The sequence below is a fragment of the Sminthopsis crassicaudata genome, chromosome X (assembly GCF_048593235.1).
Source record: "Sminthopsis crassicaudata isolate SCR6 chromosome X, ASM4859323v1, whole genome shotgun sequence".
In the NCBI taxonomy this organism is placed as follows: domain Eukaryota; kingdom Metazoa; phylum Chordata; class Mammalia; order Dasyuromorphia; family Dasyuridae; genus Sminthopsis; species Sminthopsis crassicaudata.
In genome coordinates, this window is record NC_133623.1 from 25338008 (window position 1) to 25482186 (window position 144179).

Here is a 144179-nt window from a genome sequence, read left to right on the forward strand (position 1 = left end):
AAAATTTGTCTTTGTCTTACCTTTTTAGTTATACCCCCAGTTTGTAGATCTGCTTTCTCTATTTTAATGATATAAGTATTTAGAGATATAAAATTTCCCCTAAATACTTGCTTTGGCTGCATCTCATAAATGGTATGTTGTCTTGTTGTTGACATTCTTTTTAATGAAATTACTGATTGTTTATTTTTTATTCTTTGACTTACTCATTTGTTAGGACTATTTAGTTTCCAATTAATTAATCTTTCTAAAATTTTTTATTAAATGTAATTTTTGTTGAATCACAATCTAAAGAGAATACATTTAATATTTCTGCCTTTGATTGTGTTTTATATGCTCTTATACATGCTCAGTTTTTGTGTAGGAGTGCTTTACCACTGAGAGAAAAGTATATTACTTTCTATTCTCGTTCAGTTTCCTTCAGAGTTCTATCATATCTAACTTTTCTAAAAGCTATTTAACTCAACTTCTTATTTTTTGGTTAGATTTATGTAGTCCTTAAAGGGGAAGGGTAAAGTCCCCTATCAGTATAGTTGTTTTGTTTTTTGGTTTTTTTACTATTTCCTCCTGTAATTTAACTTTTTCTTTAAGAATCTGAATGCTATACCATTTGGTGCATATATCTTTAGTATTGGTATTACTTCACTGTCTATGATAGCAAAATGTAATTTCCAGCTTATGTCTTCTAATTAGATCTGTGTTTTTTGTTTTTGTTTTGTTTTGAGATCATGATTGCTATCCTTGCTTTTTTATGTCAGCTGAAGCATGATAGTTTGTGCCCCAGCCCCTTTCCTTTTGTCTGTCTGTATCTCTCTGCTTCAAGTGTTTTCCTTGCAAACTTCATACTGTAGAATTCTGATTTTTAATCCATTCTACCATCTGCTTCTGTTTTTTGGGTGAGCTTGTCACATTCACATTCACAGTTATGATTATTAACAATGCATATCTCTCCTTAGGACAGCTAGATGGCACAGTGGATAAAATTCTGGACCTGGAATCAGGAAGACTCATCTTCCTCAATTCAAATCCAGCATCAGATACTTATTGGCTATGTGACTCTGGACAAATCACTTAATCTTGTTTGCCTCAGTTCCCCATTTGTAAAAATGAGCTGGAAAAGGTCATGACAAATCACTGCATTATCTTTTGTCAAGGAAATCCCAAATGGGGTCACAAAAAGTCAGACATACCTGAAAAATGACTGAACAACAACAATATGCCAGGAACTGTGCTAAGCAATACAAAGAAAGACAGTCTCTGCTCTCAAGAGGCACCCAGGCATCCCAGGAGGATGATTACAAACAAATAACTATATGTAAATGAGATATGTACAGGATAAATTGGAGGTAATCAACAAAAGGAAGATACTTAGCATTAAGGGAGATTGAAAAAAGCTTCTTCAACTTGATATTTTATCTAGTACTTCAGAGAAGCCAGAGAAGTCAGAAAGAGAAGATAAATGCATTCTCATTGGCTGTTTTCCATGCCTGGAAGGTTCTTCATCCTTGTCTCTGAATTCTGGCTTCCTTCAAATTGTAGCTAAAATTCTACTTTCTGCAAGAAACTTTTTTTGATCCCTCATATTTTTGAAGTTATCACCAATTTCTCCTATTTATATACTGATTGTACGAATTTGTTTTCATGTTGTCTCCTCCATTTGCAAGATCTTTAAGAGCAAGTACTATCTTTTGAGATCCTCATGACAGTTCATTTAGAGAGGATGCCATGGATGAGGATCCAGCAAAAGAGAATGAAGAGGAGTAGTGAGACAGGTTTCGAGAAAACCAGGAGAAAGCAGGAATAGGAAAGTTGAAGGTAGAAGGAATCATTCTAAGTGTCCAAAACAACAAAAGGTCAAGAAGGAGTTTTGGTCCATGAACCTACAAAATTTATATATTTCAATATGCTCATGTGTGTGGTTGTGGGATGTGTATATGTGTGTGTGCGTGTGCGCACACATGCAAGCAAGTGCATATGTACCAAAACACTTGTGTTAAAAAGGAGGTATTAGTGATGACCAATCCTGGGGGAATTACATCTTCCTTTTGTTATGTGATTTTCATGATATGGTTTCATGATTTCCTTCAAAGGATTGTGTAGCTAAAAATGAATTGCTTTGGAATAATATTAATACTAATGATAATGAAGATATCAGTGCTCATTGAATCAAAGTGACTTGAATTAAAAATAGTTGCATATAAGGAATATTGTGGCATTCCTGTGAGTAAATTTGACAGGATTCTGAGGGGTTACACTAATTTATTTAGTCATAGAAACAGTATTTCAAAAAGGAAGTTATGCTCCTGACCAAAAGCTGACTTGATGCTCAACATGTACAAGCACGACTACAAACACTGTGCTTTATCAACTATTTAATGAAATATACATCGTGTTGTATCTTGAAACTGAATGTTAAAGAGCTTTCTAAAATGTGTACAAACCAAAAAGCAACCATTAACAACAACATACAATTAATTGAATATAATACATCACCACACAAAGTTGTTATTGTATTTCTTCACAATTTCTGCTTTATTATTCTAACCAATCAAAACGTGAGACTATCATAACAGGGTGATGGAATTCTGGAAGAGCTTCTTAGGGGAGATGTTGATGGGCATCTTGGGGATGCTAGATACCACTGGAACATTCTTGGAGAAATGAAACCAGGAAAGTCTGTCTCATCCTCGTGTTTTTCATTGTCACTGTCCTTTAACATACAGGCATCAGGCACTTCGTTGTTCATTCTACTGCCTTGAAAAAGCATTTCCGCTTTCTTAAGCTGTCATTTTACCCTTTCTAGCATAGCCACAAAGTAATGCAAGGTGCACATTTCTTTAAAAATATATGTATTTGCTTCCTCAGTTACTGCATTAGCCATCCTCTGCTGCCTTTTTTCAGGGTCAAAAAAACCAAAAACCAAAAAACAAAAACACTCAACCCTAAAAATTTGGCCTTGAATGGTGGACAAACTCAAAGCTTGCAGCCACAAAATCCAAAGTGTTTTTCAGCATCATCAAAAGTCCTCCACATCACTCTTTGCCATTTTAAAGGAGGTTCAAGAATGACTAAGTTGTCAAAAGCAGAAAATCATATATTTACATTACACGTGGAAGCAACTTTAGAAGTCACCTAGTTCAATACCTGCATTTTATTTGAGAAAACTGAGACCCAGGCAAGTTGTGACTTGTTCAAGGTCCCATAATATATTTATAAATACGTCAAAACTTATAAATCAAAATGAAAATCATCTTCCAAAGCCAATTATATCGTCCACAGCACTTATGGAGCTTCTTTCTCTGTGGGTATTTATCCACATCAGAAAATCAATCCCTTGTACAGGCAGGTAGATTACAAATGAGGAATGTTGCTTTGTCTTTTTCTTCTTAACAAAGGAGAATACTATCAGAGGAAGAGTAGTATACAAATGAATGAATGAAAAAGCATTTATTAAGTATGTATAATGTACAATATAGAGCCACCTAGGTGACTCAATAGATAGAATGCTGGGCCCAGAGTCAAGCAGTCTTGAGTTTACATCCAGCTTCAGACATTCACTCCATATCTGACTCTGGGCAAATCATTTAACTTCTATTTTCCTTAATGCATTAGAGAAGGAGATGGCAAAAACATTCCAGTATCTTTGCCAAGAACACCCTCTGCACAGTATTGAAATACTATGGTCTACAGGATCATGAAAAGTCAAACAGAACTAAACAACAATAATATGCACAATGCACTTCACTTTGCATATCAAGAAACGTTATTTTAAAAAAAACAAGAGACATCAATAATATTATATTTTAAAAAATGAAATCTCGTTAGTTATAGTCATATCACATGCCTTCTTTGGCCAGAAACTAATTTGTCTGTTATACTTCTGTCCTTGAGCTCAGTATAGTTGAGCAAATAGCTTTACTGTATAGGCCCCTCATTATATGCAAATAAGCATGTGTGTGTAGAGTGAGGGAATTAAGTCTGAGATATATCTGATTTAATTAAAATTATCTGTTTTTCTTTTTCATTTTTCCCAATTCAGGTTAATGAGCTTGACCCTTTGAGCCATAGTTTTATCCACAATTTGATGAAATACCTAATGGGCCATATCTAAAGTGAGATATCCCTTTTGAGGAATGGATTGCTTGAATCTTTAGGACACGATCTGTGAGCACTACAGCTTTGGATGTTATCAAAAAAGCTTGTATGTCTTGAGTCAGCTAAGAGACAAAGAAGCAGGTCTACTCCCAGAAGGACCAGTGCAATGACCACAAGCAAACTGATATATACCATTCAAGCCATACTCACATATGTTGACCCAGTTTTGGTCTGTGTCTTCATGGGCAAAGTGCTGGAAGAGCTGGATTCTCATCCACTGAATTGTTTCAACTAGATGAGATGGGATAAGCTTCAATCTCCTTTTTCTTCCTCCCAAAAAGGAACTAGGGGCCAAATTCTATCTATTGTTTTTCCCCTTTGCTTATCTTATCCTCACATCTACGAGACTGGCTTTTATCATCCACATTATATAAAAGGAAGGGAAAGAGCATTGGGTCCTAAAAAGTAATTCAAGATAGGCTTTTTTCTACAGAAAAGAAATATGTACAATGGAAAAAAATGTTTTAAAAAAGAAATATACCACTGGGTGAAATTATGACAATTTACTGAAAACATTTTCTGCACGATGGCAACAACTTTTCCACCCACAACATGTCAGGCTTTAATCTTGTTTTCGTAAATAAGAGTCCTCAATTTCAGAGCAACAAAAATAGTTCAGGCAAACAATACCTCTGCCTCTTTCTGTGAACATTGCCCCTATACTAAGCATTCAGTAACTCCATCTACAATTTGGCTATTTCTTCGGCTTTAGGTGCAAGCTAAAGAATATGAGAGAAAAGCAAGATTTTGAAGATAGGCTTACTTAGCTCACCATTGAAGAGCCACTTTCCCTACTCATAAGCCGGGATCGGATCACTGAACTACCGTGGCGGGAGAGTTGGTCACGGAACTCAGAAGTAGTGAAATAATACAAGATTGGATCTAAGCAGCAACACAGACTTGCAAGGCACAAGGAGAAAGGGTGTAAATAAAGTGTGCTTTGAATGATAGAGCAGCTAGTGATAACTTTTTCCTTCACCAAGGTATAAAAAAGGAAGTTTATGTGGTAGGGTATGAAACAAATAAAGAAGACGCCAGCACACATGAAGACCATTCGAAGAGCTTTCTGTTTCTCAGTGTCCCCTTCACAGGTCACACGTGGATGCTGCAAAGATATCACTGTCTTCCAGGTGCACCAGGTAATGATGACAACAGGAACCACAAAGCCAGCTAGCTCAGCCAATGTGATCACTGCCACTGAGGCTGCCATCTGCATCTGCCTGTATCCCAGGTCAGCAAAGCATTGGGACTTGTTGGTCAGGCTAACACTTCTCAGGATAGGAAAGGGCAAGCAGGCAGTTCCAACGACAACCCAGATGGTGGCACTGATGGCCACATCGTACCTGCGCTTCCAATTTCGGGCCTTGAAAGGTTTGAGAAGGAAGAAGCATCGCTGCAGACTAATGCAAGTCAGGAAGCAGATACTCGCATACATGTTGAGGTACTTCAGGTAGAAACAGAGAAGGCACAGGAATTCCTGGAAGGGCCAGTGGTGGTTTATGTAGTAATAGATTCGCAGCGGTAGTGAGAGAACGTGGGCGAGATCAGCCACAGACATATTGATCATGAAGATGATGGCCTTGTTCTTTTTGCTGATGAAGCGGCACAAGACCCACAGGGCTACGCTATTGGCCAAAAGACCAGGGATGAAGATCACAATATATGTGGCTGCATAAAGTGAGTACTGAAACGTTACATTTGTGTTACTGCAGTTGTTGACTGTATTGCTTGTGCCATTGCTGCCCATTTTGTCTGTGGATGTGTGTTCATTAAAGAGAGACTGGGTGTGATTCCTGCAGAGACCAAAGAAATATGTGTAAGGGCATTCATTCAACAACCATTTAAGAAAAAAAAAACTGCTTAAGTGCCTACTTAAGTATGCACAACCTTGTTCTGGATACTGAAAGAGATAGGCAATGCTCTTGTCTTCACTGAGCTCACAGTCCAATTGGGAGATGTGACACATATACAGATAACTATATTGCACACACACACACACACACACACACACACACACACTACATGATCAATACAAAACAAAATGCCATGTGATATCCAAATGGGAAGAACCTAGCTAACAAGGGGAATAAGGGAAGGCTTCATGCAGTTAGGCTTTAAGAGGTGGACAGGAATTCAACAAGCAAATAAGTAACACAAGAAATAGGGCAATCAAACACATGGGAGTGGAAGAGTGCCAAACAAAGTATTAATCAACACATTAAGCCCAACTTCACTCTTAAAACTTAAAATCATGCTGTATGTGAAAAAACTCATCACGTGATCATGTGATTAACCCAAGCTGATAGTTATTGGAACAGTTGAGATTTGAACCAGATTTCTTGACTCCCAGTTCAGTACTTTTTCTCTAAGACATCTGTGTCACTCTACCCTCTTCCAAAGTTGAGCAGGTCAGGTAAATGACCTGGTAAGAATTCCTTGCCTCATCCTACCTCAATTCTGGTTCTCATGACCTACCAGGTATAATTATTTGCTGGGAAAGAGGAACTCTGGTATATCCACAAACCTCTCCTCCAATGCCTCACTGTAGTGTGTTGATGACCCTGAGTTCTTAGAGGCCATGACAATGGAGCTCTGAGAGATTCTATCAAATGGGAGTGGCCATGAACATGGTGTCAGAAAGAAATGGTACCTACTGTCTGATAGACAACTTAGCTAAGTACAGAGAGATTTATCACTAGCAGACTGGCACCCAATAATGAATTATTTAGCCATGAAACAAAAGAAAATTACAAAATGGATCTCAGTCCTGTGTGTCCCCCTTCTGCTTTTGTAGTGATAATGACAAGATGGTGAAAAGGGATACAGAAGATACTAGGAATCTCATAGGTTTTGAGCCACATATAAATATTAATTATTATTGGTCCTCTAAGTATGAGAAGAACTGAGTCACAACAATATTTCTCTTCTCACTCTCAATGTAACCAGAAAAAGCAAGGAAACTGCAGCTAAATGGAAAGATGGCCCACAGGCTCACCTCACAAAGGGGAATGGAGGAGCTGGTACACAGAACTGGTTCCCTCATATGCAAACAAGAGGTCCATCTCAAATTATAATTAGTTGAAGTGTGCGTGCCAGCATCTCTCAGGAAGGATGGAGAAAGAGAGAACTTTTGAAGGATTTGATAAAAACCTCTGAACTAAAGCAACACACCTCGATACTTAATGATTTAAAAATGAATCTCTGAACAGATGAGGTCATTGACAAATAGGTTGGAAAATAACATTCAGAATAAGGATATTAAAGAAGGCAAAAAGTTGAAGTTTATATAGCCATCTCTATTCCATGAATATATATTTTTTCAAAGACAGAGGTCTGAAAAAGAATAAGTAAATACCAAACAATATCACAAAAAGAATAAAATTAACTGCATCTGTCAAACAGAAAATAATTGTTTTTTGAAATGGGAGTGATTTCTGAATTAGGTGCCTGTGTTGTTATAAAACTATTGACTAGTTAGAACAAAGATCTATATTAACATTAAACTGAACAAAAGGAAAAAGATGAGAAGATAATATTCTTAAAAAAATATGCCTCCGGCCTACTTAAAGAAACTTTTGACTGAAAAATGGGAAATGGATAAGTAAAGACATAAATTTTGATTATCACCATTTCTTAGAAAACGTTTGACTAATAAAAAAAATTCCCACAATGAAGAGACCAGAAGAGGCTAGAAAGCACCTCATTCAGCAAACATTTGATCTCCTTGTTGAACATAAGGTTTCTAAGGACAACACTGGTTTATCATGTAAACTCCTTTGTAAAGATATTACAGAGGAAGTTGGTAAAAGATTACAAGTTGTATCAGCTCTCAAAACATTGTGAAGTTGCAGAGGGAAAGATGGGACAGCAGAAAGCTTGATGTAAGACTCTACTAGGTGAGATCATCCCTATAATATTTCTGGATGAAAATGAAAGGATAACGAATAGCTGGAAAATGGAAGTGGCTCACCAGCATTCTATAGCACTTACTGAATTAAATTACATTAAATCAATCCTCATCATCCCACTGAGCACCCATTTGTTACATGAGAAATGAAAATAGTACTTAAGAGGATTGGGCTGCCTTTAAGGGAAGTGGGCTCTCCCCTCCTACTTACCCACTAGAGGTGTTCCAATAGAAAATGAATGACTACTTCTGAGGGACATTTGTATGCATCACTCCCATGCTTGAAACACTGTCACACCGTAGACACTAAATAACAGCTTGTTGATTGACTGAAATTCCTGCTTATTTGTGAGTCAGACTCTCTGGGCACTATTTGGCTGACAGTGGGTTGCCACTTTAACTGCAAAGTTGACAAACAGCGCCTTCCCCACAGCAACAATCACTATTGCAGAAATCTTTCTTTACCAGTTGCCCCAGCCTGAGAGGCATATAGCCCAACAGACTAAAAAAAAACAACAAAAAACCAAAAAACCAAAAAAACAAAACAATGTAGGATCCTCCTTCCTCTCCCTCTCCAGCTAAGTATCAATCTGGGAGAAGACTGAGAAACAGAATTATAATCAGATCAGAAATCACATGGCGCCATACATTTCCTACAGAGAGAAATCATGATGTCAAAGGTCTCCAAGTACCATCAACACTATAGCTAAGTATCTAGAAGTCCTTAGGATCTGCTTCTAAAGGTATCTAAGTTTCTTGTTTTGGTTGGTCAGGGGCCTGGATAGGGATCAGAAGTCTGCATTGTTTAGTCAGCAGCCAAATGGCTTCCTAGCTATCTACAATGTTTAAAGCCACCATTTGTCCAAGTAGAGGTAGGATCTCGTCCCTTGTGAGAAGAGCTGCCCAGAGGAAGGGATCCAGTATATACCCTGCTTCTTCCACAGAAGTTTCTCTAGTCCACAGAGATCTTCACTCATTAGGTAGTTAGGACAAGCTGTTCTGAGATATGTTCTATCAGTGGTGTTGACCCCAAACAGAATGTATTGTTATCTTACCTGAAATCAGAGGATAGGTTATTATAGACCCATTCAACTGAAAGTAACCCTAGAGATAATACCCTTCAGTTTATAAGGATAAAAGAACACAGAGAAGGAAAATGATTTCCTTTTCAGCCAATCTACACATATTTACTAAGTACCTGTGTCCTTAAAGTCACATATCTAATTAGTGACATAACCATCAGTAAAATCTAGATCTGTGGACTCCACTAGTTACAAGACCAGTACTTTGAGTTTTTTTTTAAACAAGTATTTGTTGAATGAATGAAAGAAAATGGCAGAGCTGGGCTCTTTACCTAGGGCTCTGACTCCATTTTGGTGCTATGTCCACTACCCTAGTCCTAACTCTAAAGTTAAAGAGGCTTCTTTGAACTTCCTGAACTATAAAATATGGATAATTACCATCTAGTGATAACACAGGGACATTCTGAGGAGCTTTGGAAATAATACTATATGCTTAAGTCACTAAGATCTATATAAACGGCAGCTATGAATCTGATATAATGGGTAGAGGGATTCTCTTGGAGTCAGGAAGGCCTAAGTTCAAGTTCCATCCATAACACATTGGCTGGGTGGTCCTGGGCCAATTTCTTAACTTGCCAGTGTCCCATGAAGCTCCCTAAAGTTAGAAGTTAGAGCCAACCTGCCTTAGGGGAGGGAATTTCTATACTGGGAATTCCCTCCTTACACTGATAAAGCCCACAAAAAATAAATGAAACACGAATATTGTGACAAACTTATCTTCTTGACTAGATTAAGACATCCCTGAGAAGCAAGACGTTGCTTTTATTTGGGGCTCCCATAGCATCTAACAAGGCTGAATATCAAGTGTGCAACAGATATTTGTTGTGGTTAACCAGCTCACATGAAGTCTGAACTCATGACCTCAGCATCATCAGTGCTGTATTCTAACCCACTGAGTTAAACAGAAGTAGCAGTCAGAATACAGAAGCAATTGGGGCCAAGATAAATGATAACCCTTGCAAATGGTGGCCCTCCAAGTTTTGCATTTCAGTCCCTGATCCTGTGGTTAGAAGCTACTGAGCCAGAGATTGAAAACAGAACTTATATTGAATGTCTCCAATTGCAGCTTTCTATTCAATTTAATAAATATTTCTTAAGCTCGTTCTATGTGCCATGACATTGTCCTAGGTAGAACAAAGAAGGGGGGAAATTGTCCCTGACCTAAAGGAGCTCACTTTCTAAATGAAAAAAGAAACAAAGATGGAGAGAGCATGCATCTTTGAAAGTCAAAAGTGCTGGGTTTGAGTCCTGTCACTAGTTACTAGCTACTAAGTCCTTGCCACTTACTAGCTATGTGGTCCCTTTCCCTCTCTGAGTCAGAGTACATCTATGTAAAATGAAGAGCTTGGAGTACAGGATTTCTGAGGTCCTTTCCAGCTCTGATCTTCTGTGATTCAATAAAATGGCAACATTGGGACCTCTTGTTGGCAGACCCCTGGGCTCAGAGTCAGCACCAAGGACAGTTGGTGCAGTTCCAGTATTTCCTCTTCCAGGAAAGGACAGAAACAATCACAATTCATTCGTCCTTTTCTAGTATTTTAAAGTTTGCAAGCAACAGTCTCAGGAGGTAAGCAATGTAAACATTATCATTATCTTTATCAGTATAGAAATATGTAACTGAAACTTGTCATGGTCCCATTCTGGGGTGTACAGGTAAATTTTGAGCTGAGGGGAAAGGAATACCAGTGAGAGCACACTTTGAACTTTGATCTACATCATTAATGGTTTGCTATCACTTTCTCATGTGTAATTTCTCAGGTAAGTGCTTTTACTGGTCAGCTCTTGCTAGGTTAGAGCTGGCCCCAGCACACCAGTAGCTCACACAACTGTGGCTGTTTGAGACAGGATGAAACCTAGGCTGCATGACTCCAAGAGCAGTATTTGGGCCACGCTTCCCCTGTGGCCTTAGAAAGCCCCAATCAGCAGGTTCCTCAGCATCCCTACCATGGCCTGGAGGCCTCAGGGCAGCTGTTTGCACCTGAGCCCAGCTCTGACTGAGAGGGAGCCACCCATGCCTAATCTGCAGCCAGTGTTCAACCAGCAACTGCTTCTTTTCCAGGCCTGGGCCCCAGAAGGTGTTTTGGGCTACAGATAAGATTTGATGGTCTGATGAGCCACAAAGTCATTTGCACCTGCCTTAAGTGAACTGCTCTCCAAACCACCAACAGACTTTTTTTTTAACTGATTCACATTAACATCCCAAAAATGTCCAGTCCCTTCTGGAGATCTGCAAAACCCTCATCTAACCACAAAGGCCTCAGCCAACTCCCATGCTGACAGTTATTAGACTTATCTAAATCCTGCCAGTCCTTTAGGGACAGCTCTCCCGGCCTTCTCTGATTGCTCGAGGCAGCAGCAAAATCCTAATTTCACCTTCTTCTTCTCTAGCTCTTCTCATATTCTTCACTCCTTACTTTTAATCACTTGGCCAGGCTGATGGAGTCTCTCTCCTGGCCTCACTGCCACCACCAGGCATCAGGACCTAGACTACAGTAATAGCCAGCTTCCCAAGTGGGCCACCTGACTGCAGGGGTTCCATTTTCTTTACCACCAACACAATCTGCCTGAGTCTTCTTCCTAAAGTATTGTTCTGATCATGTCACTGGTTTCTTCCAAAACTTTCAGAGCTTTCTATTTTCATCTGAAGAAAGTAGAAACTTCCCCTTAATGTGTGAATCTGTGATCCAAACTGTATTTTCAACCCGTCCTCTCTGGAGAAAGGCTATATTAGAGAGGTAGGCAGGATAACTGTGACTCTTTAGGGGGGGAGCATGGTATAGTGGCAAGAGCACAATCTCTGGAGTTAGAGGATATGGGTTTAAATCTCTGCCACTTACTGCCTTTTAGGACAGCTAGGTGGCACTGCAGTGGATAGGAACACCAAATTGGGAGTCAGGAAGACTCTTCTTGCTGAGTTTAAATCCAAACTCCTGCCCTTACTGTGTGAACCTGGGAAAGTCCCTGTGTCCTGTTAACCTCAGTTTCCTCATCTGTAAAAAGAGCTGGAGAAGGAAATGGCAAACCTCTCAGGTATCTCAATTACACAAGAAAGCCCCAAATAAGGTCATAAAGAGTCAGGCATGACTGCAAAACAACTGAACAACAGCAAACCTGAACATAGCTTGGGCTCGGTTTTCTCTATAAAATCAAAGGATTGGAATAGATGGCCTTTATTTGTGATCCCTCTAAGACTATTACAGTAGTCACTATACTCCCCACACTAACCTACTTGCTATCACCCAGCTCCCACCTGGTGAAAGTGATCACCCCCTTCTCAGATTTCTTAGAACAGTTTGGTTCTCTCCTTAATTCTTGCTGTGGAGATTTAAGTACCTCTTTTCTTATTGGGACCCAACTTCCTCCACTTTAAGAGAGGCCTCTGTATCTATCTGTCTCCTATATATCCCCTGCTTTGAGACCAGAGCCTTGCTCCCGTTTGGGTTTAGGTCAATGTTTGTTGAATGAATCACATCTCCCATCCAAGTCTTTCAAACTTTCTTTCTGTTCTCCTTTTGTGTCCTTAGTTACAGCCTCACCATCCAGGCCATGCATGACTCTGGAGCAACCCCCTATTTCAGCAGCCAGCCTAAGGCCACATGCAAGAGGCCCTCCTCAGTGGAGTCTTCCTCCTCTTGACAGCTCCGGCCCTTCCCCTTCACCCGATTCTTGCCCTTTGCTGAGCTGGGCCGAGCCAGACTTAGAGTCAGGGCCAAGGGGCGCCACACACCATTGTTTTCTGAGGGCTTCCTCTGTGTGTCTCTTTCCTCAACCAGCCTGTGAACTCAGGGAGAGAATAATGCCCAGTTCTTTGCTTTTCTTTCTTCTATAGACCCAGCACCCAATGCTGGGAATAATTCAGCACTGAGGGAAAGCTTCCTCTTCCCCTTCCCCCCAACCCCCAAGCCATTTCAGTAGGGGCTAGTGACTTCTCCCTCTTCTATCTGGCTTCTCTATCTAATTAGAATAAGAATGCCACACTATTTCCCTCACTTTCTTTATATTTTATAAAGTGTGTAGCACTAGGGAGGTATATTGTCACATCATCACTATTATTATGAATAATGAATTGTAACTGATGATTAAGTAAAAAAAAAAAATCAAAGGAGTCCCCAGGACAGCAGAGTAATAGAGCTGTTGTTGGTCAGTTATGTCTGGCTCTCTGTGACTCCATTTGGGATTTTCCTGGCAAAGATCCTGGAAAGAGCCTTTTCCAGTTCATTTTATAGGGGAGGAAACTGAGGCAAACAAGATGAAGTGACTGCCTCAGGGTTACATAGCTGATAAGTGTCTGAGACTGGATTCAAACTCAGATCTTCCTAACTCTAGGTCTAGTTTTCGCTACTTTCTAGCTGTAAGTAAAATTCTCATCCCCCTTCTGAGGTCCTATTTCACAATTTCTCAAAGTAGGGGTTTGCTGCTGCCTTTCAAGTGGCCTCTCATGATCCCATGACCTCCCACAGGAGCTTGAGGACTTACACATCAGCTGTTGCATTCTAGGAAATCAAGGAAAGCAGAGGCTGACCAAATCCTAAAATGGGAATTACAAAAGGCTGAGTGATCAGTTGACAATGGGAATATTCTGACTGTAAGATACAGGGATACTATGGGAAGAGCCCCACTTTTGGAATTAGAATATCTGAGTTTGAATCATAACTCTCACATAGTTATTCACTGTGGAGCCCCAGGCTAGAGATTTCCCTTTTCAGAGCCTCACTTTGTTCCTTTGTCAAATGGGAATGATGATACCTGTGTTACCTACTATACAAGATTGCCGAAGTAGAACAGAAATGGACTAATCACTGCAGATGGGGTCTTCGAGACCACCTGTTTTGACTATCAGATAGCTTCAGCCTCATGGAGAAGATCCAGAAATATTGTGATACTATGGATACTGGGTGTGGAAATGCATGCGTACCCCCTCCCCCAAAGCATCACATTTAGGAAGCAAACTCCTCAGGCACAGAAGAGAGAGTTTCTAAGTGTGCTGGCACAAAAATCACTTTGTGATTTTATTAAGGAACCACTAGTTTTTTAGGCATAGATAGACCTGGGGTCTCTGTCTTTACAAAGAGAGGTCCTGTGGCTTTAGAAAAGAAGAATGGTAGAGAGGAAGAGTATCAAGTAGACCCTAAGCCTAAGTCTCAATAAAGGCTTTCACACTTGGTTGATGAGATCTTGGCAAAGTGCTCACCAAGAAAACAAGAGTTTCAATTCCTCGATGTGTCCAAAGCGAGATACCTGGTCCCTCTGAGCCTCGGTTTCCCCATCTCTCCTATCCTCATAGTGATCCCTAGTTGCTGAGAGGAGTGCTACGTAAAGGATAAATCATTGGAGAAATGAACATAGAACTAGAGTGAGAAAAGGACCTCTGAAGCTATGTAAGCCAATCCCCTCATTTTCCATAGGAGGAAATGTCCAAGAAAGTGAAATGAGGTCTCTGAGGGTGGATTTGATCCTAGATCCTTGGATCTCAAAACCAGTGCTCCTATCATTGTAATCATAAATAATGGACCCATTCTAGTCTTAAGAGGACTCCAAAGTTTCATCTCCAAAGTTCTCTGGGTTCATGGTTAATGGACCATCACTTGCCGGCAGCTTGAACTGCAGGAAGGCTTTGGAAACAAGAGGCCACCAGGGGTCAGTGCTGTGCAGAGCACTGTGGGGAGACTTGGGAGAGAGATCAGAGCAGGAAGGGATCTTAAACCTCATGGAGTCCAAAGTCTATTTTTACAGAGAGGAATACTGAGGCCCGGCAGGCCTGTGGACATCTGAACTCATGTCTTCTCACTCGTGGTCTACTGCTCTTCCTGGTGTGCCTCAGCTACCTCCAGAGTAGGAGGCTGCTTCAGAGGGGTAGGCACCCCATCAACAAGTGTTCTTCCATACTTTCTTCCAGGTTCAGGTTCTCAATCAGAGATACCATATCTAGGACCTGTGGCCTCCCTGGCAACTAAGCTGGGGCTGGTACTCACTGCAGCTGATCCCTGTGTGGCACCATAATGTGCTCCCCTGCTAATGCTTGAAATTTCACACTTAGTTTCACTCCTCTGGATTAAGCATTGCCCTCTCCAGTGCATCCTCTTTTTAAAACCCAATGCCCTTAAAACAATTAAGTCACTGAGCAGTCAGTGGACTTTCTTTCTTAAACTATCTTTTGTTACAGGAAACAAGTAGGTGTGCCAGAGAGCTGGGCCTTCTTTTCCCTTTATCTGGAAGTGTGCACTTAGCAACTTTATCAGTTTGGGGAGGGGAGGCAGCAGTAGGAGAACCTCTCCCCCTTTTTCTCCTACTTTCCCCATGGCAAGAAAGGGAGTTCTTCCCTCTTTTATTTGTGATGCCAAAAGGGACCCCGAGGGTAGGGATATGACTTGCTTGTGGACACACAGTTAAGTGATAGTGGCAAGAGTCCGATTTTCCTCTCACGGGTAAAGACCTCTAAAACCATCCAGCTCAACGTCCTCATTGAACAGGGGAAAGTGAGGCCCCAGGACAGGAGTGACTTGGGAGTCAGACTCCTGGCTCTCTCACTTGTGGCCTCTGTGATCATAGGGGAGTCTGGTTCCCTCTCTGGGCCTCAGAGGGACTTTGCAGCTCCCAATCTATGAGCCTCTGATCCTTCATTTTTCAAAATAAACCCTGCAGGAAGTCACAATTACAGACTAATCTGGAAAAACCTTATGAGGCTAGACCATATTCGGGTGTGTATGATAAGTTAAGAGAAAAATCCTTTTTTAGCTTTATAATTGATTTTAACTGCTGGCTCCCAGCTTCCACTTCCAAGAAGATACATGTTCAAGTTAAATTTTGAGCTATCTCTTCATCTAGCCAGAAGGAGCCATAGGGATCACTCTCTTTAATCCCCTCATTTTCCAGAGGATATTTAGGTGAAGAGAAGGAAATGGCCATGCATCCCCCAGAGTCACACAGCAAGAGTGGCAGGACCCAAGTCTACTGAACTCAGAACAAGGACCAGCTGACTTTTCCCTAAGGTCAGAATTGCCAGATGCTCAAAAGCAAAGAGAAGTTCAGCTTCCAGAAAGCACTTGTGCTTGGGTACAAAAGGGCCTCCCTCAGGTTCGGGGCGATCTAGTAGTTTCTCATGCTCAGTAGCAGTGGCACTTGTTTTTAATGAATTGGGTCCAGGAAATTCAGACCAGGAGGTGTTAAACCTCTCAGCTAAAAGGCAAGTACCTCAATCCCTCCCTACCCTCCAAGCTTGCAACGTGGATTTTAGAACTTCTGGGCTGCTTTCCTTTAGAGTAGCTGAAAGCTGTTTTTTTTCCTTAGAAAAAAAGAGAAATTACTTACAAAATGTTTGCTTGTGGTCATGAAGCTGACGTTCTGTTCTCAGAGGGGGATGGTAGGACAAAAAATGTCCAATGTCCTTTAAGGAATGTGTCTGGGGTTCTGCAGGGCTTGGGCCTCATCATCACTCCTGTTTCCCTAGCTTCAAAAGTGACCTTGGAAAATAGCTCTGGGAACAAGGGATTCTCATCCCCACCCTCATTTTGCAGAAAAGGACACTGAGGCTTAGAGAAAAGAAGTGAAAAAAGGGCTGCCCCCTCAGGGGCCCTCTAGCCCCCTCTAATTTCATCTCCCCAAAAACTATTTTCTCTCCTGCTCCCAAGACCCTCATCTTAGCTGTACAATGATTCTGAAACATATGGCACCAGGCAAGGATGAATAAATATCTCAGAATAAATTTGTTCCCCTGCCCATGGCCAGATCAGGCACACTGACATCTCTCCTGGAAAACAACCAAGATGGATAATGGAAAAAATGCCGAGCTGGAAGGCAGAAAATCGGGACTCTTTGCCTCAAACTCACTGCAGGACAGCAGACAAGTCACTTCCCCTTTCTGACCCACAAGTTCCTCATCTGAAAATAACTGTGTTTTACAAATTAGATGAAATTGGACTAGATCAGGGTTTAATAACCTGGAGTCTAGGGCTTGTTTTGAAAAATACTTTGAGAACTATATTTTGAAATGGCAGGTTTCTTTTGTAATCTTACAGATTTGATTTTGTGCATATAAGATGATTTGGAGAAGGGATCCCCAAGGCTTCCGTGACCTGCCAAAGGAGTCCATGATATGAAAAATGTGAATAGTTCAGCTGGACCAAGTGATCTATCAGGTACTCTTCAGCGCTAACCTTCTACACACCAGGTTTCAACCCTGCCTCCTGGGAAACTATGCTTTGCCACAGCTTCATTTTATTCTGTTCCTTTGGGCTAAATTCAAGCTGAGCATCCCTTGGGTTAAGAGCTGCTGTTGTGATCTCTCAAAGGTAGCCAGAAGAAACTTCCCCTCAAATGCTGCCTTCCACCTGGAAGTCATGTAGCTTGACATTCGAGCCGTCTATACTACTTGAGTTGGGCAACATTCCCAGGTGAGCCCAAGAGGGAACTCCCTGAGGCTCAGAAAGGTGGAGACACGTTGCACTTGTCTGGACTGGAAATTTTTCCTTGCTTATATTTCCCAGCTGTTGTAAAGGCTATCACCATGAATGCTTGCTACATTTCTAGCAACATCTCCTGCCATCCTCTATCGCTAACAGTCACACCACGCTCCATATACTGAGAAGTTAAAACAAAACAAACAGATAATAAAGGTAGAAATTATACCTGGTGGGGGTCTGGATAATGTAAAAGAAACGTGACTTAAACCTTCTAATGCCTCATGACCAGATAGCTACTCCCAGAGGCAACAACAAAACCTGTTCTTATTCTCTCCCAACTGGTCATGGATGGCTCTGACAGACTGGGCACAGCTTACTTTCAGACGTAACTTCTTTTGGAATCACCCTGTAAAGCTCTTGGCTAAGACCCTGAGAAGTGCTACCATTCAAAGATTTGGAGCTAGAGAGAACTCAAGATAGCTTCCCAAGCTGGGATAGAGGACAAAAGCCCTAGAAATTTTCCACTCTCAAACAAAGTGCTTCTAGAACTAACACACCACCACCACCACCACCACCACCATGACACTCCACTCCCAGTGATGTTGCTTGATAGACTCCCACACAGCAGAAACCTACAACATGACATTTCACTTCTCCAAATCACTAACTAACCAGCCCTCACTTCTCTATGGTTTGGCACAAAAACTTTTTTGGAACACAGATTCTTCACCCCAAAATATGCAAACAGAGTCTTTGTCCTTGTCCTTTGAGAGGTAGGAAAATCAAGTCACTTCCCTTCTTTGGGCCTCATTTTCCTCATCTGTCAAACGAGAGGCTTGAATTTGTCCTTGCTAGCCAGGAAGTCTATGATCTGAGGTCTGTTCGCTCACTGAGTGCCCAGAGTAGGGCTCCATCTGGGACCCCTAAGTGCCAAGGGCTGGGAAGAGGCTACCTGTTGCTTGGCCTTCTGAGCCTAGGCAGCTCCTTCCTCTCTGTGCTCTTCGGCAGCTGCTGGGGTCGTTTCCCTACTCTGGTAGAAGAGCTAGTCTGAGAGAAGAACTCTCAGGAAAGCTTTCAGATCCCAGGTTTGCCAAGGCCCCTCCTCCTCCCGTGGCCAGCCTCTATGGCTGAACTACTGGGTGAGATCGGGTTCTGGCTAGACCCCATATGGCAACACTTACCCTGAGGCTCACCCTGGACTGGCAGCTTGGTGACACAGCATGAAGCCTTGGGAGCAGCAGGGCTGGGTGACACAGTAGCTTGCTGATAAAATGCACAGTGCTGTTTGAAGAGGAAGTTAAACGTGCGTGGTGTCTCACCACAGAAACGAGCTCAAGGTAGGTGCCCTAGATAGGTGATGTCATCAACCCTTATTTCTTCTTTGTTTACTTGGTGCAGAAGAATTCACGAGGCCAGAGTTGTGTGTTAGAAGACACGAAAGCAGCGTCCCCCATGAGGCTCTTTCCCTAGCTTTCCTGCCCTACACAGGAGCCCCTTGGAAGGCTGAGTCAAGTTTGGGAAGTTGAACAGCACCTTAGAGGCCAACTGGTTCAACTTCTCCCTTTTGTAGGCAGGGAAGCTGAGACTCAGACAAAGACCACCTAGAACCAGGGAGCAAGATCAGGAATTCTGGTGCTGTGGACCACAGGAGGGAGGTTTAGAGCTCCTTGAATCCACTCCTCTTATTTTATAAGAAATTGAGGTCCAGAGAAGACAAGCAACCTGTTCCCATTCGCACAACTAACAAGCAGGAGAGTGAGACTTGAATCCAGATTCTCTGACTCCAGAGAATCAGACTCTTTCCTTTACATTTCCATTAGGGGTCAGAAACTGAGAAGGACCTAAGAGCACGATCCAGAAGATAAAACCCAAACTTGTTTGTCATTTAAAGCCCTTGAATTGTAACTCTAATCTTTACTTCCAGGCTAATTTCCCATTATTCCTCCTTATACTGTTCCCCATAAATGACATTCCATCTACTGCCTTTGTGCCCCTATGCTTGCAATATACTTCTTCCTCACCTCCACTTCTGGGACTTCCTAGCTCCATTCAAGGCTCAGCTCGAGTCCCTAAAATGAGGTCTTTCCCATATTTGCCCTGCCAGTTGTCACCATTCTTCCATCTCCCTTTCCCAAATTATTTTGCTTTCTTTAGAATATTTAATATGTACTATAACATGTACTGCCTACAAGTTCTTCCCAGAAGAATGGAAGTTCCTTAAAGGCAAAGACTTTTCACTTTAGTTTTGAAATGCTCAGATTCAGCTTGAGCTCTGCCATATAGTATGCACTTAATAAATGCATCATTGAATGGAAGTTGAGAGAAGTTCAGCTCAAAGTTCATAAATCATAAGATTATGGATTTGTGGGAACACCAGTGTGCCCTACTTGAGCTCCAGACAAATGATTTTGTGGGGAAAAAAGGTTATACTAGGAGGCCTCTGTCTTAGAGAAGGAAAGACACAGGGCAGGGTGGGAGGGGTGTCAAAATCTGGAGGAAGCCTCCTCTAGGCTTCTCCTATGGGCACAGAGGCACAGATTCTAATATGTGTGAGTGAGGTTCTGTTATCTAGAAAGGCATAGAGAACTTCACTGGTATCAGGAGCAGGGTCAAAACTAGAACCCAGTAAGAGGCCATCCCTCCTTGCCATGAACTCTCCTACTATCCTGGAGCTTTCAACACAACTTTTGTACTCAAATTCTACTAATTTTTTCCTGTGTCTGTGATTCAAAGCCCTCCTGAGCACCTTAAGGGAAAGGCCCATGCCTTTTTCCAGTGCAGCCCTTTGTATACCTTACCTAGAACTCCGTACCCAGCAGTTACTTCAAATGTATTTGTCCAGCTGAGCTCAGGTGAAGCCAGGGCTGGGGTCCCATCCATTCTTCTGACCAACCTGACCCAACCCCACTCCCATCCATAACTGCTTGGCTTTATAGAGAAGAAATGGGAGGCCACAGCGGCCTGTAAAAGAGGAACAGAAAGGTCTCCTTTTGTTTTGGCAAAGCCAAGCACTCTCCAGCTGGTGGCAAGATACCTCACAAGTGCAGGATTCTGTTTCCTTACCTGTAAAAGGAATGTGACAGCTCTTTTCACAGCTTTAGAAAAACTGACAATGATGAAGCCTAAAGGGCTGATTTCTCTTGCCCACCTTATTTCTGTATAGGATAGATACATTAGGCTAGATGCATTATGGAACTGTTTCATGGATGGAGATCCACCCTCCTCCTCTTGAGCACTCCTTTTTCTCTTGTCTGTTGTAATGCCCACACTTTAATCTCTCCTGTCTCCTTTCCTGCCTGTCTGACTGATCCTTCTTAGTTTCCTTTAGGGAATTTTCATCCAGATCATGCCCATTAACTGTAGAAATCCCTAAAGTTCTATCCTGGGCCCTCTTCTCTTTTTCTGATGATGCCATCAGTTCTAAACATCCAGCCCAGTCTCGCTCCTAGCTTCAGTCTCACATGACCGCCATCTCAAACTGGATGGCCCACAGGCATCTCACATGTAATATGTCCAAAACAAAAGTCATTATCTTTCCCCAGCCCAACACATTACTCTCCCCAAATCCCCCATTTCTATTGAGGGCACCATGATCTTTCTAGTCACCAATGTTCATAACATGAGAATCATTCTTGGCTCTTCACTTTCCCTCAACATCCAGATCCATTCAGTCTTGTTCCTTCAGTGTCCACAATATCTGTCACATGGACCCTCTTCTCTTTACCTACACAGTCACCAGCTTAGGTTCCAGCCTTCATTACTTCACCCAGAGATTACTGTAGATCCCCAATTCATTTCCCTTTTATTCTGGTTTCTGCTTTTGTCAATCCATCCTGCACTCAGTTACCAAATTAATATGTAGAAAACGATCAATCCATCAGTCAAACCATAAGAATATATTAAATGTACCAAGTACTATGATACAAATAAAGGCAAAAGCAGTCCCTTCCTTGCCTTCAAGAAGTTCACATTCTAACAGAGAAGGCATCATGCAAATAATTAAGCATATATAAAATATCTGTTACAAATGGAAAGTTATCTCATAGGGAAAGCATTAACAGGGGGAAAGGAGGCTGGGAAAGGCCTCTTGTAGAAAGTGTAATTTGAACTAAATCTTGAAGTCAGGGAAGTTAAGTGGCAGAAGCAAGGAAAAAGGACAATGAAGAAATATGGTACAACCAGCAAAAAGGCACAGAATTTGGCAATAGAGTAGTATGTTATGAGGAAGAGCAACAAGGCTGGAGTCACTGGATTGTGACGTGAATGGCAAAAATTTAAACAAGTAAGAATTCTGAAAATGTAGGAAAGGGGCAGGTTGCAAAGGGCTTTAAATGCCAAGAGTTTATATTTGATTTTGAAAGTATTAGAAAGCCACTGGAGTTTATCAATTAATTAGCGGAAGGGTGCCACAGTCAGACTTGAGCTTTAGGAAAATCATGTTGGCAGATGAGTACAATGGATTTCACTGGAGAGAGACTTGTGACAGGGAGACCCGACAGAAGACTATCAGTTCAGGTGGAAGGTGGTAAAGGCCTACATAGGGAGGTGGCTATGGGAGTGAGAAGAAGGAGGCCTATATGAAATATGCTGTAAAGGCGAAAATGACAAAACTTGACATTGGAATGGATACATTGAGTGGATACAGTGGTGAGCCTGGTGATTCTCGAAGCGATTGTTTGAGTGATAGAGAAAACAGAGGAAAGTTGGGAAGGAGAATTAGGGGAAAAATAATGAATTCCATTTTGGACAATGTGAGATCTCTAAGAGACAGTTGATATACGGGATATAGGAGAGACATCAGGGCTAGATTGATAAAGCTGCAGATAACAGAAGATAATAATTGAGTCCGGAGTAGCTGATGAGATCACCAAGTGAAATAGAATAGAGGGAAAAGAGAAAAGGACTCAAAAACACCCATGAAGCTTGAGGAGTATTCAGACAGGTAGGAAAAGAATGAAAAGAGAACAGTGTCAGAAAGATGTACAGAAGAGAATCCTACAGGAGATGGTGATGTCAAAAGTTGCAGAGAGATCAAAAAGGATAATGACAGAGAAAAGGCCATTTGATCTGACCATTAAGAAATAGTTGGTAACTCTGAAAAGAACAATTTCATTTCGATGATGGGATCTGAGGTCCACTGCAGAGGATTTAGCAGTAAGTGAATATGAGTAGGGAGTAGGCGTCCTTAGTGCAGATGGTTTTCTTAATTTGTTGAACCAAGAAGGGAAGGAGAGATAAAGCATCACAGCTATTAGGGATGGGTAGGATCAAATGAAAGGTTTTTTTTTAAGGATGAGAGAGACATGGTATGTTTTAGGCAGCAGGGAGGAGCTAGTAGATAGATATTGAAGAACAGAGAGATAATAGGGAGGACAAATTGCTGGAAAACTTGGCAGCAAATGAGATTAAGGATGGTAGAAGCAGCAGTAGGGAAAATACAAGAATGCAACCAACGGTATCTAAAGGGCTTTGCTTTGACAAGGAGAAAGGCTCCCTCCTCATGTAAGATTGATGTGAAGGAGGATGTAGTGGAGGAAGAAGTCGGAGTGATGTGAGATGGGGAGGAAGGGAAAGAGGGAATTCAGAATATTCTCAATTTTTTCAGGGTTAGTGAAAATGTTGCTATGGGAAGTTTGAAGAAGGATGAGAAGATCTGTAACACATACTCCAGTGAGAATCATTATCTGACCATGTTCTCCCTCTCCCGACTAAAAACATCTTCAATAGCTTCTTATTGTCTCTAGGATAAAATACGAAAATAATCAACCTGGCATTTAAAGCTCTCTACAGTCTGGCTCCCACCTACCTTTCCAAGTGTTACTTTATATTACTCCCCCTCACAAACTCTCCATTCCAGTAACCATATGTGCTATTAGTTGTTTGACGTATTGGTTAGTTTTGTTGAACTACTTTTCCCCCTCTCTTTTTTACCCTTTGTTAAAGAGGTGGCTCTCTGGGGAAAGAAAGGAAAGGGAAGGGAAGGGAAGAGAAGGAAGAGAAGGGAAAAACAACTAAGCATTTATTAAGCACTTGCTATTTGTTAGCCTTTATGCAAATAATACATATGCAATAATACAATTATTATCTCACTTGATCCTCACAATAACCCTGGAAGGTAAGTGCTGTTATTATCCCATTTTACAATTGAGGCAATTAGGGCAGTCAGAGGTTAAGTGACTTACCCAGAGTCACACAGCTGGGAAGTGTCTAAGAAGGGTATTGAGATAGATTTGAATTAGAAAATAAAACAAAAGATATCAATAAATATTTTTATGTTATAAGCAATTTCAGAAGGCAGACATATGTCTTTGTTCGCCTAGCAGAATGTCAGCTCTGTAAAGGCAAGGATTGTTTTATTTTTGCCTTGGCATCCCCTATAACACAGATCCTTCCACACAGGAGGCACTGAATAAATCCTATTGCACTGATTGGAATGTCAGCCTCCTATTCCTCAGTTGCTAATGAAATATGTTTTGAAAACCTCACCTTTGTCTCAGATGGAATAAAAGGAAGAAGGCATTTGGGACATCAAAGCTACTATATCAAGAGGAACCTAGGTAGTCCAAAGGCAGAGCACAAACAGGGCTGGTGATGACAGTAGGGAGTGAGACTCTGAGATTCAGGCCTATAAGAGCAGAGGACACATCGGGGTGGGTATGGAGCCCAGCATTGCAAGATGGGTCCCCCTCCTAACATGTGTGGTCCGATTTTTCTCCCTTATAGCTTGCTGTCTGTTTCATTCTTGTGTGTGTGTGTGTGTGTGTGTTTTTACCAAATACCAATATTTTATAGTCCATTTATCTTCCTTCATTTCCTGATATTCTTCTTATCTTCTCTGTTTTCTTTCCTGAAACCAGTTTTGTCCCATTTCCACACATAGCTCCTTCCACTAAACCTCCATTTCTCAAAGTAGAGGAAGAGTTTTTTAGGACTACATGGAGGAAGACAACAGAAGTAAGGTAGGAAAAATATAATGGAGGAGGCGCCTAACCAGCTCCAGGTGAAAATACTAGTAAAGCAGGTTGGGAGCAGAACTCAGACCTGCAGGTATTTCTATATATCAATGCACTGAGCACAGAAACCAAGAGAGTAAATGTGAAATTTACTGAAGAAGGTAAACAGGACATAGTTCTCAGTGACACTTAGCAAGATGAGATTCATGATTGTCATAAGATAACCATGGAAGGACAGACTTAGTTCAAGAACAAAATAATAACTCCCATTTCTCTGGCTCTGAGATTTACAAAGTATTTCCCTGATCCCTGTGAGACAAGGGATGCAAGGACAAATGAAATATAACTGGGATAAATGCAGGCAGCTGAAAAGAACTGATTGTTACATGTTAGTGTATTAATCCTTCAGAAATTGGCAAAAATTCTAAGTCAGTCCTTGATTTATTATTTCCTTGATGGTCTAGAGTTCAGAAAGTAATAGAGAAGCGGTTAATGCAGGTTGAATTTAAAATATTTCTTGAGGAGGAGGAGGAGCGCAGCAGCAAGCAGTTAGCACCAGTAGTAGTAGTGGTAGTGGTGGTGGTGCTAGTAGTAGTAGTAGTAGTATCATCATTATCATCATCACCAGTATAGTAGTAGTAGTAGTAGTAGTAGCAGCAGCAGCAATGATGTTGGTAGTACTAGTAGTAGTAGTGATGGTAGTAGTACTTAGTGGTAGTGGTAGCAGCAGCAGGTAGTGATAATAGTGATGGTAGTGCTGGTAGTAGCAGCAGTAGCACTGGTGGCAGCAGCAGCTCTGGTGGTGGTAGAAGCAGCAGTAGGTGAAAATACAAGAACGCAACCAAAAACATGATCCTTGCATGTTGTGGAATAGCTTTCACTTGTGCTTTGGGCCCACTGATAGGCAGCTCAATTATCACCATACATTCTGGTCCTTGTAGGTTTCTAGCTCTTTCAATTCTTGAAACACAGGATGGGTGCATGGTAATGTATTACAAACACAAGACATTATGTATCATAAATGTTTGGGCTCGGCCTAGGAGGAAATGGGTAAAACAGATGCGTCAGAAGTGAAAGAAACTGAAAGAAGTTGGTTAAGCTACAAGCCTCATGCTTGCTGAAATTTGTTTGGCCTGTTTAGACTCAAATCTGGAGCCATGCTCCACAGATTTGCTTCTGTGGAAAACCACATCAAATGTGCAATGAATCCAAGAGTTCTTGGGGGATTTTTAAAATCTTGAGTGGGGAGAGAAGAAAAGGTGAAGAAGAAGGGGAGGAACAGCCCAGCTCAGGGGATTTCTTGAAGTTGTAGAATCTAAAGAAAAATTCCAGCTGATGAACATTTCCTAATATATCTCATTACAAACTAACCAAAAATCTACTCTTCTATAACTCTTGCCTGCTGAAGCTACACAGAATGTAGTTTTTGTCTGCCACAGGGTTATCATCATCGTATCTTCTCTCAGACTTCCTTTTTCAAGATTCAAGGTTAACGAGCCCTGGGATGATTTATGATCCTCATATGACGGAGCTTCTCAACTTCTAACAATGCCCTGACCTGGTCTCCCTTCCTTGGACACACTCTACTTTGACAGTATCACTATTAAAGTATGGCACCTAGCACTACATACAGTGCTCTAGAGGTGCTCTGACAAAATGCAGGTGGATATTAGATTGTGTGAGGCTCCCCTGCATCCCTTCCCACCTGAGCACCCTGGAGTTCATACCACATATGTGTCACATAGTGCTGAACTATAATCTGTGTGTCCTAGGTGAGTCACTGGCCTTCCCTGGGCTTCAGGACCTTCATGTGCTTGCACTGGATGATTTCTGAAGTCCCTTATCATTCAGAGTGTTCAGAGGTATTTTAAAAAGAGAACAGAAGGGCTCATGGGGGGGTATAGAGTTGAAGGAAGAAAAAAAAAAACCATAAACTCTAACTTGCTCTGCAGAGAGGCACAGGCCTCTGGGCCAGAGTTTCATACAGAGACAAATTTTTTCACTAATATTCTTGGTGAGCAAAATCTACAGAACCATCTGAGGCTCTCTGCCCAACTCAATGCCTTGGCCTTCCCATCTATTAAACCGAGTCCCTTCTTCTAAAAATGCAGCATCACTTCTACCTTCTGAGCCTCAGTTCCATCATCTGTAAACTGGAGTAAATATGCTTCTACTACTTATCTCGTGCAGTTATTGCAAGTTTTACAGCACTCTAAAAACCTAATTTCTCATCATCACTATTAACAGTCACTTCTTTATTTCTCTCTCACACCCAGACCACAATATACTCATACATCCATAGAAAGAGATATATGGAGGGATGAGGAGAAAGAGAGAGATAGACAGTGAGAAAGAGATGGATAGATGGATGGACAAACAGATGGATGGCTAGAGGGATAGGAACTAGACCTATTCTTCTTTGGTGAAGGGAACTCCGAAATGAAGACAGATCCTACTGATGCAGGGTGGTACTTTCTATTGAACTTACTGACTGTGAGCATTAGGTAGAGTGCTGAGAACATCATGTAGCCCACACATGTGAGAATGCTTCTTAAATATACCAGCTCTCTTTCTACCCACCTTAATACCTCTATACAACTTCCCATATTGATACTTATCCTACTGTAACCGGGGAAATTTGGGCATCTCCTTTTCCATCACAGAATCATAGGATTCAGCTTAAAGAGATTTTGTAGACCGTACCATCAAGAGCTCAAAAGGACCTCAGAGATCATCTAGTTCAAGACAAAACGGAAGCCTAGGGGAGGGGAAATGACTTGCCCAAGGTCACACTGATCATAAATATCAGAAGCAGAACTAAACCCAGTTTCTCTAACTGCAAGTCCAGTAAGGAGGAAGTAAATATCACTTGTATCTGTATTCATATTAATAAATAACATGAAAGTTTGCAAAGTGAGATATAGAGGTCAATTATGTATCGATACATGCCTAGACAGATGGTATCCCAAAAGTCTGGATGCTACTTTAATCTTTAATAGTTTAAACTAGACCTTTGACTACTCTGTACATACATTATCTCCTTTATGCCTTACAATCATTCCCTGAATATGTACTGTAAGTACTTTCCACATTTTACAGATAAGGAACCTGAGACAATATGGCCTATTGGATACTGTGTGGGTCTTGGAGACAGGAAGATTTGGAGTTAAAGGCCACCTCTGTCACCTCCTAGCTGTGACATCATGTTCAAATCACAACCTCTGAAACTTGATTTCTTCTCTTATAATATTTGTAAGTACCTACATAAAAGGGTTATACTGAAACTTAAATGACTATAAATTGTTTTTCAAACTTTAAGATAAAATAAATGTTTACTATTGTCATGAAGTGACATGACCAAGATTCCCATAGCTAACTGAATTCATTAGTGTAAGGATTTGATCTCAGGTCTGACTGCCAGTCAAGTACTCTATCCACCATGCCACCCTGAAAAAGGCAGGGCCCACTTCCCTTTAATGAAAATAGTGTTCCAAAAGTCTCAGTGTAAGCTATTGAAGCTTAAAACTACACTTAGACTTTTGAGACACCTTCTAGCCACTAAAATGTGTTTCATCAGCCTAACAGGGCAACATTTAGGATCTTGTTTATGGAAATTCATCTGACTCACGTTGCCCTGTATTTGGAAGGTTGGCACATATTGCCCTGGGTGCTGGGCAGAAAGTTCCTGGTGAACCTTGAAATGCTATATAAATGTGGGTACTTAATTGCCAATCACTTCTTTAGCTGCTCCGCCCTCCCCACATTCCAATTATTTTCATCTAAATTTCTCCAATTTGGTGAGAAGTGCTGCTCCAGGAATGTCAACCAACAGTTCCCCATGGTACTTAGGACAGCTCACTGGTCTCCCATCCCTCCTCACTCCCTCTAACTTCACTTTCCCCCCACCTCAAAGCAGAAGGAAAGGTACCTTTTAATCAATATCTTGAGACAAATAATGCTCCAGGAAGGGTGGGAAGGGTGAGGAGAACCCTTGGTTCGCAGGACACATGGCTTGGAGGGAAAAGAAGTCCCAGAACCCTGCCCTCTATGTGGAGCCTCCAGGACACCTGAGATTGTTGCTAGGGGGGTACAATCCAGATCTGGGAAACGGGACCAGGATTTCAGATGTAGTGTATGGCTTGGGGAAAGGGGGCAGAGAGAAATGTGTCATCTGGGAGCTTCTTAGTTTAACTCCTTATTCTTTCTAAGTAGATGCTAACAACTAGTTCAGCTATTTCTACCTAGTGCAGAGGGTCTGCAGGTACAAGTACCAGATGCCATAAACATTTCAGCACTGTATGACTATGTTTTTCCAGACCCAGTCTGTGTATGGTAGAGGCCCTCAACACAAAATTGACTCTTTGTGGGCAGTCCAGAAGGCAGAGAAATGCCTCTCACATTTCTATAGTGCTCACAGCCACTGGTGTCATATTTCTATAGCTCTAACTCAGATCCAGGTAGCCAAGGGTGTCCCGGCCCCTCTGGCTATTCCCTGACTTCCAGGCTCCAGTGTACAAAGGGAGGCTCAGAATCTTGCCACCAGCTTAAGATAACCCTTCTGCATTTGTTTCAGAACAGATGCCCAGTTGGGCCTCCTGGCTCCAGGGCTGGAGTTCCTTCCATTGCACCTGCTCAGCTCTTACACTCAGGCATTGGGCCAAGTACAAAGTCTCCATTGCCACCGGAAGGGCTGGAAGGGGTCTTCTATGGGCCTGGTCTTTAGAGTTCTGTCTCCCAATTTTCCTCTGGCAAAGAAGCAGAATTATTGGCCTCTGGTCCAGCTGTCATTTAATGAATTTGTCAAGCCTAACTCATAATCAATCATGTCTTTTGTAGACTTTGGTAGGTAAGACCTGAGAGTCACAGTAGGTAGACCTCAGTTCCTCTTTTGGCAGACAGCTATTAGCAGAGAATGGTGTTGACTCCTGACTCCGCCACCCAGGGCAGATATCCTGCCGAGTTCCTAGAAAGTTTTGTGTAAACTACAGTTCTTATCTCATTGGCAGCAAAGTCCTGTTAAGTAAATATTGATCTTTGCAAAGCAACCTTCAGGCTTTGGCTAGCTCCCCAGCATTTCCTCTACCTGGTCCAGAGGAAAGTGTTCCAGCATGAAAGCAAAAGGCCCAATGGGTCTGGCAATGACAACATAGTCTAGAGGAGGACCGTGCCCTGAGCCCAGAACCAGGAAGAACTGAATTCAGATCTAGCCTCAGACACTTACTAGCTGTGTATGCCTGAGCCAAGTCACTTACCCTGTTTTGCCTCAGTTCCTGCAAGTATAAAAATGTATAATAATAGTACCTATTTCCCAGGGCTATGGAGATCAAATGAGATATCTGTAAAGTGCACAATGCCTAACATATAATGGGTGCTATATAAAGGCGAATTACAATAATTATTATTATTTACTGCCTGGCAAGATAACCTTGGGCAAGCCACTATTGGCTAGAGAGATTGTTTCCTCATCTGTGAAGTAGGATAGTCTGAAATGGGGAAATTGCAACAATGCAATGTGGTATTTCATAAGAAAGGGGTCATCCAGTCCAACTCTATCACTTAACAGCAGAGAACTGTGACCATATGAGCACTTGACCAAGAACAAACACAAGGCTTTTCAAGAGAAGGGCAGGAATTTGAACCCAGTGAAGAGCCAAGTGGCTTTGGAGTCAGTGAAGCCAGACTTACTTCCTACCTATATGATCTGTGCCAACTAATGTACCCTTGCTACATTCCAGCATCTTCATTTGCAAAGAGAGAGGAGGAGTGGGATAGAAGTATTGCTAAATTTCTTCCCAATTGCAAATCTTGCATCCAATGACTTTAGACCCAGTGCTGTTTGGCCTATGCCAAAGGGTAAAAGTACTTGAAGGTTATTAAGCGTGTTTTCTTTCTCTCTCTCTCTCTCTCTCTCTCTCTCTCTCTCTCTCTCTCTCTCTCTCTCTCTCTCTCTCTCTCTCTCTGAAAGATAGAATTAGATTCTGTTTATTGAAAAGTTTCAGATATTCTGTTTCTGTGTTTAGATCTTTTCCAACAAAATCAACTCATGGCAATATTTATTTGATTGACACGGCCCTATGCCTTAGTTTCCTCATCTGTAAAATGAAGATGAGCAGATTATAGTATTTAGAGCTGAAAGGGCTTTTGGAAATCGACTCTAGTCCTATTTCTCATTCTCTGAACAAGGAAACTGAGTCTGAGAGAGGTGGTGAAAGTGACATGGTAAAGGCAGAGTGAGGATTCAAATCCATCAGACTTTCTGATTCTATATCTCGTGCTTGTCCCATTGTACTCCAGGTTTCAATTCCCAAATAATTATCATTCTTTTATTCAGAGAGAGAAGATTATTCTCAATATTTTCAGTGTTCTCCATTTTCATTCACTGCACTTAACGATACATTTTAATTATTCAAGTGATTTTTTGTTTTTAACTAAAATCCGTTAGCATTTTCATCTTTCCCATTATTTTTACTGGTCTCCCTTTACATTGAAACTTTTCTTATTCTTTTATCTAACTCCATTTTCCCCACTGATGTTTGGCTGGGCATTTTATCAAATTCACAAATTAATTTGGGAGTGTAGGCATTTTTGCTACCTTTCCTAACCAATGGCAGCTTATAGTCAATTCCATGCAAGAAATCTTTATCAAGTGCCTTAGGAGGTAGAGACAATTATTCAGTTCTTCCTTTATTTCTGGGGCAATTTTTTTACAATTGACTTTGCAACTTAGTGCAGCTTGATGCAAATTATTATATCATGATTATAAATAGACTTTTATTTCTTGATTATGTTTAGTAATAGAATCTATGGACTTATCTCATTTAGAGAATCAGATATTTGAAACTGCCAGGGACCATAGAGGTCATCTAGTTCAAGCATATCAATTTACAGATGAGGAAACTGAGGCGCAGAGATGTCAAATATGTTTTCCAAGATCACGCAGGTAATCATTGTCACAGCTGGGAATCAAACTCGGGTCTTCTGACAGCAGACATAGCTCTCTTTCAACTGAATTACCCTTAGGTATCTGGCTTGTCTCTATAAGTCCTATCTGGCCATTGGATCCAGAGGGCTCTGGAGGTGAAAGTGAGGCAAGTGACTTTGCATAGCCCTCCCTCATCTCTATACAATTCACTCATTTGCATGTCACGGAATTACCTCCTTGACATTCTGAAGTCCTCTTCTAGAACAAAGGACAAACAACAACAACCAGTAATACCCTAAGGGCAAGACTAGGTTATAAAGCACCGGAGGCTATAATCACACAGAAGAAATGTGGACAAGAAGTTGAGGAAGAGCCCAGAAGACCAGAGGCAGACCATCTGCCTGAATGGCCTTGGCCAAGTCACTTAGCCTTTTGGACCTGTTTCCTCCAGTGTATGTATTTTGGAGGTAAGGCTTGTGGAAGAGATATGAGAAAGGAGATAGTGACAGTGATGCCCAAAAAGAACATAATGATAATTAAAAATTACAAAGAGAGCAGAAGGAAGTTCTGAAGGGGATATATTGGGGGATAAAGAGAGGGAAAGAGGTTCATATATATCAAATGTTTACTTTTTCAGAAAAGGCTAATAATGTGTTTTTCATTAGAATACCAAGAAAACATGGTTAAAAGAAACTTATTTTAACAGAGTATGATATCTCTAGAAAATGTTTGTTCCACAATACTAAATCTCCACTAAAGTCCTATGCCTGTGTCTCATTTTGGTGTGCGATAATCTCTTCTTTGACACATATGATCTCTTTTTTTTTCAATTCTCATTGCATTTGACACTGGTGACCATCCTATTTGGATATTCTCTCCTCTATGGATTTTTCTTTCTTTCCATCTTTCTTTCCTTCCCTTCCTTCTCTCTCAAATCTTTCCTTTCCTCCTTCCTTCATCCTATCTTCCCCCCACACTTGTCCAGGCACTAATGGTCCTGAGCCCATTACTGTTCTGCAGGCAATTCACCTTCCTTTAGGCAGCATGGTGACATGTCCCTTCTTCCCCTCCCCATTCCCAAGGGGCTACCGTATTGGAGATAGACTTGGTACAGAGATCCAATTAGCTTTAGAATCTGAGGGATCAAGCAGCTTCAGCCTTTCTAGTAGAAGGCAATCTCTAACCTGGTCTTTGGGGATTTTTATAACCCTACTGACTCCTGGTGTTCCTCCTCTATGTCTTTTGATCTTTCATCATTCATATCATAGGCATTCCCTAAGGTTTTGCAAGAGGCTCTCTTCTCTTTTCTCTATATACTCTTTTTCTTGGTGGCCTCATCAAGTCCCATGGGTTTAATTCTTATCTCTATGCTGATCTACATATTCAGCCCCAGTCTCTCCATGAGTAGAATGGCATCACCAACTGCCTACTGGATATTTAAAACTGGATTTCTGAAGGTATCTCAAGCTTAGCATATCCAAAATAGAGCATCTAGCACTTAATACCTGGCATATAGTAGGCATTTAACATATGCAATGGAATCGATACAAAAGTGAGAGCACCTGATCACCCAGTAGCTTACATTGTACTGGAAAGATACGACTTGTTGATAGGCTAACGATATAAAGGCAGTTGATGGATTGAGCAGTGATCCAGAGAGTGGCTCGCTAGAATATCAGGCTGGGAGGAATCTTGACTCCTAGCATGTTGGGCCTAGATGGGCCCTGAGAGACTATCTAAGCTGAGCCATTCATTTTGAAATGGAAGCAGTGACAAAGTAACTTGGCTCCTAACTCTGCCAGGGGCTCTTCTTCTTTGACATATAGCCTAATACAACACAGAAGTGCTATCGATTCCAGAGAGAAAGCTGGAAATACTGAGAATTCTAAGCCAAGCCAAATTTAACCCTCATTTTAATTTTGCTTTAGAGCCTCAGGACAAAATGAAGACTTCCATAGTTCAAATGCTCTCTTCCTTCCCCCTCAAAAAGAAGCAAAGAAAATGGGCATAAAGGGCTTCCAAGTTGATCAGACAGCCAGAGCTGTGGATATAACTGCTTGACAGAGGATAATGTCTGATAAAACCAGTGGATTTCAAAGAAATCCCAAATTTATAAGCAACAGTTATGTGTGGTTTTGTCACACTGCTCACCAGTGCAGATAAAAGCCCAAAGAGCTCCTTCCGTTGTCTTGATCTCAGGAAAGCCCTCACAAGTCCTTTTGGGCACATCTTCAACTCAGTTATGATAGTCCCACCTCTCTTTCTTGAACTCTGCTCCCTTCTTATACTGAATCTTCCAAAGAAGTCCCATCCTGGGACTGTCATCCTTCAAGGAGCTAAAGAGATTTCTGGTTAGTGGTGTCTTTGCCTCAGCTCTCTTCCCACTTCCATTCATCCTCCACTCAGCCACCAAAGTGATTCTTCTAAAGTGTAGGTCTGACTACATCGTCCCCATCTCCCTATAACCTGTAGGATCAACTATAAAATCTCCATATGGCTTTTAAAACCTTTCATACACTGGCCCCTTCCCAAACTTCCTGTACTTTACTCTCTTTGACACACTCTTAAGACTCAAATACCCTGGCCTCCTTGTGGATCCTCCCATATAAAACTCCATCATCCAATCCCATTTTCTCTCCTACCCCACATCCTCTATACCTAGAATACTCTTTCTCCTCACCTTCACCTTCTGGTTTCTTTCCCTGGCCTCCTTTAAGACACAACTCAAATCCCACCTTCTGCAAGAAACCTTTCCTGGTCGTTTTTAATAACAGTGCTGTCCCTCTAAGGTCACCTGCCTTTAAAACTGTATACATCTTAAATGCATGGTGTTGTTTTCATGTTGTCTTCTCCATAAGATTGTGAGTTCTTTGAGGGCAGGACTTTTTTTTATCCCTACCTCTTAGCATACTGTCTGGCAGATAGTAAGCACTTAAATATTTATTGACTGATTAATGAGATTTCCCTTTGTTTTTTCTTCACTGTGGTTTCCTTTTTCTCAGGCAGCATTTATTGGACACTCTCAGACAGCCCTTCTTGGACAGAAATGGGAGCCATTTTCATGAGTTTTGCTGGAATAAAAGACTGTGGGTGGAGGAAACCAACAATCTTCAAGTCCTTGAAGGACCTCCACGTTCCTCCCTGCTCAAAATCTGCCATCCTGTGACTTAGGACTTAGGACTCCTAACAGGAGGAAAAGTGCTAGTTGGAAGAGCTCAATCACCACAAGTTGAGCCACCATCTGTTTATCTTGAGATTTCATCAGATGTAAAGTAATAACCACCACCACACCTGGTCTCCAGTGGTGTTCAGTTTTCCTCAGCTATCTTGTCCTGGATGGATGTTAACCACATTTTCCAAACTGTGAATCGTCTGATCATTTGCAAAATCTTATTAACAATGCGCTATTCCCAAAATTGAAACTGTTAACAGAAAATCCAGGATGCACTATCATTGCACCAAATTTCTTCTCTTCTTGTCTCTAGATAAAGTTGAAGCTTCATGGATCTAGAATTTGAAAGGATTTCAGAGGCCATCTAGTCCAACACCATTATTTTACAAATAAGGAAACTGAGGCTCAGACAGGTGAAATGGTTCTGTTTCAGGAACCATCAGAGGCAGGATTTGAATCCTCTAACTCAAGAGCCAGTACAGTGTTCTAAAAAGGAACATAAACAATAGCAATAACAATAGCAACAGCAGCAGCAGCAGCAACAAAAACAAAGAGAAAACCACAACAGACCACCCACCCTAGTTTCTGGAGCTCTAAATTTTAATCGGAACAAAACGAAAATCTAGACCTAGATTGGCTTTGACGGCTAGAGTCGCCCTGGGCTAGAAAAGCTGTTTGCTATTTGTCTCTCAAACATTCTCCTTGGATTTTCCATCCTGCACTTGCCTGGCAATCCTCTTTTTGACTCCTTCTAGGGATTTCCATGGCACCTGTCCCAAGGAAACCCATTCTTGTCTCTAACTTCATTTTCTCTTCAGGGTGATTAGTTTATTCACTAGCCAGCTTTTAAAATTAGTTCTACCCTTAGATGAAGAAGCTTGGCTCCTTTTCCTGTTGTTCCAGGCCTAGTCCCATTAGTGGCTGTGTGGCCTTTCCCTGGAAATTTTTCCAAATGACATCAGTTTCCTCCAGCATCCAGAAGCATCCTCTGGGGATGGAGGCATGAGTGGACCAGACTTGTCAGAAGGAGAGCCTACATGGCATTGTGGAAAGAGAGCTGAACTTATCTTATCCCCTCAGTTCCAGCACCAGCTCTGCCAATAACAAGCTTTAAGACATATTACTTCTCTAAGTCTCAGTTTCTTCCATCTTAAAAAGGGGGAATAGTAAAAGCCCATGTTTTTATACATGGTGGCATAGTTCCTCTAGTATTTTAAACTTTCTAAGATGCTTTTCTTATCATAACCCTGGGAGGACGGTGACGTTTCCTTGATATGGCACGACTTCTCTGGACCCCCATCTATAAAATGGAGGGTTGGTTTAGATTACCTATAATAGGTCCTTTGCAGAGCTAGATGTATGATCTAGTAAAGAATTGTTTTGATTTTACACATCATTTGAGTTTACACATGAGAAAACTGACAGTTAAGTGACCTGTCCATGGGTCTTCTATTGGGCAGATTCAAGCTACAATTCAAACCCAGGTCTCCTGACTCTTGCTGCACCTGTTTCTCAACAGTAAGCAAATAGAAGGGACATTGGTCACTGATAAAAAATCAACATTTTGGGTAGTACCAAAGAACTGCAAACAAAGGAGGTGCTCATCAAGGACCCAAGTCTAGCCTTGCCTTCCATAGTTACCATCCAAACACTGATGGGGTTAAGATTGTCCTGTAGTCTCATTCCTTCATGAGCACAGACATCAAACTCTCAGTTCTGTTGCTTTTTCCTAAAGTCCTATTGTTGCCTATGATATTGATGGAAGCGTTGCACAATAAGGCAGAAGCTCTGGGGGCTTTCCAAGCCATAAATAAAATGGGTGGAGTGGGGGCAGGGAGATGAGAAAAAGAATTCCCCCAGGAGATCTGAGCATGACTGGTTACCTCACCAAAAGGAAGGGACCAGGTTTGGTACAATCAAGGTCCAGTGGTCTATACAAAGGTAACACAATGGAGATCCATGGCAGACCCCTAGGGACTGCAGCTTAGGCCCTGCTATTACTGTACCAATGGGTCCACAGTGAATTCACAATACTCCTTTCAAATATCCAGGGTTAAACTTTCTTGGACACAGAACAAAAAACTCAATTGCTTGGGGCACTATCTTTATTCTGGCCTAATTTTTATCAAGGAATAATTGTCCAGTGTGTCAATGTAGAAAACATGGTGTAGACTGGACTTAAGAGCCAGAGGAGCTGGGTTCAAATCCCTACTCTGTTACTTCCTAGTTGTGTGAGGTTAACTAGTCACTTTCCCTGAGGCCTCAGTTTCCTCATCTGAAAATCTGGCAAGATTTCCAATCTATAAACCTGAAAATAGGGGATTTGACTAGATGACTTCTTGGTTCTCTTTCCACATTATAACGGATCAGACATCCAAGGTCCACCGAATCCCTCCTCTGTCCCCAACTTTCCCTGTTATTGTCAAGGGCACCACCATCCTCCCAAACACCCAGTCTTGAAATCTAGATGTCATCCTTGACCCGCCTCGATCTTTTTCATGGCCACTCCCATCCAATCTTATCATTTCTACCTTCAATAAATTTTGTACCCTTTGTTCCCATGCCTAGCACATTCTCTTCCTTCCTCCCTTCTACCCCCTAAATTCCCTCACTTCCTTCAAAACTCAGGTCAAATCCTACCTTTTGCAGAAGGTCTTTCCCGGTTCCTCATCCTCCCCTGCTCCCCCTCACTGCCAGTACTTTGCTTTTAAGATTAGCTTTCATTTATGCTGTACGTACATGTACATTATCATTATCATATTGTCTCTCCTGTTAGAATAGCAGCTCCCTAAGGGCAGAGGCCATATTTTTGCCAGTGCCTGACATACTGTAACTGCTGAATAAATGTTTGTTGGCTGACTAATCATATAGCTCAAAAAGCCTTTCCAGATCAAAATCTTGAGCCTATGATATGAAATGTTTAAACCCAAACTCCTAGGAGATCTTGTTATCATCAGTTTTTTGGGATGACTGATTTCAGTGTAATCTCTGGGTAGAGCTTTTTTATAGTAGCCCCTCGGAAGACACTGATTTCTCTTCACCAATCTTGGCATGGCCCACCAAGCTTGTGTCCACTTTTACCAAGATAAAAGAAAGATGCACTTTGTGTTTTTCTGGTCATTGCTAGAAAAATAATCCCATGTGCTTTGAATACTGATATCACCCATTTTCAAAAACCCCTAAATAGTCCATATAAATGTCACTGAGACTTAGAGACTGACAGATATACTTCCTTTTTAAAAAAATTTTCCCCCTTGGTTGCCCCATGGCATATGATGATGCCAGGCAATTCCCTTCAGTTTTCTCTTAACAAGGGTTAAAAAGCTATGAAAAGCTTAGCTTAGAGTCAAGCTCTCTGTATTCTGAGGCACATATAGAATATTTTAAGTTTTCAGTGACATATAGCATAAAAGGAGAGGCAAGAATGTCCATGCCATTGAGAACGCTATTGAGAATAGGCTTTTGAAATATTTACAACTAACTAAAATGATAGGGGTGGGAAAGGGAAGATGGAAAGAAGAGGGGATTTCTTGGGCTAGGGATCCATTAATGAAGTCATGTCAGTGTCTGCATAGATAGAAAGGATTCCTCCTCTGGTGGTTAGAAATCCACCAAAGGGCCTCTCAACCCCCTGTGGGGGTAGGGGGAAGGAATATAGAAAGGAAAGGCTTGGGGATGTAGATGAGTGACATTAGGAGAGCAGATAAGGATGCCTTTGGTGCCTGATTAGTTAATTCTTCCTGAGTGTAGTCAGAAAGATTGATGGAACACAATGCCGAAGGCTTTGAGATAGGTCACTGATGCTCAGAAACCATACATACAACACTCGGCAGGAAGGGCCCCTCTTGACTATTAACTGTTAAAACTAACTGGAGAAAGCTGGAAACCCCCTAATCTCCTGAGGGCTCTTGTGAGGCTCTGTAAGTAAGAAACAAGGTTGTTAAAACAATAAGCCTGACTGATTTATTAAACAGGGACTTTGGGTTTCAGTTTTGAGTGCCTTGTTTTGGTTAAGAAGAGTTTTTAGATGGAGCCTCTCCAACATTTTTTTGTGTGGGAGTGAAGTCCATCCTTATAAAAGCTCCCAGATTGAAAGGGCCAAACACCTCAAACCTAGAATGGGCCTGGGAAACAGATGGAACAGGCTCGAGTCAGTGGAAACTGTGTGATGGGACTGGTCTGGGACCAAAGCTTTTTGGAAGCCAGAGCCTTTCTGTCAGAAAACAGAAGAGGCTTGATGAGCAGTAACTGGGATGCTTTTGTCCATGACAAAGCCATCTGTTCCTTAAGAGTATTTGGACCAGCTCACTTATTTCTGCAGAGTAGTAACCCACCAGTCACCAACTAGTAATGATTTGTCTCTGCTGAATGCTACACTTCCCACATTCTCTTGCCAATTCTTTATAGCCATTCAGGCCCTTTCCATTCTTCAATCAAGCAAGGATTTGAGAAGCTGTTCCCTGTCCAGCCTCAAGCATTACTAGAGAGACTGTTATAGTTAACACATTTAGCTTTAACCAGCCCTTGTCCTGTGGACAACGCGACGGAAGAATTCCAGAACCAAGACAGGGAACCTCAGAGCTGGACCGAGTCTCAGGGGAGCAGAAGATATGGATTTAGAGTTAGTCAGGCCCTTAGATGTCCAATATCTTTATTGTTTAAGATACAGAACTGAGTTCCAGAGAGAGTTAGCTCACTGGGAAGCCTTTCCAGAACACTATCAACAGTCCTTTCAGCTGCACTGTATCTTAGGCCCTTGCCTTCTGCATGCTTTAGTTTCGTTCTCTGGATGATAATGGGGTTAAGGACACAGGACCTCCAAGGTACTTTATAACTCTGAAGTCTCAAATCCTAGCATCTGCTTCTCAAACCAGGGCTGGCTGGGATGGCAAGTGTTTAACAATCATTTCCCCAGGAAAAAAATGTGCACAAGATACACTTTTAATACGCATCATTAATAATCTGCATTATTAACAGCATTTCCATTCCTTTATCAAATCTAGACAATCAACAAAACAATAAAGCATGCCCCCTTATGTAGCATTTGCCAGTTTTGAGATGGAAATGCAGCTCTCCCAGTTCAAGTTTGCTCCAGATATACCCGGCAGTCTGAGACCTTAGAGATCTAAGGGTTTAGAGTCAAAAGGGATTGCCAAAGGGAGACACTACAGTGTAGAGAAAGATTTATATTTGGAGGAGGACCTGGGTTCAAATCCACCCTTATGGGTAGTACAAAGGCTGAGCCTAAGGTCTAAACCTAATTCCCATTAAGGTCTTAGTAATTTATCTTAAAACAAGAGCTAACATTCATATAATACAATATATCTTATTCGAGCCATATAACAAGCCTAGAAAGCCGGTTCTATCATTATCCCAATTTTATAAATAAGGAAATTGAGGCACAGCAAAGTCAAGTAGCTTAAATAAAACTCATTCGGCTATTAAGTGCCTGTGGCAGGATTCAAACTCAGGTCTTCTAGACCCCAAGAACAGCTCTCTAGACCATTCCACTTGAAAGGCTACCATCTCTGTAACCCTTTTAGACTTGGAAAACACTTCTCACAGATTCTTTTGTTTGATCATGGCCAAGATTGACAAGAGTAGGGCTATCTTAGAGCACCGGGGGTAGAAATCCCCTCAGTTTGCTCTCCTCCCATAAAAATGTCTCTTCTACAATCTTGAATCTACAGAGAGAGATTGTGATTCTTAGTCCAGCAGAGGACAATGGACAACATGGTGAGCTGGGAATCAGAAACCCTTGCTTGGGAGCTTGCCTCTGCCATTTACCATCGGTGATGATTATGAGTAGTCACCCACCAAATCTCTCAGATTCCCAGGCTCCTCATCAGTAAAATGAAGATGCTAATAGTACCTCCAATGCTTATCTCAGAGTTGTTATAAGACTCAGATGAGATCATGTTATCTATGTACTTTGTAAATCCTCAGCTATTATTGATTCTGATTATTAGTCATGAAAAAAGGCCACTTCCTGACCAGCTCTGCCACATGGCATGGATACCCCTCCCCTTCCTTTCCTGAAGGTGAGGGAAAGAGAAAAGGAGAAGACATGGTGAAATTGGCTGAAGAGGAGAAATTATTCCAAAATCCCTTTTTAGTGGTAGGATTTCAAGCTAGAGAGAGACCAACCCAATCATTTTGTAGGAGAGTAAATTTAGGCGAATTAATCTGTCCAAGGTCTTACTACCACCTGTCAGCATTAGCTACCAAACCCAAGATCTCCAACTCCAAAGTCAGCTCATGGTACACTACTTACTGTACTTCAAGAGTTGGAAATAACTCCTCAGCTCCCCCCTCCTCACAAAATATCAATTCACAGAGTGTTAGAACTGAAATTAAGCTTTCAGATGATGCCATTTCACAAATGAAAAAACCTGATTCCAGAGCTTTTAGAAATCAAAGAAAGAACTTTGGCTAATTTTGCAATCAGGGCTGATATTCCAGTGGTGTCTGCAGTTTCATTCCTACCCCAGTGGGTATTTCTTTACACATCCTCTAATCAGAATGACTACTCCTCTTTCTTTTATCTTCCTCTTCTATGCCCTTCTGGTTAATCCATATTTAACTGCTTCCTGTTGTTATTCAATCCTGTCCAACTCTTCCTGAAACCCATGTAGGATTTTCTTGGCAAAGATGCTAGAGTGGTTTGCCATTTCCTTCTCCGGATAATTTTACAGAAAAGAAAACTGAGGCATGTGATTAAATGAGTTACCAATTAGGCACAGCTAATAAGTACCTGAGGCTGGATTTGAATTCAGGTCTTCCTAACTCCAGGCCTGGCATTCTATCCACTACGCCACCTAGCTGCCCCTGCCCACCCTTATCTCCACCTATCTCTACTTAACTCAACATTTCTTTCAACAATTAGATATAGTCTGCTCTCATTTTCATTCTGCTTTTCGAACTTACTAGCTTGTAATACTGGGCATGTTGCTCTTTGGGGGCCTCAGTTTCCTCATTTGTAAAATGAGAAGACTTCTAAACCTTTTTGTGTCAAAGACTCCTTTGGCAAAGTAGTGGAAAACTATGGACAATTTTTTTTTCTGAATAACATTTTAAAATAACTGAATGAAATGCTAAATTTCAGTTAGAGATGAGTGTGAAAATAAAGATGTGAGGCTCTTTCCCATTCGGTTCATGGAATCCCTGAAATCTATCAATAAAACCCCTTCAGGATTCAAATTAAGAATAGCTGAAGTGGATGACCCCTACATTTCCTCCTAGATTTAGGTTCTAAGCCTCTCTCACCCTAGAAGTATACTAGTCCTTTAGAATTCTATCACCTCACAGTAGCTAGCAAAATGTTGGGCATAAATCCTAAATTCTCAGGATGTGATGGGGGAGATGAGGCACATAAACAGTTCAAGAAGGTTCTAAGACTTGGACTCTGCCTCCAGTGAACTTAATCAGGAGATTGATGAATGAAGCAACACTGATGCATTGCCAAACAAGTGCTACAGAAAGGAAGAGCTCTGAGAGCTCAGAGACAGAGAAGCACTTTAGTAAGTGGACCTTAAAGACTGGGGACTACAAGAATAAGCAGAAATAGGAAGCATGAATGTGAGGGACAGTAAGCAGACCTGTTAGGCTAGACTAAAGGATTAAATGGGAGATAAAGGCTGGAAAGGTAGTCCTTGAATGCCGGATTAAGAAATCCTATGATCAAGTCAACAGCATTTATTAAGCCCCTTCTATGTATATACAACAGAAAGACACAAGTCAGTCTCAAGGGGCGCACAGTCTAACGGGGAAAGCAACCGTGCAAACAATTAGATGCAAAAATTGTCAATGATCAATGAGATTTATACTGTCTCTGTGACAATCCAATCCTTTCCCTTTTCCTGTCCTCATTTTCTTCCTCCATAGACTGAAGGCTTAGACACAATGCTGATTCCCTCTAAGTAACATCTTACTTCTCCCCTCCAATTCTGTCTAAACTCCTTGAAGCAATCTACAATCAGTGCCTCCACTTCCTTTCCTTTCACACTTTTCTTAACTTGTTGTGGTCTGGCTTCTGACTTCATCACTCACCTAAAACTGCTCTGTTGATCAACTCTAATAACTTTTTTCTCCCTCTTATCCTTCTTGACCTGTCTGTAGCCACTGACACTATGGATCAAACACTGCAGCCAGTAATACTTAGAAATGCAATTGAGGCAGATTACAATATTGGGAAGTATTTCACAAAATAAATAAAAATAGAACAAAACATATATAATGATAATCATTTGTGGATTTCTGAGTCAATGTGTTCCAGGAAAGACCCTGTTTTTCTCTGAGTTACCACAGTAAGAGCAGCTGTCTGCTCCCAATGTGACAGCTGGGCTTCTAGAGAACTCAGGGAGGGTGGGCAGGCTCAAGAGAGGATATATGGCTGTGGTTATTGCCCTGGGCCCATCAGAACAGGTTGTAGCAAAAGTCTTATGTGTCAAAAAGCCACCAAACCCGACCCATTCCCACAGTCACCATCATCTGTGAAAGTCCCTTTCTCTCCTCCTGCTGAGCTGAGCAAGGTTGAGCCCAGGATCTGGCTGAATCTGAACTGTTCAGGCAGGATTCAAGCTGGGCCCTCCGGGAAGGGGAGCCCCTGTCCCCACCCCAGACTCCTGGCCTGGCCTATGTAACCTCAGGCAGCTCTTGTTGGACGTTTGCCAGCCGACAGAAGTAGAGATAGCACAGCCCTCCCCCTGGCAGGCCAACTTCCAGGCATTGCCTGGATGACATTTCCTCCCTGGGTGTTCCCACCTTTCTTCATGTCTGGTACATCTCAGCTCACCAGCAAACCACAGCACTTGGGCCCCACTTCTTCTGACATTTTAAAGAGCTGGGATGTGTATGAAGATGGGGAGAGGCGGGGAGGGGGGGGGGTAGAGTACTTGAGCTAAGGAGAGCATGCTTTTGCAATGTGCTAGAGTTAGGAAGGCCTATAGAGGGTGGCCACCTGAGTGCTAATCCCAGGCCAGACACCAACCTGCTGTGCGACCTCAGGTTATTTCCCATTTCTGGGCCTCAGAAATCTCTCCTCTATAAAATGAAAGATTTGCACTAGATCAGGGATCTTTAACCTGGGCTCACAGATTTCTGAGGGCCTGTGAACCTGAATGGGAAAAAATGATAATTTTATTCCCATATCATTGGTTTCCTCTGTAATGCTATTTATTGTATTTTATGCATTTAAAAATATGATGCTGAGAAGAGGTCTGCAAGTTTCACCAAAAAGTCAAAAGGATTCAGGACACAAAGAAAGGCTAAGAGGCCCTGAATGATATCTAAATGATCTAAATGATCTCAAAGCTTTCTTCCAGCTCTCACAGTCTCTTACTGTGGCTATAATTGGGGCTTGTGAAGATAGCATAACTCCATGGGGGAAAAAAAAACACAACAAAAATCTGTGGGAAAGGAAAAATGTCCTTTCTTCCTCCCCAAACTCAAATAAATAAATAAAAGATAATATCAGAGCAATTTATATCTTTTTTGGTAACACAGGTAAAACTGTGTCACCAAAACACTGAATATGAGAGTTTGGATCTGAACAACCCTTGGTCCAATGCATACTTGAAAAAATCCTCATGGAAATCCAGAAGACACCACCCTGTGTCCACTGGCCTCCCCTAGAGACCTTCCCCCAGTCCATTTCACCTCTGGACAGCTCTGACTGTTGAAAAGGTCTGCTCAGCTTGACCAACTTGGCTGGTTTAGCCTTGGCTCATTTTCCTACCATCGAGCTCAAATTCTCTCCCTTGTCATTTCTACTCATTGCTTCTGGTTCTGCAAGAAGACCAGTCCAGCAGCTGAGCGATGAGCACTTTGGTTGTCACTCAGCGCCTTATCTTTGGGAAATCAGCAATTCTTTTTCACCCACAGCCTCAGGTAGATTCAGGCAGGCGGTTTAGAAGCCAGTCCTCTTCCAAGGTCTTTGGAGAGGCTTCATGTGAAGGCAGATGCCTAGCTGGGGAGTAGGGGAATAAGGATCAGACCCCCAGGCTCCAAGCACCTGAAATTCTCAGATTAAAGCTTCATTCCTTGGGTTTAAAACACTTCTACATCAAAGAAACTTCTGTTAAAATACAAATCCTGCTCCCCAAACCATACCCCAAAACAAGCCCCTTACCCAACAAAACATCCCCAGCTTCTCTAATCCTCAAATTTCCACCAACTGTTTTCTAGCTTCCAATACACTCCAGGCTCTCCTGGTTTCAAAACCAAACAGAACTCAAACAGCACAATTACACTGGCCCTTACTCTGACTTTCTTGCTCCCATCCAATTTCTTCTCCTTTCTTCACTGCCAAACCCCTTGAACCTGAGCTCTACACCCACAGGCTTCACAGTCTTAGCCCCTCCAGTAAACCAATCATTTATGCTTTGACCAAAAACCCTGAGGGTCTTCCCCTCCTGTATTTATTTATTTAGATTTTTTTGGACTAGGTGAAAGAAGAGATTCTTTGCCTCATTTCTTACCTAATCTTAATCATTGAATGGATGTGGCCTCAGTCAAACTGAGATTTGTTGAAGACCTCAGCTTAAAAAGGCCAAGGCCTTCCACTGCATCCAGGGCCATCTCCAGCCCTCTTGATTTCTATCAAGCCACTAAACCCAGATGGCTCCGGAGGGGAAAGGGAGTCTGGTAACCTGGCACAGCTCTCTCTCACTTCAATCCAATTCACTCGCATGTCATTGGCATCACCTCCCTGATATCATGGTCCTCTTCAAGAAAGAAGGACAAACAACAACAACCTACCCCTCCAATCTGCTTTCTCTCCTTCCTTGTCTTCTGGGATTCAGCATGTTCTCAAACGAATTCATTTCCTTTTCCCCCTAAAACTGGCTCCCTTTCCCAACAACCTCCCATCAAATGTCAACTTCTGGAGGTGAGGGTCGGCAGGAGGGCTATTTCCGTTTTTTGTCTTCATATTTCCAAGGCCCAGCACAGAGCACAGATAAGCACAGAGAGTGCTCTACTTCCTAAAGGTTCATCAAACTGAATCCACTGAGCCCACCTTGTACTGAGAGTTTCCCAGTGCTCCGGACTACAATCCCATAATGATCTGCCTACACCAGATGTCCTCACTGTGGTGATGCCCCTTGGAATTGCTCACCCTTTTCTGTACTTGAGGCCACTGTTCTCTCTGCCATCACCCAATGTTATACCACAACAACCTCCCTGATTTCCTGGGCCGTAATGATTACCACTAACAGATGAATTTTCCTAAAACACTGCTGTCATTGCACTATTAATTTGCTCAAGAACCTTCCCCTGCTCCCCATCTTCTGTAAGCAATCTGAAGTCCTCTGCTAGACTTTCTGTCTCTCTTTTATTCTCTTTTATTCAATACATCTCACACTGCAGTTAATTCCAACCTCCTAGCCTTCATTCATGCTGTTCTTCTGCTCTCATCTCATCCATAGTGACTTCTCTGACTACTCCATCCCACACTCAATTTCCCCTCCTTGGAACTCTGGTATACTTCCAGTGGGTACCAATGACTATGCTGTCATTGGAATTGTTTCTTGCTACTGGACAATGGTGTTCCTTGAGGGTCAGATTGTGACTTCTGATTGGTTTTGTAGTTCTACAGCAATAACCACAGTGCTAAACCTATCCCAGAGGAGAGACAAGAGCAGGCCCCAGAAGATACAGCAAGGATGGGAAGGGGGTATGTATGAGTTGGCTGGTGGAAGTCCAAGACTACAGAGAAGCGAGTTAATAGAAGACAGCAGGGAATGGAAGGAGATCAGCCAAGTGAGAAGATGTAGAGCTGGAAGAGACAACAGGAATCATCTAGTTCAATGCCCTCATTTTGGAGATGAAGAAACTGAGGCAATGAAAGAAGTAGTGACTTGCCCAAGCTTATACAGAGGATAGTAGAAGAGTTAGAAACCTATCCAAGGTCCTCTGATTCCAATCCACTGGCTCTTTTTATTACATTACTATTGAGAAAAGAGAGATCAGTAGGCTGGAGGACAGCTAGGATGTGGGTTAGGGAGGATTTCAGGAAGTAGGACACCAAGGAAACTACAGACTTTATGATGAATTGCTTCTTTGTGCACTAAAGCTGACTACCTGGTCTTGACTAAGAAGTTGGTGCTGTTCTCACATGAGGGAGAAAAAGGCACCATTCTAGACTGTCATGCCAGTTGGACAATACCACTGAGCAGCTCCCAAGGTAATCATTTCCAATCCCATCAAAGACAAAGGTGGGGAAAGTTCCATGTCTGCTGCCACTAGACCTAGACAAATTGCTATGGGGCTCAAGAGACTCCAATCTGCCCTTCAAACAAAACCCGAGTCTCAAATTGTTCCCAAGCAGTGGCTGGGGATGAGGTAAACATAAGTGAGCACATGTACACACATTTACATACACAAATTTAAAACTCTGCCCTTATTTTAGCTCTGATGCTTTTTAAAATTTATTTTCAATATTATTTTAAAAACTTGAATTTCTAATTCTCTCTCTTCTACCCTTCCCTCATCCACTGAGAAGACATCCTGCAAAACATATTTCCAAATTAGCCAGATTTCAAAAAAAAGGTAAGAAAAATAAAAAGTGAGAAAGTTATACTTCAATTTGTATTCAGAGTTCATCAGTTCTCTCTCTGGAGGTGGATGGCATTTATTCTTTATGAGCTCTTTGGAAATGTCATATTACACTGATTATCCTTGATCTTGATCTCATCCTTACAATATTGTTGTTACTGTATACAATGATCTCCTGATTTTTCTCACTTAACTTTACATGAGTTTATATGTCTTCCAAATGTTTTCTGAAAGCATCCTGCTCATCATTTCGTATAGCACAATAGTCTTCCATCATAATCCTATGTCACAACTCATTCAGCCATTGTCCAATGGATGAGTTTCCCTTTGTTTTCCAATTTTTGGCCACCACAGAAAGTTAGCTCTGACTTTTCAAAGTCACAAAATACAAGAATCTCTGAACTGACTTGGAATTCTAAAACCATGGGATCTTACCCCATACCTTACCATACTTGGCTAAAGAGCCTCTCTCTCTAACATTCTCAACAAGAGGTCAACTAGCCTTTGTTGCAAGACTTCTTGTGAGGGTGAATCTCTTTTGCTTTGGATATCTTTTATCACTATGCCCTAGAATCACCCTGGACACATTTATATCTCCTGCTGGGGGGCAGAGTGGTACTACAGTTCTCCTGCACTCCCAATCTAGTTATCTCCTAGTGAAGCCCTGCCTAGCCCAGGTGGTTAATTTTTTTTTACACACTTATTGAAAGATTGATTTCTGCCTCCTCCGAGCATAGGTTTGGTCTGAAGTCTGCAAGCTAAGGTGAACAGCCCATCTGGCAGAATTCCAATGTCACTCCCATCCCAGGGATGTTGACATGGAAACAGGTAGTTTGAATCCAGATGGCAGAGTAGGTGGGGATCTCTGAAAGGGGGTAATTTTAGGGGCTGGTAAGCCTAGCTCAAAAACATTTCCCCAACACTCCCTGAAATTCCACCTATTAAAGAGTTTGTCTGGGCCTTTTCAAAGATAAAATGTCCCTGGAGGGTTTAGTTTCTTAGCTTTAGATAAATTAGTTCTTAACACCTAGTTTGGGGATGGGAGGAAGGGAAGGAAAAAAGGAGAGGTGTTTTTGGAACACATAGGCATTGATTGCCATTGACAGCAAAAACAAACTTTTGAGGATTTCAGTTTTTCAGGAGTAGAAATGACGCAGCAAGCAGTCCCTGGACCAACAGTGTCGCACACCTAGCCAATGGCCTATAAGAACATGGTCACCATGCCTATAAAAATAGGGGCACTCACCCTAGAATTGATTGCATCACAAAGTTGGTGTAGGGAACACAAAAATGCTATAGAAATATGAACTAGTAACCTTATTTATTATTATTATTATTGGGAATATGAACTCACCTGTAGTATTTTTGAAGTACAGAAGCATGAACTGTTATAGAACTTCAGAGCTGGAAAGAATCTTAGCCATTGACAGAGGAGAAAACGAGATTCAAAGAAGGAAGGAGACTTGTCCAAGACCCCACAGCTGGTCTGGAATAAAGCTAGAACTAGAACTCTTTACATGACCCCCAAAGCTATAACAGCAATGCCTTTTTATCACTGCAGCCCCGGGGAGAGAGTACATGTAGTAGGAAAGGAAGGCTCGGAGAGGTTCATTTACTTGCTGAGAGTTAACTAGCTAATATGTTTTGGAGGCAAGATTCAAACTTAGAGGCCCTTAACATGCCAAATCAAGGCCTCTTTCCACAACATCACAATGCCTCCAAACTAAATAACCTTTCATCACCTATTTCTCCCTGCCTGAAATAGTAATATCTGCTACCTAAATAAAGCCCATTCCTGCTTCCCCTTTCAAAGCATCAGTTGGCAAATAGACCTTGACTTCCTGTTTTGAAGAGACAAGATTTATTGGCTTGGAGATCTCAGTGGAGCCACAAGAACATAGCCATGGGGTGACAGTCCTCCCCCCAACCTAGCAACATTCCACACCTGCTCCCAAGCTTCTCTGAAGCTGAGCTTAAAAGGAGTGGGAGCTGGGAGGTGGGGGTGGGGAAAGAAGAACAAAGATGGCTACGAAGAGAACAAGTAAAGCTCTTGGGCTGTATGTTTGGTTCCCTGGCTTCATTGTTGCCAGCTGCTATGCCCTCCCTCTTTCTGACTTCCCTCCCCCATGCCAATTTAAGCCTTCTTATGCTACCATGAAACCAAGAAGATGGATCGGATCTAAAGGTCTTGGAACTTTTGCTTTCACACTCCATTTTGGATGTATAATATTCTCTCCCCTCCTACTCCCACTGATCTCTCTCATTCCCATTGCCAAGTGCACCTTGTAGTTCTGATGCACTTGGTTGCTCACTTCCTCCTACTTACTGCCCTTGCTTCTATATCCGTGCCAAAGCACTATATATTGTAACAGAAAGAAAAAAAAAAGGTAAAGACACTGGCTCTCTACTTTCCTCTGCTTGTGGGCAAATCACTTCCCCTCTCAGAGACTCAATTTCCTCCTCTATGTTTTCTCTTCTGTATAATTGGGATAATAAGATTTGTACTACCTACTCTACAGGGTTCCTGGGAGGGAAAAGTTTTTGAGATTTCTGATAAAACTTTGAGGCATGAGCAAGACTTAGGGGGTTTGGGTAGGGGGAAGAGAGGAGGCCTAATCTGGCCTGCTCTTTACCACAGGAATGCTCCTTGTTCATACGCAGAGTAGATAACTGCATGTATGGTATGTGTTCAGTGGTGCAGGTGTGGCACCCCAGTCCACTTATCTCCCCAAATAATCTCTCATGTTACCTAACCCTATAATTCTTGTTATGGGTAGTAGTAGGGTTTTTCACTGGCTACAATGTAACTTTAAAGTGTGTGTATGTGTGTTTGGGGGTGTAACTGCTGATGGATTTGTACAATAAAGGTAATAATAAAAGTCAAGTGGGTAACAGACAACAGCTTCGAACTCCTTTTCTTAGCTTTTGTTCTGGCTCAAATTCATTTGTATGCCAGCTCACAGACAATCTTAGTTATATCAGTTGTTTGAGATTGGGCCCCAGACACAGAAGGCTAAAAATGTTTAATCTTCTCTCTGAAGCATTCTACTGACTTTTGTTCAGCAGCCTCCTTAGGCCTATAACCTCTAGCTATAATAAAAGGGATACCAACCTGTCCTTATTAGAGAAAGTCTTATCTAGTTACTCTTCCCCAGAAAATGGGAGCTGAAATAGCCAGAAGATGGTACTGAAGGATAAAGTCCAGGAGCTGGTAGCAGAAAGAAACCTGACCACGCACAGGACAGAGATGTTCAGCAGAGACAATGTACACACCTGGAAGCAAACGTAAAACTAACAACCACCAAAGACAGTGGAGTAGCATGCTCAGTGCAGACAGCGCAATGATATCATCAGAAGGCATCAGTATCCTGAAACCTAAGAGTCATGGCTTGCCCTGGCTCATATGTTCTCTGGCTCCATGTCTTTCATATATGTGTGTCTCAATGGATGATTGCTAAACATGCTAGCTCTTCCTACTAATGATAAATGTATTTGTGGATGAATACAACCTAGGTTAATGAAAGAAATGTTCTATTGACACTTGTCTTACTATACTATTGCATTAAATGTCTTTGCTTTAAACTAATTGTGTCTTCTGGGTGATTAAAAAGGTAAACATACTGGTAAGGGATTCGTGAGCAAAGGTCTTGTGAGGCTGCCAACCAATAGATCTGGGGTTGCCATCTAATAAGGAACTGACATGAAAAAAGGGGTTACCTAGAGCTATAACCATCTTCCTTTAGATCTTGAAGCTTTATCTGGCTTCTAGAGTTGTCAGTAAAAATGAAGATTCCCCCGGGAAAGTGAGAAATGACTTAAGGGTAAGAATTAACTGACTGCAATTTTCACCTTTTTTGTTGTTGTTTGCTTGCTTGCTTGCTTGCTTTTTGTTTTCTTTCTCATTTATTTTTCCCTTTTTGATCTGATTTTTTGGTGCAGCATGATAATTCTGGAAATATTTCTGTTTAACTTATATTGGATTAGCTGCTGTCCTAGGAGAAGTAGTGGGGGGAAGGGAGGAGAAAAAATTTGGAACACAAGGTTTTGAAAAAGTGGAGTTTAAAACTATCTTTGCATATATTTTGAAAACAAAAAGTTATTATTTAGAAAAAGAAAAATCTACAGTTAGACTCCTTAGAACATGAGCTATAATGTAATAATTTTTCCATTTTACCTTTATTGGTTTTCTGAGAATTTTTGTTTAATAACATAATAAACGGCACAATATTTTTATTTAAAAAAGAATTAACTGACTGCAGAGAGCAAAATGGATAGGTTGGAAACCAGATTTAGGAAAGGTGGTATAATAATGATAACAACTGACATTTATATAGTGCTTTAAAATTTTCAAAATGAGATTATATATATATATATATATATATGTATGCATATACATATATATGTATACATACCTACATGTATGTTCTCAGTTAATTTTCATTACCCCCAGAGGTAAAGGCTACTCTTGTCCCAGTTGTACAGATGAAGAAATAGGCAGAGAGAGCAAAGGTTGAAAATAGCAGAGGCAAAATTTGGACTCAAGTCTTTTGTCTTAGGATCTGGATTCACATCCCAGCTTGACTAACTTGTTATATGACTTTGGCTAAGTCATTTCCCCTCCCAGTGCCTCAGTTGCCTCCTCTATAAAATGGAGGACTTAGATTAGATCAGAGGTTCTTAACTTTGTTGTGTCAAAGATCACCTGGATGGTCTGGTAAAGCCAAACCTGTTTTCAGAACAATGATTCTAAATGCATAAAATAAAATACAGAAGGATACAAAAGAAACCAACGATACTGAAAAAGTTATTAAAATATTAAAAGTTCTAAGTTTACAAACTCCCTCCTCCATGAAAAGTATCCACAAATTAGAGGGATGTGGAGTCCAGGTTAAGAACTTTTGACCTAGATGGCCTCAGAGATCCCTTAAGCTCTAACATTCTATGACCTAATCTCATATTCCCCATTCCCTGCCAGAACAAGGAAGCAGAATCACAGAGGTGAGAATACCCATGACTTGCTGAGGAAATAATTCTTAGATCATATTCATGAGGTTCACTCATCTATCCAGACACACCACCCCCTCCAACTTCTTGCATCTCACATTTTGCCTCTGCTTTCCTCCCTTTCTTCCACAAGGTGGCGATACAGCTGCACTGCCATACTTTTAGGTCAGTGGCTCAACTGGGAAATGAATATACTATTGCTACTTCTTCCCAAAATAACATACACCCTCAAATGATATTTTCCCATAAGCCACACACACACACACACACACACACACAAATCACCACTGAAGATGAAAACACCTATTACCATTTTCTAGCATGTTAAAAAGTTCACAAAATGCTAGCTTTTTGGCAACACTATCAGGTAGAGGTATTATCCCTATTTACAACTGAGGAAACTGAGGCTTTGAGAGAGGAAGTAGATGGAACCTGGATTTAAATTCATCTCAATTATGGACAATATTGCCGATCCTTGAGTATTTCTTTACTGTGTACTGGATAGGCCAGGGAATACAAAGATACAGTCCTTGCCTACCAGGCTATTGGGGAGTTTTTGGTACAACATCAGGGACAAAACATATATGCATGGTAAATATAAGCACAAGTGAATGGCATAAGTGGGATCAGAGCTCAGAGAGGGAAGTGGCTATGATTAAGAGTAGTTAAGGAGAGTGATGGAGAAGCAGGGGCCTGGTTTACACGAGCAGAGAAGCAGGTAGAGATAACTTAGAATTCAGAGCATGGGAGGGATTCCAGAGATTTCATTCAATTCTCTCATCTTTTAGATGGGGAAACTGAGGACTACAGAGGGAAAATGGCTTGCCCCAGCCAAGGTTACACAGCTAATAATAGTTAACATGGGTGTTCTGATTTCAAGTGCAATTTTCTTTCCACTACTGCCTGTTTGGAGGTAACATTCGTTGACTACAATGAAGTTCCTTTTGGAAATATCATAAGATCATAAGATAGGAGAGGACAGTGGAAACCAGATTATGGAAGGTCTTCAAGGATAAAAGGATAAGGAAAAGGTGAAGGATAAAAACACCACTAATAAAATAGAAATATTTCCAACAAGCAGCAAGGTCGTGACCATGTGCTCTGTGCCCAGAACTGTGTGGGACTATTTGGGGGAGAGTATTGGTATCTGATGTCAAGAAGTTGGAAGGCTAGTTATGGGGAAAAAGCCAGGTACATGAAATAAACAGAGTAGTACGTGATAAGCCTTAAGCTTATGCTACTGTATGTGATAGAGGATTCGAAAAAGAGCAAGCTTAGTGAAGTCTTGATTTATCAGGGAGAACTTTGTATAAGGGCCAAGCAAAGAACAAAGGGCAAAGAACAAATCTTTGATGCATGGATAGTTCTCCAAAACATCAAGAGGAACTCCCAGTTCAAGTCAACATTTACCAAGTGACTGCAAGATATAAGCCATTGTACAAGGAACCAGAGACACAAGGATGGAAAATGGCCCAGTCCCTGTCCTTAAAATGCTTCTAGTTTACCAGCAAGATACCAATTTGGGAGTCAGAGGACTTAGGGCCAGGTCTGGGCTCTGCTCCTATTCACCTTTCTATTACTTGCAAGCCTATTTCATTAGATGAGTGTGCATTTCTTTATGGTATATGCATCATCCTTTAGGTCCCTTTCATCTCTCATAGATTTATGACATGCGGTGTATTATTCAAGATCTACAGTGTATGCCAAAATAAACATATAATAAAGTAGCCTGTTATGGGCAAAGGATATAGTGATATAATGATTCAGGGAAATGTGAGGAGAGACACATTTCAGTTGAGAAGATTGAGGAAAGTTTTATGGAAGACATTCCAAGGGAATTTTTATGATCAGGACCACTTCAACTACTTCTACTAAATGCTTTCCCTTTGGCTTCCCATCTAAGTAAGTGATTTCCTATACCCTCACTTGAATGGCAAAACCCTTGGGAAAGAGGAAGCAAACTATGGCACTGATAGTTAACATCCCAAAGAAAAACAGAAGATTCTGACCTTGATCTTCTGGGTCCCCACATTCCCTTCCTGGGCACCCAGTGTCCTTAGTCCATTCTCCCAGGGACAGCAGAAAGAGCCCAAATTGAGAACTGAAAAATCTGGGCTAGAAGTCTGGCTCTCTGTGACTTTGGGCAAGCCCCTCTGGATGACCTCTTGGGAGGCCACAGGACTAAATGATTTCTAGGGGCCCCTTCCACTTCTAATCTTCTCATTAATGTTTCAGGAGACCTTTTCTCCTGTCATCTCTGTGGGTATTTCCCAAACCTTCCCAGTCTCCTCATCCTGTCTCCATGACTTCTCCATGTCTTTCCACAAAGCCTTTGTCTCTTTCTACTGGCATTTCATATATCAGAGGGGTTGGGGGGGGGGTAGGGGACCTTTCTTTGATCTTCTTTTTCCCTGGGGGAAAGTCACTCGGAGCCACCCCCCAAAAAGGCTGGGAGCCCTCTAACATGGCAGATTACATGTGTCTTGTCCTTGGATTAAGTCTCCCTCTTTTCTGTGCTCTGAGCTCTTTCTCATCGTTGCCTATATCTTTAGATTGCCCTGCCCCACCAAGGGTACTGCTAAGCCCTGAAGGGCATCAGTACTAGGAAGGTAGCTGATACCTATCCTTGTAAGACTTTGCAGGATTTGGAAGACTAGTACTCACTACTAAGCTTCAGCTATAATGAAACATCCCATATAAGTAACAAACACATCAGGGCCCAACCATCCAGTGCTCCTCTGGTCACCTATAACAGCCCCCTTTAAGAATCACTAATATAACCTGTGCAGTCATTGTTGACAGTGCAGTTCCCATAGTTCACCAAAGCTATCCAGCCGGCATGGTCTCACCCCACAGCCATCTGTGCCATTCAATGCAATAATCGGCAAACTGGTCCCAAAAGCTCTGCCAGACCCAGCTCACATTTCTGGGAATTTCCTGCACTAGACTCAAATCTATGAACAAAACTCTGTCTCTGTTTCTAAGGAAGATCTTGGAACCATTAAGAGTCAGGGCTATGTTTCAAGTCCATAAGGAAACCCAGATGGCTTTTTACTCCAAACAGTTCTCCCAGCCACATTCTCCCAGGCCGTAATTTGGCTCTTCATTGTCAGAGGCACAACCTCCAACTGACAGGAGTAGAGGTGTTTAAGTGATTTTGCTGGCCTGTCACTGAGATGGCTGTTCCTGTAATGTTCTCTCAAATAATCAGGAGTTTCCTTTTGAAATTCTAACAGCATTGCTTAGTGGGAAGAGTGCTGGCTTGGGTACCAAGAGACCTGGATTTGAGCCCTGGCTCCAACCATTACTGCCTAGTTGACCTTGGATAAATCATATGACTGTGCCTCTCCAGCCTTGGTTTCCTCTGTGACAGGGGAGCAACACTTTTACTTTCTAGCTTCCAGAATTGTTATGGCCCATGTAGGGATTGAAACTTGGTCTCATTAGTGATGCCAAACTCAAATAGAAACCAGGACCACTAATCCACATAGAAAGACTTCTTTGGGCCACAGAATATATTATCTATGTTTTTATATTTTATTTATTTTCTTACATATTTCCCAATTACATTTTATCTGCTTTGGACCCCAGTCAGGAGTGTTGTGGGCCACAGATGAGTAACATCTCTGCTATTACCAACTGATCTAACCAGTCAAATATTAGTCAGACCATGGAGAGCATACTATCAGGGAGGGGAAGAGAACAAGCATTTACATGGCACCTACTCTGTGCCAGGCACTGTAATTTACAAATATTATCTCATTTGGTCCTCACAACCCTTTTGGAAACAGGTGCCATTATTATCCCCATTTCATAGATAAGCTAACTGTCACAGAGCAATTAAATGACTTGCCCAGCATCTTACAACTAATAAGTATCTGAGACTGGCCCAGTGCTCTTTCTGCTGTGTGATATAGCTGTCTCATCTATTCAAAATATTTTTTTAAAATCCACCCTGCAGTCTATAATCCATGTCAATAGTTCCTCTCTATATGCTGGACTTTATCACTCTGGATAGCTGATGTACAATGATACCACGCTAGTATAAAAGCACTATTCTTGCTCCTATGATAAATGACTCTTTCCCCTCCAAATACTGAAAGTTATTTTAGAATAGGCTTTAAACTTCTCAGGGCCTTACTGGGGGGAAGAGTTAAATCACAGAATCACAAGAGTTGGAATGGTCTTCAGAAGCCATCCAACCTAATCTGCACTAAAATAAGAATCCCCTCTTTAGACTCCAAACAAATGATCATCTGACCTCCTCTTGAAGATCTCCAGTGAAAGGAATTCCATGAACTGCCTTGGCAGACCAAATTACTCTTGGGTAGCTTTACTGCTTAGTAAGATTTCCAGGGATGTCCAAAAGATGTCCAGGGAAAAAAATATTCTCTAAGGATATATTAATCTCTCTGCCATGTGATAACCCTTCAAATACTTGAAGACAGCATTCAGCTTGAGGACCTACCTCGATCCCGTAAGACACAGTACCTCTCCAGCAGAAATGTCTCTAGTTCCTTCAACTGATCCTTACATGGCATGTTCTTGAATTCTACCACTCTCCTAGTCACCCTGTTCTGGCTGCTTTCCAGCTTAACAATGACTTCCCAGAATTGAATACACAATATTCCAGATGTGGGCTGAACAAGGCAGAATACAGGAGAAGCAACACCTCATTCCCGAATGCTAGACCTCTCATTGTGGCCCAAGATCACACTGACTTTTTGGCTCCCATGTCATACCATTGGTCCATATGGAGCTTGCTGTCTCAGAGGAGCCAAAATTGAGCAAGTTGCCTAAAGGTGGGCCATGCTTCATGATCACATCGTGTCTGAACAAAGAATCTGGATCCACTACAAGCCTAAGGCAATGAGAAAAGCTCCATCAAAATTAGGCTTTGGTTAAGCTCCATTATGTGGTGTCAAACAGACAAGCAGAAGTCTTGTTTTGTTTTTAATGAATTTTCCCAGTCTTTCAAGTCATTTTGTTAGATGTGTGAACACGTAAGGGCACACAATGGGGATGAAAAGTTCCCATAAATATTAGCTTCAACCAAGAAGCTGTGGACAAGTGCCCATAGCACACTTCTGTGTGCTTTGTGGTGATTATAACTAATGTCAACAGGGCAAGATTGCTATAGATACCAAAAAGATGACACTGCATAGTCTGGAGAACTATACTTAAGAATCAGAGGACCTGGATTAGAATCTGAATCTCTTGCTATTTGTGCAGATCTGAGATCAAATAATTAATTCTTCTGGGTTTATCTTTTCTTCTGCAAGGGAAAGGGATTCCACTAGACCAGGGCCTAGATATTCTCCATCCAGGCACTAGACAATCACTAAGGTCCTCTTTAGCCCTGTTTTTATGATTCCATGGTTTCTGCTTTGGCGTGCCTTATGCCAGCAGTGTCCAGCATGTGGCCCACAAGTGGCTCACAGCCCTCAAGCCCACAATGCTTCCAAGTGCCACTGAACCAGATTAAAATGTAACTGGGAAATATTTAACAAGATAAATAAAAATATAATAAAACATAATTAATATTACATTTTAAAACTAAGTCAACAAACAATCCTAAGGGATTTTTCTATACAGTTTGGGTATACTATTCCTATTTCAGTTTGGTACTCTGCCTCATACCACTTGAGCTTACTCTTACTTATATGTAGCACAGGTTCAGGGCCTGATAAATTATGAGTCATCTCATTTCAGAGCTTTTACTATGTTTTTATTTTCCTGAGGCAATTGGGGTTAAGTGACTTACCCAGGGTCACACAGCTAGGCAGTGTTAAGTTTCTGAGGCCACATTTGAACTCAGTCCTCCTGACTTCAGGGCTGGTGCTCTATCCACTGCACCATCTAGCTATGCTACTTTTACTAAATCTTAGTTACAGGATCTTAGCTTTGAAAGGGGCTTCAGAAGCTTTCAAGTCCAATATAAGAAGCTAAAGATCTAAGGAAATGAAACTTCTTTTGTTTGGCTCCAGAGGGAAGAACTAGGCAAAATGGACAGAAATTCCTTCTGTGAATATAGGTCATCCAGCCTAAACTTAAGGGGAGCCCACCACTTTCTGAAGCAGGCCATTCTACTAACTGTCAGGAAGAAAATGGAAATCTGCCTTTTAGCAACTTCTATCAATGTCACCATATTCTGCCCATTCTGAGGCCAACCAAGTAAAAGAAATCCCTCTGGCACAGGATTCTCCTTCAAATACCTGAATACAGCCATCAAGGGGGAAGGAACATGATACAAAGGAATGAGCCCTAAATTGGCAGTAGAGAACCTGGGCTCAAATCTCACTTCTGTCATTTACTACATGTGACAATGGACAAGTCACTTAACCTCTCTCTGGGCTTCAGTTTCCTCATCAGTATAATGATGGGACTGAATTAGATGGTCTCTAAGCAACCTTCCAGATGTAAATGGATGATTCCATAACATTATGATAGTCTTCTTCTCAATGAGCCAAATATCACTAATTCTTTTACCATATTCTCTTCTGGCCCAAATCGGTTGCCCTTCACCTTCCTGGCTGCCCTCCTCTGGATCCTCTTTGGCTCATCAAGGTGCTTTCTAAAATGTACAATATTCCATCAATAGTCTGACCAGGGCAAAGTACAGGACTCTTACTTCCTTATACTGGAAGGAAATGGCTTCTCTTAATGCAATCCAAGACTTGAATACTTTTTTATTGCCCTATCAGATGAATGACTCAAATAACAATAACAGTTCACTACCCCTGTCCCATACTTTTTTTATGCTGCCAATTTTGGAGTCCCACTTCCCCCATTTTAAGTTGTTATGTTGCCAACCTATGTTGTCATGGGAAACCTCTGCCCCTCTGTGGAATTCACTGCTTTCATGTATAAGGTTGCCATCAGGACACTTCCACAGATATTTTCTGTCACTCTCATCAAATGTGACCTCTCAGTCATGTACAAAATTGGAAGAGAATTTGATGCTTTCACTGCCAATAAGATATTAATGATTAAAATGGCATTCTAAAGAGTTTAAAACTGATTGGGAATGCATAGGATCATGGATCACTCATGGCAACTGAAAGATCATCTTGTCTACTCTAATCACTTTTTAGATGAAGAAACAGAGGCCCGGCAGAGGTTCCAAACATGGCAGCCTTACCCCTGACATGCCAAGGATCTCTGTCCACTGGAATCCTGTTTCCGGTGCCCTTTTATCTCTACCTTCACTTTTTACTAACTAGACTTTAACTTTACTTCCAAACCCCAAAATAAACCTCTTTTATCAATCTAAAAAAAAAAGAAAGAAAGAAACAGAGGCCCATAGAGGTGAAGTCACTTGGCCAATGTCACACAGAGAATACAGAGCCAGAATTCAAACCCAGCAGCTCTTCCTACTGTATCTTATCACATTTCAGACATGTTAACATGGATAATGGAAATGCCAGAGTGGTATATGACAAATATAATGATATATGGGTGTTACTATAAAATAATAAGACTGTTTTTTTTTTTCAAAAGAGGGAAAAAATTTCAATTCGATTAAACAAGCATTTATTAAGTATCTTCTAAGTATCCGGCAACCATGCCAGGCTGCTCTGAGGATACAAAGGTAAAAGAAAATAACAACATCAAGAAGTTTACATTTCTATTGGGGGGAACAGTAAGGAAATAGAAAATAGATCAGAAGCACAAAGTCACTTTGGCAGGGGAGGGAACAGTGAAATTTTCTTGGAGCACTTCTTTCTTAGCACTGAAGTAGGGCCTTGAATGAAGGCAGAGTTGTGAAGAAGCTGATTCCAAGCAAAGACTCTGAGGTGGGAGAAGGAATGCTGGCCGATTTGGTTGGAATGTCGAGTACGTGAGGGGGAGTAACATGTCATCAGCCTGGAATGAGTGATCTGTGAACATCTTCCCAAACCCCAGGGTCTCACTCCTACTGGGGGAAGGGAACTGGCTAGGCTCCAGCTGCAGGCTTGCCTCCTTCAAGATTTTTGCTCCAGGGCTTGGAGAGACTCCTGGAACACCAGTTGAGTTTTGAAACTCAAATACAACCCACTGTCATGGCTCCTGATGCTGAAAATTGTGCCTGCTATATCAATACCATCTTTCAAAGTAATCTTGTGAAATTACACACAGTAGACAGCCACTGTGTTGGTAAGGGGGAGATCCAAGAAGGCGATCACATGATCAAAGTTTTGTAAAATGCATTGGGGGGGGGAAGGGAGGTCAAAAGAGTTACAAAGAATCTGTTACAATATGCTGCCCAGAGATGGTAAGCTCTGAACCCATCTGGTAAGAGTGGAGCAACAAAATATGTATAGAAAGAGACTAATGGAAGAGACACTATGAGGGAAGAACAAATAGGACCTGGTAACTGTAGAGAAAAGAATCAACGGTGAGTGAGAATGATGGAACCATTAACAGAACTAGAGAAGTCAGAAAGGAAAGTAAGCTGTGCAGGAAAGATAAGGAATTTAATCTTTTGAAAATGGAGTCAGAGGAAAAGCAGAACACCTAAGAGAAAATGTCCAGAGAGCATCTAAGATGTTGGACTGTAACTGAAAAGAGTGTTCAAAGCAGGAGAGGGAGACCTGGGACTCATCCACATAGATGATAGAGAAGAAGGAGAAAATATAGAAAATAAAAGAAGAAAGCAGAAGCCTGAGGCTAGAACTTTAGGGAATGGCCACATTAAAATGGTACAAGGAAGAAGACTCAGGAAAGGAATTATAGGATGATGCTCCAAATGCAGGAGGATACTTACGACAATTCAATGTCATGAACATTACCAGAGAAGAGACTTTTAAGGAAGGGCTGGGTCGTCACAGTCAAGGAAAATGAGCCAAGAAAAATTCCCTGGATTTGACATGGATGAATTTCATGGATGAATAAATGAAGTCCTGGGTTAGTATGCCTAGAAGAGGGAGGAGTTATTCAGATGCCAGGGATCAAAATAACTGGAGCCTCTTTAGAACATTGCTCTGGGCAGTAATTCATTGCATATGTCCAAGAGAATCCAAAGCCAGGCCAAGAAGACTCAATTATAAGTGTATGGCTAGTTCCGTAGGAAACACTTGGCACATGTTCTAAGTGAAATGCAGGTGTGTTAATTGCTCTCCTAGGAACCCAGCCAGTGTGGGCAGTTCCTGGAGGGACACTTGGGAAAACGTTCAGAAAGCTCACTGTTTGAAAAAAGCCAGGTTGGGTTTCCATTTCCTGAGCACTGTTTGGTTGTTGCCATTCTATCTCATTTCCTAAATCATTTTTTTTCCACCTGGACCATCTCCTTCTACCCAACCCTAAAGAAAATGCACAATAAAGAAGAATTTCCAAGGCCAGTGATATCACAGTATGTTTGGTTAAAAATTGGTGGTATAAGTCAGTGACAGAGGTGAATTATACTTTTTCTTCAAATATGGCATTTTCACTGGAAGACAATAACATCCAATGGCAGAAGTGTATAAATCGGTGGGTCAGAATGTTAGAGCCAGAAGGCCAAGAGTCAAGCATAGGTCTTCAGATCCCAGATCTAAGACTCATCAACAATCTAAATTGTGTGTTAAAACAATATCAGTTTTGTAGGCTACAAAGGCTAGTTCTCAGAGGAAAATTATATTAGAAAGAATACTGGATCTGGCGTCAAGAGTCTTGGATTCAAATCCTACCTCTGCTGTTTACTATATATCTAGGTAAATTTACACAAGTTCTGCCCCATCTCAGGGCTTAAAAAAACAAAGGGATTATACTAGCCAGTCCCTAAGACTCCTGGGAATTCTAAATCCAATTAATCAATGATCTCAATTTCCTTAAGTAGAAGGCAACCTCCCCATCACAGGAAATAAATCTTAAAGGCAACTTAAAGTTCACGTAGTCCTGCCCCTGCATTTTGCAGATGAACAAACTGAGGCTGGGAGATCGCACAGTGACTTGCACAAATGTATCCAGCTTATAAGAATCCAAACCAAAATTAATTTAAGCCAAGTGTCCTGACTCCAGGGCCAGTGGCCCTTTTTCCATCTTGAAAAGAGGAATGAGGCTGGCTAAAGAAGAAAATTCATGAGGAAAAGGGCAGAATCTCCCCAGTGTGGTCCTCATTAAGCTCATTCTCCAATGTTAGCAACCCCTCTCTTTGGTATGCGCTGCTCTGGAGATGCATAGTGAACAAGCTTAGGATAGCCATTAGTATGCAGTGTAAAGAGAGCTGGGCCCACACAAAAGGCAGCCAGACAATGAACAGACCCCACAAGTCCTGGAAAGGTGAAAAGCAAGCTTCTGGCCAAGAGCCACTCATAGGAAAAGAAAACAAATTCAGAAAAGAGTCTTTCTCAAAGTCCCTAGGAAAAAAGAAAAGGGGGAGGGGGAAGCAAATAAAGGAGGACTCCCAAGGCTATGGGAGAGTGAATCAAGGTTTGTCCTTTGAAAATTCTTTTAATGTGCATTGTTTTTTATGCCACAATCACTTCCTAAAAATAGCCCCTCACCCCCAGAGTATTCTCCTTTAGGAAAAATACCAGTTAAATGAAATCTGTTCCAAAGAGCTAGCACAACTGAGATAAAGTCCACAGTACTTTATATCCACTCTGCCACAACTCCACAGAGAAGAAGTAATGTCCCAACATCTGTCATCTAGAGCCAACATTAGTCACAGAATGACAAGAATGTGAGATACCTCAGCAGCCAGCAGTGCAACAAGAAATCCCCACTCTAACCCACCCAATAGCTCCAGCCTCTGCTTGAGGACCTCCAAGGAAAGGGAACGTCCTACTTCTCAGGGAAGCCAATTCCACTTTGGAGGGTGTATTTAAGTTTTTTTTTTCCTAAACTTAAAACCAAAAAAAAATCCATTTCCATTCTCGTATAAGAATACAAAAAGCAGCTTTTGGAGTAAATTGTGAATCTCCATTTCATACCACTTGCTTTTTTTAAAAGTGTATAATAAATTCTATATCTCAAAACTGTCCTGCTTATCTGACTTTTCTTCTGAACCTCCTGTTCTCTTCTGTATATTAAAAAAATTGTAACTATGGGTTTTCTTTTTGGCATCACTATTGCTAGCCCTTTCCCCCCACACCCTCCCCCAATCAATTAAAAACAAAGACAAAAGAAGAGAAAAATACCCCTGCAACAAATAAGCTGAGGTAAACAAAATAAATTCACACAGTGACCTTGTCCAAAAATGTCTCTTTCTGTGCTTGTGTCGATCCCTTTTCTGTTATAGGAGATAGATAACATGCTTTGTTATTGGTCCTGTCAAGACTGTCAGTCACTGATCAGAATTCTATGGAGTATTCAGGAGGACCACAAGCCCCTCTGGTTTCGAAGGCTTTGGCTGCTTTTGAGCCTTTTTCAGACACCTTTAGAGTGTAACCCATCACCAAACTCTCACCTGTGGCTTCAAGAAGCTACAGCATATATACTTCAGCCACATCCTGATTAAAAACAATTTCAGATGATGGGCTAAGTCAAATTGTGGATAACTGACAGGCCTCAAATCTATGAGTGGGTTAGGGGATGGCTACCCCAAATGTGTGAAGACTTCCTTCAGAAGAATGACTGGATGAGGACAATTTGTTGAAGGTGCCTGAAGCAGGTTCTGTGGAGTGCTTAGAGCTTGAGCTTGGCTGGGCATCAAAGACTCCAAAGTTATTCACTGCATCTCAGGACATCACCTTTCACCCTGACTTTTGTTTTGCCACTGGACTTGAATGACTCAGGAAGAGAGAATAAGGCTGACAACTTTGTGCAACTCTCTATCTCACTTAAATCCAATTCACGAACAAGTCAAGATATTACCCCATGAAGCCATTGGTCCTCTTCAAAAAAAAGGACAGACAACAAGAATCATTGATCATAATGTTCTTACCCTTGTGTAGCCTATTCTCCTGGTTCTGATCACTTCACTCTGTGTCACTTCAGACAATACAGGAGTCTTTGAATTTGTCTCTTTTGTAATTTCTTAAAACACAATATTCTATTACCTTCACATACCAAAATTTATTCAGCTATTTCCCATTTGTTTAAGAGGTAATTTAAGGCACACCCTCAGATTCCAGTTATTTGCTTTTATTCCCACCTCCTTAATTTTTAATCCCCTCTTCAGGATCAAAGTTCGTTTTATTTGTGATTACTTCCTCTCTGACATTATCCTCCCTTTATACCAGTTCTTCCCCCTTCCTCCTCCCACCCCCACTTATTTCCTCAGTTCTTTTTATTGTATTTCCACACCATACTCTGTCCTTTGTTCCTTTTGACAAGAGTGAGACTTAAATGATGCCCACTCCTCACCAGTCTTCACACACACAATACAGCATGAAGACACACACACACACAGAGCTCAAACACACACACAGACACACACACTTTTTCTCATAAACCCAATTATAAGAATAGTAAACAACTCTAACCCTTTCTTCCTCCTTTCTATACTAGTATATTCCTTTTCTTCTCTTCAAAAATATAAAAGAACCAATCTTCCCCTGTTTTTCTTATTTAACTCCCTCAATAAACTTTAAAAACATTACATTTCTGAAGGATCACTTGTTTCTTCTCTCCCTGTCACCTTTAGAATGTTATTACTATAGCATTATACAGATCCTTTCAATTACTCAAATTATCTTACTAAGTTTCTCTGGATTCTTGGTTTTATATTTCGGAATTGCTACTCATCATCTCTGGTCTTCTCATCAGAAATGTTTATAAATACTCTATTCCATTAAGGATTCATTTTTCCCCTGTAAGATCATGCTTAGCTTTGCAGGGTGAGTTATTTTGCTTGTAAGCCAATACCTTTTGCCTTTTGAAATAATAATAATGATAACAAAAATAATATTAGCAGCTAACATTTATATAGTACTTACTATGTGCTAGGAATCATGCTAAGACCTTTATAATTATAATCTCATTTGACCCACACAATAATTCTGTGAGGTAGATGCTATTATTATTCCCACTTTACAGATGAGGAAACTGAGGCCAAGAGAAGACTAGTGACTTGCCTGAATATAGATACTTACACAACCATCAAGTATCTGAGGCTGGATTTAAACTCAGTCCAAGATCTCTTCTCATTTATAATGAAGCTATCAGGTCTTATACAAGTCTGACGGTAGTTGCTTGGTAATTGAACTTCTTTTTTTCAGGAGACTTGCAGTATTTTTTCTTACAATGCGGGAACTAGAGACTTTTGTCTATGACATTCCTGGAACTTTTCCTTTTGGAGTTTTTTCAGCAAGTAATTGTTGGAATCTATTTTCATTCTACTCTCTGATTCTAAGACATACAGGACATTTTCATTTATGGTTTCTTGAAAAATGATGCCAATGTTTTTCTTTCTTTAATGAAGATTTTCAGGATCTTGATTGATTCTTGATATAATTCTTTTTTTTATTATAACTTTTTATTTACAAGATACATGTATTGACAATTGCCAAGCCTTTTGTTCCAATTTTTCCCCTCCTTCCCCCCACCCCTTTCCCTAGATGGCAGGTTGATCAATACATGTTAAATATGTTAAAGTATAAATTAAATACAATATATGTATACATGTCCAAACAGTTATTTTACTGTACAAAAAGAATCGGACTTTGAAATAGTGTACAATTAGCCTGTGAAGGAAATCAAAAATGCAGGCGGACAAAAATAGGGGGATTGAAAATTCTATGTAGTGGTTCATAGTCATCTCCCAGAGTTCTTTCGCTGTGTGTAACTGGTTCAGTTCATTAATATTTTGGAACTGATTTGGTTCATCTCATTGTTGGAGAGGGCCATGTCCATCAGAATTGATCATCATACAGTATTGTTGTTGAAGTGTACAGTGATCTCCTGGGCCTGCTCATTTCACTCAGCATCAGTTCATGTAAGTCTCTCTAGACTTGATATAATTCTTGATCGATCTGATAGTTCCTTGACCTGATTCTCATGCCAGTTGTTTTCAAATTAGGTATCTTATATTTTCTTATAAAAAATTATCAAAACCATAGTAATAGGGACAGGGACTGGATCTATCTTTCACTGGCATAGGAAATTTCCTCCTCCAATTCGGGCTAGCATTTTCTTTGAAACTTAGAGAACTGCCCAGGGTACTGAAAGGTAAAGCAATGTGCCCAGGATCACACAACTAGGATGGATCAGAGGTGAGAAATGGATTTAGATCTTCCTTATTACAGAACAGTTTTCATCTACTATGGCATGATGCATCTCATATGAATATCATATTCATCTTACAAAAGGAGTCTGAGAGAGTACTATTTTATTGAGAACAACTTTTGAGAACAACTATTGAGAACACGCATTAACTGGTCTTTTTATGTTTAATAGAATTAACTTTTAAATCCTTCTGGGATTTCTCCTCCCTTTTTTATAAGATATAATTGATCAGGTCCTTAATTTCTTATTTGCAACTAGATTGTCAGAACTGGCAAGGACGGTAGAGTGGAAGAAAGCAGTGCAGCCCAGCTATGGAAGCAAAAATAAAAAAGAACCAGGCTGAGTAGTGATTAAGAACCAAGAAGAAACTACACTAGGGTCCTTTTTCCATATCAGATCATCATGGGGATATAACGAGAGACCTAAGGTCATCACAGATGAGTCTATCCAGGAAGGCTCATGAAGAAGCCTTCCAGCTTTGGGATCAGGGCTGGAGCCTGCAGCTATGTATCCAAGGCATGGAGTTCTAATGAGAGGCAATCTTTTAGTTCTGTCAAGCTAATCTGGCATAGTCTTCAAGGCAACAATTAGATTGCACACTAAATCAGACTACTTAGTGCACTAAAAGTTTGCAGTTAGCAGATCTGAGCTGGCCTGAGCTGCCCTTGGGGTCCTTGAAGAATCAAACTTTCAAATCTTGGAGGGAGAAGAGACAAGACACCAGATAACACAATTTATAACTAAACAAAGTCCCATCACTCTCTCCAAAATACCCAGATACTGATCCTGACCCAAGGTTCCAACTCATAAAGATGATATCAATGATAAAGAAATATTATGGATCCAGGAATGTTCAATACACAAACCTAGAACAAGAGAATAATTCTATAATATGCAACATTTATAATAAAAGCCCTAACCAAAACACAGCTTGGCCACAAGGTCAACTAGAATTCCTGGAAGAAATGAAGCAAGAGTTAAAGTTGAAAGTTCCAGAGGAAAGACTTAGAAGGAAAATAAACATCTTAGGAAAACAGAAGCAAAATTTTACTAAAGTGACAGACTCCCTGAAAATTAGAATGGACCAAAGAGAAATCAATGATTTTATGACATGATGAGAAATATTGAAACAAAATCAAAATAATTTTAAAATAGCAAAAATGTATTTTCCATCAAAAACAAGTGCCCTAGAAAACAGGCTAAATAGAAAAAAAAAAACTAAGAATCATTGAATTACCTAAAAACCATATTTCAAGAAATCATGAAAGAAAACTGCCCAGAAATGAGTATGAACTACATCATAATATTAACACTCTATTATTGTTTGCTTGCATTTTTGTTTTTTCTTCTCAGGTAATTTTTACCTTCTTTCTAAATCTGATTTTCCTTGTCCAGCAAGATAACTGTATAAATATGTATACATATACTGTATTTAAGATATACTTTAACATATTTAACATATATGGGACTACCTGCCATCTAAGAGAGAGGGTGGAGAGAAGGAGGGGAAAAGTTGAAGCAGAAGTTTTTGCAAGGGTCAATATTGAAAAATTACGCATACATATGTTTTATATATATAAAAAACTATAATAAAAAGATAATATGAGGAGGAAGAAAGTAATAACATCTAAAAGAATTAGGAAAGAGTTCCTTTAGTAAGTGGCCCTGGAATTGAGTCTGGAAGAAAGTTATGAATTCAATGAAATAAAAGTAAGGAGAGGAAGATATTCAATGAATAGCAATAGTTCATATAAAAATAAAGCCAGGAGACAGAATACTGAATTCAATACATAGCAAATAAGTCAATATGACTATAATATAAAGTACGTGAAAAGAAGTGATATGAAATAAATTGGAAAATTGATTTAAAAAAAAAACCTTCCCAAACTGGAAAATAGTATGGCAGAAATTAGATATGGATCCACACTTAACACCATATACCAAGATAAGATCAAAATGGGTCCATGATTTAGGCATAAATAATGAGATCATAAATAGATTAGAGGAACAGAGAATAGTCTACCTCTCAGACCTGTGGAGGAGGAAGGAATTTATGACCAGAGGAGAACTAGAGATCATTATTAATCACAAAATAGAAGATTTTGATTACATCAAACTAAAAAGTTTCTGTACAAACAATACTAATACAAACAAGATTAGAAGGGAAATAACAAATTGGGAAAATATTTTTACAGTTAAAGGTTCTGATAAAGGTCTCATTTCCAAAATCTATAGAGAATTAACCCTAATTTATAAGAAATCAAACCATTCTCCAATTGATAAATGGTCAAAGGATATGAACAGACAATTCTCAGATGATGAAATTGAAATTATATCCACTCATATGAAAGAGTGTTCCAAATCACTACTGATCAGAGAAATGCAAAGTAAGACAACTCTGAGATAACCACTACACACCTGTCAGATTGGCTAAGATGACAGGAACAAATAATGATGAATGTTGGAGGGGATGGGGGAAAACTGGGACACTAATACATTGTTGGTGGAGTTGTGAAAGAATCCAACCATTCTGGAGAGCAATTTGGAACTATGCCCAAAAAGTTATCAAACTGTGCATACCCTTTGATCCAGCATTGCTGCTATTGGGCTTATATCCCAAAGAGATACTGAAAGGAAAGGGACCTGTATGTGCCAAAATGTTTGTGGCAGCTCTTTTCGTAGTGGCTAGAAACTGGAAGATGAATGGATGTCCATCCATTGGAGAATGGTTGGGTAAATTATGGTATATGAAGGTTATGGAATATTACTGCTCTGTAAGAAATGACCAGCAGGACGAATACAGAGAGCTTTGGAAAGACTTACATCAACTGATGCTGAGTGAAATGAATAGAACCAGAAGATCTCTGTACACTTCAATGCTGTATGAAGAGGTATTCTGATGGAAGTGGATATCTTCAAATAAAGAAGATGCAACTCACTTCCAGTTGATCAATGATGGACAGAAACAACTACACCCAGAGAAGGAACACTGGGAAGTGAATGTAAACTGTTAGCGCTACTGTCTATCTACCCAGGTTACTTATACCTTTGGAATCTAATACTTAACGTGCAACAAGAAAATTGGATTTACACACATATATTATATCTAGGTTATACTGTAACACATGTAAAATGTATGGGATTGCCTGTCATCTAGGGGAAAGAGTAGAGGGAGAGAGGGATAATTTGGAAAAATGATTACAAGGAATAATGTTATAAAAAATTACTCATGCATATATACTGTCAAAAATTTTTTTATAATAAAGTGACTTTGTTTTCAAAAAAAAAAAAAAACCTTCCCAGGCCTATTATAACCAAAGTACAAATAGAAGCCACTGATCATCTCATGAAAAAATAAAAAATATGAAGAAAAAAAAAGAAAACTTAAGAGGAAAAAGGATGATGGAACTTATCTCATATATACAGACTTCACAAGAAGATTAATGATATAAACATGGAGTAAAAGGAGAAGAGGTGTCAATTGAACTGCATTTTAATCTGAAATAGACTAAGAAGGGTAAAAACACCCACAGAGTTTGGTGCATAAATACATTCATGTCAACAAAGAACAAAGGAAGGAACTGGAAGAGAGATGAAGAGGGAATAAAAGAGAGAGGAGAATCAAGTTGAGATTAGTCATATGCAGAACAAACTCTTAATTTGGGAGGATGGGTTTAAAAGGGGAAAAAAAGAAAGAATAAGAACCTGTGATTGGAGTCCGAGTTCAGGGAAGAAAAGAAGTGCAGGAGAGTGGAAGCAGAATGCACCATGTAGAGATCACTAGTTATATCATATTCCTCTCTAACTTTCTCTTCTTTGTAAAGAGCAGGATGGGGAACAAAGAGAAAAGAGGATAAGGACATAGAATGAAGGAAAATAAACAATTAACAACCACAACCATGAATATGAATGACCTAGAGAAAGTGAAGATGATAAAAGAATGAACTAGAAAGCAGAACTCAATAGTATGTTGTTTATAAGAAACACATTTGAAACAAATATTCAGAGTGAAAATAAGGGGATGGAAGAAAATATCTTTTGCTCCAAATGAATTCAATAAAGTAGGGGAAGGAACCAAGATCTCAGACAATACAACAATAAAAATTATCTTGATTTAAAGAGAGAAAAAGGTAAAGTACATAATGAGAAATGGCAGAATAATTAATATCAATTTAATAAATATGCACTGGATGGCACAGTCTCTAAATGCTTAATGGAAAAATTAAACCATTTACAGGGAGAAATAAAGAGTGAAACTATAATAGTTTGGGGACTCAACATACCCCTCGCAGATCTACACACATCTATCCAAAAGACAAATAAGAAAGAAGTAAAGGATGTAATAGAATTCTTAAAAAGTTAGATATAATAAGATTTCTAGTGATTACTGAGTAGGAATAGAAAAAAAAAGTATACACAATTCTCAGCAGCACTTGACACCTTTAAAAAGAATGATCATACATTGAGGCATTAAAAATCTTACAAACAAATGCAGAAAAATAGAAATATTAAACACAACCTTTATTGACTATAATTCAATAAAATTATAGTCAATAAAAGATCTTTTTTAAAAAGCATAGAAAATAAATTGGAGACAATTTAATACTAAGAAATGAACAGGTCAAGGAACAAATCACAGAAAAATAGATAATTTCATTAAATATAATGACAATAATGAGGTAATACTGAAATGTAGGAGATGCAGCTAAAGCAATCTTTAGGGGAAATTCATATATCTGAAAACTTTCATCAACAAAAAAGAGGAAGAAAAGATCACTAAATTGAACATACAACTAAAATAACTAAAAAAGAACTATTTGGGGTACCTAGGTGGCTCAGTGGATACAGCACCAGACTTGAATTCAGGAGGACCCGAGTTCAAATCAGATCTCAGACACTTAACACTTCCTAGCTATGTGACTCTGGGCAAGTCACTTAATCCCAGACTCAGGGGGGAAAAAAAGGAACTATTCAAAAAATAACTAAACACTAAAACAGAAGTTCTGAAAATTAAAGAGATGAACAAAACTGAATTTTAATTAATAAAATTAGAAACTAGGTTTTTTTAGGGGGAACCAAAATAGATAAAATTCTAATACATGACAAAATCCAAATTGTCACCATACAAAATAAAAAGCATTCATAAATGATGAAGAAAGAAAATTATTAGAAACTATTTTGTACAATTATATGTCAATAAAATTGACATTGATACATATTTACATCATATAAAATGTCAATATTAATAGAACAATTAAGTGAGCATTTATATAATCCAATTTCAGAAAAAAATTGAGCAAACCATAAGTGAATTGTCAAATCAAAAAAATACAAAAATGAGATGAACTTAGAAGTTAATTCTGTCAAACATTTAAAGAACAATTTCAATATTACATAAGCTGTTTACAAAAAGAAGGGCTTTTGCCAAATTCCTTCTAATTACACAAATAAGTTCTTGAAACCTAAACTAACAGAGTCAAAAGAAAGAAAATTAAAAACCAAAATTCCTAATGAACATTGACACAAATTTTTAAGTGTATTAGTAAAGAGATTACAGCTATATTTAATGTATAATCAAATGTATACATATATATAATCAAAATCAAAAATATTATTACCAGGTTGGATTTATATAAGAAATACAGGGGGGTGGAGCCAAGATGGTGGAGAAGATACACATGAATTTGTAAGCTCCTTTCTTCCCTCATTACCAATTAGTTAAATCAGCTTCAAAAATAATGCTGGAATGATAAAAACCACAAGGATTAGAAGCACAACTTACCAGTTGAAGAGAATCTGGAATTTTAACAGAAAAGGTCGGTTCTGAGGGGAGGAAAAAGAAAGGCCAGCACAAACAGGGTTGGGTGCTAGCACACTGTGCCGAGTGGGCTGGGGAGAACTCTGGGATCAGAGAAGCCACTGAGATAGAGGAATCTGACACAGGCTGTTAGCTCTTCTCTGCTTATAAAACAGCAGTTCAAAAGAGAAATCAAGCCACTTTAAAATATAAAGCCACATCCTAGAACTACCCCAATCCAGAAGTGACCTAATAGATCTCGGCACAGTTATGCAGATGCCTTCTGCTGCCCAGGGCTTCTCCTTGGGGTAGTTGAGAGCCTGAACAGTGGGGACACAGCCCGAGGCAGCCTCTAATCCACATAGTGCGAGGCTCAGCCTGAGGCAGTGGAATTCTAGCAGCCTCGGAATTCCCAGAGAAGCAGAACTCCCAGAGAAGAGGAACCTTTGAAGTAGGAACCTCGGTTTCCGGGCAGACACTTCCGGTTTGAGCGCAGGGGCTTTTCACATCAGCTGCTGATATCCATGGCCCATGGGAGGCATTGGCTGGGGTTTGTGACGCTTTCACTGTTCAGCCTTAAACCTCAGGGCAGTTGGTAGGCCACACAGAAAGGTCCTTCACTGGGCATTCCTCACAAGGGCAGCCGTGCTAACCACCTCTGAGGCATTTCTGGGGAGGGGGAGGGGAACTCTCTCCCAGAGCTCTCTCTTAGCTCAGGCACAAGGTTGTTGAATTCTACCTCCGGTCTGGGAAGAAGCTGGTAAATAAATAAATAAACTTCTTACCCCAAGGGCAAACCCCAACAGATTTTTAACAATGATTAAGAAGCTGAAGAGAACAATTGACACCTTCTACATAGAGAAAAAGCGGGTATCCAACCCCAAGGAAGCTAACACCAGACAGTCTCCAGATAACACCCTAAAGGGGAATGATACCTGCCCCCCATCACATAACTCTCTCCTAGAAGAGACTATTAAAAAGTTAAGAGAGTTTGAAGAAAAATGGGGAAAGGAAAGAGAAGCTATGATAGAGAATAACAACGTCCTGAAATTTCAGTTTGAAAAAATAAAGAATTCACAGGAGGTGCAGGGAAACAAAATTTGTGAATTAGAAAAGGTTAAAAAATCACATGAAAGTAGGATTTCTGAATTGGAAAAAGAAAATAACTCACTAAAAAAAATTAGTGAAATGGAAAGAAATTCAACAGAGCAAAATAATTCATTTAAAAACTCCATTGGGCATATACAAAAAGAACTTAAAAATGTGAATGAAGAAAATGACTTATTAAAAATCAGGATGGAACAAATAGAAATGAATGATTCATTGAGAAACCAAGAATCAGTCAAACAAAACAAAACAAAAAAAAATAATGAAAAGCTGGAGAGTAAAGTCAAATACTTATTAGGAAAATCTATAGACCTGGAAAATAGATCTAAGAGAGATAATCTGAGGATCATTGGACTTCCGAAAACTCTGTATGTATCTCCCTGCTTTAAGTGTGTTTTCTGTAAACAACATATTGTAGGGTTCTGACTTTTGATCCAGTCTGCTATCTGCCTCCGTTTAATGGGAGAGTTCATCCCATTCACATTACAGTTAAAATTACTAATTCTGTGTTTCCTGCCATCATAATATCCTCATATTATGCATATATATTGTCAAAAAAATTTATAATTATAAAATTAAAAAAAAGAAATACAGTATTCCATATTAGGAAGATTATAAACTTAATGGACCATATTAATAATGGAAATAATAAAAATCAAGTAATTATATCAAATTAAGAAAATGTTTTAGACAAAATATAATACTTTTTCTGTTATAAACACTAAAAAATTAATCAAGTAGTTGTTACACACACTGTATGCCAGGCACCTTGCTAGGTTGTGGGATACAATACAAATAATAAAACAATTTCTACTCATAAGGAACTTATTTTCTAATGAGGAAGACAAGAAATATATACATGCATATAAAGTCAATAAATACAAATATACATAAAGTTATTAATTACAAGATAGTTTGGAAGGGAGGGCACTGGCAGTGAAGGGCTGGGACCTACAGAAGAAGACGGAGCTTGAGCTGTATCTTAAAGGAAGAAATATACCCTGTGAGGCAGAAGTAATGAGAGGGTGAATTTCAGGCATGTGTGAAACGGTCAATAAAAAGTCATAGAGATGGAGTGTAGTGTGTGAAGGACAGAAGGCCATTTTGGCTGCAGTTCAGAGTATTTTAGGGGGAATAATGTCTAATGAGACTGGAAAAATAGGTTGGCATCAGATTATGTGGTATTTTCAAAGCTAAAGATATGAGTTTATATTTTATCCTAAAGCTAATAAGAAGCCACAGAAATTGAGTAGGGGATTCACCTGATCTGATCAGTGTACTTAAGGAAAATTACTTGGGCAGCAGTAGATGGATTAGGGTGGGGAAAGACTTGAATCTGGAGATGAGTCATATGGCTGTAGTAATGATCAAGGCAAGAGGTGATAAGAATCTGAAACAAAATGGCAGGTGTGTAAGGAGAGAGAAGGAGTGGAAAGCAAAATATATGAAAGTAGGTCTGAAGGAGAGAGAGTCTAGGCATAATGATGAGGTTATGAACCTGGAAGGGAACTTCTTCGTAGAAATAGGGAAGTTTGAAAGAGGAGAGAATTAAGCAAGAAATATGAGTTGTCAACCCAGAAATAAATGGACTTTTCCTTAATATAATAAACAGGATCTATTTATAATGAAGATTCAGCATTATATGTAATGGGAATAATAAGATCGGGGTGTATCAAAGATATGCATTATTATCCCTATTGTTTGTTATGCTGTTTTGAATGCTACTTATGGCACTAAGATTTTTAAAAAAGAAATTAAAGGAATAAGCATAGACAAGAGGCAAATTTTTACAAAGGATATGATGATCTTCTTAGAAAACTCTAGGGAGTCAAATTAATTGAAACCATAACTTCAATAAATAGTCGGATATAACATAAATCCACATAAATCATCAGCCTCTCTGTGTATTACCAACAGAACCCATCAGAAAGAGACAAAGAAATTCCATTTTAAATGACCACAGAATATATAATGTATTTTGGAGTCTCCCTGCTAAGGAACATACAGGAACTATATAAATACAACTACCAAACGCTCTTTATAGAAATAAAAGCAGAACCAAATCACTGGAGAAATAGTAATTGATCACAGGCAGGCTGAGCCAATATAATAAAAATTATAATAATACCTAAATTAATTTACCCATTTAGTGCCATACCAAACTACCAAAAGATTACTTTCTAAAACCTAAAATAAATTGGTAATAAAATTAATTTGGAGGAATAGAAGGGCAAGGATCTCAAGGGGAAAAAAACTATCCTGATAGAAGTGAGTGCAAGGGATAATGTTGTAAAAAATTACCCCATGTATATGTTCTGTCAATAAAAAGTTATAATTAAAAAAGAAAGGAAGCTACAAACTCTTTTGTGCACTCCTGGCTGTAACTTCTAGATACCTGAGACAAGAGATATTGTCATGTGCACAGCAGAACATGAGAAGATTTAAAATATAAAGCAATCAACTTCCATTTCAAGAAAGCCTATATAATAAAAAATAAATACTACACATAATGTTTTAAAAAAAAACTATCCTGTAAGAAATTATGGGGGGGAGCCAAAATGGTGGAGTAAAGGCAGGAATTTGCCCAACCTCTCCCCCAAACTGCTCTAAATTCCTTCAAATAATGACTCTAAACAAATTTTAGGGCACCAGAACATCCAAAAAGACAGAGTAGAAAATTGTCCAGTTGAAGGCAACTTAAAGTTCAGCAGAAAAGGTCTGTGACACCAGGGTAGAAGTCTAATGTGCAGTCCTGGCACAGGCCTGGCCCCAAAGTCAGCAAAGCAGGACCTCTGAATCAATGGCTATACTGGTGACTTCCAGACCTCTCAGCCCAGACACACCAAAGAGGACTTGGAAGGTCAGCACAGGCCAAGCCAGTGCAGCCACAGCCCTAATCCAGGTTCCAGTTCCAGCCACAGCCACAGCCCTAGCTCCAGCCTGGCTCTGACCCTATCATCAGAACCTTTGAATAGGCAGAGATGCAGATAGATGCCTTCTGGACTTCTTGGCCCAGACACAACAGAGAAGACTTGGAAGGTTAGTTATTAGGATTCTTACAAGGTGCTAAGTCACTGGAATGAATAGAGACAATAATTATCTAATTCAGCATGATTTATCTGACCCTACAAGATGTTTCGGGCCAGAACTTGAAACAAGGTATTAAGTGGAATTGAGGAGACAATGGTTAAATGTAATTTAGCTTTGATTTAATCCTACAACAAATAATCGTTTCCTCATGATATAATGATTGGTGTATACTCATTGTGGGACATATAAGCGAAAAGCTCTCAGAACTTCAGGAGAACTTCAGAAAACTTCCAGGAGATTCAAAGCCCACCCACAAGCCCACTCTCTGGGAGGAGATTCAGAATCAAGATTCATTCCCACTTCCACGTTTGTCTGGCTGGAGACATTTGGACAAGAGCTCTTGGGAACCAAGGAGAGAGGAAGGCCTCCAGAAAGCAAACCAGGCCCAGGAAAAGATTCAGGATTTTGAAGGACGCAATAAAGGATCTGGATTTTAACTCCTGCCTGCATTTTGGGATTATTGAAGTGAACTGAAACTAAGGCTGCCTCCAGAAGCCCCCCAAGAAACCTGCTCACAGAGAACGATTACAATTTAGAGAAGAGAACATTACAGTTAGTGAAGAAGGTCTGTGACAACAGGGTAGAAGGCAAGTGTGCAGTCATAGCAATAGCAGCCCTGACTCCCAGCCCCAATCTCTGTGTTAGCAAAGCAGGATTTGATTGTTTTAGCACACGAGATCTTACAGTTACAATGTGTCCAGGACACTCTTAATAAAGCAGAAAAAAGGGCTTTAAGAAGGGCTTGTGGTAAGATTCTTAGAGGGCTCTTTGAAAACAGCTCCACAAACCCCCTGAAGCTTGGAACAATGCACCCTCTACCCTGGAAGCAGTGTCCTACTTTAACAAAGAGTTAAAAGCAGAGTAATAGGCTAGGAAAATGAGGAGTCAAAAAGTTTCTGACCACAGAAAGTTACTAAGCTGACAAGGAAGATCAAAACACACAAAAAGAAGATGAAGTCGAAGTTCCCACATCCAAAGCCTCCAAGAAAAATAAGAATTAAACTCAGGCCATGGGAGAACTCAAAAGGAATTTTGAAAATCAAATAAGAGAAAAAGAGGAAAAATTAGGAAAAGAATTGGAAATGGTACAAAAAGAAATACAAAAAGATAATGAGGAGAAGGATGCTTCAAAAAGCAAAATTGGCCAACTGGGAAATGAAGTACAAAATCTCACTGAGGAAAATAATTCCTTAAAAATTAGAATTGAGCAAATGAAGCTGACTTTATGAGAAATCAAGGCACAATAAAATAAACCCCAAAATAGGAAAAAATGTGAAATATCTTGTTCAAAAAACAACTGACCTGGCAAATAGATCCAGGAGAGAGAATTTTAAAATTATTAGTCTACCTGAAAGTCATAATCAAAAAAAGATCCTGGACATCATCTTTCAAGAAATTATCAAGAAAAACTGTCCTGATATTCTACAACCAAGGGGTAAAATAGAAATTAAAAGAATCAACCAATCACCTCCTGAAAGAGATCCCAAAATGATATTTTTTTAATATTTGAATGTATATTCCCTTGATCACTATAGCCAAATTCTGCAACTCCCACTTCAAGCAGAAAATATTGCAAGCATCCAGAAAGAAACAATTCAATAAAGTAGAGCCACATTCAGGACAACATAAAATTTAGCAGCTTCTACATTAAAGGACTGGAAGGCTTGAAATATGATAGTTTGGAGAGTAGTAGACTAGGATTACAACCAAGAATCACCTACCCAGCAAAACGAGGCATAATCCTTCAAAGGAAAAGGTGGACATTCAATGAAATAGAGGATTTTTAAATATTCATGATGAAAAGATTTTCAAATACAGGGCTCAAGAGAAGCATAAGGAGGGAATCAGGAAAATGATGTCATAAGGGACTTAATTAGGCTAATTTGTTTACATTCCCTACAAGGGAGGATGATACTTGTAATTTATTAGAACTTCATTATGGCAGTTTGAAGGAATACACACACACACACACACACACACACACACATACATATATATATATAATATATATACATATATTATATATATATATATGTATGTGTGTATGTGTGTATATATAGACATAGATATACATATAGATATAGATAGATAGATATAGATAGATAGAGGACACAGGTGTGAATTGATTATAAAGGGGTAATACCTTTTAAGAAATGATGAAATTAAGGGGGGGGAGATATGAATGTACTGGGAGAAAGGGAAAGAAAAAAGTGGAACATTGTAAATTATCCATCATAAAAAAGAGAGAAGAAAAAGCTTTTATAATGAAATGGAAGAGAGGGAGGAGAGAGGGGATTACTGAATTTTACTCTCATTAAAATTGGGCTCAAAGAAGAAATAACATACACACTCAATATGGCTATAGAAAACTATTTTACCCTGCAGGAAAGTAGGAGGGGAGGGAAGGGAGGAGGGTAATAAAAGAGAGGCCACATTGGGGAGAGGGAGTGATCAGTAGCAAAATGCTTTTGAGCATGGGTAGGGTGAAAGAAGAAAGAGAACAGAATAAATGGGAAAGAAATAAAGTTAGCTATAGTATTTGAAAAACAAATTTTGAAGCAAGTTTCTCTGATAAGACCCAATTTCTCAAACATAGAGAGAACTAAGTCAATTTTTAAAAAAAGAGCCATGCCCAAAGGGCTATAAATTCATGCATATACTTTGACTTAATACCATTATTAAGCATGAGCACCAAAAGAGGTTTTTAAAAGGAGGAAAAAGGTAAAAGGACCTATATGTACAAAATATTTGCAAAATATTTGTAGCAGCTCTCTTCTCAGAACAAAGAACTGAAAACTGAGGGGATGCCCATCAACTGGGGAATAAGCTGAATAAATTGTGGTATATGATTGTCATGGAATATTGTTGTTCTATGGGAAGTAATGAGCAAGATGCTCTGGGGAGGGCCTTGAAAATATTCTGTGGACTCAAGGAAAGTGAAATTACAAAGTAATAGCAATGTTCTAGGACAATCAGCTATAAATGACTGCTATATCCTCAGTATTACAATGATCCACAACTACTCTGAAGGATTTATGATGAAAATCCACACCCAAAGGAGAAACTTGATTGTGTCTGAATACAGATTGAATCATTTTCCCTCTCTGTCTCTGCCTGTCTCTGTCTCTCTGCCTATCTCTGTCTCTCTGTCTCTCTCTCCTCAACTTTATTTTTCTTGAGGGTTTTTTATTAGGGTGGGAGATCTATGTTTTCTTTCACGATATGACTTTTATGGAAATGTTTTGCATAACTTCACATGTGGTTTCTTAATGGGCACTGGGGTGCAGATAAGGGAGAAAATCTGGAAGTCAAAAGTTTAAAAAATGTAAAAAAAAAACTGCTTTAAATGTAACTGGGGATAATATTAAATAAATAAAAGTTTTTAAAAAAGAAAAAAAAGAAATTATGAAAGGGACATTTCCAGAGAAACCAGAGAAGACTTTTAGAATAAAATTCTTTTCCAGAGGGCTAATGATGAACCCCACTACCCACCTCCTGACAGAGATATGATGGACTCAAGATGAAGAATGAGACATATATTTTTAGATATATCCATAAAAAAGGAAATGGAAAATTTTTGCTCAATTGTGTTTTTATTACAAGAGTTTTTGTTTGTTATTTCTTTTTATTGGGGGAGTGGGTGGTTGGAGGGAACAAGACTCTGCCTGATTCTCTGCCCCAAATCAACCGATAGTAGAAAGAAGGCTAAAAGAAATCACAGGCAAAGAGGGCATCTTTTAAAGTTACATGTTTTGTTTTTTTCCTTTTGGGTCTGATTTTCCTTGCATCACATGACAAATATGGAAAGTTGTTTAAAAGAATTGCACATATTTAACATATATCAGATTACTTGCTGTCTTGAGGAGGGGGGAAGTAAGGGAGGAAGGGAGAAAAATTTGGAACACAAAGTCTTATAAAAACCAATACTGAAAACTATCTTTACATGAATTTGGAAAATAAAACATTGAAAATTGTTTTTAAAAGTTACATGTTAAAGTAAAGTCTATATAATAGATTTATAGTTTTAAATACAGTTCTTTCCTTTTGCTTTATATATAAAAATGTTCATTTTATTTAGTGTCTGTTAAGTTTAAAAGAGGAAAATAAAATAGAGAAACAGAACTTTTTAAATAAGGACAGTCCTGAATAGTTGAAGACATTAATTGCTCATGATTAGGTCATTTTAATATAATAAAAACAACAATACCACCCAAGTTAATTTACTCATTAAGTATCATAACAATCAAATTGTTAAGGGATTACTTTATAGAACTAAACAAAATAAAACAAAATAACCAAATTCAGCTATTTGAAAAAAATGCTTCAAATCACTAATAATTAGAGAAATACAAATTAAAGTAACTCTGAGGTTCTACTTCACACCCATCAGACTGGAGAAAATGAGTTTTTGAAGGGATTGTGAGAAAACAGAAAAATTAATATCATTAATTTTAACTAATTAATTTTAATTGATATTTAATTCATAGAGATGTAAATTAGTCTGGGAGGGACTTCAGCCATTATTGAACCCAATATATACCTGAAAAAGAATTCCTGCTATAGTACTAAAGAGGGAACATGCAACAACATGACCAGTGAGGGGAAGCTGCTACCCCTGCAGCATTTTTGCCTTGGGACAGCCACAAGTTAGAAGTTTCCCCTTGCTTCAAGCTAAAATCTGCATCTACAATTTCCAGCCATTGCTTCTAGTTCTGCACTTTAGAGCCAGAGAGAACAAGTCTGATCCCAGTTGCACATGACGGCCTTTAAAATACTTGAAAATTGTTAGCATCTCTCCCCCAAGATTTTTCTTGACCAGCTAAATATTTCCAGTTCCTGGAACAGTTCCACAATAACCATGAAATCAGGCCCTTCATGAGTTGTCTTCCTCTGGACCATGTTCAGATGTTTTTCAGTCCTGTCCAACTCTTGGTGACCCCATTTGAGGTTTTCTGGGCAAAGACACTGGAATGGTTTGCCATTCTCCAGCTTATTTTATAGAAGAAGAAACTGAGATAGTCAAGTGACTCGTCCAGAGTCATACATCTAAGAAGTGTCTGAGGCCAGATTTGAACTCACTAGGATGAGTCTTCCTGACTCCAAATCCAGCACTCTATTGTATCACCTAGCTGGCCCCTTCCTCTGGACATTCAGCTTATCTAAAATGTGGTGCCTTAGTGCCTCAAACGTGTGGCTCAACACAATGATCTGAATGTTGTATGACCAAGGCAGAAGGCAAAGGCTTTCCAAGTCCTGGAAACTATACCTGTCTTAATGTGACCTACTATTCCATTCACTTCCTTGGCTACTGCCACATCATTGTGCTGACTCATGAGCTTGCAGTTCACTAAAATTCCCAGGTTTTTTCTAACTGATGTCTAGCCAGGCTTCTCTAAGCTTCTACTTGTGAAGTTATTATCAGAACCCAAGTATAATATCTTCCTGTTAGCCCCAGAAAATTACATCCTCTCCTATTCAGTCCAATGTTCCAACCTATTGAGATCTTTTTGAATTGCATCTTCTAGTATCTTCAGTATTCTTCCCAACTCTGTGTGACTTGCATAGTTGATCAGTATGCCATTAATAATATCGTTAGTCAAGTCACTGATAAAAATGCTGAACAACACAAAGTCAAGGTCATATTTTTTGGCAGCCCACTGCAACCTCTTTCTAGGCTCAAGTGAAGACATTAATGAATACTCTTTCAATCCAATCATTCAGCCAGTTTCAAGTATACAGTACTTACCTCTGCAATCATCTAGCCAAATCTCTCAATCTTTTCCACAAAAATAGCATGAGAGATTTTATCAAATGTTTTGCTCGAATCTAAGTAGGCTATTGTTACTAGCATTGTGACTGGCTGCCCTTCTTCCAGTCTTTCCCTTCCAGACCTTTTTCTTGTTCAAAATCAGCCTCCAGGTCAGTTATTATTTTAAATAATAAATAGAATTTTATTTTCAAAATAAATGGAAATATAGCTTTCAACATTCACCCTTGCAAAACTTTGCATTTTAAAATGTTCTCCCTCTCTCCCTGCTTCCCCCTTCCCCTGGATAGCAAGTAATTCAACATAAGTTAAAAATGCAATTCTTCTAAACATATTTCCATTAGAAAAATCAGATCCAAAAGGGAAAGATGAAAAGCAAGTAAACAAGAAAGGTGAAAATACTATGTTGTGATTCACATTAAGTCCCTATACTTTTCTCTCTGGATTCAGATGGTTCTCTCCATCACAAAGAGCCAACCTAGACTGAGATTCTTAACCATTTTTGTGTTGTGGACCCTCTCTAGAAATCTGGTGAAGTCTATAGATGCTTTCTTAAAATAATGTTTTAAATAACTGAAGGAAATGTTCTATTTCAGTTATGTGTACATAAAACAGATCTATTTTCCCATCCAAGTTCTTAAACTCCCTAAAATTTATCCATGGATTTCTTGGAAATTAAGAATTTTGCTGTGACCTATTTATCCTGGCTTTAAATAAGACCCTTTCCAAGCTGACTTTAGCCTTTCTTTCTGGCCTTCTTGTACTTTGTTCTCTTCACAAAATTCATGTCCCAAAAAAAGCAGACAATAAAATGTCTCTGTATGTTTATAGAAGCCACCTCTTGTTCCTTTCTCATCTCACTATTCAAAATTCTCCTTCAATAGGTCACACTCCATGCCGTATACAGAGCTCTGGATAGATGCAGCTAATAGACTGTGTGTGTATGTGTGTATTTAGCTGCATACAAATCATGTCCCCCATTTAACTATAAGCTCTCTGAGGGCAGAAGCTTTAAAAACCATTTGTCTTTGTGTCCTAAGCACCAAGCACAGTGCCTGGGCACTTAGTAAGTACTCAACTGATATTTGCTGTGTTAAATTGCTGAATTAGGCTTTACTACTAAAACTGCCTTATAAGAGCCATATAACCATGAGCATGTCACTAATTCTGTTATTTGTAAAAACAGGGATGTTCCTCCTTGCCCTATCTACCTGATTTGGTCATCATGGATCACATGGAAATGCAAGCCATTGGTATTGTCCTCAGATGCCAAGTTTTGGATTAGTCATAAATCATGGACTAAGATGTTCATTAATCCTTTTGCCACCAATCTCTATATCTCGAATTCATGAATAAAAGTTACAGGACAGTTAGACTTATCTTATATAATAAGAGGTCCCTTTTCCCCATCTCTGGATCACCTTCTTCCAAACTGAATGGTTCTCCATTTCTAGGACTTCTCCCTTGGGCAATCCTAAAGAGAAACTAGTCTAGAAATCAGCTGACTTTTGAGTTTAAATCTGCCCTAATCTAAAGATATTTGTCCTGTACCCCCTAATACTGTCCATTGTGTTAAATTTAAACTCCACTTCTTAGCTTTTCAGATCTTCTCTAAACTGGCCGTGATCATACTGCCAACACTCCCCCTACTATTAGACAACAAAGTCTCAGCTCTAGGTAGGTCAATTTCCTTTTTGTCCCACATGTTTCCCATGTTCACATCCACCTCCCTAGTACGGCTGCAGCTGTTCCTTCAGCCTGGAATGCTTCCCCCTCACATTCTGTACATTTAAATTCTACCCATTATTGAAGACTTCCATGTCCTGTTTCCTTGACAAAGCTTTATACTGATCTATTCTGATTCTCGTTCATCCTCCCTTTCCCTGAAGACCTCTTATACTTAGAGTCAAAGCCAAAGGCTTTATGCTTGAGGTCTACTAGGCTTTCCTCCTGGGAACAGAGCAGAACAAGGCCTTATACTACTTATTTTATTCATGCCCCTTGGTAAGTTAGCACAGTGCTGATCAAATAATAGGAACTCAATGAATATTTGTTGAATGATTTTAAGTCTCTCCTTCCTGCAACCCTAGACAAGTCCTCTGTCACCTATGTGGTTGGCAGTCTCCCCCTGCCACATGTTTGTTGCACTCTCATCTCTGTTTTAGAATCACTTCTAGCCCTTGCCAAGTCCCAAGGTTCCAGCTGCTTCTGGCAGAGCTCCCTGGTACCAAGCACCTCTGTAAGGAGGCCTCATCTGTTTTGTACTCCTTTGTCTGTCTAACACAGGGCTTTCCAGTCCAAAGCTCTAACAGATGTTTCTTTATTTAAACTGTATTCACTGAGAGGAAGGAAAGAGAGGCAGACACACACACAAGGAGGAAAGAGGTCTGGGTCAGAGAACCACGTTTCTTTGGAGGCTGAGGCTGCCGGGCCAGGAAAAAGGTGCACAGCAATTGTAATTTGTTTTTTCCGTTTTATTTGATTTTTTTCAAACAGGAATTCCTTGTTTCCTTAGATACTAATTAAATCTCAGTTGCTGAGCAGCAGCCAAGGGGCTTTCAGTGCTTGGGTAGATAGCCAAGAGGTGGATTCTGTAGAGCTCCTTAGTAGGAAATTTGAGAGGGAATTGGGTTTTCAACATAGTGTGTAAGAAGCATACATCTGACAGGTTGTATTTTGTGAGGCTTCACTGAGGGGAAAGAGGAGTTATTTTCTGATTTCAGTAACACACATACACACAAAGAGTTTCATAATTACCAAACTAACATATTTGTAGAAGAGAAAAGAGTGCTACATTGTAGATCCTGTAGATCCTGCTCAGCTACCCATCTCTTTGAGCCTGTATCTCTTCTTGGGAGAATATAGCCTTGCTTAAAGCAAGTGCTATGGAATGGAGCAAACACATGACATGGAAACATGAGAACTGGAGCTGAATCTGGGAGAATTACTTCCCCTTTTGGAACTAAAGTTTTCTCATCTGTAAAATAAGGGAGTTGGACTAGTTCATCTACAAAGTCATTCTCTAGGATTCTATCTTTTTGGAAGGATAGAGAAGAGGAGAGTGCTGTCTAGACCTATGATTTCATCAATATGAGGAACTTCTGATGTGAAAACCCATTCTCCTGCAACCTGTCTATGATTGATATTTCTAGAGATTTTCTGGGACTGATATTTCTAGAGAATTGCCTGTAACAATCAAAGGGGAAATGATTTGCTAGTAAATATCAGAGGCAGAACATAGCTGCCCTAAACCCTTCTGTCCATTAGTCCACACTGCCTCTTTTTGGTCTATTATACTACTTATCCCTTCTCTGGGCCTCAGTTTCCTTATGTAACAAATGATCAGTGGATCCCCATTGGCTTCTACTCCATGCCCCTTCATATTCAAAATCCTATGATTAAAATAGTTGTTTGACTTAATTCAAGATGAAAAAATGTTTTAGTGATTAGAATAAAATTCATTTTCTGAGCTGATATGATTAGCTAGGAACTGCTATAAAATACAAAGCCCCAAAGGACTAAAGAGACTTGGCAGTTCCCTGAAAGGCTGGCCTTTAGCCTGGGATGGGCCCAATGTCACAATTCTTACTTAAGCTAACTGTATCAACTTTAAAGATTGGCTAAATATAGAAACTGTTAAAGTATCTACTAACAAAGAAACCAAGTAGGACCACACTTTCTTTAAAGTTTGTCATCTTTCTTTTCTTTTTTTGAACAGATATATTACATTATAAAAATTTCTTAGAGAAAAAAAATATTTAGACAAATGCTCTCTCAGTTCTAAGTTCTGCCTCTGATATTTACTAGCAAATCATTTTCCCTTTGATTCTTACAGGCAATTCTCTAGAAATATCAGTCTAAGTGTGAAGATGCCTCAGAGGGCACTACCTTTTACACAAGCTCCCACAAATGATCCTCCTGCCACTGCACAAAGCTTCAGTGAAGGGAAAGTCATTCTCTCCCAAGGCAATTAATTGATCATCATAGTATCATCATTTATAGTGAACTGAAATCTCCCTCACAGTTCCTGATTCTGAGTTAAGGGCCAAGCAGGCACACTCTCAGGTAGAGTTTTCCTAGTCAAGTCTTCTCCCCTTCCCTTCCTCTATCAGTTCCAAATCATACTCCTCCTTATTACTCCCCAAACTCAACCCATAGAGTTCTTTCTGTACTTTATATAAACTATATCATGAAGTTATTTGCATATTCTCTTGTAATTTTTCTTTTCTTTTCTTTTTTTTCTTTCTTTCTTTTCTTTTTCTTTTCTTTTCTTTTTTTCTTTTTCTTTTTTTCTTTTTTTTTTGAGGCTGGGGTTAAGTGACTTGCCCAGGGTCACACAGCTAGGAAGTGTTAAGTGTATGAGACTAGATTTGAACTCGGGTCCTCCTTAATTCAAGGCTGGTGCTCTATCCACTGCACCACCTAGCTGCCCTGTAATTTTTCTTGTATTGTTTCATACATGTGTTTCTCATCTTTCTCAATTAGATAATAACCTACTTGATGGCAGGGACTATAACTAATGTTTCATCTTTATCCTCCATATTTACTGGATTATAAACTCAGAACAGGGATTTTAGATGCTCATTTATTCCCATTCCCTCATTTTATCATTGAGGAAACTAAGGCATGGAGAAGTTATGTAATTTATCCAAGTTCATACATGTAGCAAGAAATTGAAGGCAACATTAGATAGCAATCTAGAAAAAGATCGAAAGGAGTCAATAGACCTCAACCTCAAAAGGAGTCTATTTTGTGATATGGCAGCCAAAGAAAACAATGTAATCTTAAGCTGCATAAAGAGAGCAGGACTGCAAACCTGGATCTTCCATTTCCAATCTCTTCTCTACATCTTAAGCTTTCTAAGACATAAGTCTAATCATGTCATTCTTTTGCTCAAGAAGATTCAGTGGCTCCCCATTGGCTTCAGGATAAAATATAAAATCATTAGCTTTCACTACTGTTATTTAATATTGTGCTAAAAATGTTATCTATAACAAAAAGAGAAGAAAAAGAAATCAAAGGGATTAGAATAGGTAATGAGGAAACAAATCTATCACTCTTTGTAGATGATATGATAGTATGGTTGGGAAATCCTAGAGAATCAATTAAAAAATTAGTTGAAATAATTAACAACTTTGGTTAAAGTTGCAGGATATAAAATAAACCCATTTTTATTTTTATATATACATTTATATGTACATATATATGTGTGTGTGTGTGTATATATATATATATATATATATAATTTTATTGTTTCCTGATGTCTCATAGACTTATTAACTTCTACTTGCCCTTCTTAAGTTAGCTTCTATACCTCCTTTCCCATTTGACCAATTCTCCTTATTAAGAAATTGTTTTCTACCAGTAAATTTTTCTATATCTTTTCCCATTCTTGTGCCTCCTTTACCAAGCTGTTGACTCTTTTTTTCATGATTCTCTTGAATCATTCATTTCTTTTCCCAATTTTTCCTCTCCTTCTCTTATTTGATTTTTAAAATACTTTATATACATATATATGTATATATGTGTATATATATTTATATATGTATATATATATATTTATATATGTATATGGAGAGAGAAAGAGAGAGCGAGAGAGAGAGCGAGCGCTAACAAAGTCAAATAACAAGAGATAGAAGGACAAATTCCCTTTAAAACAATTGAAGACAATATAAAAGTACTTGGGAGTAACCTACCAAGACAAACACAGAAACTATATAAACAGAATTACAAAACACCTTTCACAGTGAGGTTAAGAAAGTGGAGTAAAGACAGGTACTCACTTGAACTTTTCCAAATTCCTCTCCAAACAACTTTAAAATAATACCTCAAAACAAATTCTGGAGTGGCATAACCAACAAAAGAACTGGATGAAACAATTTTCCAGCCCAAAACAACTTCAATTCAACAGGAGGGTCTGTCTCATTGGGTTGAGTGTGAAGCATAGTCCAGCACAGATGGTGTTCCAGCAAGATAGGCCTTGGATGCAACTGAATCAGTGGCAGCAATTTATGGACCTCTCAGTCCACAGGTAGTAAAGGGACCAGACAACTAGTCAGAAGATTATAGGCAGGCCTTTGCTGGCACAGGGTACAGGACTTTGCATGGCCCATTTCCAAATCACAGTCCCAGGGCAAGGAGGAACATTAGCAAATGAGAGCTCACAACCTCGGGAGAGCAGGGATCCTGGTCACAGTTCCATTGTTGGAAAAGCATGCTTGTGGTCACTTCCAGACCAGAGCACTGGATAAGAAAACAGTGACCACACCTCTCTTTGGATCATACCATCTTGGAGGAACTGAAAACATACAGACCTCTTAGAACTAGCTCTGAAAAAAGCAGCATAAAAAACCTGAAGCTTGAGACAGTGTCCACCACAGCCCAGGTGCAGAACCCAACTTTAACATGAAGTTACAAATCAAGAAATAGACTGGAAAAAATGAGCAAACAACAAATAAAAAACACAAACCGCAGAAAACTATGGTGACAGGGAAGATAAAAACACAAACTCAGAGGAGAATAACAATGGTAAAATGGCCACATGCAAAGCCTCAGTCAAGTCCCAAATGACTTCCTGAATGAGCTCAAAAATGATTTTAAAAATCAAATAAGAGAAGTAGAGGAAAAATTGGGAAAAGAAATGAGAATGAGTCAAGAGAATCATGAAAAAAGCATCAACATCTTGGTAAAAGAGGCACAAAAAATGGGAAAAGATATAGAAAAATTTACTAATATAAAACAATCCCTTTATAAAGGAGAATTAGTCAAATGGAAAAGGAGGTACAAAAACTAACTGAAGAAGGGCAAATAGAAGTTAATAACTCCACAAGACATCAAGAAACAGTAAAACAAAAGAATGAAAAAATAGGAAAAGTATGAAATATCTTAATGGAAAAACAAGTGAACTAGAAAACAGATTCAGGAGAAATAATTTAAAAATTATTGTATTATGTGAAAGCCATGATCAAAAAAGAGTCTAAACATCATATTTCAAGAAATTATTAAGAAACACTGCTCTGGTATCCTAGAACCAGGGAGTAAAATAGAAATGGAAAGAATCTACTGATCACCTCCTGAAAGAGATCCCAAACTGAAAACTCCCAGGAATATTACAAATTCCAGAGCTTCCAGATCAAGAAGAAAATACTGCAAGTAGCCATAAAGAAACCATTAAAATATTGTGAAGCCACAGTCTGGATGATACAAGATTTGGGCTTCAACATTAAAGAATCAGAAGGCTTGGGATATATTCTAGAAGGCAAAAGAGCTAGAATTACAACCAAGAATCATGTACCCAGCAAAATTGAGTACAATTCTTCAAGAGGAAAATGGACATCCAATAAAATTGAGACTTTTCAAGCATTCCTGATAAAAAAGCCAGATCTGAACAGAAAATCTGATTTTAAAATACAAAACTCAAGAGAAACATAAACAAGTAAATGGGAAGGAGAAATCATAAGGGATTCAATAAGGTTAAACTCTTTCCATTCTTATATGGGAAGATATTTGTAACTCCTAAGCATCTGGGCCACAAATACAAGCAAGATAAAGTCTGCTCTCAAGGAGCTAGACAACATAAGGGGGGAAGCTAATAGAAGAGTAATTTCAGGTTTGGCTTAGTTTGGCAATGCCTGGGAAGCATAGTATAGAAACATAGGCAAGATAAGGCAAAAGTTCACCTATGAGAGCTCACTGTCTTAGGCAGAGTCCACATTTCTGTGCAACAGGGATGAGGAGGATAAAAAGGCCAATCAGAGCATAAATGGCACGTTTTGGAAGTACTCTATTTGCAGTTACCTTGACTTCAGTGTCCCCTGCTGTAAAATGAAAGATTTAGACTAAAAAAGGTTCCTTTCAGCTCTCTGTCTTACGGTCCCCTTTGTCTTTTTTTAAGTCAAGGCAGGCTTGGATGGGGAGAAGGGGAGAGACTTAAGAGGGCCTTAGAATGAAAATGGGATATGAAGCTGAAAAAACTGAAGAGCAAGTAAATCTCATACATTTTTCCAATTTGGTGCTTTTGCCACAGGTGGAAACTAAATTATGGGTATGAGATCCTCAAAAGTAATATCATGTACACTGTGTGGTCTCTCACCCAGAGGTAAATACAATATAATCCTACAGTATAGAGGAAGAAGAGAAGGAAACCACTAGCCAAGTTGTTAGACTTGATGTGGCCATTATATTTCCAAACTCCACCCCTATAGAGTAGCTCTAAGGGCTATCTGACAGACTTGCTGTGCTGTGCCTCATGCCCCAGGCCAACTTGGTCAGTGCTAGGGAGAGTTGACCTCACTCAGGGAGTCCAGGGCTTCCTTTCTCTCACAAAGCATTCTATCTTAAGCAGAACTGAAGGTCAACTCATTCTGCCAGTGGCCTTTTAAGTAATATTTTCTGAAGCTCTCTTCTAGGCATTGACTGTTAAAAAGAGTCCAAGTCTGAGCCACCTGCTGTCTGGCCTATCTTGATCACTTCACTTCCTTTCAGAAGTGATATGACAGGGCTGTGTTTCTAAAGCAACATAACTTTCAGTTTGCAGCTCTGGCTGGGTTTCCCGTTACACAAGACACTTTTTGGTGTGTTGTGTGCTTTTAAAAACATCCAAATTCAAGATCTAGTTCAGGAAAAAAAAAAGAAAAAAACTGGGTTGTAAGGACTTTTTTACTATTTCAGGAAGGAGTAACTGTCATTTCTTCACAGAGCAACAGTTTTGGGGCCTAAATGATCAACTAGTATAACCTCATATTTTAAAGAGAAGGAAAATGAAGCCCCCAGAAGAAAAAGGACTTGCTCATACAGTCATACAGTCAACATGGGAATCAAACCCTGATCCTCTTAGTCCAATGGCCCTCTTGGTAGAGCCCTCCAGTATTCAGAAATACATACCCTAATTTATACTAGTCCACTGGATTACACCACCACTTTGCAAATAAAGAGATTATTTACTCAAGGCTAGTTTTTCATAAATGCCTTCATCATATACATCATCCAAATATAAAGTCAGGGACTCTATTTGGATGTGAGGGTTTTTTTTTTGGGGGGGGGGAGAGAAGAGGAGAGCGGGGATGTTGTAGAATCTGTCATTATGTTCCAGTCCAAGCAGACTTTTGGGGAAAATTGATAACTCTTCCAAGTTTGCCCTGGGAGCCCTCTGCCTGTGCCCTGGGTCCCCTTTCCTCAATAGTCTCCTTTCTACATTCCCAAAGTATACTTTCCCAGGGCTCTTCCCTATGCAGACCACAGGATTATAAATTTAGAATGAGAAAAGACTTTACAGGACATGTCACTGAGGTAGGTCTTCAGTGTTTTGACCCGAAAGATGCTGATAACATAAAGGCATTTCAGGTCTCCTAAAATGCAAAGGAGGAAATATAACTGGAGTCAGATGGGCATCTTGGAACTCAAAAAGTCATGACAGGCCCCATCTCTTTTCCAGAATAAAGGAGCTTGCTCTGATATTCAGATACATGGCCAATTGTGGCTTAGGCAAGAGTTATCAAAAAAAGTTGAGCAGCGAATCTGCAGAGTAAATGTTGCCGCTCCATCCAGTGACATCAGTGGGAAGGCTTTTAGGGGGATGGGCTATTTGGAAGGGCTGGGCTTTTCCCTGCCTGCAGGCAGAGGGCTGGATTCAATAAGCTCTGGAGACTCCTTTCAGTTTTTGCATTCTATGAATATTAGCTTTCATTAAGTCCAAGAGTTTACAAATGTATCATTTCTTGGCTGAACTCTTAGAAGCCCTTAGCACATTCTGCTTTGTATTATGGTTTATTGTCTTTGTCTTACTGCCCCTACTAGACTGGAAGTGCCTTCGGAGGCTCCCTCACCCACCACCCAGTGCCCAGCACTTAGCCTCAGGCCACAGAACCAATCAACCAAAAAGTATTTCTGAAGACCCTAACATAAGACAAGGTATTAGGTATTGATAAAAACCAAGGAAACAATCCCAATTCATAAAGATGTTACATTTTGAAGGTAGAGACAACAAATACCAACATATTACCACAATTGCAAAGTGAATAAACACAAACATATCAAAGGTGATTAAATCTAGATAGTTTGACAGAGACAATATGGGGGGGGGGTAATCAGGAAAGGCTTCATATAGAAGGTGGTATCTGAGCTACATCTTCAAAGAAGAGAGGCTCTGTATGAGGCAGCTATAAGTTGGGAGTGCATTCCAGGTAGGGGGTGAGATGGCCAGTGCAAAGGGAAGGAGATAGGAGATGAAACAATGCATGAAAGAACAGAGAAGACCAATTTGACTGGATCATAATGTGGGAGGGGAAGAGTATTAATATGACATGTCCCAAGGCCACACAGACAAGTACAGAACCAGGGTTCAAATCTAGCTATTCTGAATTAAGAAAATAATAAAGTTTACATTATGTAGCTCTTTGCCATACCAGAGCCTGACAATAAGATGCCCATGAGGTCAGTACTACAGGGATGATAAGGCTGCATAATGACACCAGGCCCCACACTACCCTGTCAAGCCAGAGTTGTCCCGAGCACATGTATTTGCTCAATGAATCACTCAATAATTAGATATTTTTGCTGAAATGATCAACAATAACTATGTATTGAAAAGAAGGGAAGAAAATAAGAACAGAGACAGGTAGTTGGGTAGGTAAGGAGGTGGTCATCTTACATTGAGTACAATGGACTGTGCCTGCTACTGAAGCTTCCTCATAAGCCTCTTCCTGACACCAGCCGGCAATGGGAAGCCCTGTCTTCTCACAATATCCTCTGGGGCTTGGCACAGGCTTAACCCAAGGCTTCCCATCTGGCAGGGAACCTCAAATTTTTTCCCAGTGGAAAAATCCTACAGTTAAAACAAAAGTCTGGAAGAATATTGGTAGTAAAATCCTTTAAAATGATCATCTGTTCATGCCTAATATCAAATCACAGATGTCTCTTTCAAAAACAAACTAGCCTTGGGGTGCTTCCTGGTATCTTAGAGCTCAGTCTAACACAACCACAGGAATGGTGCCTCACCTACCATGCCCTCCTCTGACTGCTGAATTTGGGAGTTAGCCATTCTCTTCCTAAAAATAAATGCTTTTCTAGGAACAGAATTTTTAAAAAGCACAAAGAGGCACTGAATAGAAATGGGGGCAAGAGGAAGAAAGGAGCAAGAGCTTTGAGTTCTAATCTTCCATGCCCCATTGATACAGAATTCAAAAAGCAAATCTTTTGAAAATATTTCCAAAATAAGTTTACCCTGGTTAACATCAGGACTTTTTATTTACTACTTATGTGTCCATAGGCCAGACATGTCAGGTTTCTGGGCCTCAGTTTCCTTCTCTGTAAAAAGAAGACTTTTATGTACCTTTCTGTGGAAACTCTTATAATCCTTCTAAATTCTACTGAACAATTGGACTTATTTTTACATTTAAAATAGGGGAGCAGTTGTCTTTAGACCTTAATAACCTTGATATGCTAGAAAAACAAATATTGGTTACACCCTGAAAGACAGCCACTTCTGATCTAAGGGACTATACAATTCAGTTGTGTTTGTAATGACAACTACAGATTCCACAAGGGACTGAGCAGCAATCCAGAACTTCAGAGCTGGCAGATACCTCAGAAAGCATTTATCCTAACCAGTATCAGATTGATGATCTCTTCAATATCATTCCTGAAAACTGGGCATCCTACATTCCCATGAAGGCTCCCAGTCTGGGGTATGCTAGAGTCAGCTCTAATAAACTTGAGAAAAACTGAACATTAATTCCACAGAAATGAGCAAATGCTATCAGTCTAGGCTTGATTTGTTTTCTTGATTGTCTAAATTTAACAAAGTGTACATGTCTGACCTATATTGGATTATTTGCAGTTTAGGGGTATGGGGGGGAAATGGGAAGGGAGAGAAAAATTTGGAACAAAACTTTTGCAGGAATTAATATTGAAAGCTATCTTTGCATGTATTCTGAAAAATAAAAAGCTATTATTACAAAAAAATAAGGTGCTAAAGAAAAATGTTAATGCAGATTAAACTTAAAAGATGTTTACTTTTTTTCCTTTGGTTTTTTTTGAGAGCTGGTTATTAAATATTTATTAGCACATTCCTGCTTCCATTCTCTCTAGATATAGTCTATTCCACTTATTGATGGCTCTAAGTTTTAAACTACAAGGTCAAGCAGAACAAGTCTAACTCTCTCCCCATGATGGCCAGATTTTCAGATGTTCAAAGGCACAGACTGAGCAATAATAACAACTGACATTTATACAGCACTTTACATACATTATTTCATATGAGCCTCAGAACAATCCTGTAAAGGGATTATGAGTATTATTCTCCCATTTTAGAGACAAGGAAATCAAGTCTCACAGAGGTGAACTACTTAGAAGTAATTCCTACTTGTCCAGAGGCACATAACAAATAAATGGCAGAGGAAAGATTTGAAAACAACTAAATCTAACACATGGCTACTATATTATAATGCCTCTTCTTTCATTACTTTATAACTCAAATAGTTCCTTCTCATTGATTCTTCCCAGAAGAATCTCTCTCTAATGGGGGTTACAGATAATTTGCCTAGAATGAAGTATAAAGTTTCAATAGCAAAGGAAAGTACAAGATAAAAAGAAAGAAAGGGTACAATGATTTTGAATTTTAGGCAGTCAAATGTGTTTTGGTCTAAATTATTCAAATAACTGAGAGGAATGAAGATTATAGAATCCTGAATTACATGTTAGTAAATTATACTGCCTCCAACTCAATGGGCAGTTATATTTGATCATATAGTTACACTCCTATCACACAGTTTTATTTTATACTCCCTCCATAGTTTTATTCTAAACTGGAGGTGAGGTATGAATGATACAGACATGTGGACACTGGTCTGCCAGAATTTCCAATGATTTTTGGTGGGAGGGAGATATAGCTATGTTCTCAGGAAAAGTTACCCAAGATTGAAGAGATGTCCTAAAGTGAAATGGACTATCTGGAGCGGGTATTAAAATAGGTATTACACAACTATGGGTTAGCCTAGATGTCCTTGGAAGGTCCTTCCATTCCTATGCTTTGATGATTTTGAACTGTCATGATTATCCTTAGAGTTTTTCCTCCTTTTTCATAAAGAACTGTGATGAAACCAAGCAATGGCCAAAGTGATTGCAAAATGCGATTCAAAAATGCCATCTTCTTGATAAGGAACTGGAAACTGAATGGCTTATTGTTCTATAAGAAACGATCAGCAGGATGATTTCAGAAAGGCCTGGAGAAACTTACATAAACTGTTGCTGATTGAAGTGAGTAGAACCAAGAGAACATTGTACACAGAAACAAGATTATCCAATGATCAATTCTAATGTACGTGGCTCTTTTCAACAGTGATGTGCATCCAGAGAGAAAGGCTGTGGGGACTGAATGTGGATCACAAAATAGTAATTTCATGATTTTTGTTGTCATTGTTGTTCCTTTGCTTATTTTTTTTCTTTCCTTTTTCCCCCCTTTTGATCTGATTTTTCTTGTGCAGCATGATAAATGTAGAAATAGGTTTAGAAGAATTGCACATGTTTAATCTGTATTAGATTACTTGCTGTCTAGGGGAGAAGGAGAGGAAGAAGGAAGGAGAAAAAATTTGGAACACAAGGTTCTGCAAGAGTGAATGATGAAAACTATCTTTGCATGTATTTGGAAAAATAAAAAGCTATTATAAAAAGTGCTATCTTCTTAGCGCTATGCTATAGGAAAGATCACAAGGATGTTTTATGTGTTTTGTTAAAAAGAGCATTTAGGATTTCCTTTCCCTTTACATTTCAGATGTACAGTCTCTGGTTTCTCAAAATAAAATTGGAAGTGCTTTAGGGTAAGAACATTCTGGTCTCTTGCCCCCATAAGGAGAGAGACAGATGATCATAGTCTATTCAAACAAGAACTAGATCTAAAGTCAAAGTAACTGAACTCTACTCCTGCCTCTGCTATCTAGAATCTATGTGATCATTCCCTAGCCATTCTAACTCACTGGGCCTTAATTTCTTCATCTGACTAGAGATTCTCTAAATCTTAATAATGACAAATAGATGGATGGGAAATTAAAGAATGAGTTTTTCTCAGCCTTCTTTCCTTCAACTTCCTCTTCCAGTTGCCCCAGCTGTCATGCCAGTTTTCTTAAATGCCTCTCCTCCACTGAAAAGCCTTCTATTTCCAGTTATATCATGCTTAGTCTCCACTGAAATCCTTCTCCAATGAGTGATCTAGGTAGAGAAGAGATTTATGGCAGCAGAGTCCAAGTCCCAACAGGTTGTGCAAAGGCAGAAAGGCTCCCAGGTCATGCTCTGTCATAGACTGAGTATGGATGAACTGAATATCATTTGAGGCTCAGCCTAGCTAAGTGTGAAGATGTTCCTTAGGGTTGTGGCTGAAAAGAGACAAACCTGGGGACCACAACAACTCCCCCTAACCATTATGTCCACTACAACATGGAGGGGTTGATTTGTGTCAGTGGCAAACCTGAAGAAAGAGTCAAACTCCAACTATTCAGATTCATTCTAAGAAGCTTCCACAATAACCCACCTCCAACCTGCCTCTTCAACTTCCCTGAATCCCATTTAAGAACCTTCAGTCCCTGTCCTGTTGGCCTTCCTTCCAGTCTCACTATGAGTTGGTCCCTCACACAAGTTTGTCCCACTGACACCTTTCAGCTTTGGCTCTGGTCCTTTTCTCTACCTGTATTGGCCTCAGGTCTATTTAAAATGTACATACCTGAAGGCTTACTCAGGTCCCACGTCCTCCTCCAAGGAAGGCTCTTTGCTGCTATTTCAGTTCACCTCAATCTCTCTCTTCAGAATTTAAATGGTACTCAATGTCTACAATACTTATCTGGATAGCACTTGGCAGATGGACACCTTTTTGAAGGTCTTGTATTATTTCAAAGACTAGTCTCTCCTGCCTCCTGAGGTTGCCTATTGCACTTTTGAATACCTCTAGTTGTTAGGAAAAGCTTTTTATGTCAAGTTAAAATCTGCTTCATTATGGGGTTTGGAAATAATATTTGAGGGGCCATTGCTCCCTTCCCATCATTCTGTACTATTTGAAACTAGCCTCAGTGTGGAAAGCAGCAAAAGCCAGAATATTGTTGGCCAACCTGCCCACAGGACAACTAGCTCAACCATTTTCTATTTCATCCTAAGTATTCAAACATCTCTATTTTGTGGCCTACTCAAGCTGGCCTAGACAGCAGCAGCTGTTTCCAATAAATGGCAGACTGAAGAGATGGGAGATGGAAATAAACACACTTACAGCACTTCACACCTACAAAGGTCCTGCCAACTTGTGGGAGAAGACAGAAACAACAGGAGTATACAAGGCTGTTTCGTAAGCTTATTTCAGAATATGGCTTCTGTGAGGACTCAGCTCAGTGGAAAACCCAGTCTAATGAGGCCCGGAAACTCTTGGTTGATTAAATATGGAGCAAACATCAAAGTCCCCCAAATAGATGGTAAACACACTGAGACTTGAAAGTTTTTCTCTATGAATCTGACCTTGTCCTGTCAAAGGTATAGCTCAGATCACCAGCCAATGCTGGCAAGTTCAATTAAGTTCCATTCCTTTAGCCTGAAGGCTTGGTTTTGTCCCCTTGCAAAAAGGGGTGTATTTTCCCTTCCTAAGCCTCCCCTCAAAGGCCCTGTGGGGATTCCAGATGATTTCAGGGTTCAAATCCCAATAGAAATACAGTGAGGTCACTTGGGACTCCCCAAAGAGGACACAAAGAAGATTCTGAGACTAAGGCTGGGTCTTGTCACCATGTATGGCATTAAAGAGAGAAATCCAGTGAAAGAAATGAGTGGTTTTGTTTTGGTTTCTTTACATTTAAAGCACTCCAATCATGAACATGACCAGTTTAATTTTGTCTTTCTTGATGACAAGAACTGAATCAATGAGACGAAACTCCAACAATGGCTGTTTATAGAGCACTTTTTAGGTGTCAAGCACTGTGATAAGCATTTTAACAATTATTATTTCGTTTGATCCTCACAATCATCATGGGGGGAAGCGCTATTATGACCCCCATTTTACAGTTAAGGAAACAGGCAGACAGAGGTTAAGTCACTTGTCCAGCATCCCACAGCTAGTAAGTGTCCAAGACTGCATTTGAACTCAGGTCTTCCTGACTGTAGGCCCAGCCAGTCCCCTCTCCACTGCCACCTAACTGATGCCAAACAGAGACAAGGCCACTATACCACAGCGGAGAATTCTAACATGCATGCATACTGATGCTGAAAACCACATATTAACATTTTCTTTTTCTATTATATTTTGAATTCTTTTGTGAAATATTTCCTAATTATATTTTAATCTGGTTCTCTTTAACACACACACACACACACACACACACACACACACACACACACACACACGCACACTGGAGTCAGCTGGAGGCATATTTGATAACCTTTGGACTGGATAAAGACCAAACTGTCATAACTTACTGGTGGTTTTGATATCAAGCAGACAAACTCCATGAGAATAATGAGTGAAGTGCTGTGGGCCCAAAGGCCCAAGTGGATTATCTCATTCTGTATCATGTCATTCTCAGAAGACCAGGGTTATTCTACTAATATTTATCAATGATATGGTATACCACATGGATCCCAAAAGAGTCTTAAAGGTCTCAGATGTTGGGGGCAACCACAAGATAAGTCAACTCATGTAATCAACAGAAGACTAGACTAGTAGTCTCTAAGGGCTTCTCTAGTTCTGAGATTTTCTAAGTTACAGAGGAGGAAAAGGAGTCCCAGAGAAGTGGAATGAGTTGTTCAGGGAGCCTAGGGCACATTTCAGATCTTCTGTTTCCATATACAATGAGTATTCCACCTGCTTTCTGGGACTTCTTAAGCTAATGCACTATCTTCAGAGCTGCTCTAATTCAAATAGATAGGGAGACTGTTACAGTTTTACTCATAGGTTCAATGATTATCTGAGCTGGAAAAGATTTTAGAAGTCACCAAGTTCTACCAAAGCCCTCTAATTTTACAGATGAGGAAACAAATTCAGAGTAATTAAGGGGTCACAATGTACTGTAATTATTGGGAGAGTAAAGCCTTGAATCAAGACTTCCTGACTTTTAGTTCAGTGTTATTCTCACTATATACCACATTGCCCACCAAAGTGGGATATCTGCATTTTACCCAAAAATGCTGCTAGAAACACAACACAACAATCTTTGCATTATAGAACAGAAGATTTTTTTTCTATACAGTGCTAATGGCCTACAGAGGGATAAATTAATCAAGGACCAATTAGAAAAAAGTGAAAGTGAAAAGGTTTTATTCTTTAAAAGAGAAATAAAAATATTAAACACCCACTTTGAAAATTAAAAACAGTGAGAATAAAATTCTGTTCAATAAATAAAACAAATAATAAAGCTTTCATTTCAAATTTCTATCATAGCCAATTGTAGGCAAAAGAGGGAGTAGGGCAAAAAATAGAAGAAATGAAGGAGAGCAGGAAGAGAGAAGGAGATATGGCCACTATGCAGGTGCATGAGCGAGCACACAGGCACATATACATACCTGATCCACACACATACACTGTTTACACAAGTGACCCAAAGACAATAAAAGAGTGGGATTTAATGATGTCCAAAGTCCTTTCCAGCTTGAATCTTCTATGTCTTTTTAAGTACATACATTATACACACACAAAACATACACACATAGTGTACATATATATGTATATACACATACATACAAATATATATGTTACAAATATGTACTGAAGAAGAGATGGCAAAGACATATTCATGTAGTATAAAGTTCCAATATTGCAACTTTTTGAAATTTGTCCAAAATGTTTTCAGAACTGTAGGCACGTGTAGAGATGTCACCTCTTGGTATCTACCACATGACCAGATGGCATAAGACATGGCTCAAATTTATCCCAGGAGCTAACCTGAAGGGGCTCTAAGCCTCTTTTTATGTTTATGGACCCCTCTGGAAGCCTTCCTGAACCCTATGGACAGCCACTCCCCATTCTCAGGATAACATTTTCTAAATAATTGAGGAAATTGCTCAATTTCACTTAGACATTAGTGAAAATAAATATGTAATATTGTTTCTCTAAGCTCATGGACATCTTTCTACAGAACTCAGTTTAAGAATCACCAAGCTAGTTTCCTTTAACCCTGTCTTAGCCCAAAGGAGCCATTCTAATGGTGAGAATTTTAAGCACTGTTGAATTGGACTTGCTGAGGTTTGCTGGAGACACTTATAACTGGCCTCAGAAATTGGCAAAAATTATAAAAGAAGGCTTGATTTGTTGTTTTGTTGATTGTCTAGACTTAAGTAATGAAGAAAATGTTGATAATGCAAATTATTATAAAACAGAGGCCGCTAGGTACACAATAGAAAAGAATACTTAGTCTGGAGATCAGCTCTAGCCTCAGACATGTACCAACTTTGTGGCCTTGGGCAAGTCATATAACCTGTCTGTTTCAGTTTCCCCAAATGTAAAATGGGGATAATAATAGCACTTATCTCCCAGGTTTGTTGTAAGGATGAAATGAGATATTATAAAAATGCTTAGCACAATGTCTGGCACATAGTAGGCACTATATAAATTCTAGATGTTGTTGATAGTATTATTAGACTAAATAAAAAGGTATATCATGGATATACTTAAGAGAGCCAGCTGTTAAACACTTACCAGCACATCACTGTTAGAGAGAAGTAAATAGAAACAAGGAGGTGCTTTGGCATCTCTATTATACTGCATCAATAGATAAACATTTACTCCACCCAAACTATGACCATTCTTGAATAAACTGCAAAGTTCAGCTGGAACTTCTTAAAGCTAAACTATTACTTAGATTACTAGATATTAATTCACTTAACTTCTCATTCACTTAACAGGGACCAATCACCCAATTTATGAATTTTCTGTGCCTTCCTACTTTGTATCTCCTGGTCCAGCCAGTTTTCATAACTTATTTGCACTTCTGGAGCAAAGTTAAAGGGAGCTTCATTATAGAAATTCTTGATTTCATTCATCTACTCTGTAGCCCCCTCCCAATCATCATCTTCCATCTCTTGCCTCAGTTTCTTTGCACAAATGGGTCTTCCTCATTTGAGCCTAGTAGAATCCTTAGCTTCCTTTACAGGAGAGCTCAGGTGCCCCTTCCTCTAGAGAAACCTATCCTGACCCCCCCAATCCCAGTTCTTAAAATTACTTTGTGTTATTTTCCACATACTTTAGACTGACTTGTTTACATGCTGAATACCCTAGAAGGGGATCAGTTCCTGGAGAGAGGAGCTGTTTCCTTTAAGCTTTTGTATCTTAAGCCTAGCAAAGAACTCTGCACATAGTAGGCACTTAAAAGTTCCTTGACTTAAATTGAATCATGAATAATCAGAAGATAACTCCAACAGAGTAAACTCTTTGTATACTGACATGTGGAATGTTAGGATGGAATTTAAATTTCTTCTTAAAAGAACCTACTGTGTGTATCACATCCCAGCCAAAAGATATCCATAGTACAAGAAAGATGCTTCTGGATGTAATACACGAGCAATGTAATATATGGCCAAGAACAAAATATATGTTGAAATGTCTCAAGAAGAAGAGCAGTTCCAGCTCTTTTTAACTCCAAAAAGGAAAATGACAACAACAAACTAATTGTATTTCAAGCTCCTGGCCTGGAATATCCTTGGAGAAGATACATGTTTGTGGAGGTATTTGTCAGTGTGACAGACGCATGATTCCTTTGCTATTGGGCATTCCCAAAAAGCAAACTCCTTCCTTCAATGCAAACCTGCCCTAGTTGTTCCGTTGGACAGTTAAAAGTACTTGAGGCCTGGGAAGCCAGTCTACGTCAGAAGTGGAGCCTGAACCCCAACACTTCTGTCTCTAAGACGAGGGCTCAATTTCTCATACCACACTACTTCTCAACTAGTTTATAACTACAAAGAAATCCTGTTAATTTACCAGGGGTGAGGAGGCTGCCAATATTGGCCAAATATGCAGACTGCCCTTCTGGAAATGGCTCATGCCATATTTTTTTTCTAGATTTCCTAGGCAATTCCTTCTAAATGTGGACCCTACATGGAGAATAGGCTTTATATTGAACTTTCTAAATCTCCCTATCTCAAGTGTAGCCACTGGATCCAAAAGATGATATTCCTGGCCCTTCCTCATGAGCATATGTGTACTTTAGTTTTTCATTTGGCTCCGTGAGACCTTCCTGCAGCACCATCTCTGTCATGATGCTTTGGAGAACTAGGTCTCATTTCTCCTTTGCCCCATCATTCCCTGACTTCTATTGTATGCCATTTCCTCCCAGTAGAACATAATTTCTTAAGGACAGGAATTGTTTCATTTCTGCCTTTGTATCCTACTCCCATTCCAAACTTTAGTGCCTAGCAAAGTACCTTGTACTTAAGAGTAACTTAATAATTGTATATTGAATCCATTCCTTATTGTTTCTCAAAGAAATGGAAAAAAGGAATGAATATATAAGGAAAATGATGCACACATGCCTCAGGAAGCTTGAAGGCCCTGATGAAGAACTTCAAGTAAACATAGGAATCACTAGACTCACATTTTGTCCAATTAGATTACCATTCATTGTAGTCTCATCTATTTAGAGTTGGAAGGGACTTTGGGGTCCAACTCCTTCAGGTAGAGAAAGTAGTTGGCCAATGTAAAGGTCCTGTCGTCTCTAAGTTATAATCCTTCTCTGGGAGGAGATCTCTTTTCTGTAAAATCTTTTCCTCTGTGAGATTTCTTGGGAATCTTCTGGAGCCTCCAGCCAGAGTGAAGGTAGAATCTTGAATCCTCTTCTTCCTGAATCCTGGCTCTGAATCTCCTCGAGCTTCCCTGAAGTTTTCCTGGGAATCTTGTTCTTCTCCCAGTCTAGACTCTCCTTCCAGACCGCGGTCTAAACTCAATCTCCCAGTATAGACTAACTCCTTGCCTGACTGCCCTCCTCTTTTACCCTAGCAGAGATTAGGCTAGTGAGAACTCAGGGTCTGCGGGAAATACTTCAACCAATGAACTTGCTCCTCTTAAAGGTGCAAACTCTTTTAAACATGTAAAGTCCCCCCCCCAGAAGTCCAAAAGTGCAAACTCCTTTCAAAGGCCTGAACCAAAGGTGTGAATTCTGAGCCAGAGAATTGTTTAGACAACCTGAGTTATCACCTTGTAATCCTAACAGGCCAAGGCTCCCAAACCTAGTAGGTATCAGAGGCAGAGTTTGAACCCAGCTCGTCCTTATTTCAAATCCAGCATCCTATTCCATGTTGCCTTTTGTTTAGTAACTTAAAAAGAGAAAGACTTTGAGAAATACATATGTTTAATTACTGCCTAGCAAACTTTGAAATTCTAAAGGCCCATTGCAAAATTGTTACTGGAGTGTGGAAGACTGGAATAGAGATTAGAGAGGCACAGAACACCAGAGCTGGATGGGATCTCAGAGTACGAATTTTAATCCATAAAATGATGTAGCTGGAAGAAGTCTACAAGTGTGAAATGTAGAGTATCAGAGCTGGAGGGTACTTTAGAATATAAAATGTCAAAGTTGTGTGAAAATGGCATTTAGATTAATGCAAGAGCTAAAAGGGTCATTAGAGCATAGGAAATTACTTTGCATGTAATGTATGTGCAGTGGCCACACCCAGGTAAACCATATTGGCTGACAGGCTAAGCCAGATTGAAGGTAACTGACAGGCCTGAAATTTATCAATGAGTTAGAAGGATGTTTACCCCAAGCAAGTGAAGACTTCCCCTGGCAGAATGAGTGAGTGAGAACAATTTGTTCCAATAGCCATGAAGACAGCTGAGGCAGGTGCTCTGCAGCACCTAATGCTTGGTCTGACATCAAAGGCACTCACTACATCCCAAGTCATATGATGGCCTGTCTCAACTTTACTCCTGCCCCTGGACTTTGGTGACTAGGAGAGAGTGAGGCTGAGGACTCTGTACAACTCTGCCTCACTTACAACATTCACTTGCAAGTCAAGACATCACCCCAACTCACTGGTCCTCTTCTAAAATGAAGGACAAACAACGTGGAAATCCAATTCACTCACAAATAAAGACAACCCTCCCTGACAACTGCGATCTTCTTTTGATACAATGGTGATGCTGTGAACAACTGTTCAAATTGTCGATTTATTCTCCTCTGACACTGCTATATTCTGACCCTTAGATCCATTAACCCCTTCCCAATATTTGATGGTAGAGAAAGTGGCTATCCATACTGCTGGAATAAGCAGGGAGTAACCCATGACAGCCTTTCCGGTAAGATGGCAGATCATTGGGCCTTACCATAGGCCTGCCCTTGCCATGATCTTCTGGCCCTGACCATCCATCAGCTCCTTGCATTTCTAGGTATTGCCATCTGACCTACCATTGAATCCTAGGGGCCTTACCATCTGCCCCACAGTCTAGTCCTCCTTTGTGTGTTGTCTACCCTAATCAGGATATGAGTTCTTGGAAAGTAAGCACTGTCTTACTTATCTATTTATATCCTTGATACTTAGCACAGAGTTTGGCACATAATAAGCCTTTAATAATGGTGATGTATCTCTATTCCATCCACTTTGGGTTAAACTCAGTGGGAAGAGAAAGCATTTTGCTTCTTTCCAGGGCCATTCAGCCTCTCTTACACAAGACTGGTGTTTGACTGGCTGCAGAGCAGGGCCCTCCTGATACCCTGGGGGTAAGGAGCACGGTATGAGTATGTGTAGATATCAGGGTAACTTGGCAACCTGTCAAATGAAAGGGGAAATAAGGGCTAGATGATTTCTAAGGTCCCTACCAGCCTCTAAGCCTCTGGGAGAATAAAGGGGTTTGTAAAAGCAGAGTGGGCCGGCTCCAAGCCTGGCAAAGAGCTAGCAGAGCTATGATGTCCAAGTGGCAACAGAGCAGCCCTTTAGTCTCTGAGGACCTCCCTGTGACTTTCAGTCCGACATCTGTTTCTGAGAGACAAGCCTAGTCTCTGCAAACAGAAAATGGGAAATTAAAGGAAACAAATGATACTAATTAAGTTTTCTTGCTGGCAACCAGCAGGGCTCTCTCGTCATGAGCATGCTGCTGCAGTCTTATGATCCCCTTTCAGAAGGAGTCCGACGGATGAGAACAACTTCAAAAGAAGTGTTGTGTGATCTTTTCACCTCTGGATGTTAAATGATGTGTTACCCCAAATCTGGGCCAAGGGGCTCAATGGAGTGCCTTGAAGGAAAAGGGGCCTATTCCCATGGAAACAGTCAGATGCTTCACTTCTGTGATGTGGTTTGGGTTGAATTTTTCAAAACCAGTCTAATACACTGGCTTTAATGGCCAATTTTCCTCAACATAATTACATGTGGAGTTTTTGGGAAAAGGCATCAAAACATAAACCCAAAGACACAAGCATTGATTTCATGAAACTCTGACCAATTCTCATGATACACAAATGCAGGTGAACCCCAACTATAAGAAAGATCTACAGCATGGGGATCTTTTTTTAATTGTAGTACAATATCACTATTAAAAATCATATACTCAGCTTATAGAAGTGGAGATGAAGCAGTGACATACCCAGCATCTCTAGGAAGAAAATCAGTCAGCCATAGCAGACAGAAGTCAGGAAAAATCTGAGTTTAAATGCTGCCTCTAAAGTTACCATTGGGAAATCATGGAACCTCTTCTAACCTCAGTCTTTTCCTTGGTAAATTAAGGCTAAAAGGACTAAACCTGCAGATTCTTGCCTACCAGGCTTGTTCTGAGGACCAAATGAAATAGCATATAGAAAGTGCTTCATAAACTTAAATCAAATTTAAATGTCAATTATTAATACAATGAACAATAAATCCGAAACATTCTAAACATAGTAAAGAATAAAAGAATCTCCCCTAGAGAAATCATTATTCATTTTCAAAAAGGTATTCTTGGCTATCTCTTCAGACTGACCCCAGCCCTACCCCGTTATTCCTCAGAAGCTCCCTGGATCCTTCTGTGCCTTTGTCTTTTTGTTTTGTTTTCATGGGGATTAGCAGAGGTTTTTCTAGGGGGAGAGTTTGGAATGTCTGAGATGAGGACAAGTATTAAGAGAGTTAGCTAAAAGACAATTGCTGCTTACTGGTCATCTAAGCAGAACAAAAGACCTGTGAAAAATTCAGTGCTGCTTGTGCCTTTCTCACTCCATCTGTTGTTTGACTTTCACATTCCAGTGCCACTTTTCAGTTTTACAGAGGACAGTTCCCACAGATGTGATGTTGGGGGTCAGAGAGAGGGTAAAAGGACGGGATTCCCCTGAAGGTTCAAAGTTGTACTGTACTCTCTCCCCCACATGATTTTCTAAGCAAGAGGAAATATTTTTCATATTGTACCTCTCCCACCAATTATTCAGTAACACCTGAAAGCCGGGCAGTGAGGTGTCAAAAATGGCAAAGAACCAAGCAATAAGTTCCTACCATTCTGGGGCTAAGGATGATAACCAGCGTCCCTTCATTTCCAAGAAAACTACTAAGAATCAGGTAAGAAATCAGTGAAAGGGATACAGATAGCAGTTTCTCAATGTGGGAAAATGTACTATGAGAGAAAATGAGTGACTGCTCCAAAAGATAAAATAGATAGGTTCATTTATATATAATTTTAAAGTTTTTGCACAAACAAAATTAATATAAGAAAAGAAATAGTTGACTGGGGAAAAATTAGCATCGTATATCTCTGATGAGTCTGGTATGTAAGATATATATATATATATATATACACATATATACATATGTATATGTATATATGTATATATATATAGGTATATGTAGCACAAATATATGTACAAATCCCATTCATTCATGGATGAAGATACTGGATATGAGTAAATAATTCTCAAAAGAAAAATTAACAATCATAAAAGATTTCCCTAAATTTCTAATTATAAGAGAAGCTAATCAAAATAACTGAGATTTCATTTTATACCCAGAAAATTGGTAAAGATAACAAAAAGAAAGTTCTAATCAATGTTGGAGGAAAGACAATGCTGTGGAAAGACAGGAATATTAATACACTACTGATAGAGCCGTGAATTAGTCCAGTTATTCTTTAAAACAGGAATCATGCTGAGAGAACGAGAAAAATGTCCATACCCCTTGACCCAAAGACTCAATCTATAATCTTATGAGATGGCATTCATCTAGGCTCTAGACAGCTAAGTATGTCGGGCTTAAAGTCAGTAGGACCTAACAGGTCCCAGCTCTGTGCCTCTGTACAAGTTATGTCCTCTCTCACTGTGTCCCCTTCATCTCCCTAGGACTGAGCTAGATTAAGGCAGAAATAAAAGTTAGCAATATGCCAGTGGAAGCCATGGGTCCTTCCCATAATTCATAATCACAGAGCAGCTCTTTATAGGGAGATTTCAAATTTAGGTAAACATTGCAATATTTGGCCTTGTAAGAAAATGTACATTATTGACAGTATACTGTCCAAATTCCACAGGCAGAAGACAGCATGTACAGGAGCTTCTCAGAAGTACTTGGCAGTCAGTTCCTTGGAAGCAAAAAACAGCAAACAAAGCAGGGGGAAGAAGGGTTCCTACACCCTGTCTGGGGCTTTTGTCCTCCATGTCTGGATCTTAGCAAAGCCTCTCATTTGATCATTTCAATGCAGGCTCCATTGTCTTCCCAGTTCCAATCCTGTCCTTCACTTTAAAAAGAAACTTGTGGCCATTCTTTTCTCCAGGCAAATGGTGACATTTGGGTTCTTTTCAAACAGAGGAGGAATCTGGGAGGATCTAACTTCTCAGTTCTCCCCTACCCCCACCCCTAATTGAGGGTAGCAGGAGTTTGCAGTTTCTTTTAACATTCATAAAGGTCTGACTCCACATTAAAGGCTCATAAAAAGGCTTCAAGGGAAAATGCTAACTAGCTGTCTCAATTTCCGGCTCTCAGCCCCCAGATGACCCCATCTGCACACCAGCTTACAGCTCAACCAAGCCCCAGGCCCCTTCTCCAAGCATTTTAAAACACTTACTTATACTTTTAACCAGGTCTCAGCAGTAGCAGGCCAATCTTGGCCTGGCTCTCTGGCTCTTGGGAAAGGAGTGTCAATGTCAGCACCGAGGTCAGAGAGGGGAAGTTCATATTACAACTAGCCTAGCAATCAGGAGGATAAACTGAAGCTATGTGTCACTTCCCCCATTCACCCCAGCTTCTGGTGTCTACTAGCTGGAGAAGCAGCCACCTGGAAAAGGTAAAGAAGCCACCATCTGAATGGCTGCAGGAGAGAAGGCCAGCCAGGGCTTCCCATCCTCTCTAGGATGGAAACAACTCAATTCGGAGAGCAGCAGCCCCATCATCATACTGGGAAGCAACAGGGAATATAGCAGATGTAGAAGAGGAACCAACTCAGAAGAGTGAGGGCAACTTCCACAAATGAAGTCACCTGGGAGTGAGTGGCAGAGGCCATATATGAACTCAGGTCTCCTGACTCCAGAATCAAACCTCTTCCTTCTGCTCCCATGTCTTTTCAGGCCCAGGTTTCTGATCATGTCAGTTCATTACTGGAGAAGCTTTAACGGCTCGCCACTGCCTTGAACTAACAAGCCTACCTCTTCCAAGTGATTCCCATGATTGTTCCCCTGACACATCCATACATGACATTTTTTTTGCTGTTATCCATACATGACATTCCATGTCATCTTTGGTCTATACCTTTGCAATCCCTCTTTCCCACTTCCCCAAACCTGGAAGTCTTTCGCTCCTCAATTCAGGAATTCTGCACTCCCTTCAAGGCTCAGCTCAAGGGCTCCCTCCATCTGGTCTTTTGCTTGATGTTCCCAGGCATAATGCACTCCTTATCTCACTAGTTTGTATGAGCTAGGTCACTGCTAAAAATGTCATTGTGCCTATGCAAGAGCTATTATTTCTGACTATCAAGGGGAAATAGGTATTTTGTTGTGTTCATAAAGAAATGTTCCAAGCCATTCATTCATAACCATTTGTTTTCACTCAGTTTACCTCTTGAGCAGCTAGGTGTTAACCAAGGTCACCAACACAGACTTCACTCAAAGCCAGGGATTCCTGATAGGGGATCTGTGCATTTGTTTGTCAAACAAATAAAGTAACTATTTCAGTGGAATTGGTTTCTTGTGTAATCCTACATATTTTATTTAATACATTTAAAAACAAGATTCTGAGAAGGAGCTCTGGAGTTTTACTAGACTGCTGAAGGGGTCCATGACACAAGTCTTTATGCCCTTCTCTCCCAAGAGCCTGGAACGATTTCTATTGTCTGGTCAAGTCCAAACTTTCAATTGAACACATCACCTAGTTGTATCCAAAACTCAGCTGATGGTCCACTTTACAATCTGTTATGTACAATCTGTATCTCAACTTTATAATGAAAGGATTCGATCAGATAGGCTCAGGTTCCTTTCAGCTCTAAACCTGTGATCTTATGGGTAACCCAGGAAGCCTTTTGGGATGATTTCAGTCCACAATGATTTCTCTGAATTCCTATAGTTTATAAACTGTACAATTTAATTTAAAACTCCATTACATATTATATTGCATTATTTTATATTGTTTTACATGCATATATCTTGTCTAGTGAAAGACCATGAACTCTTTAAAGATAAAAAATATGTAATTATATTTCTTTCATAGTTCCCAAAGCACCAAAACCCAGTTCTTTAAAACAAGTATTTAAAAAATAATTTCTATATTGCTTTTGCTTCCCAGTGACCCAACAAAACTAGCTCACGTAACAAAAATATATAATTAGGAAGAACAAACCAACATATTGGTCACATTTGGCAACTGTAGTCTACCAGCACTCTGTTTGAAAAGGATGAGGTTTGTTTTACCATCTTTTCTCTAGTAAAGCTCATTGCTTTCATTCAGCTCATGCTATCATTGCATGCAGTCATCAATGATAGTTCTTTTTAAAAACTACATTTTATTGATACCTTTTGTTTCACATTCTCTAAATTTCCCCCTCTCTATTACCTTCCCAAAGAGCCATTCCTTAAAACTATTTTAAATAAGGAGAAAAAAATCAGCAAAACCAATCAATATGTTGAATAAATCTGACTATGTGATATTTTACACCTAAGAACAATGCTTCCCCCCAAAGTTGGAGATATATATTTTTTCTATATACTTTGAAACCAAGCTTATTTTTTATAATTTTGCAACATTCACTTCCAACCTTCCTTTACAGTGTTATAGCTGTTCTATCTGTTGTTTTCTTGGTTCTGCTTACTCCACTTTGCATTAGATCATTTAAGTCTTTCTATGTTTTTCTATATTCACATATGTTGTTCCTTGAAGCACATTAACGTTCTATCACATTCACATACCACAATTTTTAGCTGTTATCAATTAATGGACATCTACTTTATTTCTAGGTTTTGTTATCACACACCTCAAAAAATGCTGCTATAAATATTTTGGTATATATGGGGGGTCTTTCTCTCTGAGGTTTTTTAGGGCCATTTTCATTTGCATTACTTTGGTCATTATTCTCTTGGTTTTGCTTATTTTGAATCAATTCAGAGTATTCCCAAGTTTCCTTGGATTCTTCATATTCATCATTTCTTAGGGCATCATATTTCATCACATTCATATGTCACAATTTGTTCAGCTATTCCCCAACTGATGGACCCTCCTTTTTATTATTAGTATCTTCCTGCTCCCAAAAGTGCTGCTACAAAAATTATTATCATCTCTGGTACTTTTCCCTTTGTCTTTGTCCTTCTTAGGATTTGTGCTCTGTAGTCATATTGCTGAGTCACTGCAAATGAGCAATTTAATGATTATTCTAGTATACTTTCAAACTACTTTACAAAACAAATATCAAGATTCTCCCTGTGATATCATATGTCTGAGAATCAAAAGGGTATCATAAACTCAGAAGAACCCTAATTGCTTGTGACCCCAAGGACAATCAATGAAAAAGCAAATGGCGGGTCTATATAGGCTGAAGCATATTTACAAATGGTGATTTACACATAAGAAGTGTTTTAAAAGATGTCATTAAAGACATATATGACTTAAAAACAAGGAAGGCTACTCTTTTAGTGAGGATAAATGATAGTAAATGAATAACCAAGGTACCAATGCCAAGGTAGCATGAACTATTCTAAGAACTAGAGGAAAGTCTCCAGATCTTGGATGGCTCTTCCTTGGAGTATTTATAGAAAGACATGAATAAAGAATCATACAATGATAAAAATGTCAGAAGGTTGTGATCTATATTATCAAAGGGTGTACCCAAATCAGTAAGATCCTAGTGTATGGTTAAAAAAAAAAAGAAAAAAAGAAAAAAAAAAGTCACACCAGAAGCTTTCCATGCTGACAAAATCACAGATATTTCTTGTAATCATGTAAGGAAAAATTATTCCTTAATACAAATCTGTTTGTCTTTCTTTCATTAGACAAGTAGGACTTGCTAACACCTACTGCTTGTGGTGACCAGTGGATGAAGTTCTTTTAACATTCCTGGGCCTTTTAATATTTCTTTACCTTGCTTATCAAAAGTATAATGCTGAAGCTGAGAACAGCCCTTTAATACTGAGACATTTATCTATATGCCAAAACGAAATTCTGTAGACTGGGGAGGAAGAGTGGCATAGCCCTGATAGAAAGGTCTTGGCGAGTATACCACAAAAGAAGTTTTAAAAGCCAGCAGCAACAGTAATAATGTATCTCAGATCCCAGGCACAGAACAGGGCTTCATTTTTAGCATCAGACTTCAGAGGAATAACCAAAGCAGGAATCCCAGACCAAATAGAAGCCTACAATTCTGCCATTGAATCAGCAAAGCCTCCCAGGTGACTGAAAGGGGCAGAATCTAGCAGCACTCTAATCTTCATCAAACCTCAACTCAGGTCAAGAAATTGCAGAGCTCAAACAAGAGAAGCATCAATCTTTGGGGACTATAAAAGCTTGGTGGTCTCCAGCTTGTTCTTGAGATCCTGAAATGCCATAACACTTACTACTCCAAGAAAGCAGCAGTAGGATCAAATCAGATTTTTCCTCCATAATTGCCATAGCCCAAACATCAAATCCAAAATCAAGAAGAATTAGCAACCAAGAAAACAAACAAAAGAGAATTCCACCATAAAGAGCAATTACGGTGACAGGAAAGCTCAAGACACAAATGCAAAAGAAAAGAACAACTCAAAAATGTTCTACAAGTAAAGCTTCAGAGGACACACACTGGGCAAAAATTCAACTAAAATTCCTGGAAGAGATGAAGCAAGAGTTTTTAAAAAGAGTTTTAAATGTTTTTATAAATGAAAGGAGAACACTTGAGGGAAAAAAATTGGAAAAGAAATAAGAACTACGGCAGAAAGAATTGGAAAGGGAATTAACAGCTTAGCACAAGCTTGTCCAGGCAACAAAATTAGAATGAACCAAATGGAAGCCAACGACTCCATGAGGCAATAAGAAATATTACAACAAGGTCAAAAAACTGAAAACAAACAACAACAACAAAAAAGAAGAAAACATAAGATAAAAATTACCTTTAAGATGTAAGCAAAAATGAAAGACCTATAAAAGAAACTGAGGAGAAAAAAAATTAAGAATTATTGGGTCACAAATATCATGACCAAAAAAAAAGCCTAGAGATCACCTTTCAAAACATCTTAAAAGAAAACTGCTCAGATCTCTTAAAACTAGAGGGCAAAATGGAAATAAAGATTCCAGCGGCCATTTGCTGAGAGAATACTCCAAATGAAAACTCCAGGAACCTCAAATCTAAAATCCAGAGTTTCCAGTCAAATCCTGAGTAGATTAGAAGAATTCAGGTGCCAAAGAGCCACAGTCATGATAACAGGTGATTTAGCAGCCTTATTATAAAAGAATAAAGAACTAGAAATACAATATTCCAGAAGACAAAATAAATGGACTTATTGCCAAGAAGAACTTATCCATAAAAGCTGAATAAGGTGCTACAAAGGAGTGGGGGGAGATATGTCTTTAATGATTTAAAGTACTTCTAAGCATTCCTGATGAAAAGACCTGAGCTCCATAGAAATTTTCAAATTCAAACACACAAGTGAAGAGAAATATAAAAAGGTAAATGTGAATAAACAATGATAAAGGATCAAAAAACCTTTATTTTCATATATGGAGAAATGAGATGATATACATCCTATTATCAGGGCCAGAGATGGTATACAATTACATGGGAATGCTTCTGTTATGTCTTGATAATCTTGAGAGAAGACTGGAAGCAGAATACGTGAGAGTGGATAAATAAAGGAAAAGAAAAGAAAGCTAGGGAAAATTATCTCACAGAATCAGGGTACAGAACCAGGTATGTATAAACATCTAAATATACCAAGAGGAGAGGGTTGGGGGGAATGGCTAACACTTGAATCTCATTTATCTGAATTGGTCAAAAGAAGGACACCTACACACACCCATACCCACTCATACACTTATGAAGCAGATACAAAAATGTATTTCACTCAACAGGTAAATAGGAAGGAAAGGCAAGAATAGGAGAATATATACACACACACACACACACACACATATATATATATATATATATATTTGTACATATGTAAGTGTGTCTATACATATATATAAAGGAGTAATACCTTGCTGGTCTCCTAATCAGAGTAATGATTAAGCATGATTCCAGAGGACTAATAATGAAACATACTATTCACCTCATGATAGGTGAAAGATTCAGAGTACAGAAGAAGACAAATGGGGTATTTCAGGACATGGCCAATGTAGAAATTTGTTTTGATTGACTATACATGTTTGTAATGCCTCTTGTTTTTCTTATGTTCTCAACTGAGACAAAGGAGTGAGATGGGAGGGTAAGAAGTCTGATTTTGGCTGCTTAAAATAAAAAAGAAATTTCGTATTGGTGGTGGGGAAAGTAGAGCAGGAAATCAGACAGCGATAAGTCCAATAAGGAGTTTGGTTACTCATAGTAAATTCCAAAGCTCATTTACCTTTCAATGGTACTCTGAATTTTGGAGGGAAAAGGCACGCAGCAGAATTATACAAAGTAACCCTGCCAGGAACCCCAAGTTCAATTCTCTTCTAGGTAGAAGTGAGAAATTGATTGCTGTTATTTTTCTGCATTTGTTCATGTTCCCCACCCCTACTCAATAACAATACTGTACACTGAGTTCCTATGTAGAAGTTAGGGACTTTGACACTCAAATTTGGGACACCCTAGACATAACTAAGCTTATTTTGGAGACTTCCTTGGATTAATTTAGGGAAAACAATCAGCCAAAGGAAGAGAAAGTAATCCTTTCTGGTCAAGCCTCAAGTCAATATTCAAACAAGGGTAATGAAGCCTCTAACTCCTGAAGAGTCACTCAAAGTACTCAGTATTTATCTGGTATGGAATAGTCTATTTCACAGCACTAAAAAATGCATAAGAAACGAAGGATCCACAGGAACCATTTACAATCTGGTTAGAATCTTTCTTTCTGGGAGTATTACTCTCCCTGAAGTAGTTCAGCCCCTCAAACTCAAAGCATGTTTTCTGTTCCTCATATCTAACAGTCAGTGCCGTATACTATCTCTTTAACTTGGCAAAACAGCCCCTTACTTCTGCTTTTTATAATCTCTGGCTTCCTTCAAGGCTAAGCTCCTATGCCACCTTTTATGAGAAGCCTTCTCCTGTTCCCCTAAGCTGTAATGGTACTCTCCTTCTCAAATCTTGAATTGTCTTCTATTTCCTGTTTATGGCTTATATGTCTCAGCAATATAAAAGCTACTTTATGAAGGGGATCTACTTTTCACACTTTTTTTCCATCCCCAGATACACCTAGAGGCAGCTAGATGGTGCAGGGCACTGGGCTTGGGGGCAGGAGTATCTGAGCTCAAATTCAGTCTTAGACACTTATTAGCTGTGTGATGCTGGGCAAGTCATTAACCTCTGCCTTTTCCTCAACTGTAAAAAGGGGGATCATAATTGCATCTATCTCCCAGGGTTGTGAGGATCAAATGAGATATTAGTAAAGCATTTTGCACAGTGCCTGGCATATAGGAGACACTTACTAAATGCATGTTCCCTTCCTTCCTTTCCCAGTGCTTAGGATAGCATATTGAAGAAAGACAAGAACATATACATTCTTATTGTCTTGGAAATAACACATTCTTCCTTCAGCTTTTCTTTGGATGTTTAGTGGTCCCACTAAAGAAGACCTCTTTCTTCCATTCTGCAAAAAAATTTTGGTGGGAAGATCCTAAGGCCTGAAAAAGGAATGGGAGTGGAGATTCCAAAAAGAAAAAAAAGGCATAATGTTCTACCACCACATTCAGGTTATCAAGTTAATCATCTATTCACCACTCACAAGTCCCTTCCCTGACCAACCAGAATTAATCATGTGACATGATTTAAAAAGGAATGCAAGATAGAAATGTCAACTGTGAAATGTGAATACTTACTGACACCATCCATTTCCTTCATTAGCTAGTGATTTTGCAACATGGCTAGAAAAAGTCATAGCTCCATCGAGAGTACATGAGAGTACTTAAATTTTCATAGCCTCCTCAACAATTGTGATTTTTCTTTTTTTGTTTTGTGGCCATTGTGACCACACTGTGGCCAATCTAAGATGTATAAAGTTGAACCTCATAGTTTAATTTGCATTTCTGTCATTATTAGTGATCTGGAGCATTTTTTTTAAACTATAGCTGCTAATAGCTTGGATTTCTTCCATTAAGAACTGCCTATTTATGTCCTTTGACAATTTATTCATGGGGAAAATGAATGCCGTTCTTACATGTTTGAATCTCTTCTTTACCTAGATATGTTCTCTTAGAAATGAAATTTTTATCAATGAAACTTACCATGAAGATTTCTTCTCAATTAACAACTTCCCTCCTAATTTTAACTGCATTGATTTTGTATGTGCATAGAACCTTTTCAGTTTTGTATAGTCAGAACTGTTCATTTTATTTTGAATGACCCTCTGAATCCCTTTTTCGGTTCTTGAATTCTTCCCCATTCATAGTTGCAAAAGATACTTTCTTCCTTAAGCTTCTAATTTGTTTATTCCATGACCTTTTAAATATGGGTCTGGAATCTATATGTAATTTGTTGTGAGATATGGTGTGAGATCTTGATGTAAATCTAATTTCTGCCAGACTGCTTTTTAGTCCTCACAGTACTTTTTGTTGAATAGTGAGTTCTTTCCTCAGTAGTTATTTATTTCCCAAACTACAACCTCCTAAACTTTCAGAGAATATAAGTTGGGAGTACTCTAGTGCCTGCTTATTATGCTTGCTTATCAGTTTGACTAATAAAAGAAGAAAAATAGGTTTACTCTTGGCATTCCATCTTGCTGCTATAAAAGAAGCACATCACAGCAACCTACAAGAGACAAAAGGGGCATTACCAACTGTCTCAGCAAAGGGTCATGAATATCAATATCTGAAAGGCATTGCATTTCAGCACCAGAACTATAAAGACTTGAAGTCTTATGACCTGGAAACATCAGGACTGTCCATCTGTTTTCCCTCACCTTAACTACAAGATGGAAACCATATTAGGGAAGATGGATGCAATGGTTGCTGCCTAACAGGAAAAAAGGAGAGCTTTCTAGTAGTAACAGCAGGAATTGGGCATAGATGCACAGTAGCTTTCTAGCATTGCATTCATTCTCTATTTCTGTTGCATTGCCCATGGTTTTCTTGAGAGCTTGTGCCCAGCCTTCTACTTAGAGATGTTCTCCCCCAAGCAGAGACCATACAGGGATTGAATCATCACCTACTATATTTATACAGTTTTGTGTGTGATATATTTGTCAATGAGAATATATTCTTCCTCCAAATAGATACAAAGACTATGCTTTTGGGACAGTCCTGATTTAAAGGAAATTTTTGCAAAAAAAATCTTTTTTAGACTACACATCTTGATTTTTTATTTGGAAGACACAGCATCCAGAAATAGTGGAAACTGGGATAGATTAGGGCTTTTGACTAAGGTAAAACATTGCTGTCACAGGCTTTTCTCTCACAGAACAAGAATGTACCTTAGTGATGATGAGATCATAGATTTAGTGCAATAAAGAACGTCAGAGATGATCTAGTCCAACTCCTTCGATATAAAAATGAGGAAACAGAGGCCCTGAGAGGATAAGGGACTTGCTCAAAGTTTGTCCATGTAGTAATTAGCAGAGCTGTACTTTTAACCCAAGTCCTCTGATTCTAAATCCTATAATCTGGCTATCACACCATCCTGGTACAACACCTCCAGTGTGTAGAGAGCTTCTGCAGGAAGGGGAAAAAAGACTCTAGGAGACAGACCCAACAGTGGATAAACCAAGATAGCTATTTTGCTATGCCTCAGAAATATATCAGAATGCTTTATATACATTAACTGAAAATTGACCTCTGTTGAGAAATAAGCAGCTATACATTGTCCACATAAATTCTGACTGTCCATTTATGTCCATTTACATCTTCCCACCCACCACCAAATCCCAGTCCCTTGGCTCAGAGAAGAGATTTTTTTTCTCCCTGAATGCACAATTGTTTATTTATGTACAAACAGACATTTACTCAGGCTACCTGACCTAAGAAGGAAAAACAGTCCCAAAATGTCCTAACATATGTGAGAGTTGGTCAACATGATCTTCATATAATTTATAAGGTATTAAGTTTCAAAATAATGGATCTTTTCAGTTAGCATCTTGGCAGATGATGATAGCATGGCATTCTTCTGCAAGAAGCCACCACAGCTCTCTCCCAGCAAAACTGCAAACAGAAAATTGTGGGCCTTGGCCTGAGTTGATCCCCGAAAAAGACAGCCATTATATTCTCTCACAATTCAGCTATGTATGGGCCACCTGGATACCATCCAATCACATAGAGCTTCCCTACCCTCACTCCCTTTTTCTTCTTCTTTTTAAAAACATTTCCTTGCAAAGGCTAGACAGTGGTTTCAAGGTAAAGAAAGAGCCAACAAACCAGGAGAATGTGTCCTGAAAGGAATGAGAAGGTTGTTTTATTGTTTTGTTTTTCAAGATTGCCAGTAATAAGATCTGCCTCTGTAATCAACTTTATGTGACATGGTATATGACTTGAAGGCTCCGGTCCAACAGTGGACTCAGTAATCCAGGCTACTGCCAGAAAGGACAAATTAATTGAGGGTGAGAACTGCAGAGGGAAAGATGGAGCTGTTTACATGTGGCCTGAATATAGCTTAAGAGGTTGAATTAAGCACAGAGCTTGCCTTCTATGTTTTTGGCCTCCCTTTCCTATTGGAAGTGATATTTAGGGGTTCCATGCTTCCTCTCCACCATTACCACCATGAAAATAACTATTGAAAGAGCTTCTTGCTTACTTGTTATATTCTAAAATACATTTCCCTCACTCTGGCATTCAGACTTAAATATCAAAACAAGCAGCTATTTCTATACAGAAGAGCTATTACACTCCTAGGAGATTTAAAAAAACCCACCCCACTAGGAGGTAGTGTGGGGTAGCTGGAAGAGCAGTGGACTGAGAATCAGAAGACCTGCCTTTGAATCCTATCTATCAATTACTTACTAGCTATATGATCTTAGGCAATTCTGCCTCTATAATCCAATTTTTTTCATCTCTAAAATGAGGAGGGTTGAATTAGATAATCTCCAAAGGCCCTTTCAGCTCTAAAGGCATGATTCCTTCCAGTTTTAAATTCATGCGGTTCCCTTGGCCCAGGGCCAGCCTTATTAACAAGTATGGAAGCCAATCACCTACATGGTATAATTTCAGGATTACTTGGGAAGCCCCTGTTCCCCAAACTATCTCTGCATCTCTCCCTTACACCTGAAAGCCTAACATTCTGACTTGAGGCTTTGCTTTCTGTTAAAAATAAATTCACACTGAGCATGATCAATCATTTGTACTTTACTAATGAGTTTTATATCCTTTCTAAAGTCAGGTTATGTTAGAAACAAGGATATAGGATGAGGACATCAGAGGCTAATAGTTGGGAAAAGTGCATACCCCAAGGGATAAAGAGGATTAAGTTGTGCCTGTAAGTTGACAAACTTATTTGGGCAAGATTCAATTCCTACCCTTGTGGAATTTATGAAAGAACAATAATTGATAATTTTGGTGCTTTGAGGCTTATAAAGTATTTTCTTCACCATGGCACCATAAGATAAGTAATACAAGTGTTGTTATTACTCTTATACAGATAAGAAAGCAAAGACTCAGAGAGGTAGTGACTTAGCCATGATTAAACAGTTGATCAGCTTAGGTGTTTGAATCCTGATTTCCTGACACCCAGTCCAGGAGGGAGTCCTGACCCACTCTTAGATACAGTGCTTCCTAGATTAGGTTGCTGATATGACAACTGGAATACAAATAGCAATCACATCAAATAGTGCAGAATATCCCCCAATTCACATTTTCTCCATGAGCATCTTGGACTGGGGTAACTCAGGCCTAGGTTAGAATCCATGGGATTCCTACTGATGGGAACGACATAAGGCATTTGTTTCCTGGGAGACAATACAGTGCAACAAGGACTCACTGCATTTCGGATCCCAGGTTGGAATCCTATCTCCCCTACTAACCGACGGCCAAGTCAGTCCCCCTTTTCACTGAATGTCAGAGTCCAAATGAATCCCTACCTGAACAAAATCCTCTTGACAACATCATCTGTCAACTAACCTTTGCTTCAAGATCTTCAGTGAGTCCTCCTAAGGCAGACTTTTGGAGCTCATTTTCTTTTTAGACAGCATTATCAGTGATTTTCCCCTCACTGGCAGAGGATGTGCCAGTGGCAGCTCAGACCTGCTCCAAAAAAACAATTGTTACATTTTCAGTGTGAGTATTTACAACTCAGAAATTGGGCAGAGAACTAGGTTGGGGCAGTGAAAGGGAAGAGGAGCATTTAAGAAAGAGATTAGATTTGAGGAGGAAATGGCCACAAATAAAACAAATTTCAGTTTGCTGTTGTTCATTATGAAGTAAAGATTAAAAAAAAAAAAGAGGGAGGAAAGGCTATGTCCTAGCCAATGAACTGGCCCTGAGCAAATGTGGGAAGGACAAGTAGGATCAGATCATCCCAATTATAGGTTACCGAGTGTCCATTTCATTACTTTTCTTTCTCTACCTTCTTTGCCTCTGTAAAGAGGAGATTGGGAGACAAAAGTAGGAAAAGAAAACATACTGAAAAGGAAACAGCCATAATTGTGAATATTAATGAGATGAACTCACTTAGGACATAGAGGAACATAGGAGAATAAATTAGAAAGCAGAATCCAACAACATATTTATGAAAAATACAAAAGAAAAAAATTAACATGGAGTTAAAACGAGGAGTTGAAATCAAATCCCCAAAAGCAAGTTTTGTCACTTTCCCCAAGATTCTCATGATTTCCATACAAGCAACCAGTTCCATCTTGTTTCTGAGAATCAGGTTCAGAAAAGCAGTTATCTTCATTTGTTTCTCCCCCTTTTGAAGGATGAAATTATCCTGAAGGCAAGTCGGGAATTTACTAGCTGCTCTGTTTTTGGCAGAGAGAAAACTAGCAGATGTCCATATATGTGAATTCCCCTATCATGACTATGGAAAGGCAAAGTGATATATTGGAGAGAGAATAAATCCAAGTCAGGAAAACTAGGGTTCAAGGCCCATCTCTGACACATCTAGGGTGTGTAACTTTGGACAAGTTATTTAACTTGTCAGTGTCCCCAGACAATTCTCAGACCATAAAGTTGAAGAACAATTGCCCATGTGTACCAAGAGGAGGAATCTCCTCACCAGGAGCGCCCTGAATTTACTGACACAAATAATCTCTCCTATATCATGCTTCTAAAATAGCCTTGTTATCTGCTCCTCAAACTTATTTTTAATTTTTTCTCTCCAAGGGTAGTAGGGGTTGTTTCTACCTTTGTGGATGTCAAATTCGGTAGGGGTATCCCATAGGGCCATCCCATATGACAAATTGTGCTATTTTTTAGAAAAGAAATCAGCACAATTGATCAAAATAATGGAAAGTTTTAAAATATGTAGCATTTGTGTACCTCTCACCCCCACAAAGGGGTAGGTGGGGTGTCTTCATATAGCTCTTAATTCAAATTCCACTTGAACTTTATAATTTTTTTACATTTACTTTTGAATTTTTGGTACTTTCCAAGTATACTGTTGTAGTTATTGTGTATATTGTTTTCTTGGTTCCACTTGTGTCACTTTGCATCAGTTCATAGAGACCTTTCCAGGCTTCTTTGTATACACGTTATATCAATTTTTACAGAAGAGTAATATTCCATTGCATTCATGTATCACAAGTTGTTTAATCACTCCCCAGTTGATGGGTTTCTATTTTGTTTCCAATTCTTAGTTATCAAGAAAATGCTGCTATAAATATTTTAAATCTTATGGGGATTTTCTTCTTATTGAAGTCCTCCTTAAGGTTTGAACCCAGTAATGAACTCCAGTATGGACATTTTAGTTACTTTATTCACATGATTCCAAATTGTTTTCCAAAACACAAATAAAGTGACTAAAATGTCTGTACTCTTGAACAATAGTCAACATTTATGTACTATTTTAAGGTTTGAAAAGCACTTTACAAATATAATCTCATCTAATGGGTACTATTATGATCCCCATTTTACAGTTGAGGAAACTGAGGGAAACAGAGGTTAAATGACTTCTGTTTAAGTGTCACCTAGCTGATAATTGTCTGTGGTCAGATTTAAATTCAGATCTTCCTAACTCTAGGTTCAGTGCTCTATCCACAAAGTTAACAAAAAAATATTCATAGCGACTTTTTTTTTGTGGTAACAGCTGGGAAAAACGATGTGCCCATTAAAGTGGAATGGCTAAGCAAACTATGTTATATTAATAAAATGGAATATTCTTATGCCATAAAGAATGGCAAATTGGAAGAATTCAGGGAAACTTAGGAAGGCTTGAAGGAAAGCAAAAGAACAGTCTCCACAGTGACAGCAGTATAAAGACAACAAAATGCTGGTGAAATAACTTGTTATCAAGTACACACGGTTCTATTCTATTAAACAATTCACCAACTTAAAAAATGGGAAATATATCCATCATAGTCATATTGTTGGGTGGTTTGCGCAGAATGTTAGGAGTGAAAGGTTGTGTAATGCAACATGAACCTGAACAAGAATCACCTCCATAGGTCAGGAGAGTGCTGGTATATTTTTTTAAATAACCAGCTCTCTTATTTAAAAAAAAAAAAAAAAAAACTTTTAAAAGTTTAATCACTTTCTTTATTGCTTTATTAAGTCTAATAAAATAATCTCTTATTTGCATTGCTCAGGTTCCAAGCTATAAATGCTCACATTTAAAATTTAACATTTGGTTCTTGCAAACTGGTTCAATCTGATATATTCCTGACCCTAGGCTTCTTAAATTCTCTCCACCATGTTTAAGTTTTTTCCTCCGCTTTAATAGCAAACTTCTCATGAGTTTTTCTAATTTTTTAATACTCTTGTAATATGTTTTGTTATACTACTGAATTCTAGATTCTGTTTGTTTTACTGCTGTTTTCAGAATCTTCTACTTAGGTGAGGCTTCCAACCTTCCAGTTTTAACTAGTTATTTTCCTTACAAGTACTCTAAATTCATTATTTTTAAACTTGTTTTAATTCTGCATTTCTTCCAAGTGTTCATGGACTACTTATGGCCAAATCTTTCTCTTTTTCTATTTGTGATTAATATGAAATTATTTCCTTGTTCTGGAATTGTATCTTGGGACTAATTTAGCCCACAGTATTTCTTCATTTTATTAGAAGTCTCCAGCCTCTATACTTTGTAATTCTGGCAAAGGTCCCTCTCCTTTACTATTTATTTATCAATTTTCTTGGCTTTACAAATTCACTGTCTCGTGCCATAGCAGGGGCTGGAGCGAAGTTTGGCAAGAAGTCAAGCTAAGCTTTTGGTCCTCCACAGGTACTTTGGTACCCCTCCCCCCACCTCATCAGGCATTTCCGGAATCCTAGGTAAGGCTCCACACTTTGCAGAGTTACCCTGAGGCAATTTGGTAGTTGAGACCAGTTTCCCTCCCCTACTCTGCATCCCTGACCCTGAAGCTGTCAGGAGACAGGTAAAAGTCTCCTTCCAGTCTTCTCACCCCTGAGGTACACCCTAGCAGCTCTTATGCCCTACCTGACATAGGAAGCCAACACAGGAACGTTGGTTGTCTAGATTCACACCCCGTCTCCTTCCACAGTCTCAAAGTGGAACTGCACGAGGCTCGGATACCACACTGCGGCTCCTAACGCGGTCCCATCAAGTCCATACAGGTTGCTGCACGAGGCTATGACCCTCACAGGCCATCTCCTTCCGGAGTCACAAGTCCCAACAGGGACCTGCAGGAGACACCTTCACACCTCGTCCCCTTCCGCGGACCCAACAAGTCCCAGCAGGGACCTGCACGAGGCTCTGAACCTCACACCTCGTCCCCTTCCGCGGTCCCAACAAGTCCCAACAGGGAGCTGCACGAGGCTCTGACTCTCACAGGCCGTCTCCTTCCGGAGTCACAACAAGTCCCAACAGGGACCTGCAGGAGACACTGAACCTCACACCTCGTCCCCTTCCGCGGTCCCAACAAGTCCCAACAGGGAGCTGCACGAGGCTCTGACCCTCACAGGCCGTCTCCTTCCGTAGTCACAACAAGTCCCAACAGGGACCTGCAGGAGACACTGAACCTCACACCTCGTCCCCTTCCGCGGTCCCAACAAGTCCCAACAGGGAGCTGCACGAGGCTCTGACCCTCACAGGCCGTCTCCTTCCGGAGTCACAACAAGTCACAACAAGTCCCAACAGGGAGCTGCAGGAGACACTGAACCTCACACCTCGTCCCCTTCCGCGGTCCCAACAAGTCCCAACAGGGAGCTGCACGAGGTTCTGACCCTCACAGGCCGTCTCCTTCCGCGGTCCCAATAGGGAGCTGCACGAGGCTCTGACCCTCACAGGCCGTCTCCTTCCGCGGTCCCAATAGGGAGCTGAACGAGGCTTTGACCCTCACAGGCCGTCTCCTTCCGGGGTCCCAACAGGGAGCTGCACGAGGCTCTGACCCTCACAGGCCGTCTCCTTCCGGAGTCACAACAGGTAGCAGCACGACGTTCTGACCTCACGGCCAGTCTCCTTCCGGGGTTCCAACCGGGAGTTGCTTGAGGCTCTGACCCTCAGGCCCCGTCTCCTTCCTCGGTCCCAACAGGGAGTTGCTTGAGGCTCTGACCCTCAGGCCCCGTCTCCTTCCACTCGTAAAGGACAGGTAGGCTTCAGCGCGGTCGGCCTTCCACCACAAGTCTCCACTCCACCTAGAGACTAATGGAGTAGGAGCACGGGGTCTCTCAGCGCTGCCCTTTCCTAGAGCCTGACAAAAGGAGAGAACGGTCCGGTCTGTCTCTCTCTGCTAGCTCCCTCTCAGTCAATGGGGATGGGCCTTTTGGATCAATGGGCCGGTGAGGCCTCTAGCCACCGACCTGTCACTCAGGCAGCCCCACTGAAAGGCCAGCCATCGAGTATGCCTGCGTGTGGCCTTGCCCGGCCTCAGCGCCTCAGGCTCCTCAGAACGCCCTTCCCCCTCACGACTCAGCTTGCCTCTTGCAAGCTGCTCTGCGTAGTTCTTGAGGGAATTTATGAGGAAAGGGGAGGCATGCTGGGCTAGACCAGGCTGGGGCAGTTAGGCATTTTGCCCAGCCCCTGGGCCATTCACTTTGTCAATAATAACCGCTGCTTAATTATCCTCTTTTGCTTTAAATCAGTCACCCTCCCGAGGGCTCCTAAAATTGTCTTTGAAGTGCAGCAGTTTCCCGATATGTATCTTCCTCTAATGCTTTTTATCAGTCAGTCAGCAAGCATTTACTCCCCCACAGTGCAACACTCTGTACTAAGAATAAAAAGATAAAAAAGTAAAAAAGAACCAATCTCTGCTCAAGACCTTTAAATTGTATAGGGGAGAGAGATGTTCATATAGTTAATCATATATATGTAATCTATATTAGAGCTTCCTAAACTTTTTCCACCCATGTCCCCTTTTCACCAGAGAAAATTTTACATGGTCCTGGGTATATAAGCAAATAAAGTAGGTATACAAATCAAACATTATCAAATGATAAAATTTGGATCCCCAAATTCAGTTATATGACCCCCAAATAAGGTTGCCACCCACAGTTTTAAGAAGCTGAAAAATACAGAAATAAATATATACACATATACATACGTACATATGCTTATATGTACATGCATATGCATATATATATATTATGTATATGTGTGTATGTGTATGTGTATATATATATATATATATATATATATATATATATATATATATATATATATATATATATATATATATATATAGTGTTTACACATAGCAGGTTTGGACTATATGGCCTGGCTACATACTTAGCCAGTACTATCTATACATGGTAATATAAATTAATTTTGGAGTTTGCGCAGCTAGGGGTCGCTGCAGTGGATAGAGCTCAGGACCTGGAGGCAGGAAGACTCCTCTTCCTGAGTTCAAATCTGTCCTCAGACACTCACTAGCTATGTGACCCTGGGCAACTCACTTCATTTTTGTCTCAGTTTCTTCATCTGTAAAATGAGCTGGAGAAGGAAATGGCCAACCAGTCCTATATCTTTGCCAAGAAAACTTCAAAGGGAATTACAAAGAGACCAACATGAGTGAAAAAGGACTCAACAACAATAATAATGATAGAGGACTAGCGACACTTAAGTAGAGGCTTGAATGAAACAAAGGATAGAATTGAAGTGGGAGGTATAGCGGGCCAGTCACTGTGGCTGTTTCCTCCTTGTTGGTTGAAGTCTGTTGTATACTCACAGAAGTATCATTCTTTTGGACCATTCTCCTTGCTTTCTTTTACCCTGTGGTGTTTCTTCATCATAATCGGAATTCTTTTTTGCTATTTATTATTTCAGTTCCAGTTCTGGTTTTTCTGACAGGCCTTTCTTTCTCCTCTTCATTTTTTCTTTTCCTTTTTTGGGTCTATTTGAACTTAAGTTTGTAAGCTCCAAACCTTTTTTGATCATCAGAATAATATTTTCCATATTCTGGGGTAGCTCTCCTTTTGTCCAAAGATTGCCAACAAAAACTCGGAATGTAGGCAACAAGGATTTATGAATTACTATGTGCCAGTTTCTGAGTTCAAATTGCATTCAGAATACAGAGAAAGGCAAAAACACAGTCCCTGTCCTTAAGGAACTTGCATTCTAACAGAGAGACAACATGTAGACAGCTATGTACAAGGAGATTATATATAGTATAACTGGAAGGTAATCTCAGAGGAAAGATACTAGCAGTGGTGTTCAGAGGCCATTTGCAGAATGTGGAATTTTAATCCTGAGTATTGAAGGAATTCAAAGAACCAGGAAAAGGAGATGAGGAAATAGACTATTCATCCCATAGATGCAAATTGGGATATAGAGGGTATCCTATAAGGAACCGCCACTCTCTTCTTTTTCTTGTAATCAAACTCTGTGGTAGTTCTCCCACTGACTAAAGATTGCCAGCAGAATCTCAAAACCCAATCTGTGGTTAATACTTGAGCTCAGTAGAGAGACTAGAATTGGCAATCAATGCAGACATGATAAGAAGTAGCTAAATAATGCAGTGGATAGAGCCCTGGACCTAGATTAAGTAATCTGAGTTCAAATTCAACTTTTTGTATCTATGTGACCCTAAACAAGTCACAACTTCAGTTTCTTCATCAATGAAATGAGGATAGTAAGTCATCTGCCTCCCTGGTCTATTGTGACAATAGAATGAAATATTTGTAAGTCACCTTTGCAAATAAAGTGTTTTATAAATGCTACATAGGTAGTTATAGCACCAGCAGCAACAAGCAACAACTAATAGTAGCAGCAACAGCAACAAGAATATGAGTAATAGCAGCAGCAGGAGGAAAAGCAGCAACAGCAGTGATAGTAGTAGTAACAGCATTACAAAGAAAACAAAGATTTTTTTATTAAAGGTTTTTATTTTCAAAACATGGGCATGGATAATTTTTCAGTAGTAACCATTACAAAATCTTGTGTTCCAATTTTTCTTCTCCTTTCTCCACCCTTCCCCTAGATGGCAAATAATCCAATATATGTTAAACATTTAGGGTTAGGGTTAGGGTTAAATCCAATATGTTAAACATTTAGGGTTAGGATTATTTGTTAAATCCAATATATGCATACATATTTGTACAATTGTCTTGCTGCACAAGAAAAATCAAATCAAAAAGGAAAAAATGAGAAAGAAAATAAAATGCAAGCAAACAACAAAAAAAGAGAAAATGCTGTGTTATGATCCACATTCAGTTCCCACAGTTCTCTTTCTCTCTTCATCACAAGATCATTGGAACTGGTCTGAATCACCTCATTGTTGAAAAGAGCCACGTCCATCACAGTTGATCATCACACAATCTTGTTGCTATGTATAATGTTCTCTTGGTTCTATTCACTTCACTCAGCATCAGTTCATGTAAGTTTCTCCAGGCCCCTCTGAAATCATCCTGCTGATAATTTCTTATAGAACATAATATTCCATAACATTCATATACCATAACTTATTCTTCCATTCTCCAACTTTTGAGCATCCATTCAGAAAAAATTGAAAGTTAATGAAAGTAAAGATATGTTTTTTTCACATCCAAGTTATTGGCCCCTCCAAAATCTTATCTGCAGACATCCTGGGAGTATATAGGCCCTAGGCTTAGAAAACCCTGATACAGAAAAAGAAAAGAACTCAGGACAGAGTCTTGAGGGACACTTAATAGATGTGACCTGGATGAAGATCTTGAAAGGGAGTCTCAAAAGAGCAATCAGACAGATGGGAAGAGAACTAGGAGACAGTAAGGTTGTACAAACCTAAGAGAAGAAATTTTATCCAGGAGGAGAGGCTGATTGACAGGGTCAAAGGTTGCAGACAGTTCAAGAAACATGAGAATTTGGAAGCGGCCATTGTATTTGTTATTAAAATTTTCAAGGCAACTTTTAGACATGGCAGTTTTAGCTTAATGAGTTCTTTCCGTTCCTTCGGACAAAACTTCTCAAATTGTGATTCTTGACTATACATTGGGTTACATAACTGAATATGGGTGTCAAACAATTATGCTTTGTTATCAATGTTTGATCTGTATACCTAATTTATATACCTCTATATCTGGGATGGAGCAAAAATTTCTTGGGTGAAAAAATTGAAAAAGCCCTGCTCTCAGCATGTTGGAGTGACCTTAGTCAGGAGCTGCCAGATTATTAATCCTGTCTCAGACACCTAACTAAACATGTATGATCACAGGTGTGTTATAACCTCTTTGAGCCTCAATTTCTTCATCTCTAAAGTGAGAATAATAATAGCCACAGAACCTACCTCACATAAGGAGAAAATGGGCAGATGGGTGGCACATTGGATATTGGGCTTGGAATCAGAAAGACCTGAGTTCAAATATAGGATCAGACACTTAATAGTTGAGTGACTTTGGGCAAGAAACTAAAACTTTGTCTCTCTTAATTTCCTCATTTTTTAAAATGGGATAATAATATCACCTACCTCCCAAGATTGTTCTGAGGATCCAATGAGATATTTGTAAAAAGTGCCTGACACATAGTAAATAATGTTAGCTCTTACCATCATCATCAAAATATATGTGTAAGTCAAGTTCCACATAAATGAAAATAATTATCATTGAGGGAAGCTAGATGCTATTACCATCTTCTCACTTATTTCCTCCCTCCCCACAGGATCACTCTAAAGCTGCCCATCTTCTCACTGTGCTTATCTTTCTACAGGCTGGCTTCCTGTCTCTTTCAACTGAAACTACCCTCTGTAAAGTTACCAATGATCTCTTAATTGCCAACTCTAATGACCTTTTCTTAATCTTCATCCTTCCTGACCTTTTTGCAGTTCTTGACACTGTCAGTGACCCTCTCTCTTCTCCTTCATGTTCCCTTCTTTTGAGATTCTCATGATTCTCCTCCTAGGTGTCTGATCATTCCTGCTCTATCTTCTTTGCTAGAACTTCAGGTCATACCCATTAACCAAGGGTGTCCTCCCTAGCTCTGTCCTGGACCCTTTTCTCTTCTTCCTCTATACTGTTTCACAGGTAATCTCATCAAGTTCCATGAATTCAATTATAATCTCCGTGCTGAGGCTTCTGAAATCTTATTCAGAATCTGATGATCTCCAGTATTCTGTCTCCATTTATTGGACATCTTGACTTAGATGTCCTATAGATATCTTAAAGTCAAAATATCTAAAACTGGACTCATTATCTTTCCTTTCCAACCCCCCCTTTCCTCTTCCTAAATTCCCTGATTGTCAAGATCACTGTTCTCCCACTCATGCAGTCTCCCAACATAGATGTCATCTTCAGCTTCTCACTCCTTTTTTACTCTTCCCCGTATGTAATCTATTGCCAAACTCATTGATTTTCCTTTGTAAAGTCTCTTGTATATGCCCCCTTTTCTCCTCTAACACTGAAGGCCCTCATCTGACCTACTACAACAGCCTTCTGGCTGTTCTCCTTGCCATAAGTCTCTCCCCACTCCAGTCCCTCCTCCACTCAGCTGTCGATGTGATTTCCCTAAAGTCCAGAACTTTTTTCTTTTTAAATAATAATAATAATAGTTTTTTTATTTTTAACAGTACAAGCAAAGATAGTTTTCAGCATTGACCATTGCAGTACCCTGTGTTCCAAATTTTTCTCCCTCCCTCCCCTCTTGCCTAGACAGGAAGTAATCCAATATAGCTTATACATGAAGCAGAGAACTTCTTAAAAATCTGACCATGCCACCTGCTCTATTCAGTAAGTACCAGTAGCCCCCATCACCTTCAGGATGAAATATAATCCTCTTGTAACCTGCCCCCTTCTTTTTTCTTCTTGCACCTAATCCCTTTCCCACAACCACATTCCCTGAAATTCAGTGACACTGGCTTCCTTGCTATTCTTCAAACAAATCACTGTCTTCTGACTATAGGCATTTTCACTGGCTGTCCCTAAGACCTAGAATGTTCTTCCTGCTCACCCACTACTTCCTAGCTTCCCCAGATTTTTTCAAATCCTTGATAAAATTTCACCTTTTGCAAGAATTCTTTCCCAATCCATCTTAATTCTAGTTCCTTCTCTGACAATTATATCCAGTTTTTTGCCTTTCTTTGTTTCCCTAGCACATCTCACAACTCCTGATACATAGTAAGCTTTTAATAAATATTGACTGTACATTTGTATTTCAACTTTCAGTTAACCATTTTATTTGATATTTCTCTGTCCAAATATCATTCTTCTTGGCAGAGAAACAGAAGCAAAGTAAAAATTGGAATGTTCTCTCTTCTCTCTCCCTTGTCGGTTAAAATTGTCCCATCCATCCCATAAAAAAGATCCTTTATCTTCTTTTATCTTCCTCTTATCCTGAACATAGTTAGGATGCCTTTTCTTCATCTGTGCCATTAAGTAAATCTCAGTTTCTTCATCTGTAAGAAGAAAGGGTTAAATTATATTATCTCTAAGTTTCCTTCTGGTTCTAAAAATGTTCTGAAGTCCCTCCCAACTCAGACATTCTGTGTCCTGAAGTTCCTTCTATGGCTCTAGGATCCTAAAAGTCTTCAGGAATGTGGCATATTGAATAGCAGTTAGCTGGCAGTTCCTGAGCAACCTGATAAATCATCCCTGTTTTTCAATTACTTTGTCTGAGAAACATGGAGTAAACATGCTCCTTGACAAACATGGAGCAAAGCTGGTTGCCAGGGTCATTCATAACATCTCATGCTCACCACTCTCACAGCTGTCACCCCGGCAGCTCTCTGGAGAGGCTAGAAACAGGGGTCATCTGGTTAAATGTGTTAAGGATATTGTATGGAGAATTTAAGGTCGGGTATGGGTTGAACTAGATGGCTTTTGAAATCATTTAAAACTCTGAGATTTTGTGATTCTTTTAAAAGATTAGAAGAAAGATGTTTCCCACTCACCATTAAACAAAGAAGCCACAGAAAGGCTACCTTTATTGCTTCTGTATACCCTTTTTAAGCACCTGATTTTGCTGTGTGCTGCTTCTTTGACTCTGGTACATAGCCTTAGGAGCCATCTCCAGCTGTCCTCATCTATATCTCGTTGTTGAGCCCAGATGTCTCCAGAGGAGAAAGTAAGGCAGGTGACCTCGCACAACCCTCCCTCACTTCAATCCAGTTCACTTATATGCCATGGCATCACTTTTCTGATGTCATGGTCTTCTTTGAGAACAATGGACAAACAACAACTTCGTTTTTGAGTTTTGATATTCTTAGCATTTATTACAGGCTGCTACTTTGGTGTTGGTCTATTCTCTTGATTTCTGGTATTCCAACTAATTCCCTAAGTCCTGCAAACCCTGACAACTCGAATGGGGTCCTGAGAACCCCAACAACTTGGGCAGGCGTTAAATTTTGACCTCATGATACCTCATACTTCCAGTCATTGGTAAGTAATTCTGTTCTTCAACTGAATCTACCAGAATAAAGAAGTTATTTTATTTTGAAGTATTTTTCTTTTATTATTGTTATTTAAGGATTTTTATTAATAAACTCACATTTATAGAGCTTTTTCATTATAGCAATGAAATAAATAGTTCACATATTATAATATGGATGAAGAAACCAAGGCTCAGTGAGTTTGTCCACCACATAGGTAGCAAATAAAAGAGTTGAGACATGAGTCAGTCTCCTAACTGCAAATCCAATCCACTTTCCACTATATTAGCTTTCTTTTTAAAAACTATCAGATAGATTGGTGTTTTCAATAGCTCACATTTATAAAAATGTCTTATGTCATGGAGCTGAAGTTAACAGATCTGTGTTGGAATCCTTTCTCTGGCACTTGTGAGCTGAATGCCCTTCATTTGTACTGGGTATCACATGCATCTCTCCCCTTCTTTTCACTCTCAGACCTCAGGCTCCTACAAGAACCTTCTAATTGGTCTCCTTGTACCCAGCCTTTCCTCTCCAATCTTTGAAGCTGCCAAGCTGGTATTCCTCTGAGACATATTTGACCACTCTTCTGGTTAACAATTTCATTGGCTCCCTACGGCATTAGGATAAAGTACCAATTGGCATTTTAAGTCCATCATAATCTGACTCCAAGCTGTCTTCCCAGATACTTCCAAACTGATTACTAATGACTCCCCTTCTCACACTCTATATTCTCAGCAAACAGGGCTTCTTGCTATTGTGTGCACATGATTTCCCATTTCTTTCCCAACACCTTTGAAAGGCCTGGCATGCACCTTTTACTTAGCTATGTGAGAGCTCCCTGGAAGCCTCAATTCAAGTGTTGCTTCCTGCAAGAAGAGAGGCTTTTCTCTATTTCCTTAAGTGTTAGTGCTTCTCCTACTTCAAAAAATTACCTTGCATTTATCACATAGAAATTTTACTTTTAATTATCAATGTTCAGGGACTTTTTTCTTCTTTATATCCCCAGTGTCTGGCACAGTTAGTATTTTTTTAATGCCCATTGAAATGAATGTCAAATGAGGGATTTGGAGTACTTATAAGACCTCTTTTAGCTCTTACTCTATGATCCTTTGGAGCAAAGCTTCTTAAACTATGCATTGAAACCCCCATAGAGGGTCTCATAACTGAATATGGGGGTCACACAATTATGATTTATTATCAGCAAATGATGACTTATTTTATATACTTAGATATGCAGGGTCACATAAAAATTTCTGAGATGAAAAGGGGTCATAGTGGAAAAAGTCTAAGAAGCACTCTCTTGAGGACGTATTGGAGCCAGCTGGTAAAGGACTCAAGAGAACTAATTGTTAAATTTTCAGTGTGAGCATTTGCACCCCAGAAATCAGCAAAGATTGATTTATTGTTCATTTGATCATCTAAGACTTAAGATGTGATAGAGAACATATTAAAATATAGATTAAATTTAAAAGTGTGTGTACGTAAATCTCTACCTGCCCCTCAACCAGTTGTTAAATAGCAGCAGCTATGTCCATTTTATTCTCATGACATATCTAGCAAGTATATAATGCAACATAAGGAATCAGAGGTCTAGAATTGTTTAGTCACTTGACTATAGGGGCAAATACAGTTAATAAAGCTAAAATTCAAACCCCAAACTTCCAACTCTAAGCTACATGAATTTAAATTGTAACATTTATTCCAAGTAGGTGTCTGGTTTGATGATGAATAGGACAGGTAGGCTTTTGAGCCAGAGGGAGGGGCTGTGCAAGTAAGCATTCTACCCACTAGAGACAAATGCAAGTACCTTATGGGTGAGGGAGGGGACCTAAGTGGGAAATAAAAATGACAGAGCTGAAAGGAGCCTTAGTTATCCTCTGGATCAGGGAATCTTCACCTTTGCTGTGTCGTGGCCCTCTTTGGCAGTCTAGTTAAGTCTATGGACCCCTTCTCAGTCACATTTCTAAGTGCAGAAAATAAAATACATATGATTACAAAGGAAACCAAAGATTATTCCCATATTCACATTTTTCCCATACAAGTTCATGGACTCCCTGAAATCAGGATTAAGCTTAAAGCCCAGATCAAGTTCAACCTCCTTACCTTACAGAGCAAGAAATTGAGGCCCCCAGAAAAATGCAACATACTGAAGATCTCACAGATAAACAGCAGTGACAGGCCTTGAACTGTTCCAACTCCAAATCTTGTACTCCTTCCATTACACCAAAATGTTGGCCAGATTTCCTCCCTAACCCTTAGCTAAAATATAAAGGAGTTTTGGGGTAGATTGTAGAGCCTCAGAACGGTAAGGGGAGAGAATGAAATAGATGTTGAGGAGGGCAGGCATTACACTAGGGAATTTTTGGGCAGTCAGAGGGCAGCATGAGGGCACAAGACACCTGGTGGATGGAGAGGAGCAAAAAGGAAAATCAAGATGATATTCATTTAGATAGTCCATCAATGTGGCAACCTCATGTAGGACCCTGATGGATGGATTCTGGCCTTTGGTTTAGTCTGGCAGGTTGCAGAAAGAAAGATGGGAGGGCAAAACAAAACAAAACAAATTTCCTCTGCTTCTAAATGTTGCCCAGGGCTAGCCATTAAAGAAATTTTGAGTTCTCTGTCATCTGTAGCTAATATGGAATGTCCATTTTCTAGATTCCTCCATTTAGTTCCCTAACTGTCAAAAGAAATCAGTGAGTTTATCAGGAATTCACTGCATGGCCCTGCCCTGTGACCACCACCTGTTCTAGCTATTGATTTATCCAGCCAACTGGCTCCAACCATCTCTCATTGTTGTCAGATGGTCTGCTTGTCCACATTTTCCTGGATCCTGGAAGGCTGCTGCATGGTGCCCTGTGAGTCTTAATATACATTCATCAAGTCCTGGAAACTAGATTGAAAAGTCAGTTTTCTTCTAAACCCCAAATAAATCAAAGCCAGCTTGGAAAAAAGGATTTTAATCTTTTGACTTGATCCCTCAAAAATTGCTTAGGGATTTGCCATTTGCCAATTCTCCAGGAGACTTTAGATAGAAAAATGAGGTGTTGGATTTGGTGTGAGCTCAAACCTATACTAACAACTTTCTTTGAGGGGATGAAGAAAATGCCTTTAGGGTTTATTCAAAGGAAAAGCAACAAGAAACTGAAGCAGTTGGCTAATTCAAATGTGTTTTATTACATCAAATTAACATTTAAAATCCAAGTCAGTCTAAGCAGAAATTAGAGGTTAAGCATCTTTTTTATTTTCATGCGTAATTTAAAATTCCATTTGCTATATAAATATACATTCAGTCCATTGTCAATGGTTGGTTACATTTTTATTATGGACACATCATCAGGTCACTGGGGCAAGAGCCACTGCAGTTACTTCCTCACTGCCTAAAAAGACTCTGTATTCATTATCTGTGTCCTTTTCTCTCATCAAATCCTTTCATGCCTAGGCCATACAATTTCATGTGTTTGGCCCAATGGACAAATACACGCTCATTTATATACATATATATATATATGTGTCTGTGTATATATATGTATATATGTACATATATGATATAGGTTTCATAAATCTGAAAGAAATGCATATTGAATAAGTTAGTTGCAAAACAAGCAGGCATGTGGCAAAGAAACAAAGAAAAGTCCAACTTGGCTTGGTTTTTTTTGCTCTAAAAGTAGTAGGAGAGATGCATGTCCAGTCAGGTATATTGCTGTAAATGGAAAGAGCAAAGAAGATTTAGTTCTATCTGATTTTCTAACTTAGCTGCTATCTATATGTTTAGTGCCTATATTTACTCTGTAGCCGAGGTCTCCGTTAGATAAGAAAATGAAGCATACTGGCCAAGGCTACAGATCATGCAAAGATACAATAAATGTATGTTTTAAGAATGTTCTTTTAATATGATTCCCCCCTCCCCTATCTCCCACTTAACCCCTGCTTTGAGCACAAATTCAGATGATGTTCAGCTATAATGTGCTCAGGTTTTCAATCTGAATGTTGCTAGTAAGAAAAGTACACAAATATAAAGGTAAAATAAACATGCACTTGAATACACCGGCATGTACTATGGTTTATATTGCAAGTATTCTGATCAGAAGAGCCAGTTACTTTAATAACTCTTCTTTCCTGCTCTTACACAAACACAACCTTTTTTGTTTTCACATATACACACACAGAGACATACAAGCCAAATTTAGCTGGTCTGTGCCTTGCATGTAGTAGATATTTAATTGTTATTGAACTGAATCTGTGTTCCCATTCAAATATTTCAATGAAAATAAAACTTAAAAATATATTCTTAGAGTCAGTTTGAAGATTGATGAAAACTGCTGATTTGATCTCCAAAAAACAGCCATTCAAAATGAATATAGGAACCACTAGCCTTTGTAGAGAAAGGGGGAAAACTAGCATGTAGCTATGAGTAGTAAGATGATAAGCTTGATTTTCCATTTCCTAACTCAATTCTGTGATTCCAAGTCCAATTGTGTTGTTCCACTTAACATTTGAATGAAAATCACTAGATAACAAAGATTTCCCCTACTCATTCATTTCACATAGCAAAACCTGAGGAGAGCAAAAAATCTGGTACTCCCTCTGGATGTTATAATGTCATCAGACCTGTAGGTATTGGGAAAAAATGGTGTGAGTTACTCCAAGAATCTGGGTCCTCCTTGAGGCAGGCAGAGTGTCACTAGTTTCTGTGATATTAGACCAAAGCTGTTGCTCAGGATCTCAACATTGGAAAGCTGTTGTATGACATGGAATGAATGCGAGATCTGTGGCATGGTTAGAGGTTGGATTCCAACATGAGTTCTCCCCCGTTAGTCATTGCCTGCTCACTGAGTTCCTCCTGGATTGCTGGAAGAGAAGTTTTCGCTGTCAGTGGTGTTTCAGTCTTGAAAAGCGACTCCATTTTGATCTGGGTGTTAATATAGAGAGACTTCTGAAAGGACTCCAAAGTGAAATAATAGATGAATGGGTCAAAGCAGCAATTGAGTGTTGCAATGCACAGTGTAATGGGGTACATCGTTTTGGCAAACCTCTCCAGGGAGCAGTTGGTTATGGCTTGGGAGCGGACCAGAGCATACAGGAAGAGAATAGAGTTGTATGGCACAAAACATACAATGAAAATGGCCACATGCACAATGATCATCTTCAACACTTTTTCTTTGTTGGTTCCAATCTGGGAGAGTGTTGCAGGTTTTCGGAGGGTTCTCAGTACCAAGGAAGAGCATGTGAGATTCAGGAGCAAAGGAATGATGAAGCCTACCACTTCAATGAATATCGTAATCTTGGACAAATAGGTCTTCCAGATGCGCTTGGAAAACCCCTCAAAGCAGGTTGTTGTGGAGTTGGAGACATTGGTTGTGGAGAACAAAGAGGCAGATATCCCACCACTGAGGACCAGTATCCACACTCCTGCACACACGATGGCAGAGTTTCTTCTTGTCCGGATAGTACGAGAGCGGAAAGGATAGACAATAGCAAGGAATCTGTCAACACTGATGCAAGTGAGGAAGAGCATGCTTCCATAGATATTGGTGAGAAAAGCAGTCCCAGAAATCTTGCAGAGGGTGTCACCAAAAGGCCAGTGTCTGTTGAAGTTATAAAAAATCTTAAATGGCAAGGTAAAAACAAAGAGCAGATCAGAGAGGGCCAAGTTGGTGATGAAAATGGCAGTCTCGCTCCTCATTTTCATCCGACAACAGAAAACAAAGAGGGACGCACAGTTTGTTATGAGACCCAGGATGAACACGATGCTGTAAACTGCGCCATTCAGATTGTACTTAAAAGAGTCATCAGTGAAACATGTTTGATTGGTGCTGGAGTTTCCCATTCCAATTTCAGGCTGGGCTTCTGGAAGCTGCTGCAGTGGAATTCTGTGGTGTCCATACACTGATCAGGAAGCCTTGGGGGAAGCTGAGGAGGTCAAGTGCCACTTGAACCACCTGCCTGGCAAAAAGGTAACTCCTCTGGGACCTGAATTTTGCAGAAAGATATTTTTCTCCTATATAAGACAAAGTGGAACCAGTTAGCACAGCAACTGATCACCTGGATTTCAAGTACTATTGCAGGAGAGAAAAAGATAAAATTCCTATCTACCCAGGTTTGAAGAAAACATTAGCCAAGGCACTCATAAGTAATGGGGGTTCTGGTCTAGTTGAAAGTTTGAGCACAAATATTCTTTATTATCACTATTAATAATAATCATCCTTTATAGTTTCAAACACTTAATAGTTTTCATTATTTAACTTTATCAAATCTTCCCAACAACCTTGTGCAAGTGTTATAATTTTTTCTTAACAGATAGGAGAATGGAGCTTAGTTCAGAGACTTCAAATGATTTACCCAATTCCACATGACTAATTAGGAGCAGAGTTGGGGCCAGAACTTAGGTCTCTGGACCTTTCAGGATAGCTTTTTTCCTTCACTGTGTTTTGCTGCCCTTTCTAAAATATGTTTGCCTCTGGCCTTCTTTAGGTCAGTGTACTAAACAAAACTAAATCATCAATCATTGGGGAAACTATACAGCCTCCAGATCTTAGTATCAATGCCCACTGTGCAGGACTTGACATAGAGAAAGCACAGCAATTGTATGGACAGACCCTGTATTGATTCTAAGATGCATTCTGGAAGTAGCAATTTTGTTATTCTTTTTTTTTTTTTTAAACTAAATCCTTGCCATGAGTTTATAGTCTTGTCACCTGGCTTTCTCCTCAAAGTTAAGTCCTACTTAATTAGGGATTCAGATTGATTGACATTTAACTACCGCCATATCTCCTTGGTTTTCTTTTTACTGGTCCAATATTGTACATGAGAGATACCCTAAAAGACTGAAAAAAGGAGGTGTTCTAGCCAGGATGTGAAAGTGAGCAATGATATTCTGGGAATGTCATTGCTAGTGTACTACAAGGCAATGGTGAGCCAAGGAGTGCTCAAAGAGAGAAGTGAAATCCAAGAGTCCCATTGTCTCCACCAACTCTGGGCCATTCATTGAACCTGTTGGAGTTTCGGTTTTTTCCTATGCACAATGGGGGGATTGGACTAAATGGTCTCTGAGAGTCCTTCTAGCACTAAATCTCTGATCCTTTGACTCTCTCAGCTGGTCTCCCATACCTACAATATCTCCCTACTTTTTGCTTTTGCAGTGTCCCCCTCCTTCTGCCAGCCTCTAAACTGAGTTCACCCTAGCTGAGTAAAATATAGAGGCTGATCCTCTGTGGACATTCATTCCTCAAGCTTCCGCCTGCACCCTGCTTCCCTCAGGAAGACTGCTTCTTCATAGGGAAGTCACTGACTCAATCTTCATTGCTCAATAGCTGTACAGATTTTGGGGGAAATGTTTATATTTATGAACTGTCTTAGCTTGAGAAGTGCTAAGGGAAGTGCTCCATGAGGTACTGTGTGCAAGGAGTTAGTTTTCAAGCCTTTGAGATGAGAAGCCTGTAGAAGAAAAGTGGTCTCTCTGTCCCACATAGAAAACAAATGGATTTCACATGGATACCCTGATGGTAAAAACCATTCCTTTGAAATGTCTCTTTCTTATATTAATGACCAGAGAAATTTGGACCATAGACATTAGATCTAATCTAAATCTTTGTGTTGTGTCCTCTATCTCAAGATAAAGAAACTGAGACTGGAGGGCTAAATCACCTGATTTAGCTAACATCACCCAACTACTAAATGTCAGAGAAAGGTTTGGACCCACATCTTCTGATTCCAAATCCAGAGTACACTCCATTATATCATAATGTTCAGTCCCAAAAACTAGGTTAAAAGGACTTCTGCAGCTAAGCCAGAATAAAGGGGGGAAAAACCCTTGCCTGGGCTACATAAGCCCACATTTTCCTAAAAATCAGTGCCCTATAGTTTGCATTGTCACCACCACACATGGAGGCTAAGACAGAGGATGAGATACTCAGCAATATAACCCACAAGGTAGCGTCCACTGTCTGGGAGGATTCGATTTTGACAGACAGCAGGATTAGGGGACTCGGGTATTATGATGGGAGAAAATATTAGTGGGAAAGCAGAGCTCCAGACCAAGGGTAGCCAAGAGTGAGGCAGCCCCAAACCCAACATGCTTCTGAGTGAGATAACATGGCAAAACAGGTAACTGAGGGAGTAGCCTTTTATGCTTAGGATAACCAGTGGTCTTAGCAAGAACTCCCAAGGCATTTGTGCTTCTGTACTTTTATACTGGGGTGTAGCAGAATTAGGCCTGGATTCAGTCAGAAGTCTCACGTTCAGATTTCTACCACTTGCTACCTGTATGACCCTAAGCAAGTGACCTTACCTTAGTAGCCTTAGTACAATAGAGGTAATTGGACTAGGAAACTTTTAAGGTTCTTTCCTTCCAGCTGTATATCTTCCCAGTCATTTCTAAATCATACTACTTGCATTTCAGGTATTCCCCTCCCACCTGAACCTTGGCTTCTGATCTTGGGATTTTGCCTTCTCCTTTTCAGGATTAGGTCTCCACACTACTTCTGACCTTTTCCAAAGCATGCTTAAGCATCCGTATTCTCCCCCTTTTACTTCTTTTTAGCTCCCCTTTATGTTTTGTCTTCCCTTGTTTTCAGAAGAGTTCCTTAAAGGCAAGGACTATCTTCCATGCTCATGCTTACATCCTTGGCACTAGCACAGTGGCTGACACCTAATAATCACTTAACAAACTGCTCTGTCATTCACTCATTCTTTTGGGCAGGTGTTTAAACCTGAAACTCTGGCCCACCTTCTTCCTCCTCTCCAAATTGCACCTTTCCACTTCCTTCCAAATGATTTCGTCCAGAAAGGAGACTGAATCCCCTTCACCTTTCATAAGTAGCTTTCTTCAGTTAATGCAGTAACATTTTTTCCTTTTATTCTTTGATTCTTCTTCTAGGAAGAGACAGAGACACACAGACAAGAAAGGTGTGTAGTAGATAGAGAGTGGGGGGTTAGCCACTTCAGCTCTCAGACTCCCCAAAGAGTTGCTAAACAAGTCTTAGTCTGCATTAGTAGAGAGAATTTCCTTTGGTCCAGACCAAAATCAGCAGAAATATATTACTTTGCACTTACTAGGCTGCATTCACATGGGGATACCCAAAGCATTGGCTCCAGAAGGGCAGGGTCTTCTACTTTTGCACACCCCAGATTGCCTAGTAAAGGGTTTGGCCTGGGAAGGCACTCAACTAATATTTGTTACCTTGCTAAATTTGTCCTCTAAGTAATCAAACCCTATAAGAGAGAAAAGAACACAGGCAAGAAAATAGTCTTTTCACAATTCTGAACTCAGAAAATGGGAGGGACACCCATCTGCCAGCCAGCCTCCTCTCCCTGCTGCAGCACATAGCACCTTGTCTGTCTAGCAGTAAGAGCGTGGTCTTGGGATTTTACCCAGATCATTAGCTGAGTTCTATTTCTGACTCAGTATGTAACTTGGCTATACCCTTCTTCTCCTCTGGATACACACCACCTATGTCCCCATCTTAGAGCTGGGCTTGAAAGGATTTGGTCAGACCTGTGGAAAACTTAGAAACCTGACAGTGAGCAATACTACGCAAGTAACATTTTCTAAACCTTCCCTGACACAACTGAACACTTATGTTGACATTTCCTTTGCACCTCTGTCTCAATCCAAAAAGACACCATTATTCTTCAGCCTTCTTTCTACTTAGAAATCCTGTCTTTGAGTTTCTGCCAAAACTAGGATCATGGGATTTTGAGCTCATAATGCCATAGGGGTTTATGAATCCAACCTTGTCCTGAGTCTGAGGAAACTGGATCTCACAGAGCAGAGAAATAACTTGCCCAGTGGTCACACAGGCAGTAATCAGCAGAACTGGGACTAGAACTTCAGGCTGAGAAGGATTTGAAGTTTTCTTCGAGGTTGCTTTTGGACTGAGAGGATATCAACCATTTCTGAAGCAGCTATCATGTACCACTGGGATAAGCGATTTTCAGATAGCTCATTTGACCTCGAGGAAAGCCAAATTCAGTGAAGACTGAATTCCCCAAAGGGTCCCTGGGATCTTTAGGGTGAGTCGGGGCTGGAAACAGAGCCTGTGCAGCAGCTGGGACTTCATTCTGTCCTCAGCACCTGTCCTGGATTAAACCCATGTTCCTGGAATGGCTTGGGATTGAAGAGTTGTTTCAGCATTAGAAGAATAAGCTTACAGAGGCTTCTCCCTTCAAATACTACATTCAGAGTCTCCACCCTTGATACTATATTTGAGACCAGGGCACATTTGAGCTAAGGGACCTTTGAGCTAATTTAGTCCAGCAGAGGCAACTTGACATCCAGACAGGATAAGGGGCTTGCCCAAAGTCACACAACCCATTAGACAAAAATTGAAAGCAGCCCTCTGGGCTTTTTCTAGCCTTAGGGAACACATCTAAGCTAACTGAACAGAATGGAGCAAGAGTCAGGTTCTCTTGTATGGTTTTGGAAAAGACTTGTCCTTGTAGCTTTGGCACTTCTCTGAAATATCCCACAGCTATGGAGAGCCCAGAGAGACCCAAAGGTGCCTTTATTTGAAGCCCAGCCCTGCCAGCCCATGATGCTCAGTGATGTTCTCTGCTCTACCAGGCTTCAACTCTGCAGATGGAGAACTGTGGGAGGAAGGGTATTTATTCACCTCAGGGAAAAAATAAGGACTCTATAAGCTGAATTCAAGGAATGGCTTTTGCTTATGAAAGAGGTAGAACATAGTTACCACTAGGGCTTTTCATAAATGGTTAACAGATTGTACAGCGGACAGAGGCGATGGGCCAACATTTGTGCTTCACATGAGTTGCAAAAGAAAAAAAAATTATATGCACACATACATTTTTGCCCTGTTTTTACAGCCAATTATTCCCATGATTAATCACTTGGTGAGTTCAGTTCATCAGAAAGATGCTTTTCTATTGACAATGGGCAGGAAGCAGGTCAGCTGAAGGTGTACCAAGAAAATCCAACCCAAAATGAATCTTTAACTTTGACCCACACATATGGACTCAATTCAGGCAGCTCATTGCAGGTACTCCCATTTTCCACTCTTTCTTTTGATTTTTAACAATAATGAAGTATGCTAAACTTGGGATCTCCCCAACTCCTGCAGAATATTTAGCCTCTTGGCCCTCCTCAGTTAATAAATCAATCTCTGCAGTTTACAGGGTGGGAACTTTCCAAGGGGTACCTTAAAAGCAAAGTTTTCTCCCGCTTTACTCACAGGGTTGTGATGAGGAGAAAATGAGATAATATTTGTAAAAAGTGCTTAGCGCAATATCTGGCACACTGTAGGTACCATATAGAAGTGATTATTCCCTCCCTCATTACCTGCACACAAAGTGCCATGAGCAGAATTAATCAGAGCCTGGGAAACCAAGTCCCAGAAGGTGGAGGAAACCTGAAGTCTCTCCCACTGATTCATTTTGAATAGCATTTGCTCAGCTTTGAGTGGTTCAGCTCTCTCCAGTATTTCCTCTTTCTAATCTGGTGGAAGTGTATGAAACTTGACACAATAGAGTCCAGCACTTCCTCTGACACCATTGTATTCTTGCCTATAAATACTAAATAGTGTTGGGAGCTAAGGAATACCCAAACGCTGTGAAAATCCAGGGAGTTCCACATGATCCTGGACAAGGGATGGATAAGGCATCAGGAACAGTAGAAAGCTGAAAACTGACATGATTAGGACATTTCCCAGGTCAAACAAAGCCAAGGCATGAGTGCTACTGAAGTTCAGGTTATATTATTCTTTGGTTGATATTTCAGAAGAATATCTCCAACATGGTCTAGTTATATGTACAACACAGCACATGGAGAAAACTGCTAAAGGTTTCAGTTCACAATTGAGCTAGGATCCCTATCAGCTCAAATTCTAGGCAGCTCATTTTGTGCTAAATGCTTCACTTGTTCAACCTGGTTTCTATGTTCCAGAAGATCTCCTGGGAGATTGCTGAGAGGTATTTCCTGTACATGGTGGCTTCCCCAGGCTAGATCTGGTTTGCATTGCCCTCCTGGCTCTTCTCCCTGCCTCGCCAAATCTATTTTATTTAACTAGAGTGCTGGACTGACTGGGCCCCTGATCCAATCAGATTCTATCTACCCTATCCCAAAGGCCAAGCTGATTTTCTCTCCTCTTTTGACCAAAAGTGGCTTCACTTCCCCAATAACTCTTCACCCACTGACCTGGTCCATCACTTGGAAAAGAAGAGGGTTGACTGCTCCAAAGCAGTGGGCCAAAGAATTGCATCAGCCTCCTTTCAGTAATGTAGTCTTTTGCCCCAACTTGGTTAGGAAGTCAAGTGATTGCTCAAGCTACAGCTTTAGCATTGTCTTGGGCCTTGAGACTTGGTATCTCATCACAATAGAGGGGCTAGAGGCTTTAGGGGAATTCCTGGACTCACTCATTTCCAAATTCTGCACTCTACCTCTATATCAGCTGGGAATTCTGCTTTGTTTCTTACCGCCTCCAAACTGTCCAGATAAGCTTAACGGTTTTTCATTTGGACACTTAATTATTAAATATTCATATGCACTGATGCAAGGGGACATGAGTAGGGACTGAGAGAGCTGAGACTCCAAAGATGTGAGTACCCTGTGTGTGTATGTATGTATGATAGCAAATTAGATCGAGGAATCAAGATTTAGAATAATACCTCACATTTCTATTAGTTTCATTAACTGAATCACAAGAAACAATAAGATCATTTTGTTCCATCCTGGGTCTGGGGGTGGCATTGCCTTTAATAATTCTGAATGGCTGATTAAGGAAAAAAGGCAGAGAATGACATGGAGAATTTGGTAAGATGCCAAATAAGAAACTGGCATCACCAGAGT

General features: G+C 39.8%; 2 protein-coding genes across 6 annotated transcripts in view; both read right to left on the reverse strand.

Moving 5' to 3' along the window:
• Positions 1-2352: 2352 nt before the first annotated feature.
• Positions 2353-119720, reverse strand: P2RY10 (P2Y receptor family member 10). Of its 3 annotated transcripts, none has more exons than XM_074277193.1 (2): positions 119613-119720; positions 2353-5945 (listed from the first exon to the last, which is right to left on the reverse strand). In XM_074277193.1, exon 2 carries the CDS (start codon positions 5897-5899, stop codon positions 4916-4918), a length of 984 nt encoding a protein of 327 aa, XP_074133294.1. In that variant the 5' UTR covers positions 5900-5945; positions 119613-119720; the 3' UTR covers positions 2353-4915. The 3 variants fall into 3 exon arrangements, with proteins under 3 accessions (XP_074133294.1, XP_074133291.1, XP_074133293.1); XM_074277190.1 differs by lacking the exon at positions 119613-119720 and adding an exon at positions 18722-18829; XM_074277192.1 differs by lacking the exon at positions 119613-119720 and adding an exon at positions 18493-18586.
• A 14813-nt stretch (positions 119721-134533) lies between these two features.
• LPAR4 (lysophosphatidic acid receptor 4) overlaps positions 134534-144179 on the reverse strand; it is a 17129-nt gene continuing 7483 nt past the window's right edge. For all 3 annotated transcript variants that reach the window (XM_074278599.1, XM_074278598.1, XM_074278597.1), the window contains one exon: positions 134534-137378. In XM_074278599.1, the coding sequence (XP_074134700.1) occupies positions 136158-137207 (1050 nt within the window). In that variant the 5' untranslated portion in view covers positions 137208-137378 and the 3' untranslated portion in view covers positions 134534-136157. The remainder of the gene's footprint in view (positions 137379-144179) is intronic.

Bases quoted from the DNA above. Each gene is read 5' to 3' on its own strand.
- P2RY10 (XM_074277193.1), bottom strand. From the start codon at position 5,899: ATGGGCAGCAATGGCACAAGCAATACAGTCAACAACTGCAGTAACACA.